The 141,594-nt window shown below is 37.5% G+C and overlaps 2 protein-coding genes across 2 annotated transcripts; one reads left to right on the plus strand and one right to left on the minus strand.

The window, feature by feature from the left end:
- The first annotated feature begins 57,646 nt into the window (after window positions 1-57,646).
- On the plus strand, window positions 57,647-119,067 carry LOC140141699 (uncharacterized). The gene is made up of 8 exons (XM_072163611.1): window positions 57,647-57,837; window positions 75,628-75,710; window positions 79,720-79,920; window positions 80,805-81,008; window positions 95,678-95,793; window positions 101,084-101,431; window positions 114,374-114,481; window positions 117,833-119,067. Exons 1-8 carry the CDS (start codon window positions 57,647-57,649, stop codon window positions 117,875-117,877), a joined length of 1,296 nt encoding a protein of 431 aa, XP_072019712.1. The 3' UTR covers window positions 117,878-119,067.
- Window positions 119,068-124,890: 5,823 nt separating this feature from the next.
- Window positions 124,891-125,322, minus strand: LOC140141700 (uncharacterized). The gene has a single exon (XM_072163612.1). The coding sequence runs from the start codon at window positions 125,320-125,322 to the stop codon at window positions 124,891-124,893; it is 432 nt and encodes a 143-aa protein (XP_072019713.1).
- Between the last annotated feature and the right edge of the window lie 16,272 nt (window positions 125,323-141,594).

Genomic DNA, 141,594 nt, shown 5'->3' on the forward strand with positions numbered 1-141,594 from the left:
GCAAGACATGGAAATCTGTGATGGAATTTTAAAGAGTTGTAAATTGATTGCCAGCTGAAAGAATTCACCACATAATTTGAATTGCCTACTTCACACTTGTTGCATGATATAGGAGCACCATGCTCAGCTGCAAAGTGGTTGGATGGATTTGAAAGTGAGTGCCTGGATGATGTGATACATGCGATTGCTGATGTTGAGAAAGATTATGGACAGGCCCGTACACAGAGGGGTTGTGGCAGCACCCCCCTCCCTCTACAAAGGTCAACTTTTTGCTATTTTTCCAATAGAAAGGTTCAAAAGTGGGAGGAAAATGGACAAAAGATCCACTTTTTCGTGGTAAGGTGTTCATTACTCAAAAGGGCAGTCTTTTTTTTTTTTTTTTTGGGGGGGTAGACTCACTTTTTACAAAAAATCTGCACAAGTTTTTCAGGCAAAAAGGAATATTCATTTTAAGCAGAATGTCATTGAAAGTAGACCAAATAGTGTGTTCAGAATTTACTTTGCAAGTATTTAAATGGTAGCTATAAATGGAATATCTATTAAAATAGTCAGCATAACATCTAAATGTTTCCAAATGAGTCATTATTCAATTGAAAAGTTTAATTTACAATGACCTGATATGAACTTTGTATTTGTGTGCTCAGATGCACAGGCCTATTGTGTAATAATCATATTTTTTAAGAAAAGTGCATAAAAATGTTCCAATTTCTTATCCTTTCTCTTTCTCCAAAGAGTTTACTGCGGGTCATTTTGGGGTGAAACAGGAAGTCGAAGTGTATAGTTGATAAAAGGGTTAATTATTTACAGCAAGCTGGATTTGTATTTAATATGGAACTGGAAGAAAATATTTATTCAATTTTTTTGGTGGTTTGGACCAGATCCAGGCTCTCCCTCTTGGAGCCACCTGATAATAACTTGATCAAAGTGTAAAATATTGGTGATTTTTTGAATGACTTTTGTGAAGGACCATGCTGTTCTATTCCTTTGTATTTAAGTGTTAGTTATAGGCATGAGTGTTTTGTGTTGACAATGAAAATATTGTAAAGACAAGAAGGTGAGAAAAAATTACAGATTTGTGGATCCTGAGGGGGAAAGGTGAAATTAGATGGTTTGAACTGAAAAAGTGCAATATTTGCAGAGTTTGTGTGGATTTGTAGAATTTTGGAAAACTGTAGAATCTGTGGAAAGTAAAAATGAAGAATATTAAGTTTCTTTGATTTTGAGTTTGCACGATTTTGTTCAGATTACTTTATTCATCCCTCCCCCCCAATTAACATTTGGTAATATTTTGGTTATCACATTGAAGGTAAATTTGATTTATACTTTGTGAAATATAAAACTTTAAATTAAACAAGGTTCCAAATAGGGAGGTAGGGGGGGGGGTCTTTCATACAAAGTCTCTGTGCCTCATGGAACAAAAGATTAATTGTGTTTTCAACTGATTGAGTGTCCCAGGTTAAAGAAGAAATAAAACAAAACAAACAAACAAAATCTAGGAGGGCACTCAACCTTGTTTTGTAATATTTTATTAATATTTGCATGTAGTTTATTAAATTGAATGCTCAGTTTATTTACACTACCAGTCTTACATTTACATTACACAAGTACTAACTGCGAAGCATGAAATATTTGTGTGCATAAAAATTTAGGAATTGCATTTAGCTAATTCTTGAAATTTCATGCAAACAAATATTATTTCTTCCTGCAGGCATTTACTTAGTTATGAACAAATTTGCAAAAATTTTATGACACATAAACATGGATTCCCTCCAAAATGCGAAATTCTAATATTGCAAAAAGATCATGTGTATGATGTGTTATGGTACAGTTTTCAATGTTGCTTCTTGTTTTGTGTATACTGTTTATCATCAAGAGGTTATGGTTTATTTATTGAGCAATTTCTGCTTTGGAAACTGCATTTCATAAGCACTTGTCTGAATGTCAATATTTGTAACATTATTAAATACTTTTGAACTTCCCTATGTCATAAACATTTGTATGTTTCCCTTACATTTCATTAAATTAACTTCACTGATACTTATTTAGCACTTTTCTTTTTGTGCCAAGTTTCAAAGTTGTTCCAACATGGATTTTAGTGCACAGATGTATACCATTTTCAATGTGTTGAGGCAGGTGTTTCGCATGCGAATCTATGCGCTGCCTTTAACGCTTTCAGGGAATGCAAGCAATTTAAAGCTGTTCCCAATGTAATGCGTACTGACTTCACTGCCACATCATGGTGAAAAATGGTATAATAAATCTGTATTTGGTCTTTTCTGTAACTTGTTGAAGATGTAAAGCCATGATCACCATCTAGGGAGAGCAAGTTGGCACAGAGGTTGTTCCCTCGTCTTGCACCACTGAGGTCCCGGGTTCAAGCCCTGGCGCGGCCCAAGGATTCACATGCACTTGGTTTATCCTGATTCCATACTCGCTCTAGCAGGTTTTCTCCGGGATCTCCGGTTTCCTCCTGCTTTCAAAAATCAGTGATTAGTTGTTTGGTTATCAAAAACTTCCTTCACCCAATGGAATTTGGGGAGCTGGTAATTGGTTGATAATACAATGCAAGTGCGGATGGGTTTGCGCCAGGTTCGGCTACACAATGCCTAGTTGATGCAATCTGATTGTGATGATTCACCATGGCAGCGAAATTACAGCGCTTAGAGTCCTCCAAGATGACAGATCTGTGAAAAGGCGCTATTTAAAACACAGACATTTATTTTATCTACTATAATTCCAATTGACTGCCAATCCAAGACATTCTCCATATTGTAACACTTCTTTGTAGGGTCTGTGCCATGTGTCTGAAGCAGGACATACATCACCTCGTTTTATTTAGAAGGCACTTGTTTGTTTGTTTTAAATTGTGGTGTTCTCCAGATGGATCACTGAATGGGCTTTTTAAGTAATTTTGATTTTCACTTACAAAAATCATAATAGAAGCATCAGTCCATAAATATTGTAATTAAAATCATAATATTAGTTAGAAACATCATAAATATTGTAATTTGCTCTTCAAGTCATTAAGTGTCCACATGCCCCTCCAATTATCATTGAAATAATTTGCATGAGTGATTTAAGTGTCATCTGTTGTGGACATTATGTGGTATCGCATACTAATGAGGGATTATCATTAATATCGGAATAATTAGAAATGAGATGAACTTGAGCTGAACTTGTCAAATTAAATTTCTACTGGAAACATCAGCAAGATGCTAAATGGAGTATGCAGGTTTTGAGGGGGTGCCACCTTAGATTTTGGCCCCACACAGCAATGTGTTGCAGTATGTAAAATTCAGCACTGACGCAACTACAAGTAGTCCACAGGACAGGCTGCTCCTAAAAGTAAACTGTCCTGCCTGGAAGTAACCTACCTACCTACCTACCTATTCTCTTTGGGTCCTGTGGCCCATAAAGCTGAATTTATACTCGATCGCTGAGCGATTGCGATTAAACGCTTATGAAAAGCGATGGGCAATCGCCGAATGTTGCGATGCATCGCCCGTCGCTTTTGCGTTTATGCTTATCACGGCGATAGCGATTGCAGATGACAATTGAAATATTCTAAATGTCACAAAATACATTTTTAAAACATCAGTTGCTGTCAATAATTATTGCTATGAATTAATTCATCACCAAAAGTTAATAATCGAGAAAGATAAATTAATTAGCAAAATAATAGATCCAGTTGGTTGCATATGATTGGTTGATGCATTCACGTGTCAAGCGATATCGCTTGACGCTCTGGAAATGTAAGTAAATACTGAGCATGAGTGAGAATCGCTTTTCTGCAAAAGCGATCGAGTATAAATTCAGCTTTAGGCTGCAAGTCTCTTCCTCCAGCTGTCCCTGTCTTTAGCTATTGGCTTGGCTTCGTTCCATGACCTACACCCTAATTTCTTCTTTTTCCACTGTCCTCCTCCATGTAACTTGTCCATATACCATAAAAATTTGATAATAAGCATATTGCATAAACTGTGTTTAGAATGTGAAGGCAGAATGTGCTTAGAAACATTATGTTTTGAATATGGATATCAGATGTTTAGAAATTGAATACCACCACTGACCAGTGTTCAGAAATTTGACACATATGTTTAGCTTCTAAACATATTTACAAAGTGAAGGCAAAATTGTGTTTAGAAAAGTGTTTAATTTCTAAACACTGTTATATATGCCTATTAACGAGTTGCTCGTAAAAACACATTTTTATGGTAGTTTGTTCAAAGTTTTTCATTTTAGTAACAAGCACTTCTTGTATCGAAGAATTGACGTCAAATAAGAAGTATGAACTGGGCCTAATACACAAATCAAAACCAATTGACTCTTTGATAAAAGAATAATCCCAATCCAGTCCAGCGGCAGTAATTTATTCCTTCATGATACATCCTGTAAATTTGCCAAACAATACAATACAATAGACAGCTGAAATGTAATGTTCTACAATTATTGTTATTTTAATTATTACAACATTTGTTACATAGAGACCCCTTTGATATTAGTCATTATTAATCAACATTGGGTGTTTGCATGACTTAATTGTGCACATGCTTCTCAATAGTGAACCATGTTGTCATCAGTGTCTATTTTCCACCATCTTTTTAAGGAACTTCCTGTTTTTTATAATAAAGTTATTTCTGAAGTCTTTAGAGCACTCTACAGAATATGATACCAAAGTGAAAAGTCGTTTTAATTCCTCTTTATAATATTAACCCTAACCGAACCAAACAGTTTTATCTTGTTTCTTACTCCCTTCTTTCCTTCCCCCTCGCCAAAAGCTCTGCGTGTGTCTGGCAACCGAGGGGTCCCTGGTTCAAAACTGCACCTCTGAGATTGTTCTTTTTTGTTTCTTCTACCCTTCTTTCCCCCTTGCCAAAATAGGCTTGGGGTGTTAGGGTTAATTATTTACTAGTGTTCACAAAGGCCAAAGCGCCGCAAATATAAATTTAATGTGGTCCAGTATAATTCGGAAAAAAGCTACTGAGCAGGGATTTTTTGTCAGATGGGGGACTAGTTTACCCAGGGGGGGTATCCATGGTTTGTGTGGGGATGTGTGGCTGACACTCTGAAAAACTACCTTATACCACAACTTTATACCAAATTTGACAAAAACAGACTGAAATTACACCAAAAATTGGCACTTTTTTCGAGAAAAGTTTGGAAAAAAACCACCCTTTCCTGAACCAAATTTTCATGAAATAAAAGACCATCAATAAACCAAAATCAAATGGATGGAAATGCACCCTGAATCTGCCCCACATCCCCATCATTTCCACTAAGAACTGCCCCTGCGGATTACCATAAATAATAACTTTTTGAGCACAAGTCTAGAGTAATGGTAAGATCTCATATATTAATAATAATATGAGATGAAGAAAGCATAAATAAAGTAAAGTTTACTGTAAAAAGGTGTCAAATAGTGCAAGATAATTGGAAAATAAAGAGGATGCAGAATAAACTGAATAAAGAGAGCTTGCATGTAAATAAGTGATTAAGCGTGCTTCACAAAGATGAGTCTTTTAAGCGTTAAATCTCCCACACAGATACTCCAGCAGAAAGATTTCAACTTCTCAAAAAATCTCTCCACACACGCAATGCAACCAAGAAATGATCAATTATCAATGTTGAATTGTTTATTGAAGATGGAGGAGTTATTCCTAATGTCATATTTATTCACAGCAATGTTTAATATGCACTTAAATGAAGTGTAGGTGTAACGACTCGTAGCAAAAGGAAAACCCAACTTGGCGACTCGACAATGTGTAAGTCCCATAGGGTATCCTCCACTTCATAGTATCACATATACGAGGGGGTATCCAAAAGTTTTTGACATCACCCAGAAGCGAAGGAGCTATATCGATGAAATTTTGTCAGTGTAATTACTGGTCCTTATGTACAATATGGTCCAAAAATGGTCTCCTAAGTATGTTTACTTTCTTTACAGCTGGCGCTAGATGGGCAGTAGGCGCATAACCTTTAAAATGGTGAAAATTGAGGCATGCAGTGTGATTAAGTTCCTGCATTTGAAGGGTTAGGCCTACAATGCTCAGAAAATCTATGATGAAATGAAAGCTATCTATGGTGATGATTGCCCATCATATGGTACTGTTGCTTTTTGAAAAAGGAATTTCCAAACTGGTCACATGTCCCTCACAGATGAGCCAAGAAGTGGACGTCCATCACTTTCGGATGATGCGGCCACAGTGAAGAAATTCAAGAAAGTGGAGGATCTTATCATGAAAAGGTTTATGCGCCTACTGGCCATCTAGCGCCACCTGTAAAAAAAGTAAACATACTTAGGAGACCATTTTTGGACCATAATGTACATAAGGACCAGTAATTACACTGACAAAATTTCATTGATACAGCTCCTTCACTTCTTGGTGATGTCAAAAACTTTTGGATACCCCTCGTATTTGTGTGTTCGACCCGTAGGCATGAATCTTTTTGAACGGTACTCTTATGAAGTACAAAGTAAACCTATAGCAAGACAGACCTAGTTTTCTAGGGGTACTATTTGCTAAGAAGTTTCATAAAACTAATAATATTCATAGAAAATGGATTGTATAAAAATTGGTACATTCATCTTCTAGGGAGTGCTTACAAACCCCCTCTTTTCAGGAACTTATTCCCAGGAGTCCTTGGTGAAGCTTCTGTAAGTATAGGACAAGGAATGTGGAGGCTTAATCGACTGAAATCCAACTTATGCAAGCTATAGGACACTCCAACAACCCACACATAACCTTGTTAGCTTCATTTTACTTTTTTCTCCATTTGTACGAGTTTGTCTAATAAATTTGTATGTCTTTCTTTTTCTTTTGCATGTTATCATGAATGGACTTTCTTGTATAAACAACTTTGAAATATTATTCAGGTATGTATTACTAGTTTGTTGATAAAATTACAAGACCCATCAAACAAATGTGGATGTGTACTCTGACAAACAGTGGACCCATTCAAAGTGCTTTAGTTAACCCTGCATACATTACAGTGATTCAGTGGTTGACTGAATGCAAATCGATTTTGTCCACAGTTTGATGAAAAATTACTGTCCATGTTTACTGGTTTTGGCATGTCTATCCACTTTGATGGGTCTTACTCTTACCAATATATGTGTACAAATGCTTGTGTCTGTATCCACATTCAAACTGGAGTTTTGCATTTTATACACAATTGTCGAACCTGATCCAACTGTGGAGCTGTTAAACCTCCACAGTAATGTTTGTGCAAACTCCACGGTTAGAATGTGGAGTGCATGCAACAAGAGGGGCCTTTGTGCCTGTGATTACAGGGGCCATGTATTGGACTGGTTGTTTTCTTGTGGTAATGGTGATCATTGTAGCTTAACCCTAACCAGCGAGGGGCTTTTTGAAAGAAGGAAGGAATAAAGAGAGAAAAGAAAGAAAGAAGTTGTTTGCTCTGGGTGGGATTCGAACCCGAGACCCTCGTATACCAAGAACTGGGTCGGCGACACTTTGCCTTGGGTCTTGGGCTTCGCTGGCCAGCGAAACCATGCCAATATAAACGGTGATTGCATCATCACACCACATGGGATGCATGCATGAACAGCGCATATATCAAGTAGTATTTTGTAGTACTCAGAGGGGTTAAGTGTCATCTGTCATATTCACCTTAACCTCCCATTGCACCTCCCATCACACTTTACTGGACAAAATGAAAGTCCCCTTCACTTTGGTTCTGCTTTATAAAAGCATCTCAGAAGGCCTAAGATCAACCCTGACAACCTTTTCTGTGGGAGCATGAAAGTATGTCAATCTTACAACCTTTGTTGACCTTACTTCACCTTTAGTATCACCTTTTTCTCAAACCCTGTGTCTTTTAAGAAAATCACTTGCATTAATAGCAGTTTCATTTTTGAGCACCTATTTTCCAAGCACTTATGACAAGTGATATATCATTTTAATGCTTATTTTATATTTCAACTGAATTTTTAATGATCTAAGATATTCAAAATTACGATTTTACACTGGGTTCGTCGTGGGTGAGCCCATCTTGCAATTAGTTCAGTATCCACACTCTCTACTAGCTCCTTGGTCATTGTTTTAAAAATTGTTTATTTTGCTGAAAAACTGCGGGGAAATGTTGTGAAAAGTAAAGTGGTAGCATATTACGCAAAATGGTCAGCTAAAATTATGACAATATTTCACTTTTAGGTATTGCAGTTCAAGAGGTGATTCAAAATATAAAAAAAACATTTTGTTGTTTAATGTGGAATTTGAAATAGAGAAGATAACTTATTTACAAAGACTTTAATGTATAGTTGATTCGTTAGCAACCAATAGCGCACTGGCAATATCTTGTCACTATTAGCTGCACTTGACTCCTCCGCAATACTGTAAAGCAGCATATTTTTGCTACATTAAAATTTCACATTTTTGACGGAAACCATTTTATAGCGACAAGAAATTTTCACGAATTTGTACATTTTTTTAAAGACCTATAGGAAGAAAAAATATTTGCGTGGGTGAAAATTGTGCGAATCGAGTGCACTCGCGAAATTACACGAATATTTCATGCACGTGAAATTTCACGTTCATCTATTACACTTCTGCTTCTTGTTTCAAACAGACATAAACCACTTGTATCAGAATACTTGTGAAGAGTTTTAATTGATGACAATAATGTCAATTGTATTGTTTATTTTGATTTCTCTGTCAATAGCGAAAGTTGTTATATAGCAGTAAGCTTACTTGGCCTTGATATACCCACGCCTTTGTCAAGTAGGGGTTTTCCCCGCTTCGGGATTTACATAGACAATCCCAATGATCCCCCGCTTTTATTTTTTGTGTGCTTATAAGGCTACAAAGTGTTAATCTGTATCGATAAGAGTAGATTTTTCCGTAATTGGACCAAGAGCGATCTGAAGAACCTTTGAAGCTATACTACTGAGTTGTATGCATTATGTATTGTGATTAATCAATCAACTTAACATAAATATTTGATACATTTTTGAATAATTTTGGTATAGATTCAAGGATTTGATGACTGAACTTTACATTTTGACAAGTAAAATTCTAAAGATGATAATGAAATACAGTCTGAAGTGTTTGTTACATACTCAAAAGTGTCTTTTCAAAACACATCAGTCAACTTCAAAAATGCAAATAATGGATTTCTTAAACCAGAACTGTTTTTTTGTTGTTGTTATTTTTGCTTTAAAAATGATATCTCGGACATTGATGTAGACTGTGTTATATTACTTCATAAGTGCAAACGCCTTGTTATATTCTCTCTTTTCTATGCAATATTTTAATAACTTTAAATGGGAACTCCTATATGGCCAAAAAAAATTGTTGTGTTGCCCTCAACCGCCCGACCCCAAATCCTGAAAAATCAGGGTCGGCATTGTTTGTTTTTTTTGAATGATGATTTTTACAGATTTGTTCAAAAAATCAAGGTTTTCACTTAAAATTAATATTTTATTGAAAGACTAGTCTTTAATTGATATCTAACAGGTATCCAGAAGTCAAAATTGAAAACTTTTTCCCTAATTGAAGAAGCATTATTTAATATTTGAGGGGATTTTTAAAAACTGAAGGTTTGGGAAAAAAAGAAAAGAAATCCGACCGTCCGACCCAATTTTCCCATTTTCCCACTTGAGGGCAACACAACAATATTTTTTTATATTTTTATAACTAGTGTTAAGCTCTGCATGCTAGCATTTTTCAAGGTGATTCCAAAAATTGTCATGCCAATTTACAATGCTGAAATTTTTGATTTTAAACAAAAAATTGAAACTGGTCGTCTCCCACGTGGAGAGAGTTAAGATGTGATTTGTCAGTGCTATGTATACAGTTTGCTCCTTGTATTTAATGGTGTGCTTGAAGAGTGCCCTCTAGAGGTAAATATAGTGAAATGACATTTTATTCCAAAACAAGATATTTTTACACAATGGGTTATTCCCTGAGGCCTGAACACAGGATTTTTTTTTTGGGGGGGCCTGCTGATTTTGACTTTTTTCCGGGGGCAATTTTGTGAAAAGTGGACTTTCTTTCCAAAATTTGCTCGAAAATTCAGAACTTTGGAGAGTTTTTGTATACTTTTGCAAATTTTGGGGTGCGGTCACACCTCCCCGTGCGTATGGGCCTGGCTATTCCAGTTGAAATTCATACACCCCTAGATGGAAGACATCCATGACCTTAATCTTTCACATAAGGAGTGTGAATTTCAAATGGGGTTACCTGAATGGGCGACTCCATTTGAAATCTGTACCCCCTGTACAGAACATTCAATTCATATCTTCCATGTATGGATTTCCACTGCAACAGCCAAATATTGTTCAGCTTGGGCAGACATCTTGCAAATTTTAGAAAATACTAGGCCTAATGTTAAATTCAGTCAACTATCCATGATGTCATGCCCAGGTGAAGATAGATAAACATTGAACAATTGTCTCTGTTGCAACATGCAACATTTTGTCTCGAAACAGTAGAACAAACAACTATTTCGATTTGTATGAATCACTATATCTTTTTGTATTCGCCACCTGACTTAGTGTATAAACTTGAACAAACAGAGGAGATGTTTTTGTTGCTATTCATTGAATGATAGTATTGTTGCAATTTTACAATTAAACATTGCACAATCATAATATTACAGAATCTAATTTGCATATAATGTAGTGAGGTTTTTGTCATTCCACTTTCCCCACAATCACTGTTAATTTCAAGTTTGATTGTGCTACTCCAAAAAAGAAATGCACATAGGCCTACCTTATAGAGCTTAGATTTCAGGACTTTTTGACCCAGTTATATGATTACTGAAAATCCAGATTTTCAAAGAGCTTCAAAGGGTCTGAACACGAAAACACACAGCAAAAACTTAGTTCACAATATTATTGGCAATCCTTAATTTTTGAGGGCTAATTTGGGACAATTCTGTGCTTTTTATTTGTACTTCAGTTGTGTAAATCAACCACAATTTCATTCTGTGTACTTTTGAACACTCGAAAATGACATCTTAACTCAAAATTTAGTTTTAAAAAATCTTAAAAAATATCTTTAAAAAAAACCTCATTCCACATTCTTTTTGAAACTGCCATTTGCTTTTCTTTTAGCCTTATAAAGATCTGATTCTCTTGAGCTCTATTATATAATCCACAGTCAAAAAGGGAGATACACTGATTTTTTGAATTTGATCAAGTTGTGGAATAATTGCCATGTTGAGATTGTGAGCATGCAACTGGAATAACACCATTGTAACAAGGAGCCAATTTGTGTCGGTATAACAGAAACACGCACAAAGTGTTTGTTGATTGTGTTTGATTAGTGTTGCAGCAATTCTACAAGCCATCTGTTTAATTGATTTATGTTGATTCATGTGCATATTGTAAAGTTGACAAATGTTGCAAAATTGTTCTCGCCTGATTGCAAATATCTAAATAACGACTTTTACAATTTTACATAAGCCATTTTGTGAACAGTCAACACTTTGCTGCAGAACAATGTTGATTTTAATTCTTTTGATGCTGATAACAAGTAAGACTACTTTGTGGTCTCTTTTTGATCAACGAATCTCCCCATCAGCTATGATTTTCCACATATGTGACGTGTCATGTCACAAAGCAGACACTTTTGGGCAGGATCGTAAATGGAGAAATAGCCAAAAATCTGCCCAGGTTGATTTTTTCCCAATTTGAGTTTGTTAGAAATTTGTGGTGTTATTAATGTTAAAAATATTGTCTTATAGTTTCAGACTGGAATATAACTGGTATCTTGTATTTTATGAGACATTTTTCAAGGTAATTCCTACCCTGAACATTGTCAATAATATTTTTAAAGGCCGATATCTCAATTTCCAATTTTATAATACCATAACTTACGAACTCAATATCTTTGCTTAGGAATGTCCGATTTCTTTGGGGAAAATGGCCTTGTGGAGCAAAATATCTCTTTATTTGAGATATGTAAAAACCTCAAAATTGATAACCTGCCCAAAAGTGTCTGCTTTTGACATGACACGTCACATATATCACTACATCCACAGTAACCACTCTGCCCCAACAAAACCAGTGAATTGCTCTGCCCTTCTGTTCCTGTTTTAGCCCTACTATAGGGCCTTAAACCGTGGCAATCAAAAGCTGAGCTATATCATAGACCCTGGCTATATGCAGAGAGAGTACTGCTAAACCCAGTGACCGCTCCCCCATTTTTTTTAGGTGGAGCGGCAACTGGGTTAGGGTTAATGTTTGTGTGGTCAATGTGCAACAGTGTTTACCTGCAAGTGTGGACACATACAAGATTTAAACAGCGGACCTGCAAATGAGCATCGTCCTCGGTTTGTGGAGGTCTACAGTGTATTTTAGACAAAATGTCTGCTATTGTGCATTAAAAATACCGACCACGGTTGGTAGGCGTATTTGGTACCTTGTATCACACACACACAATCTGCCATTTGGTTCTCGTTATGTCAATTCAACATTGTTTTAGACACCCTTGTTTCAATAGCAATATGCAGGATGGTAGGGGGTATGTTTGTGATCTTCAGTAGATAGCAGTCTCTTGAAGTAACCGCTTTATAACAGATTTTGATGTTGCATGTTAGGTATGTAGAGGTCATGGATAATATTAAGCTAATTGTGCTAACTAATAACAAGTTTATAATTTGTCTGTTTTCAATAATTGATGTTATGATGGGTTTTTTTGTACATATTGTATACATATATATTTATGGATTGAATTATTCCGCACCTGTTGTGCTATTGTCCATTAGATCCACCCCAGTAGTTAGGAATCAACTTATCCAAGTTGCTGATTTACGTATTCCTGACAGTTTGTATGAACGTTAATGGAATTTAAAAAAATAATTATTGATTTTTCTTATAAAAAAAAACTGAAAAAATAACTCACTATAATTATGAACTATATGTACATAAAAAATAGCCATCTGCAAAATGAAGTTTTAATTGTTGAGCTCATAGTAGTAGTATATGGTTTTGTGGTTGTTTATTTTGCAATTTTCCAATTATTTCAGACTCAGAGAAACATTTTAAACTCTAAAAATAAAAATATTTTAACTCTGCAATTAATAAAAATGTAGTAGGAGCAGGTGGATTATTGTCAACCAATAGGGCATTAAATTGGTACAGATTTTAGTTAGATAGTGATATTGTTATCTTTACAGTATAAAGCAACAATTATTAACCACTAAATATTTATACTTTTGGATGAGATATTTCAGTTGAAATCCATACACATTACAGAAGACGTGATCTTTTTATTCATTATGTTTCTTTTTATGAAGGGATATACAGTGTATCTTGTCACAATGAGATAACAATAATAAACAAATCACACAAGGCAGCCTTTTGAAATACGACATTATGTGATGTTTGGCAACCCTGGATATCTTCAGTAGATAGCAATCTTCAAGTGATTCTCAGTCAGTTCCTGTGCTATTTATACATATTTGAAATAGTTGAAAATAAATATTAGTTTTGCTTTGATGTTTGTGCACAATTGTATCTATGGATTGGGGTGCATGTTTGTATGTGTGTGATACAGACCGCAAAACAATTTAGGTTACTTTTAATCCCTGTATATCCTAAAGAAAGACAGATATGTCATGATTAGAACCATCCGCTCATAGCTGCATCTTTTAGCTCAGATTTAAGACCTCATTTGTTGAAATCGTTCAAGAAATAAAGACACAATGATCCAAAACATAAGGAAAATTCGAAAGTTTCAGTTTGCTCCATAGTATGCCCTATTGATTTGTACACAAAGCATTCTCAAACAAGAGAACTAGCGTTCTCGAACGAGAACTAGCTTTCTTGACAAGAGAACTAGCACAGTGCTTTCCATTGATTAGCACATTAAAAATAGCACCATGCTTTCCATTGATTAGAAGATAAACTTTTTATTTGGTTTTTAGATCACCATTTCTTTAATTCTCAGCCAATTTTCAACAAATGAGATAAAGGGTATAGGTAATGGCTGCTTGTTTTAATTTTGACATAGTGGTCTTTGTTTATGATATACAGGAGTGAACATCACCGTTATCTTCAGTAGATAGCAGTCTTGAAGTAAATGCAAGATCAGATTTTGATGTTGCATGGTTAGGCAGAGATCATTGATAACATTCAGCATTTTGTATTAACTAATGATACAACATCAGCATCAACTTGAGAAAGAAAAACAAAAATAAAAGAGAAATACTTATGGGACTTATAAGTTCCCATCTACTTCTGGTGGGAACGAAATGCAAAGATTACAACTTTTATATGACTTCTATGTTTTATAGATTGCCCAATGCTAAATGCAACACTCAACTGTGACAGCATCATTTCATGCAATTAAGGTGGAATCCCCCCGGTTTGGGTGATCTGGAATCAAAAGCTTGTATAGGTAAACTTAGTGAATGAAACTTCCCATAACTAGGTGGCATGTATACCTTGAATGTATACCTTCAAATCCAATACTCAGATTGTTGGTCATATCACCCGTTGCCATGGTAACGGCCGCCATATTGGATTTCGTGAATTTCAAAGGTAGAGGCCTTTGGTACATGATATCTCAAAAAGTATTTTTGCAATAGAAATGAAATTTTGGGAATGTGTTCTTCATAGGCAGGACTCGAATCTGAACTAGAATTATGATAATCATGTGATGTCTTGGGGGTCTACTGGGAGGTCAAAGGTCAAATTCAAAATTTAATAATTATTGTTGTATGCTATTTTGATGTTGCCATAGCAACAACATAGTTCCCAAGCTTGGAATTAAAAACTTTTAGTCTAATTTATAGCACTGCATATCAGCAACACTCAGTTCAAATTTGAAGTCCATACCTCAAATACTTTTTGAGATATTGTGTTCCGTGTGGACATGCGTTTGCGAAAAAAAGTTTTTGAGATATCAGCAATTTAATGAATTTTAGTCTAGAAACACTGTTTTTAGGATTTTTTATATTTTAGAAACACTGTTTTACTTTAATTTTGATTTGGAAAAGACACACTTGAATTATCACAAATAATAATGAAGATTTGAGGTCAAAATCTTGATTATTTTTTGAGATATTTTTTTTAAATGGAAAAACGTTAAATATCGCAGCTTGAGAAAACAATAAAATACATAAGAATTAATTTAAAAGAAATTGCCTCACGAAGTTACATTTTTGAATATAACTTTTGAATGGAAGCTCCGATTGTTGCCAAACAAAAAGCAAAAAGAAAGGTATTTCTTTCCTTAATTCCAATTTGCAAAGTTTTTTTTTTTTTACCACAACCGGGGGGATTCCACCTTAATTATGTTTGAATTGATATATGTAGATCAAAAATAGCTTTTATTTGCATGCAGTCAAGCTGTCTTTAACTGAATATACTGGTTGAGACACTAAACATTATTAAGGGACTGCATTTTTGAAAGGAGTGAGAGCAATCACTCCTGTACAGCTCTTCTTAAGTTGCATTTGCAAGAGCAATTTATAGCTCCTCTATATGACTCATTAAATTCTTTATGTTTTAATGACCACGGTTGCAAACAGCTCTTCTAAAGCTCTTCTTAAAGAGACCAGAACAGCATTCTACAGCTCTTTTCTAATTTTTAAAAGGTAGTCCCTGATTTGTGTTACGTTACTGAATCACAAATCGGAAAAACATATTCAAACTTTCCCTGTATTGCATATTTCATATTGAATAAATATGTTGATATATATACATAGATTATCAAAAAAGACGAAGCAGATGTTGCCCATATGTAAACCACATCGATCCATACCAATAAGCTATGTATGGAACAGGTGAAGCAGATATAATGACAAATTGCTGATGTAAAATTGTGCAATTTTAATATTAATGGATTGAATGACACATATGAGAAGCAAAGTTCATCAAAATAAATTGTAATATTGCACTTGAAATATATAATATAAAGCAATGAGATGCATGTAAGAATTTGTTTGTCAGATTGAGGCATAAATCACTGTCTTTGCTAAATTGTATTGGTCCTTCTGCTTGATTTGGTCGCATAGTAATATCACAGTTTGTATCAGTTGTGGTTGACCATCATCATGATCATAGAAGATATCTTACCCTTCCCAGAATCCTTTGCAACATGATACATCACTTCCATTTCATCAAATGCCACTCCCATTACTGGTTAACTTTGATTTTATTTTGAGAACAGACTATCTAAACATGGGTTGATAGTCAAGAAATAAATAAAATAAATAAATAAATAAAACATATTTTGCAAGATCTGGATGTGCTCTGTTCATTGAGGTACTTTTTTCACTATCGACCCATATTACATAAAATTGAGATGGAAGAAATGCATTGTGGGAAGTGTAAGTTATCATCTCTGGTGGTTGGCCATCCTCATGATTATATCAAAACTAACCACCAATTTCACATCTCCCAAAATAGTGTATCTTTTCATTGACCTCAAAAGCCCATGTTTAATTTACAGTGCGGTTTTGTACAACCATAACAAATGCACGTGTACAGTACATTATCATTGATACATGAATTACTAATGGTGTGAACATGGATTTTGTTCGTCTAAAAATCGTATTATTGAAGCATGATCTTAACAAAAATATTCCCACCAATGATGGTTTTCTGACTTGGAACTTTGAACTGACAAGCCTGTTTAAGTTATATCTCGCTGGGTGTTTGAGCAAGACTTTTGTGGTTTGACTTTTGCGCTTGTAACAGCACGAAACCTGCCCGCTTTTCCCAGGTACCGAGCTGTCAAACTTGCGTCAGTTCAAAAGTTTGAACACATTGGGTAATAGATATAAAAGATTAACCCATATAGATAAATAAACAACACCAAATATTCCCAGGGACGGATTTGACGAGTTAGCGTGGGTTCAACAGTTTAAGCGTGTTGATACGTTCAAGCGATTGTAACGTGAGTGTACATCTTTCGTAACTCCCAGGAAGAAGGTCAGCCCACAAAAATGTGATGATCCCAGGGACGGTCTCTTGAAGTTTGCGTGGGTAAAAATGACATATTAGGGTGATAGTTATGAAAATCAAGGAAGAGAGTAGCCACAAAAATGTAATGTCTTGAAACCGGGTTTTTCCCAAATTTACACAAGGTTTATCCGTGACCCATTTATCTTCCCTTTAAGTTGACACTCAGCTTTAGTGCTTTATTTACAATTGTTTATTGACATTGATTTGAAATTGGAATTGGTATTATGATAGAAATCTCTATGTGCAATGTATCCTAGATCTAAAGTTGCATTGTTTTCACATCTCAGGTCTAGTGGTTCTCGAGTATTAAGTACAAAGGGTTGCCAAAATAAATGTATGTTTTTAATATTTATAGTCCTTTTTGGCAATGGGCTATTCCACTAATAATCAATAAACCCCCTCTTGAAGACATGACCCTAATCTTTCACACGGAGTATGAATATCATAAATGGGTGACCTAAATGGGTGACTTCATTTGAAATGTCTTCAAGAGGGGGTGTATGGATTTTCAACTGGAATAGCCCAATATGTGGATTCCTGCAAACCTCTGCATTAAGATTCCATGCATTTACTTTTCACCATAATACTGTGAATTTCTTGTAGAAATTTGAAGAAAAAAGTGAATGACTGACCAACCTGTTAGCGTGACCTTAATCTTAACGGTGATGGCAAGGAAGAAAATGCTCCACAAGAATGTGTGGTTGTGAGAGATAGGACACAGTGACATCATGTATATGGATCTGTGTGTGCTACTTGTTGTGCACCCATCATTTCTAGGAACCCAGCCTGGATGAAACCACAGGATTTCTTTGCCAACAATACAGGTGGTATCAGAGAGGGATCCCAAGTTCTCATGTTGGAGAATATTATTGATATCAATATGACACTTTATGAAATGATGAAAGTATCATTAGCATTGACTGGAGCCATGACTTCATTAGTGGCATAGCCAAGGGGGGGGGGCAAAGGGGGCACCCCCCTGTGAAAAGTCTTGCCCCCATGGGATGGTGGTCACCCGGATATTTAAGATGTTTAGGCCTTTTTTGTACTCCCCCCCCCCTTAAAATTTGTCTTTCCCCAACTTTGCCCACCCTTTAATATGCCAAAATTGGTTGTGTTAACTCAAAAATAGTCAAATGTTTGGTAAACATTTTAAGTCCATACTGTTACTGTATAGTATATTGTGAGTAAATTGCTAGTAAATAGTCAGGGTTAAGTGGGTTGTAAACCACCCCGATGGGGTCACTCAACTTGCAATACAGACCGCACGATCGTTACCAAAATCGCGAAAAAAGGGGTCATTTTTAGGGCTTGTCCGTGGACAAAATTGTCCATGAAATTGGAAAAATAGGGGTGTTTTTTCACACGAATTAATGTCTGCAAAATTGAAAAAAGGGGTTCTTATCATTTTCTCCCAATTCCGTGGATAGCTGGTCTCGTCCTTGAAATGTTGAAATAGGGTCAAAATTGAAAATGTGTCCTCAGAATCTAAAAAATAGTTTCAGAGTACCATTTTGTCCTTGTTTCGGAGTAAAAAAGGGGGTAAAATTTCATGAGTTGTCCTTGAAATCGACTGCAAAAGGGGGTCATTTGTACTTGTGGTAACGGTCCTACGCGTTCCCCCTATCAGGGAGTGACCCCACCAGGGAAACCACCATCCTTTTGGACTAAACCTCAACATTAATATTCATGTACTATGTGTAAGGACTGCTATAATTTATTAAGCAAAAAAATAGCCACTGCTCTTCCATCTGGATGTGGTATTGGTGGTTTCCTTCAGGGGTAAATATAGATTTGGCATAGGGAATACCCCCTTTTGGTGTGATTAGCGTAATTAGTGGCTGTCAAATCGCACCTCATATTGTTTCTACTAGGTGTACCTCGCCCCGTATCACACACAATTAACCACCTCAAAAGATGGTTGACACTCAGTTGCTGGTGAGTACACCCTGCATCTGCCGGCATAGCCGTCAACCTGATATGTTTCTACTGGAACTGTTAGCGTATAACCAGTTGGTTGATAGAAACATGTCGTTAGAGCAGCAGGTGTAGCAGCTAAATGATTGTGGGAGAAGCAAATGTTAATGAATGCACAGGTTTACTGCTGATGTGTCAAGGGTAGGTGAGGGGGAATCATACCACATCTTGTGCTGGGGGAACCGCACCACATCTTACAAAAGCTCCCGTAAGTGAACAAATTGGATAGATAAGATTTATTTGGCAATTCAACATAAATACAATACACCAGAACAGAATATATATACAAAATTTCAGTAAAATACACTTCACATCATATTTATAACAGAACATATGATGCCAAGGATAGCCCAAGAAAGCCTAAAAAGGGCTTATTTCCATTGGGGTCATCTAAAGAATAAAATATTATAGCTGTGTGTATCGGTTTAAATTCTACAAATACGCTTCATCTTAATACTTGAAATAAAATGGCAAAAGTCGACTTTTGCGTATTCTTGAAAACATCCCTGAAGGTATGACTTTTAGTCTTATTTGTTATGTAGCTTAAACACAATACATTAAAACAAAAGATGTTGGTCAGGGATAGGTGGGGTGGGTAACCACCATACTTTGGACTAAACCTCAACATTAATATTCATGTTCTATGCCTAAGGACATCTATTAGTTTATGGAGCAGAAAAATGAGCCACTCCTCTTCCTTCTGGATGTGGTATTGGGGGTTTCCTTCTGGGGTAAATATAGTAGGGAATACCCATATTAGCATGATTAGCGTAATTAGTGGCTGTTGTGGGTAACATTATTGGAAAATTACTGGTTAACAAGAAGGAACCCAAACCCAAACATGAGACCTTAGAGCTTCAAACTGGTGCTTAGCACTGCGGAGCAAACTTAGCTTCTTGTATGTATTTGTTTGAGGTCTTCCTTTCCTGATAAATGTACTTTGCCCCATGAGCACTACTGCATTTCATAAATTGCTCCTGATTGGTTATACTGACTACCTTAATTACACGATATACTAACTGTTCTTACCACATCTCTGATTGGCTCTCTACATGATATAGCCCTCTTTGTAACCAATCAAATTAGTGTGTAGAGCTTATAAATTTGGCAAATTATCTTATTAATTATGCAGATATGCAAATTAGTATAATACATAGAGTAATGGTCAATAAGCCCAATCGGCATTAGAAGTTTGCAATGCATTGTGGGACAGTTTTTGCAGTTTTAGGACACTTTGTCCTTTGACCTATCGGGAAAATTGCTGTAATTATTAATAATTTATTTATTATTGTCATAATGTTATCATTAAAAATATTTAAATAATTAATTCATTTAATAATAATGTTTTTTAAGTTTGTTTTTATTCTAGTAACACATTTTAAATTATATTTTGTACGCACAAAACCCGAATTTTTCTGAATTTTCCAGATAGGTCAAAGGGCAAAGTGTCCTAAAAAAACCGGAAGTTACAATAGCGATTTGGCTTATTCCAGTCAAAGCGGGACAAAATTCTCTCTGGGGCCATTTTGAAAATGTTTTCCTTTTCAACATTAGACTTATCAAATGGGAAGATCATATCTAGTGAATCATCAGGTGAAATTGCCATCAGATTGAAAAATTACTTTTTTTGCTAGACCAAATGAAGTGTTAAATGTGCACATGCATGTTACCCACAAATTTAAGCCTTTTTCACACTATGCCATAAAGTTTCACTTTCTTTAATATCTTTTAATATTTAACATGTGACCCATATAGACTAGAAATGGGTGAAGACTTTGAACACAAAATATTGTATGGTAATTATATGAAAACTGAATGATACGGAATTATATTATCTGGCTGTTAACCAATGAAATTTTGTTATCCATGTTTACTGAATGATAAATTTTTCATATCAGTTCAAATCAAATGGCTATTTGACAAAATATAGTTCAAAAGCCAAAAACTCTTCCCTGTAGTAATTCAATGGGATTTTGGGATCTATCACATTAGATAGATCATGAGAGTCAAAAATGCTTTTTTGGTTAAACTTGGTAGGTAAGATTTCCTCATCAAGACAAACATCCTATATAATTTTCAAGCAATTCTGTGCATGACACTGTAACCGATAAAGCCACCTTAAGACCAAACGGTTAGTAAGTAAGATCCACTTCTATAGGCTGCACTCCATAGTGTAACAAAAATACCACCCCCTCCCCCCTCCCCACACATACAGGGTTTTTCTATTGGAGTATAAAAACAGAACATTCAGGTTCAGGTTTACGTATTAAAATTTATAATTTCGGAAAGTTTTATAGTTAGTAGAAACTGGCCAGTAGTAATTTAAGAAGTGCTTGCATACCATATAAGCATTTCAACTGCCTGATATACTTGGACCTCAAAAATCAAAACCCTACCTCGCCCTTGATGGACTTTTCTCACCTAAAATTTGTACTTTCCCTTACCATAAATGTTCAAAGGCCTTCAATTAGCTGCTTGAAAGCTTTCACTGAACAGGTAATTTAGCCTTCAGATAGTAGCTGTTATTTAGCATGTACTAAGCATTCAAAATGATGAATTATGTAAATTAGGTACAGCTAGTGACAGCCTTCACTAGCTGTTCAATAATAGCCTTCACTAGCTGTTCGATGATTATAGCCTTCACTTAGCATGTACAAAGCTTGCAAAATTTAAGCTTAACTATACTTACATTATCCATGATGTGGCATATATTATTGCACACAAAGATAACTACATGCATTACATATGATATTGTCCACATAACATGCATCCCAAATGTAAAAGATGAAAAACAAGGCCTATAAATAAAGCTGGAAACATATCCAAAGGATTAAGATTCCATCTGCATTCATCCACACCAGCTCAAAATGGCAGTTAGAAATATATTCCCATCATGCACCTATTTGACCCTTGGGTCAACCACTGAGGAAGTGAAGGCTATAACTGGCTAACAAACAGCTATAAGCCAAGTTCAAAAATCGAACAGCTATAGCTAAACTAGCTGTTCAAAAATGTGAAGGCTAAATTATAACTGTTCAAAAATATGAAGGCTATAATTGTAGCTGTTCAAAAATGTGAAGGCTAAATTATAGCTGTTCCAAGCATGTAGCAGCTAAGCTACTGGCTGTTCAAACTTATAACTGCTGAGTAACAGCCTAGTGAAGGCTTAATTAGCTGTTCACTTTGGTAATGGTTCTGGAATGGGCTGCTAGTGAGGGCCAGTAGGCTTAGTATCTGGGATGACTTCCTCAATTTTTGTCAGGGAATTTGTTAGTTTCAAACGATGAGCTACATCAGGTTTAAAAGCAATCTGATTGCCTCCGAAATGTTCTGTCTTAACTATGTCATATTTATAAAGATTAGATTTGTTTTGTTTTATGATCTGGCCAGACTTGCTTGTCCAATACTTTTTGTCTTGCACAAAATCGGATCCCTCAAAGTCCAATTTATATATTTCTCCTGGTCTAGATTTACCGCATGAAGGATCAAATGTTGAGTATTCCCGAGCACGTTCTATATCATCTGTGAAATACAATCGATCACCAAGTTCAGCGCCATGACCTTGAGGCCTGACCTTGTAATATGGATCGGAACCTTGACGAACGCCACGATAGAGAGGTCCTTTCTCCGCAGCTGCTTGAGAAATTTGACTACCCTCACTTAATGATCCGGATGATGCACGACCTCTGGTTGGAATTTGACTGCCCTCGCTTAATGATCCTGATGCTGCACGGCCTCTGGCTGGAATTGGGGTATCCTCGATTATTGGTACTGACGGCTCCGACACAGGTTTAGTGACTCTGGGCCCGACAGGTCCATTCTCCGTAGCTGCTCGAGAAATTTGACTACCCTCGCTTAATGATCCGGATGATGCACGACTTCTGGTTGGAATTTGGCTGCCCTCGCTTAATGATCCGGATGCTGCACGGCCTCTGGCTGGAATTGGGGTATCCTCGATTATTGGTACTGATGGCTCCGGCACAGTTTCAGTGATTTTTGCTTGGGCTGCCCGGGCAGCTTTTATCTCCATGACTGCTTTACCTGCTGCGTACCCACCTAACCCATCCATAACGGGTGTCATAAGACCGCCTACAACACCTCCGACAACAGTTTGGGCATCCTTGCCCTCTGCAACATCAGTCCAAGCTTTTATTGACCCAGACGGAGTGTATTTACCTTCTACAGCTGATTCTACTCCGGTTGTTATCCCATCAACTGCTGCTCCCCCGGCAATACCTCCTGCAACCATGCCAGCTGGTCCACCAGCAATTCCAGCGACACCGCCGATGATGACACCTGTTGTGTGGGATGCTGATTTCATGGCTGCATCGCCACCCTTTTTATCTCCTGACAGGTAGTGTATTCCCCCTTTAACATGACCTACAACTGGAAGACCATTAGCAAGGTCATTGGTTGTTTCCACAATAGCAATTCCAGATTTGACCCCCGAATCAGCCGTGTGCTCTGCTAAGTTAACAACGGTATCATTTAAAGCATCAATTTGTCCAAAAGTTACTCCAGAAGCAACTGCTACCGCACCAGTTGCAACAGCTACCCCAACTGTTTCTCCAACATGTCGAACAATAGTTTCAGCAGCATGATTTGCGGTAAATTCTGCACAATTTTCAACCGCATTGTTCACTGCATCTACCTGTCCAAAAGTAACAGCAGCCGCAATTCCAGTCCCAGTTGTAGCAAGTGCGCCACCAACAGTGGCCAGTTCATTTCCCATATTGTATCAGTTTTCTGAAAAGAGACAATAGATTGAAGCAGCTAGGGTTTACTAAGACTATAGTAGTGTGTAATATTTATGTTCCCTACAGCAGCACTTTGACTCATCTGAAAAAAAACCCTGCTAAATATCATATTAAGTAAACTCGTTCACCCGTAGCTGTGAGAGCAACTGATAGTGATGCTGTTTCACCCCTGATGACCCTTTTGACTTTTTGACATGTTCACGTTTTTACCACTTTTAAGCCCGATTGGGCATACTCTAAAACATTTGATCCCATGTGACTTTTAACCTCAAGTGACCTCAGTTTGATTTCGTTCATGCTCCCGTAATATGGAGAATTACTTTTACTAAGTTGAAGTCAATCGGACAAAGTTTAAAATTTAGCCCCTGGATGACCTTTGACCTCGGATGACCTTGTTTATATTTTTACATGTTCCCCTCATATGCAGGTTTTCACCCACCAAGTTTAAGCCGGATCAGACAAAGTTTGAAATTTGAACCTTCCGTGATGACCTTTGACCTCGATTGATCTTCATTTTATTTCGCACATATATTTCCCTTGTATCAAGGATTCCACCCACCAAGTTTGAGCCCAATCGGGCAAAGTTAGCAATTTGAAATCTCTGTGATGACCTCTGACCTTGGTTGACCTCAATTTCATTTCGCACATATATTTCCCTGGTATCAAGTATTCTGCCAACCAAGTTTGAGCCTGATCGGACAAAGTTTGAAATCCATGACCTTTGACGTTGACCTCCAATGACCTTAAATACCACCCGAAGAACATGCTCTTCCCGTTACCTATCTATATCCGAAATATCGCATCAATGCGTCGTAGTATAAATAAAACTAGAGGCAAATGGTGGTCATAGACCACAAACCTAGCTGGGGCATGTTGGTGTTGTGGAGGTATCTGACCCCTGCAAAATGTTCCAAAAATGTTCCCCTGTCATGAGGTTTGTTGTCACCGAGTTTTGAGTCCTGTACTCCTCACAGATGTCCAGAAAATGCAATTCTAAGATTTGACCCAGATGACCTTTGACCAGACCCCTGCAAGATGTTCCATAATTCACCCCTGGTCATGAGTTGTCACCGAAGTTTGAGCCCTGTACCTCTTACAGATGTCCAGATAACGCAATTCTAAGATTTGGCCCCAGAACTTAGTGATGTCTTTTGAGCTGACCCGTGCAAAATGTTCCAATATGTTCCCCAGGTCAATTGCAAATCCACAGTAGGGTTGCAAATATACCATATGTCACTCGAAAAGTGCGACAATTTGTACAGATAAATTTATCACAGGTATTTTTCTATTAATTTGGCCATTCGTCTGCATATTACCAAAAATAATGCATTTTGGGCCACCGTTTCTCCGCGAACATCATTATGTCGACAAATTGTTCGCAAATCCACCACAGGGTTGCAAATATACCATACGTCACTCAGAGTGCGACAATGTGTACAGATAAATTTATCACAGGTATTTTTCTATTAATTTGACCATTCGTCTGCATATTACCAAATATAACCCATTTTGGGCTACCGTTTTGCCGCGAAGGTCATTTATGTCGACAAATTGTTTGCCAATCCACAGTAGGGTTGCAAATATACCATATGTCACTCGTAGTGTGACAATTTGTACAGATAAATTTATCACAGCTATTTTTCTATTAATTTGGCCATTCGTCTGCATATTACCAAAAATAACGCATTTTGGGCCACCTTTTCTCCATGAACATCATTATGTCGACAAATTGTTCGCAAATCCACCACAGGGTTGCAAATATACTATACGTCACTCGGAGTGCGACAATGTGTACAGATAAATTTATCACAGGTATTTTTCTATTAATTTGACCATTCGTCTGCATATTATGAAATATAACCCATTTTGGGCTACCGTTTCTCCGGGAAGGTCATTTATGTCGACAAATTGTTCGCAAATCCACCGGTTACTTTTAAGGATATTAATACATGGCATAAAATGTGACAATTTATCAAAATAATTTTATAATGAACGCTTTTATGGATATTTGTCAATACAATATACCGTACATCTGACATGTACATGGTATATTAGGTATGCTAGGTGAATTCAAATTTGCCATCAAACTGCATCATTTTATATATCAAATTAAAGCTCTTGAGCAGGGGTAGCGTTTAAGGGGTCTTGGGGTCCAGGACTCCTTGATTTGGCAGGTCCCCGTGATTTGGACCCCTTAATTTTGTACGTCTGTGTAGAATTAGATGCCTGGACCCCTTTATTTGCCAATTTGGACCCCTGGACTCAGCAGGTCACCGCTAACCCTGCTCTTGAGTAAACAAAGCCAAAACTGAAAACCTTTTTTTTCATAGCACTTTCCGTAGCAAAGTTACATCTTGTCAAAGATTGACTTTCATCAAAAAGATTCAGCTAGCAAAATTCCCCAAAACGGCATTTCGGGGTGTTTCTAGATCTTAGTCTCATTATGATAGCAGCTTTTTTTAATGGAACTGCTATCAAAATCCCTCTAAAATTCCATGTGCGATTGTCTTATCACCAAAAAAATCATATATTTGGGTCAAGTGAAGTATAGAAAACATATTTATGTAGGTTTCCTTCTTTGGCCAGTTGTTTTAAATTTCTATGTAAATATGCACATAGATGAACTCCTGGATGGGGCAGCTTTAATTAGCATGAGGCCACATTGATATGTAAATAGCGTATTGTTATTTAAATTTGTGCCCAGACGCCGGCGACAGTCATGTTACCCAGACGGAGAATGGCTGCATATGCCAGGCATGTCATAGGTAATAAGCTAGTATATTTCGTGTACCAGTTGGTTATAACAAAAAATTAGTATCATATTAAATATATTAAATGTATAAACTTTGAAATTTACATGAATTTGAAAAGCAGAGCTTCAAATCTAGCTAAGTCAGGTGATGTGAAATTCTGCTGCGTGACCCCCTCTGCGTGGTAGAATTATATTCATAAAACATTGAATTTAACAGATATCATGGGCAGCCAACCACGATTTATCAGCATTTAAAATATATGTTAATTAACAAAGATAAATAATAAAGAGTACAAATGGCAATTAACTAGTAAACAAGCCTGAAATCTTAAAATGTTGCCACGTGATTTCCCGAACACATGATATTTCAACATGTGACCACTATTCAGATTTACCGTAAATATTTGGAGTATGCTTGCACATCATGCACATACACTGTGCATTTCTTTACCTCCGTATAAAATCAATAATTCATGCTGGGAGCCAAGTAACATTGTCTACTAAGTGCAGATTGGTATTTTATTTTACTTGAGAGCATAATAGAAATACATAAGACTTAATAAGGCGCCATGATGGAAGGTCAGGTCGGGTATCAAAGGTTATTATAACTTAAATACTACTTGTATTTCCCACATTGCCTCTGTCACATATTTCCTTCATATTATTGCCAGCAAGTCCTAATTTTGACTTTGCAAATTGCAAAATGTCATTTCATATCAAATTAGTAGACTTTCTTTGAAAAAAACATATCACTGGTGCCTGATGGGAATATTTTATTTTATTTTATTTATTCGTTATTTATTCAGGAAATTCCATCAATACAAATGTACTGGTCTCCCTGGAAGACCTGATTAAAATTATATATATACATAATACATGAATATGATAATAACAAAAAAAGAAATATATATATTATACAAAATGAAAGAACCAAACATGCATGATACAAAACAAAATGCAGCAATGTTGAGCTCAAAATATAAATACAAAACTTACAGCAGACCAATTGCATTTTTGAATCCACCCAAACTCATTGAATTAAAATTGGTACGAAGATTTGGAGGAAGATTGTTCCAAGCAACTGAAGATCTGTAAAGGAAAGTTTTCTTTCCAGAAGAGGTTTTCCATATTGGAACAACCAAACTGTTTTGAGACTGACCCCTTGTACATTTGGAATGTGTAGAATGAGTGAAAGTAAAATGAGATGAAAGATAATTAGGAGCAATTTGTGTGAGACATTTAAAAGTTAAAATAAGTAATTGATGCTCCCATCTACAGCCAAGTTTAACCCAGTCTAGGTCCCTCATCATATTGTCTACTGAAGTTCTAATGTCTGCAGAGAGCAAAACTCGGGCTAGCCTATTATGCAAAATTTGGAGCTCATTTTTGTGACAGGCACTGAAATTGGACCAAACAGAACTGCAGTAGTCAAAATGAGGAAAGACAAGGGCTTGCGAAAGCATTTTGACAGTTTTCATCCATGGTAGGTTGCTTTACTCTACTGAATAACTCCTATACGCTTGGATATGTTAGAAGATAAATAATTTACATGTTCATTCCATGATAGATGTGAATCAAAGGTAACTCCTAAATATTTAAACTTTTCCACTCTTTCAATTTGTTCATTTCCATAGACAAGAGAAACATTGTTAAACTTATGAAGAGCTTGTCTTGTTCCAAATAACATCAGTTTAGTTTTCTTTATGTTAAGAGTTAAATTGTTGGCCTGGAACCAATCAGCAATGTTATTCAGGTTAGCATTAAGATCATTTTGCAGAATATTGGGATCAGATGAACTAAGTAAAAGAGTTGTATCATCAGCATACATTACACACTTACAGTTAGAATTTACAGACTCAGGCAGAGAGTTAACAAATACAATGAATAATAACGGTCCCAAGATTGAACCTTGAGGAACACCGATACCAATTTCCTTAAAATCTGAAAGGGTAGAGTTTATATTTACTGCCTGAGATCTACCACTAAGATACTGAGTGAAACCAATTAATTGCATTTCCTTTAATACCATATGATTTAAGTTTAGAAATAAGAAGGTCATGGTTCACCGTGTCAAATGCCTTCTTTAAATCTAAGAAAATTGAACCTGTAACTTTACCATTGTTTATATTATTGAGAATATGATCTGTTACATCTAAAAGAGCAGTATTAGTACTGTGATTCTTCCTAAAACCTGATTGACATGGATTCAAAATATTATTACATGTGAGATAATTATACAATTGATCATGTACAGCACGCTCCAAAATCTTTGAAATACAGGGAAGAACTGAAATGGGCCTAAAGTTGCTGACATCATTTTTATCACCACTCTTGAATATAGGAGTAACCTTTGCTTTCTTCCATTCACTTGGGAAGGTAGATGTGAACATCGAAAGGTTACAAATATATGCAAGGGGTGACAAATTACTGGTGCAGCTATCTTCAAGAGTTTAATACTGAAGTTATCAATACCTGAGAGACTTATTGTTTGCAAAGTTACAAATTTGATCAAAGATGAAATCTGGAGTTATGATATCAAATTGAAAATCTTCATACATGTAATCCCCAGTATTAGACAAAACATTATTACAATCATCATTATTAAACTTATCAGCCAACGTATTACCAATAGAAGTAAAATAACTATTAAACTGATTGGCTGTTTCAGCATCATTACAAGTAAAACCATCCTTAGTCTGAACATTAGTAGCAGAAGACTTATTTTTAGGAATCAATTTCCTTATAGTACCCCATAATTTCTTTGAATCATTAATATTATTATTGATAGCATCATTGCAATAGTTCTTCTTTAATGTTTTATTAAGTTTATTTACATCATTTCTTAATTTTCTAGCCATTGCCCAATCATGAGGATTATTGGATTTATGTGCTTTTGAATAGTAATGATCCCTATCTTTAGAAAGCTTTATATATTCACTTGTAATCCACTCAGGAAGTGATCCCTTTATCCTTTTTTCTTTCACAGGACAATGCAAATTGCAAATTTGGTCAAACATGTCTTGAAAACTTTTATAGGCATTGTCCACATCATTACACATAAGTATCTTATCCCAATTAGTTTTCTTAACTGTGTCAATAAATTTGTGCTCATTGAAGTTTTTAAAACATCTAGATTTTATGATCTTAGGAGGTACCTTTACTTTTTTATTTTTACGAATTAAGTATGTAAGAGAGTGATCAGAAAGTCCTAGGCTGTGAACACCAGATGAATATACCTTATCAGGTTTTGATACAAAAATTAAGTCTAGTTTAGATTTAGTTGTCTCAGTTATTCTAGTATAATCATTGATAAGCTGAAGCATATTACAATGTGAAGAAAGATTATTAATTTTACGTGAGTTTATTTTTTTACTTATGTCTAAATTAAAATCTCCTACTACAACAACATCATCATAAAGGGAGGTATTATTTTGAAAGATTGAATCCAACTTGTCCAAGTATTCAGCTTTAGAATCAGGTGGCCTATAAACAGTACCCAGAAGGATAGGCTTGGTATGAGGCAAATTTAGCTCTATCCATAAAGCTTCAACATCATATGAACAATTATGCAAATTGGAATTTTCTTTAAAAATAATACCATCTTTAACATAACATAACATACCACCATGTTGCATATGGGTTCTATCAAGCCTACTTATGTTATAACCATCAATTTGAATCTCATTATCACTAATATTTTTATCCAACCAAGTTTCAGTGAGACATAACACATCAAAATTGTTGTCATTAAGTAAAATTCTTATATGATCTACTTTGTAGCGAAGACTTTGAATATTAACATGTCCTATTTTAAAACCTTTTGATAAAGAACAATTAAAATCAATAAATCTATCCTTGAAGGAAGTTCATCATTGGCTATTCTGAAAAAACAATTGTCACAAAACCAGTTACATGTGTAATCAGAATTGTTTTCAATACATTTCACATGAAAGTGAAGATCACAGTTTTTACATACTTTATAATCACAGGTCTTAATTTTACAAACACATTTACCACACACATTCAAATTCCGTGAATTCCTCATAAAATATTCACCAAAAGGAATTTGATTATTGCAATTTTTAAAGAAGCAGCAAGCACAGACCCAGTTATTACACGAATCTACCTGGGAACTATCAATACAATGAATGTGAAAGTCAAGTGTGCAATTACTACATGTTACAAAATTAATCTTCTTTTTCTTAACAATTTTACTATGACATGTACCACAAGATGACTTATTACCTGTACATGCAGACCCATACATGTATTGATTGGGTTTAATTTTTCCAAACCCACTTGAGTTCAAGTCTCTATTATTATCATCAAAACTTGTTGAAACATTATCAATATTACATTCACTTTGCATATATATTATACAATCAGGATTCAATGTATGCTCAACATTGAATATATTATCAGAAACTTTACCTTTTGCAGTATCCTTTGTTTTGTACATGGAATTAATATTATTTACTTCACAGTCTGATTTCTGTTGACATGAAAATCCCTAATAAACTGTATATAGTTCTGTGCAAGAATAGTCAATCCTTGTTTCCTAAGATGGAGCTTGTCATCGGCTAAGTCTTTGAGTGAAATGTTATTATTATCAATATATGTCCATCCATTGCTATGGCATAGAATTGCCAGTCTCTTGTTGAAGTCGGTAATCCATACATTTCGAGAGCGAAGTTCTTGACGAGTAAGAGATGAGATTGCAACATGAATTCCCACAGGAATATTGCACACAATGTCACACAGTAGATGTATACACTCAGAAGGTGTACGAGAGTTTACATTATTAGTCCCACAGTGAATAATGATAGAAGAAGGCTTGTATTCCTCGATGAATGTTGGAAGTAATTTAGACCAGATAGTGAGGGTAGTCCCTGGAATGCACCTGTTGATGACTTTGAATCTTCGAGACATCCTGCGACCAGAAAGATCCTTGGGAATCGAATCCCCAACAATCAGAATTGTTCTCTTCTGGGGTGACTGAGGGGGAGCCGAGGCTGTCAGAGGGGGTGCAGGTGTTGCAGATGATGGAGGTGGTGATGATAGTGGTTTAGCTTTCACTGTTTTGGTCGCTGTAGGTTTCTTGGGTTTCTTCTGATCTTTTCTAATCCATGGAAGGGGCAGAGGGGGAAGATCAGATTCAACACAATCTGCTAAGGACACATCTTCAACTTCAAGAACACTAAATGGGTTGCTGGTAGGTATGGTTGGAATAGCAAAAGTTGTCACATTAAGTTGTACATGAGTTGGTTCAGGAATATCTATCATAATATGTTGAGTGGTAGGGGTTGATGTTACAGGAGTTGAAATGGTTTCACAAATTGGAGATGAGGCATGACTAGTCTGAGTTCCTGTTGTATTGAGTTCACGCTGATGAGTAGTCTGAGTTGATGTTGTCATGGTAACAAGCTGCTGTTGATCAGTTTGGGTGCCAACTGACTTACATATCTGCTGATATCTAACAGGTGTGGAAGTAACAGGTACACCTGCTGCGAATGAAATTTCATCATCAGAGTCACAAGTTGCAGAGACATTTGATACATTGCTGGTGTGAGTGTCCAGTAAGTTACTAATGTGGCTTTGAAGAACAGAGGATACCCATGTAGAATGCTGGATTCCTTGCACAGACATAGTGTTCCTTGTAGGATAGCAAGTGATGGTGACAGCAAGTTCACAGCATCTAAAGATGAGACCATGTTGCTTGCCCTTGTCTTCTGGTGATGGATAGAGTGATGTCAGTTCTCTTATAACAGAGTCAAAATATTCTGGGTTAATTGATACAGTGGTTGAAATAGACTTGGGTTCAATAATCCATTTTGAATCTCCAAAAATGTCATTTTGAGAAAAACCAGCAAAAGATAGGTTAAAGTTTGCCAGGGTTCTATGCATAATACTCCATGCTGAGTGCATTGTCTGATGAAAGGAAGATGCCATTGTCAATCAATAACCAATTGTTACTCCTTGTAAATTTGGATCAATACAGGATGTAGCTGGTAGACATGAAGACAACTTAATATGTAGAATATATATGAAGACAGCACAGAATTTCAAACTAAATTCATTAAAATCTCCACAAATATATCAAAATCAGCAATAAAAATTATATGTAGAGATTCCTGGTGATAAGTCCAAGATGATGATATAAAATTTAACAGCAACACAATAGATTTTCAGCAACAACAAGTCAATCAAATGAGAGCTCAGGATATGTGTGTGTACACCTCTTGAGCACTTACAAAGACTTACAAATACCCGTCCGCCATTTCATTAAACTGGATCGTTTTAGCCTGGTTTGTGCCCAGATGTATTGGGCGCGCTATACTCTCATTGAACAGGCAAAGTTCGCAAAACTAACAACGTTGTTATTTGCGAAACTCAATTAACATGATCCAAGGGGTCGAACATGAATTATTCATAACGAGCTATAACGGATCGATAACTGGCCTCACTTGCTAGCTAGTAAACCAGCTGAATTTTTCATAGATTTTTGCGTTGCTAATAGAACAACCGTGAATTTAGTGTCACCCCTTGATTTGCATTTTGTCGGCGAATTTGGCTGACTAGCAAATGTGTTAACTAAGGTTTGCATGGTTCCCCATCAAAGACTCTTGTCAAAGTTAGAACATCTTGGAATCAAAGGGCCGATACATAGTTGGATCAAGACCTTCCTTACTTGCCGGAAGCAGAAAGTGGTGGTCGATGGAGCGGAATCCGTAGCAGAAGACGTGATATCAGGTGTCCCGCAAGGTACGGTCATGGGACCGCTTCTTTTTCTACTATTTATTAATGACCTGCCTCAATCCATCAAGTCGCAAATTAGGCTATTCGCCGATGATTGTTTGCTCTATCATACCATACGGTCGCAAGCTGACCATAAGATCCTCCAGGAAGACTTACACCATCTTGAACTCTGGCAACAGAAATGGCTCATGCAATTCAACCCCAGCAAATGCACCGTCATCAGAATGACTAGCACCAGACGTACACCAAAAGTGTTTGATTACTCCTTATGTGGACAGACACTGACTCCGGTTGATTCCAACCCGTACCTTGGCATCGAAGTCTCCCGCACCCTGTCATGGAATACACATATTGACAAAACAGTGAAAAAAGCAAATTCCGTCATGGGTTTAGTCAAAAGGAACCTTTATGCAGCACCCAAAGACACAAAGATTCTCGCCTACCAATCAATTGTGCGGCCAACTTTGGAGTACGCCGGCGCCATATGGGATCCTTATACAGCTAAAACATCTCCAAAATCGAGAAAGTGCAACGTTCCATGCCAGATTTGTATGTGGTGATTACAGTCGTCATAGCAGCGCCACATCAATGCTTAGCGACCTTGAATGGCCAACTCTTCAAGAAAGAAGGAAAGCCTCAAGATTAACAAACCTATACAAAATCAGAAACCAGGAACTTTTTGTCAACGCAGCAAATAAAAGGCTGATACCATCAAGGAGCACCCGCATTCATCAGGCGTGTTACAAACATTTGGATGCCAGAACAGAAACATTCAAGAACTCATATTTCCCAAAAACTATAGTCGACTGGAACGCCCTGCCCCCAATGTCATCGGAGCTACTTCAACAACACAGTTCAAAGCAAGATTGAAAACACATCTGCAGCATAACTAACTGACCCTGACCCTCCATTGGCGTGATACTCTACGGAGGCGGTGCCAATTACGAAGCAGAAGCAGAAGCAGAAGCAGAAGCCTGGGATGAGTACATCATCAGGTTGTAGTAAGCTACAAATTTCAAATGTTTGAGGACTTGTTCTCATTGCTTACCTGTGTTTTCACATCATATTTTGTGGTCAAAATGATTACAAATGTGTAATTTGCAATCATTTCCGACGGCTAAGTAAGATGGCCTTGAACAGGGATCTCTGATTTGAATGCACACTAACCAGGGCCGTGACACTCGTATTCAATCCCTGTATATCAGTAAGCTTAAAGACTTAAATACCTAGGGGAAACTGGGGAAAAGTGGAAAAAAATTTTTGTCCAGCCCAAACAGGATTGAAGCAAGGCAAGGCAAAACTTATTAAGGTTTACAAGATACATATTTTGTGCATACGCACCGATATGAACCTCGCGCCAATCAGGCCGTCTTCACGTACTAGAGGTAAAGTTTGACATATCAGATATCGCACGACTCTGTGGTATATTTGGTTAACAAGATAGAGGGTTAAATGCACAAAGTGCTATATCTCATTAACCAATGATCCTACAGAGATGTGAGCACTGACTTTTTTGTTCTTTATGACCAGAGGAAAAGTTTGACATATCGCCCGACTCTGTGGGATATTTGGTTAAAAAGATAGATTGTTAAGTACACAAAGTACAAAAAAGTGACTATATCTCATTAACCAATGATCCTACAGAGATGTGACCACTGACTTTTTCGTTCTTTATGACCAGAGGAAAAGTTTGACATATCGCACGACTCTGTGGGATATTTGGATAAAGAGATAGAGGGTTTGGTGCATAAAGTACAAAAAAGTGACTATATCTCATTAACCAATGATCCTACAGAGATGTGACCACTGACTTTTTTGTTCCTTATGACCAGAGGAAAAGTTTGACATATCGCACAACTCTGTGGGATATTTGGTTAAAAAGATAGAGGTTTAAGTACACAAAGTACAAAAAGTCACTATATCTCATTAACCAATGATCCTACAGAGATGTGACCACTGACTTTTTCGTTCTTTATGACCAGAGGAAAAGTTTGACATATCGCACGACTCTGTGGGATATTTGGTTAAAAAGATAGAGGGGTAAGTACACAAAGTACAAAAAAGTGACTATATCTCATTAACCAATGATCCTACAGAGATGTGACCACTGACTTTTTCGTTTTTATGACCAGAGGAAAAGTTTGACATATCGCACGACTCTGTGGGATATTTGGTTAAAAAGATAGAGGGTTTGGTGCATAAAGTACAAAAAAGTGACTATATCTCATTAACCAATGATCCTACAGAGATGTGACCACTGACTTTTTTGTTCCTTATGACCAGAGGAAAAGTTTGACATATCGCACAACTCTGTGGGATATTTGGTTAAAAAGATAGAGGGTTAAGTACACAAAGTACAAAAAAGTGACTATATCTCATTAACCAATGATCCTACAGAGATGTGACCACTGACTTTTTCGTTCTTTATGACCAGAGGAAAAGTTTGACATATCGCACGACTCTGTGGGATATTTGGATAAAAAGATAGAGGGTTTGGTGCATAAAGTACAAATAAGTGACTATATCTCATTAACCAATGATCCTACAGAGATGTGACCACTGACTTTTTTGTTCCTTATGACCAGAGGAAAAGTTTGACATATCGCACAACTCTGTGGGATATTTGGTTAAAAAGATAGAGGGTTAAGTACACAAAGTACAAAAAGTCACTATATCTCATTAACCAATGATCCTACAGAGATGTGACCACTGACTTTTTCGTTCCTTATGACCAGAGGAAAAGTTTGACATATCGCACAACTCTGTGGGATATTTGGTTAAAAAGATAGAGGGTTAAGTACACAAAGTACAAAAAGTCATTATATCGCATTAACCAATGATCCTACAGAGATGTGACCACTGACTTTTTCGTTCTTTATGACCAGAGGAAAAGTTTGACATATCGCATCGACTCTGTGGGATATTTGGTTAAAAAGATAGAGGGTAAGTACACAAAGTACAAAAAGTGACTATATCTCATTAACCAATGATCCTACAGAGATGTGACCACTGACTTTTTTGTTCCTTATGACCAGAGGAAAAGTTTGACATATCACACAACTCTGTGGGATATTTGGTTAAAAAGATAGAGGGTTAAGTACACAAAGTACAAAAAAGTGACTATATCTCATTAACCAATGATCCTACAGCGATGTGACCACTGACTTTTTCGTTCTTTATGACCAGAGGAAAAGTTTGACATATCGCACGACTCTGTGGGATATTTGGTTAAAAAAGATAGAGGGTTTGGTGCATAAAGTACAAAAAGTGACTATATCTCATTAACCAATGATCCTACAGAGATGTGACCACTGACTTTTTGTTCCTTATGACCAGAGGAAAAGTTTGACATATCGCACAACTCTGTGGGATATTTGGTTAAAAAGATAGAGGGTTTGGTGCATAAAGTACAAAAACATGTGCAATTTCACTTTGTTGCCAGCGGAAGAAAACGGGAAGATTACAGTGGTTTGTTGCCAGCGGAAGAACCCGAACGATTACAATACCTAGCTGGGGGGTGTAAACCCCCCAGCTAGGTAATAAAATGCAATATGAATGTAGTACGGAAACAATAGTTTGATGGCGATTGAAATGATAAATGCCCATTAGTTTGTCTTTGAACATGTCTGTAGACTTACCTTGCTACATCAAAGTAAAACAGTCCTCTTTCTTTCCGTACTTGCAATATCGTGAACTGGTATTCTCAATATATCCGACTAGGTTGTAAAAGATAAACTTACACAAGAGTGTAATATGGCCACTCTCATGTTTGTATTCTCCAGCTTGCTACAGTATTTCACACAATAACTCAAGTCGTACCAGCCAGGCAAATTTATAACACACTGAAATTGGCCAAGAAAGGGGAATCCCCATTTCATGCAATCCAGCTTACGCAATTTCAGCTGAATGTGTGTCTTTATTTATGATCCTCTTTTGCATTGAGTGCAATCTATAAAACAGGGAAAGTATAAAATGATGCATGTATTAGCAAAGTAGGGGATTTTATGTTTTCATGCAATCCAACTTGTGCAATCCCAGCCTAAGTATTTGCTGCACTGTGGAGTTCAGCCTTTAGAAGTGTATCTTTCTTGTTTGCTTGCTTGCTTGCTTGATTGCTTGCTTGCTCACTCACTCACTCACTCACTCACAAAATCACCCTAAAACCCCAAAAAGAGGCCCTTGTGCATAGTTGTTGCCATTAACAAATAAAAGAAAAAATGTGACTACATGCAGTCCCAAGAAACAATCTCAAAAGCAACTATGCAAGAAATCAAACAAGTAAACAAACAACTATAAAAAGATGCATAAATATTAATAATGTAACATGGTTAAATCTTATCTTTCATTGTCATGACTAGTGTCCAAAAAGAGTAATATCCTTAGTTCATATTGACACAGTCTAAAATTTAAAAAAATTGAGATTAATCATGCCAGAACTACCCATTTTCATCACAAAGACCATTTTGCGATCAATATCATCTGCTCCGATGTCAAAAATCTTCCACTTGACTAGTGAATTGTTTTCACATTGTAAATTGGTTTGATGATGCTAACTGATGCGACAGAAACAGAAAAGTAAGCAACCACCGCAAAACATATATATACTGGAGAGGGGGTTCACACACATTCATCATGGTAGGATAGGATAGGATAGGATAGGAAGCTTTATTTCACCACGGAGGCCCAAATCAACAGAGTTGTTCTTCCTTGGGGCCGTGGACATAACACAACATACAAAATATATTAAACGAAGTACAAATAAATTATGATTAACATCATCATAAACTTGATAGATTTACACAAAAGTTTTAAAATATACACTTTTAGCATTATTTTTGAAAATATGCAAGGTGCTAGATTTTTGAATAGTTTCATCTAAATTGTTCCAGATGATTGCACCTCTATATGTTAAACCACGCTTCTTATAATCTGTCCTTGGTTGAGGGATCTTAACATTAAATTTACTCTGGCGAAAGTTGTAATGACTGTCTGGAATTGAAAATATATTAGTTAAATAAGCAGGTGACAAGTTATTCAAAATCTTATATATTAAAACAGAACAATTGTACTGCTGCCTATTAAAAACTGGTTTCCAACCAAGTTGATCAAGAACAATATTACTAGATGTGTCCCATTTAGCATTACAAATTATACGTGCAGCCCTGTTTTGGATAATTTGTAGACGTTTGTACCAGGTTGTAATAGATCAATATGGATCTGGTTTGTATCAGTGGTGTAGCGTGGGTCATCCGATTGGCGGGGGGTCACCGACCATGATTTGGGCCACCAGGTCTGATTGGGGGCACAAGCCATTTTTCGGCAGTTTTCCTATGGGATTTTCTAAATTTTCAGATCGATTGGGGGGGGGTCGTGCCCCTATGATGCTACGCCACTGGTTTTCATGGTGCCTGCATTTGGTGATGCCTAGTTTAGTCTTCAGGTATTGGGAGAAAGCTTCTGTCAGGCCCAGATTAGTCTTTAATAAAGTTGTATCTTAAAACCATAACCTATCCTAATGCTGGAGAAGCTAGTCTGCAGATCTTTCAGTTCACCTGGGGGAAACCCTCACAACCAAGATCAAGATCATGTTTAGGACAGGGTGGACAAAGTCCAGGGGTCCTGAGGTTTCAAAACTTTGGGGGCCCCAAGCAACAACAAAAATTAAATAAGGACTAATAAAGGAGATGTTAAAAGGGTTCGCACTGTTCCTTGTCCATGGCCCCTGATGGGAATTCATACGATCATATCCATTTATTGATAACATACCTTGTTACAGTTTCATGTTGCTTCGCAGCACTTCATCAGACTGGCAACCTTGCTTCCTGCTTTCCTGTTTGTGTGAATACCTCATGAAGCCATCCTTTTCTTTTACTACACTTGAATGACTTGATTTGTTAGAGTTTGTGTGGTTATGCTAACATAATACTGACTTGGAAAAAAACATAAATTAATATTCATAACATGTATTATTACACTTACAGTGACAACCAGGGCAGAAATTGTCTTTTGTATATTGATTTCCCCCCACTTTTTTGTTGTTTTTTGAGCTTTAACTTTTTTTTTGTCAATTTAGTTGATACATGTGCATGCTAATTCTGCTTTTGGTAACTCTATGCAAAATGTTACAATACCAGTTGGTAAAAATTACCTTCAACTAAGGGGCGCACCATTAGATTTCCAGGGGGGCATGGGAGTTTTTTGAAAAAAAAAAACTTTGCCCACTAGTGAGAAAAAAAAAAAAACTTTGCCCACTAGTGAGAAAAAAAACCAAAACTTTGCCTCACTGATGAGCAAAAAAAAAAATTTCACCCACCCAACTTTGCGTGTGAAAAAAAAAAATTTGGTGCTCTTGGAGGCAAAAAAAAAAAAATTCCGCCGCCTTCGGCGGCGAAAAAAACAAATTCTGCCTGACCCAAACTCCCATGCCCCCCCTGAGAATCTAATGGTGCGTCCCTAAGTGCATTATGGTCATAAAAGTTGTGGAGCATGAAGTTAGTTTTGAAGTTCTTGCAGACAGCTGATTTACCCAGTTTATGTGAATGAACAGATCTTTTATTCTGCCTTTGGTAACATTATGCAAAACATTACACTACCAGATTGGTTTTGCCTATATATATGTGCATGGATTCATAAAAGTTGTGGAGCACAAAATTGGTTTTGGTTGCAAAGATCTATTGAATGCATAGGATTTACAGCTTTCCTCTGTGATAACTCTTGCCCCCTCTTACTACCAGTCCTGCCCTGATATGTAAGATTAGGTTTTTTTGTGCTTTTAGCCTAATTTTGCCCATTTGAAAGTTTCTTTCCCCCACCTCCCTGCTCTGAAAATGACCCAGCTACTCTACTGCATCCCCCAATATCAATTGGAAATTTACACCACTGCTTTTCAGTTATGTGCCCTTACATTTGGGAAGATAGGAAGGTCATGGTAGTTGTTCTACGTAATTTATGAAATTTAAATTTAAATCAAGATATTTGGGTTATTTTAGCTATATTCATAGCTATTATCCAAAAGTTTCACTATGAACTTTCTTCAGCAATTAAGCAAAGGTGATTTTAGGTCAAATACTGTAATTTGTGTAACTCAACGAAGCATTGCCAACCATCATAGTGTTCTTTGTGATTCTGTATAGAGCAAATCAAATGCACCTTTATATGACTCTTGTCACCTATACCCCATCCACCTGCTACACAGCAAAGCCAATTAAACACCAAACACCGCGTGAAGAAAACCACACTTTCCCTCCAAAAAAATCAAAATCAACTTTCACTTTTTTTGAGACGCTACACCAGGCACGCTGCTGTCTTCAACTGATATCTTTTTGTAAGTTTAAGAAGCTTATACTGCAGAAAACCACATAAAGTTTATGCAAACATAACAACAACAATAAAGGAAAGACTGTTAGGAGCCGATGGTTTTTGACGCTTTGTGATGACGATTGAAATATGCGATATCTGAGGGTGTCAGAATTAAGGTGACGATTGAGATAATAGCTCCCCCGCCCACGCATTTCTTAACTTTTCGTACTTAGGTTTATCGAATAGTATAATATGATATGTATCGCTCAATTTGCCCAAATCACAGTTGGATAGAGTCACTGACCACATACCTATTCTTATTTGAAGCGTTACTAGATTACAACAAGGTGTTTTCTTTTTTATTAACCGGCCACAAAAGAGTAACCCCTCACTTTTACTATTTTCAAATTTCCATTGTAGATGCATCTTTTTTGGCTGTGAATTGGTGCGGTCATGCACGCGACTATTGTTAACGGCATGCGCTTAGCACGTGCGGGCATTATCTGATTGACGTTTGAATTTATGGACCACTATACACCTATTATTTACCTGTTAATGCTTGCTATTTTGCCGATAAATGCTTGAAAGATTACCTGCTGAAGCCCCCATGGGGATTTGAAGTATTAAATTATAATAGGCCTTTGTTTACCAGAAGAATTAAGAATGCAATTGCCATTTCGATTTAAGATTGAACTTTTTTTTATTTTGGTACTCAATTTCAAATTTACCTGTTTGATCACATTATTTATTGTAAAAAATGTATGTTTGATTTCGGTAACCAAGAAATAGAGAAAGGTGATACAGGGGGTAACATTACATCTTAAGCTTAATTTTAACATTGTAAAATGCAGGTTAAATAAACTCTGTGAAATCAAAAGATGTTGGTAATGGGATACCAAGTTTTACTTTCATATTATTGTAAAGAGAAGTAGAAAGGTAGAAATGAGTTTGAAAAGTATAATGGTGACTTTCAACAGGTGCCTATGAAGTGAATGTATAAAAACTTTCTGTTTTGTGTGTGCACTTTAACAGGGCTGTATTAAGGCTGTATCTAAATGATTGGTACCCACTTTCCAGTGATTATTGTAATGACTGCAATATCAAAATGCAACTAAAGATCCACCTAAAAGTCAAATACATAATAAGCTATAAATCCTGGTCAAGTCATTTCAAGAAGATCAAACTTCTAACCTGATGGATTGTATTTTAGCTTGCTAATGCTATGAATGCATCAGTGGTGTAGATTTCTTTTTGACATTGGGGGATGGGGTTGGAAAAAATTTCTTGAAGTATAGTCAATCAAGCACCTATTGGCGACAGAATAAGTTTATGGTACATGCGCGTGAAGCGCATGAAAAATATTGGCATATTGAAGCTAAATTGATGAAATATGGTACAAAACTGAATAAATTCACACTTTTGGGGCCAAAATGGCCAAATATGAAGTTAATTTGGACCAACATACAGGCGTCAACATGGGGGGGGGGGGTGATTATATGGGCCATCCCCATACGCTTATGGAATGCATCGCTTCATCACCTGTTACAAATACAGTTTTTACTTTGATTGTGTGATCACTTGCCCAGTGACCCAGATATTGCTTGGGCAAATAAAGTCCTTTCAAATAATTTGTCAAACTTTGTTGGCAATTCTCACTTTCCATAAATATGCAACTGCAATCTAGCCTTGGTAGATTGGGTAGATATGAAGTCAGTACACACAAGTACGTACAGAAGAATTAAATGGAATGATATAATTGCACCCTTTGCTCTAGCAATGAAGAAAATACTAGAGAACAGTAATTGAATTTAACATTTTACTGTGAGCTTTATAATTGACTTTGTTCCAGGTGTATAACCAGGCAAAATGCTTAGTAATTGAGAAATTTGTGCCGATTGGAGGGGAAAGGGTCTGTCATAAAATTTCATGTTTTCCATCCCGGTTTCACCTGCAGATATTATCCCGAGATCGCACTCACTCCCTCCCTGACCCCACCGCTAGTTACACCACTGCTTCATTCTCCCCTCTTTGCTCACCTCGAACAACCCAATCTAAACCATTAACAAGAGCAGCGATGTGGCACAAATTACAATCATTATGATATTTTTTTTAGAACTCAAACCCCAGTAATGCCATCAATTTATGCATTTTATAGGCACTAATGATCGTTCTACCACCCTCGCAAACCATGCAAACCACAAAATCAACATAATCATCAGTATCGCCTATTCAACATAATTCTTGCAGAAGACATACGCATACGCGAGAGATCTCAATTATAGACGTCCCAAATGAAATTTTAATTACTGTATAACATTTTTCAACTTCCGTCAAACAAAGTCCACTTTTCATGACCAGAAATGAACTTCTTAAGATGTTATTATTTATTGTTACTAGCCTGCGGGTGTATTTGTTAAGCTAGTTGCACTTTGTATTCTTTTCAGTATTTTCCTAGCCATGTTCAGATGGACAAAAAACTTTAAAGGTTTGAAACTTTAAGTTTAGAAATGAAATTCTAAGTCACTCTCAGTTGTGTTCACACAGCGGTTTTGCTAGCAGAAACCCCTAAAGCAGGAACTGTACATGCATGATCATATATGAACCCTTAAACTCTCTCCACGTGGGTGTCGACTGCAGACGACAAGTTTAAAAAAAAATTCAAATTAAATAATTTCAAAATTGTTAATTTTCATGACCATATTTGGAATCAGCATGAAAAATACATCAAAATTAGTACAAACAAGCCTAGTATTGGTTCAGTGTTTCTTGAGATAGTTCTTAATATTTTGAGAAAATATCTCGGAATTTGGACTTTTAGCAAGGTGACAAAAAGTGGGGCACCCAGAGTATCGCGAAGCTGCAAAAATAGCTGAGAAATAGTTCAAAACAATGCAAAATGGCGCAAAAGTTGCACAAAGTGCAAAAAAAGTGGGGTGCCCCGCTTGCAACGTGCCAGAGAGCATTAAACATGTTCACCCAGCACAAACCTCAAAGATTCCTTGGATGTTCAATGAAATCCCCTAAATATGGGGGTTTAATAGAGGTGGGTCAAACTATAAGTGTACCTATGTGTTAAACCTCTCTAAGTGCATCCACACAGGGAAAATCTAAAAGGGTTTTGATTTTCTTTCAGCATGTGAACATGGCATCTCTCTCTCTCTCGTAATTGAACTATTGATATGAAAGAAAAGCTTCCGGCATTACCAATCTGAGTTTAGATACGATTCAGTAGTCACCCTAAAAATTGACTATAATAATGCTGGACACAATGAATCATTTTTTCCCTTTCAAACGGATAATATTTACACCCATGATTGGTTTATCTGTTAACAAATTGCTTCTAAATGGTTGAGTCATCCGCCAACAAGTCTTTTTGGCGATTTTAGTGTATAGGGTAAACTTAAACTGGACTTCAACTTGACAAGTAGTTGTACTTTTTTCAGAGAAAGTTAAGCTTGAGTGGGCATTTGCATTGTGCGATTGTTTTCTTCAATCGTAAATATTATTTTGGAATTGTGAAATCTGGAGAACAATTGAAATGATTGGTGAAGTGTGAAATATTGCAACATAGGAGCCTTAAGAGTTCAAGAAACTTAGGAAATTGCCTAACTTTGTAAATTGCAGTAATGTCTTCAAGTTCAATATTTCTCTTGGCATATTGTCTTATCTTTCCATTGCAGTTTGAAACTTGCTTCATTTTCTAGGCCTTAATGGTTCACATTTAAGGCAGAAGGGAGCAGTTAGCAGCAGTGAGTTTGGTAGTAGCAAATAATGGAAGATAGGATCAAGGGTGAGATAAAACTGAGAAACACAGACAGTTCCAGGTGTCATGGTAAAATTCTGAACAACCAAAGTATCTAATGAATGCCCCAAAATAAGACTATAGCCAACAACTTTTTCTTAACGCAGCTGTGTACTCTAGCCATTGTTTCTTTCTCAAAATTGAGTTTTTATGATATGTTTGTACCTTGTTATGTTTTTTATAAATACAAGGAATGAAAATCCAGATTTGTAAACTCCAACTGCAATATTTTAAGGATTTTATTTCACTATTCCACTCGTGTTTGAAATTGAAAAGGAAAGAAAATCTTTGTTGTACCAGCAAGGTACACGCGCGCAACAACTCATCGCGTTGCGTATCGCGCAATTTGTTAACGCACAAATATGCGACGCTTATCTGCATGCGCATGGCGCATCTTATGGAAACACCACGGAAGCACTGATTTCACAAAAACCTAGTGGTCAAATGGCTCCGTTTTAGCTGATAAAATGTGGGTTTTTTCAAGTTCTTTCCCCGATTTAAATATCAAGTTATGAATGGATTTCGCTCAAACTTCTCACGGGGCTGTGGATTTACCCGATGTTCACGTAATATAAGTTACAAAAGCGAAAACTGTCGCATTCTCCTGTGAGATTAGATGAAAGTGCAAAATGTGACCACTTTAAACTTCAACGGCCATTATTTCAATGTTCATTTTCTCAGTAAAATGACGATTTAGGTACACGATAACTCAATAAATACAGCATCTATAGGTAAGCAAATATGATCATCGTAAAAAGCATGATCGACTCAAGAAACGGTTTCTCATTTTTTATATTTTGGTCTATTTCCGATTTTGGGCATCATTTTGCAAATAGGCGTTTTTGAATTTTAAAAGTTCATTTTGATGCCTTATATGGTCAATATCTCAAAAAATAAGGCCAATATCAAAAAATTAAAAAACAGTTTTGGAATGGAGCCTCAAGATTGAGCTAAATACAAAATAAAATATTTTGGAAAGAGTGGTTTTTGTTATGATGTACCTAACAAATATTGCCAAAAACTCACTTTTTTGTGATTTTCTTCAAAATTGTTGTTTTTAACCCAAATCTGTATTTATATTAAGATTTATTGATGTCTTGCCTTCATAAAATGTATACTTTTATATGTTTTTGCTTGAATAATTACAAAGTTATTGCACTTTTACTACATGCATGTCTGAGAGTACACAGCCACCTTAATTTGAATGCTAGCTAGGGAGTGTTACCTTAAAATATTTGAATACTTGAGTATTGCGCTAATCCAAGGGGGGGGGGGTCTTCAACAATATTTGTACAGAGATGTGCCATGCAGATTTTTGTTTTCTGTATACCTACCTTTTGCTGTTTTTGAAACCCATCAGTATATCAATTTTTCACAAATAGCACCCAAATTTGCACAAATTGGATGCTTTTAAGGACACTCACTGTTGCCCAAATGCATCCACATTGGCAGATTGGTCTTCACTGAATACCCACCTGTCGATATACCATAATCATTGAAAAAAACCATGGCAAATTCCTATACACCTTCAACAATTTTTAAATGTTGGTATTTTTTCTAAACTTACCAATTTCCGGGCCAATTTCTTGTCTTGCCTTTGTTAAAATCATCTGTTCATCCCCTCAACCTTTCAACAGAAGTATTGAGTTAAGATATCCATCTTCTAAATATGATTATGAGTAATTCTATAAAAATATTTATAACTCCTGATAAACTTTCCTCGAATGACCAAAACGATCATCATCTATGCACACAAATAGCCCTGGGCAGATCAACAACCTTAAACACACAGACAACATACAAATATAGAAACATGATCATGGCGCAAACAAGCAATAAAACAGGAAAAAGAACCGAAATAACGTTATTGCATCCCTTAAGGGAGTCTGATTTGTAATCGCACCTTAAGCCTCATGAGGAGCCACTTATCAGCTCCGATCCATTATTATAGCTACTTTGTCCTATTACAAGCGACACGTGTTGACAGGTCTTGATAACTATTACACGATTAATAGCAAAACTTCTTAGAGGAAATATAATTACTATCAACAGTTCAGGTTAATTAATGTCATTAAGGTCTCAATTACCACCTGCGATAGCAAGGTGGGTGAATTTTAAACGACAAGTCAGTGTCGATAATAGCTCGGGGAGTGATTGGGGAGGGACGGTCGTTGTTTGACGTCAGTTGGTGCGAGGAAGGTATGACAAGGCAGAACTGTTATCTGGGAGATTGGGTTGAAATAGATCATGAGTAAGGGTGCTTAGGAGGGAGACTGGGTTGTGTTGGGGATTGGAACCATGATGAATGGGGTCTTAGGTGAGTGGGAGAAAGGTACAGACGTAGGTTGTTAGGTTATCAAATATTTTTAGATGGAAATTGCACAATAATGGTCCTTTTGTTTCTAAAGCATGGGTGTGATGTCATTGGTTTTTCTGATTTCCAAATTTTTTGTTTTGCTTTCAGGAATTTTTGTCTAATTCTCTGTACAAATGTATGGGAAAGTGCCATTTTTAGGATTTTTTTTATCAGGATCTTTTAACAAGTGAATTTATGCCCATGCAAAATGCTGTCCATTCAATTGCTTCATTTCTACCCCTCCTCAAAGCTTTAAAGCCTCAAAATAAGCAGATCTGGACCAGAAGCCACATATTTGGAAAAAGCAGCTCCTAGTCCTGTGATTATCTAGTGAACCAGGGGCCATTTTTAAAGAACTAGGAGTCATTTGAATTTTAATTGTACAAATTTATTAGATACAAAAACTGATTCTGACCAGGCTCTATTGGGGAAAAAATGTAGAGCCTGGTTCACATGATTTTGGTGTGGACCAGGAGCCAAAATGTTATGACCATTGGGTAAATGGCTCCTGGGTGCCTGCTTATTTTGAGGCTTGAAATACATAATATCTAAGTCCTTTATCAATGTCAAGTTAAATTTCTTAATCTGAGGAAGAAAAATATCTATCTCTAAAATATTTATCTCCAAATATGAAACGCTTATGGGAAGAAGCTTCTGGATTTCCCAATTTTTGCCAATTTCAGGTCGGTAAATTGACAAAATCTACTAACAATACCAAAATCAATTCCGCCCGCCTAACACGTGGACACACACTTTTGAGCATTTGTCAAAATATAATAGAGTTAAATTTTTTATAATAAAAGTAAGCATTTTAAAGCATATTGCCGATCCAGGTGGTGTTGTCAGGTAAGACATCTGTATGACACTTATGACGTCTAGTAGTTATCATTATTGACCATCTCTAGCTCTATCCTGCCTTTAACTGGTAGTGCGGCAATATCAAGATACGATCTGCTTTCTCAAATTGAAGCCACATGAGGACGTCTGTGCATTGTTTCTTTGTTTTAAAGTAATCTCAATAATTATCTTTGACTTTGAACGTAAGCTGTAATAGACTGAGGGACAGCCCGTGGTATTACAGGGAGGGGGTAATGCCTCTGATGGTTATCTTCTGGGTATAGTGATACTAGGGGGAATAAAGTCCACAGTGTTAGGGGAGTGGTGAGGCATTTGTTACTGATAAGAATGCCATTATTAATCACAGGTTTTGTGCTGCTTTGGTTCTTCATCAGAAAACAAAAGACAGATCTAACACTAGTGGGTTGTGTAGTAACGGTCCTTCATTGGATGTAATTTTCAAAAGTTGATTCACTGATGGCAAAATGTGGAAGCTCGGCTCATCACTCACACTTTTCAATCACAGAAATGATGGCATTTGGAGAATAATAGTTTTCTTTCCTTTATTGGGAGAATAATTACTACATTTTTGGGACAGTCAGCTTATCTTCATGTATCAAAATATTTTTATCGTAGTGCACTACTCAAAATATTGGCCAGCCCATCCATTTATATAACACGATATTGGATAGGCAAAAGACAAAATCGTATCTTTTATGCTCTAAGTAACTGGTACAATCTGTGTGAATTTGATTGAGAACCACACTTGGCTAGTTCTTGAATGTGCTTGCAAACAGAGACTTTAATATAGAAAATTGTGGCAAATGTCCAGAGTCGGTTCAAAAGGTGCCAGGGAAGTGTCTGTTAATTTGCCGATTATTTCATTAGATTGCCATTCTACCAGCTAACGTCAGGGTAAGCAGAGATGGTCAACGGTGATAAGTATCGCACGTCATACAACTGTGAAAGGTGTCACCTAGACGTCAACTGTATTCTTACCTGACAATAACAGTCAGTTTTAAGACTGTAACAGTTTGTGTTGTCTGATTTGAATCAGTAAGACCTGCATTCATACAGCAGGTGCCTGGTTGTTGTTCCAAGGGACCAAAAGTTCAGGAGGGGGGATTGGTACTCAAATAATTATAGTAAGTAAGTGCCACCAAGATTTCAAAAATGTGGGCTTCGGTCTGGATTTTGAGGACATGGGGTTTCAGAAGTAAGTGTGAGGAGCTCAAAATTTAAAGGTAATTTTGAGGTATTATTAGACAGTCAAGAAGTATCTGGGCTTCAAATGGGGGTCTCCAGGATGCAAAAAGAGGGTCTTGAGGGTGGCAAAAGGTATATGCAGAGGCTGAAGCCTGGACATTGAGAAAATTGTCCCAGTTGCAGGAAAACTGTGATCCTGTTTTACCAGTCTTTTCTCAACATGACACAAAGGGAACCTGTACAAAAGTAATAGGAGTGTCATTTGATGTAATGAGGTGACGTGTCAAGTTGCAACGGTTTCTGGGCAGGGTTCGGATCTTCTCTGAGTGAGTACTAGTAATGGCAGGTGGCTAAAAATTCCCAAATCACAATGGCTCTCCATAGGTTTCTGTCCTGCATCACTGTTTTGAAATCTTCTACCTCCTGTGTCTTTCTTGAAGATGTCAATGTAGGTAAGAGCTGATCTCTCAGGCTTCTTTCTCTCATGCTTCGGTACCCAGCTGACTAGATTAGATGCTGGCTCCATTCATGAGTGAATACTGTATATGCTAATATAGCCTAACAATATTTTTGTGATTCAAAGCAAAAGAAACATTTAGCAATTTCAAAATTCACACTCAAAAATATTAATTATTAATAAAAAAATTGAGACCCTTGATGTGGTCAAAATTTTGCAAAGGAAATGTATACTAGTGTAATCATTGCGGTTTCGCATTGTATGAAGTACCATGGAAGTACGAGACTATAGAACACAGGAGTAAAATTTGGTGTTCTGCCAGTTAGTTGCCAAACCAAAATGCTGAGGTTTTGAGGGTTTGAAAGATGGGCACCTTTTCCTGTCTCAGAATATTATAAGGAAACCAAGGCAAATGGAGCAGCAAAGTCCTACATGTAGCTTGCATTTTAAAATACTATGAAGCCGTGGTATAGGATCTAGAACAGCTCAGAAATGATAGATCATGGTTTTCACATTTTGTTTTTAACATGACAACTTTATTGAGGACTAATATCAAGGCTCGTAGGTCTGGTGACTCTATGTTTGAAACCTAAAAGGATCTTTTGGTTACAGGTTGATTGGCCAAAGGGTCATGAGTCCAAAAACCAAATGAAATATTATAAACCCTAATCCTTACCCTAACTCCCTACCCCTAATCTTAACTTTGACCCTAACCCTAACACTAATCCTAAACTTAAACCCTAAATTTATCCATTTTGTAAATTTACTATTTCTAATCTTTTTACATCAGTTAATTTGTATGTTTTATTGTTTTGACAGTAATGTAATGCAGCCAGTTGAAATTATGTGTTTTGAGATTTGTTATAAAAAATGTGTTGTTCATCTCAAGGAATCTTTCAAGAAACTTATGTATTGCCAGCTTCTGTAGCCCTCGTGATATGACATAAGTCCAGTCTATTGACTAGGGTACAAATCACACACAAACCCTCTGATCACTACAGGTCCTGAGACTGCTCCTCTCCTTTGATCGCGAAATATTTAGTGACCCTTGCCAGCCGAGGCACATCTAGAACAGCTCAGAGAGGGTAGGTCATAGTTTTCACATTTTGTTTTTAACATGACAACTTTATTGAGTAATATATATCTGGTGACTCTCAAAAAATGTGGGGTTTGAGTTTATGCATCCAACACTCAACAGTCATTCTATGCATATACTAATGAATGAGATTTCAGATCCAGTGCTAGTAAATGCGCAAAATAAAATAAAAACCATATTTTTATCAATGAAACAAAAGTAGTGAATTGGGATACATCAGGGAGACAGAGAGGACGACAGCCCGACAGACTAGTCTGACTTGAATGCAAAAATACACAAACAAGTTTGAGAAATATTTTACTTAAAACATTTCAAAATAAGCCCTCCAGTCTCAAACGTCAATAACATCAGGAAAGAAGGAAAAAACAAATAAAAAATCTACTCCATAAATTGTGGTGTCATGATAACAAAAGCCAGTTAAGCTTAAAGCAATGTTACAGACCATGCCATAGATGTTTTGATGATTTCTATATCTCATCTTTTTATCAATCTTGCCACGGTTGCAAAACTTGCCATCAAAGAAGATATTTTACACTTCCCACAATGCATTTCTTCAATTTCAATTGTCTGTAATTGATTTGCTATCTGGTGCATGCATCATGGGTCAATAGTGACAAAAAATACCTCAATGAACAGATCTTGCAAACTTTGTTTATTTCTTGACTATCAACCCATGTTTAGCCAGACTATTTTGAACATGAAACAAAGGGAACCTGTACAAAATAATAGGAGTATTTATATGATGTATATGGTTATGTGTCATGTTGCAAAGAATTATGGGAAGTGTAAGGTATCTTCGCTGATTACGCACCATCAATAAAAATTGATGCCAAATAGACCCGGCTCAGTTAATTGGCCTATATTGAATGGTCTATTGCGTTTCACATCACACGTCAGGGAAGCATGCCATCTTTCATAGCACTGCTGCTGTTGTCCCCAGCACACTAGTAGTAATCCTTACGGATTAACTGCTTGTTAGAGCTTGCAACGTCAGTGCTACAGTCGGTGCGTGATTGCGGTCACAGTTAAAAACAAAACCACCGTTTCCTATCCCCAATCAAGGGCATCCTGTTTTAGGTAGCACCCATTTTTCTTGTAATTCTTGTTCACTGCGACTGTTAAATCGCCGGCAAACAAGAAATGTACCAGGGAGCCATGTTTCCTTTATCGTAAAACTTTTGAAGAAAATTGATGTGAATTTTAAGAGTTGATAATTGAGTGTGATAGTTGTCATGGCGATATATTGGTAGCACTTGTTGCATGACATCAAGAGTGATGTCATCATGCAAAGCTGTAGGGGAAATGTTTTGGGGAGTATCAGAGATTGTCCGAGATGATAGGCCTTGTTAGCTCTTCAAGTAGTCATCTTTTCATCAACTTTGTAATGCAGGAGATCATTTGATAAGATTTCCTCATGCATAAGGGATGGATTAAACCAAATTGATGGATGTTGCTTTCATGGGACAGATAATTTCACAAATCTGTGCTTCACTTGTTGTTCCCACCCTGGTTCCTGCTAAAGAAATTCAAAACAGGGACTCTGAAATGGGTCATGTTTGTATGGGAAGCAAACTTTAACCCTAATACACTGGACATCAGTGCTGGAACCCTTAGGTAGTCACAAGAACCTTTTGGTAGGGGTATGCCGCTGAGAATTTGAAAGTGGACCCATAAATATACCAAATTTTCAAGAAATTTGGACCTATCGATATTCCAAAAGACAAAATTTTTGGCCAAATTTAACCCAAATTGTCTTAGTTTTTACAAATTTTCCCAAACTTTTTTGGAAAATTTTGAAATTTTGGCTAGATTAAGGCAAAATTGGGCTATTTTTCGAAACAATTGAAGAAATTTTGAAAAAAGGACCCATTCATATACCAAAATTGGTTTAGAAAAAGTGGTCATTGATATTAGGCCCCTATATACCAAAAGGCTGAAAATGCTACCCATATTTGCAGCATGTCCCCGTATGGTCATTTGTACTAAGTACCCCCCGTGGGTGCCTTCATTGTAGAATGTATACAAAATGCCAACAACAAATAATGCCAGCCGAAAGTCATGGATAAAATACGATTGGGATAAGAAAAGGTGTGCTTTCTCTGAAAAAAAATAGCAGACACCCCCCCAAATGGAACAACAAAAATAAAGCACACAAGCAGAAGATTAGTGAGTTTTAAAGTAAGTGACGGTCTTATAGGTTGTACCCTCATGATCCAGCAAGGAAACAAGTGAACAAAATTTAACAAACATTACGGTAGCATACTTGGCGTATTGGTCAAAGGAATTTGGTATAAACTTACCTTTTTTTCTGCTGACACCAAATCGGTTTACTTGAAGGCATCACATATTTTGAAATGAGAAATGAGACAAAGAAAGCAGTAATGTTTGCAGAATCAGCAACCTTTAAGCCAGTTGTATACTCCATATCGCAGCATTGCTATTCATTTGCTATCGCTGCTTCGGGCATTTAAATTGAAATATGTTCCATGCGATATATCACTGTCGCTAGGAAGGTGTTCCTGTAGGCTGTAGGCCATACAGTACATGATAGCGTTTGCTTTTGGTGAGGTCACCGATAACCAGATCTTGATTTAACAACAGCCAATCAAAACCGGTAGCAAACATGATGAAGACGAATCCATCGCGCTTTAAGAATTTTAATCGCACAGATCATAAAATAAAAATTTGGCACAAATTCCATCACAACCCCGATATCGCGGCTGCGGTGTTGGGTATACGTTGGGCAATAAGCGACCACAATCTCCGGGAGGAAACCACTTGTTAAACTTCACATATAACTTGTTTATAATCAGGTGCATTCTGATTAAGTTTCAGAGAAGTCACAAGTACGGTTTGTAACAGTGGCTGTAAAATTACGAGAATGTACACGGAACACAAGTGTGTACATATCTGTAATCATGTGCAATGTGATGTGTGATAACTAATGTTTTGGTTTTCAGTTAATGTTTCTACAAATTCTTAGTAATACTTGCGTTTGCAGATTTGTAGGTCTTCCTGTTAATGAGCAGAGGTTAACCAAGAGAAATTATTGATTTTGGTATTTGAACTTAAAGGAGTATTTCGTGATCCTAGCATCCTCTATTTATGTCATTTTTCATTAGATATCCATGAAAAAAACCTATTCCCAAAATTTCAGTTGATTCCGATTTTGCGTTCGCGAGTTATGCATGATTATGTGTATTACCCTGCTCCATAGACAATGCGTTGTAATTTCGTTCTGGTGCACCAGAACGAAAATTTCACGATATCTTTGCTAAACGAATTAATCTGCAAGAAATATTTTGAACATAAACATTATGTAGCCAGAGGTTTCCAGTGATATAAAAATCTCAACTTTTTTTGAGAAAAGTGGGGGGATGAGGCTGTGGATCACGAAATGCCCTTTTAACGTAATTTCCATAGTGCCATAGGTTAATTTTCCTTAGTAGGAACAAGCTCTCTTCCACTGCAAAAAAACTGTTTGCTTTTGTGTGGACTAATTTGTTCCATAATTTTCAGGATTTTTGCCTCCTGGAAACACTTCGATCCTCTGTGCCCCCTACCAAGGTAGTTGTGAACTCTCAACTATTCAGAGCCTATTCCCCGGCCCCCTCCCAATAAAAAAATCTGGTACCACCATATTGCTTCAAAATGTCTAATAGTATGCACACACACCCTCACAATGTTTGTTTTATTTTAAAATAAGCCAAAATCAAGTTATTTAGCTGAAGGATCTAAAACAGGGGTCCTCAACTTTATTTGTTTGATGGCCACAGGGGGGCCAAATACATTTCAAGCATACATGCTTGAGAGCCAAATACACCCTAGTTTCTTATGTTTTCCTTAAATTTTATAGTTGGTCAAGGGCCAAATCAATGGTTGGCAGGCCGGATTTTACCCAGGCCGCCTCAGCCTCAGGAGATCTTTAATGTCCACAATATTATGGCCTTGTACCAAAAGGTCCACAGTTTTGATCGGATGAAAAATACATATTTGGATGATACTTTCTGCCGGATCTGAAAGTTGCCAGATAAGGATGATCTTGGTGTTGATTGCCACTCATTGTATCCAGGTAATAGTTTCCTCATCACCCTTTATAATGATCACTAATTGCTCATTGACAGTATTTGAAAGCAGAGAAGGCAGTGTTGCTAGTCTTCAGGAATTTTCCTGATTTCAGGAAATGTTACTTGGATTATCTTGTACAAATGTATAAAGGCAAAGTACATTTTTTCAGGAATTTTTTTGCTGTTTCAGGACTTTTTAACAACACTGATTGGCATCTCTGAGAAGGTATCTTACCCTTCCCAGAATCCTTTGCAACATGATACAGCACCTCATTTCATTAAATTACACTCCCATTTAATACTTTGTTTTTTACTCCTTTGTTTTTATGTTGAGAATAGACTGGCCAAACATGAGTCGATAGTCAAGAAATAAACACAATTTGCAAGATCGAGATATACTCTGTTCATTAAGGTACATTTCGTCACTATTGACCCATATTGCACATTTGCACTAGATATTAAACAACAGGGGCAGAGCAAGCAGGATGACAGGGTGCTCAAAGTCCAGGGGCCCCAAGGGTTCAGGGGCTCCTGCAAATTAATTGGATAGGGAGAGGGCTGATAAAGGACATGTTAAAAGGTCCCTGCACTGCTCCTTGTCCATGTGCCCCCTAGGCTTTACGCCATAGCAAATCAGTACAGCAAATTGCATTAAGAAATGCATTATGGGAAGTGTACGATTTCTTCTCTAATTTGAAAGTAACTCAAGTTGATACCTCAAAAGTGATATCATTAAGAATGATAACTAGTTGGTTACAGCCAGGTACTACATGAAGCTGCTGACAGGAAACCTCTGATAATCTTTAACTTCTGTTTGTTCTCATGAGAATTCAGTGGTTTGTAGCAGATTCACCATCAATTGGGATGATGGCCAACTAATATTGACAACTAGTTGTCAGTTTGAACTTGACTATATAGTGTAGGAAACACATTATAGCAAAGTGCACAGACACTTAGTTTAACAGTTAATTTGTTAGGTCTAGGCCCCTGTAGATTTGTGCTTTACAAATAAAGTTGCCGATTCCGGTTCATGTCTGCACCGATTCCAACTGAACACTAAACCAAAACAAGACTGGGGAAGGAGATGGGTGGAGGAGAACTTGATATTGATAGAAATCGATAAAAACATAGCGGTTAGTATGGCTAAACAAAATGGGCTCAACTAGTTCCTGAAGAGCTACAGGAACTCAAATCTGTCACTTGAGAAGAGGAAGAAGTAGATGGGTGGAGATACACCTGCTAGATGATGGAAATCTGTGCAAAACATTGTGGTAAGAAGTCGCCAAACAAAAACAAGACTCTAGGCCTAATCATGTGTTAAGTTGTGGCAGATTCCAAGGAATATTCCTGGAAACTTAATGTGCAACTGAGACGAGAAGTGGGGATGAATTGATAGATATCAGCAATGTAATACATTTCAGACTCAAGCATCAATTCTTAACAATCACATGAAAAGTTAATGCGAGAAGTCAACACTCAACAGAACATCATAGGATCGTGGAAACCGCAACCAGGAAGAGAGTGGAGATGTTGAGAATACCTCACAGATGATGGAATGAACTGATTTGAAAGAGATACAGGAGAAAGCATGACTGCCCATATTTTTACTGAAAAAATAACTGAAATTTTTTAACTTCTCTGAGTGGAGATTGAATTCATGGGTGTACAAGACCAAAGGGTGAAGGGGGAATGGAGTGCCTCTGTCTGAGGACAATATTTTGGGTGAAATTGTGACAGACAGATTGGCATTTATTTGTAATATCAGTTGTTTTTTGATCTTTTCCCCCTCCACAACTGGGAAATATTTTTAAACTTCAGGGCTTTTAAGGAAATGATTTGGATGTATCAGAGGCAGCAGAATACATTGTTGTAAATGTGTTGGTACCCCTTTTATTGTTGGAGTGTATGTTAAAGGAGTATTTCGTGATCCTAGCATCCTCTTTTTATGACATTTTTCAGTACATATCCACGAAAAAAGCTTATTCCCAAAATTTCAGTTGATTCCGATTTTGTGTTTGCGAGTTATGCATGATTATATGTGTATTACACTGCTCCATAGACAATGCGTTGTAATTTCGTTCTGGTGCACCAGAACGTAATTCAAATTCCACAATATCTTTGCTAAGCGAATTAATCTGCAAGAAATATTTTGTACATAAACATTATGTAGCCAGAGGTTTCCAGTGATATAAAAATCTCAACTTTTTTTTTGAGAAAAGTGGGGGGATGAGGCTGTGGATCATGAAATGCCCTTTTAAATCACAAACATGTATTGATTTATTGTAGGATATCTGAAAATTTGAGTGCTTACAGCAAATTGAAACAGGGATAGGGGCATATTAAGCTCAAATTGACAGAAATGAGATTCATATGATCATAAACATTGTGGTGAGATTGGCTAAACAAGAAAATTGGCTAGGTTCCTTTGCTGGGCTGGGAGAGATTTGACAGATCATGTTAATTGGCAATGGCATGAAACGTGGCGATTAACCTGGGATTTCAATAGTTGGACTTTTGTACCCCCTCCCCTAAGGAATGACCAGGGTGGTTAAGAACTGGACAGCATCAACAGAATGTTATTGCTGTGAAAGACTGCAAGATAGCAAAGTTAAAATTTCAATAAACGTGTTGCTTCTTAATCAGCATGTTTCTACTGAACAAACGGTTTACGAATATGCAGTAATGGCCCCAGTGGAAACAGACCACCATCAACCACCTTTTGAAGTGGTTTATAGTGGGTAATATGTGGTGACATTCCCAATAGAAAGGGTACCAATGACGATTTTGTGGATGACACCAGAAGTCACTGTAACTGTGACAAACTACAGTACAACTGCGAGCGCGAGCTATCAAAATCTGACCTTAAAGCGGCTTGAAGGTTCTAAATACATGGGTGGTGAATCGTTGCACTGCATTTGCAGATCAGCAGAAATTACCTTGTTTAAGGCATTACGATTTGCTCAGTATATATTATAAAAACATGCTTGTTCCTGATAGAAAGTTAGATATAGACTGATTAAAATTTTAGTGTTTGATAGCAAATGGAAATGAGGATGGCGGCATATCAACCTCAAATTGACAAGAAATGAGATTCATATGATCATAAACATTGTGGTGAGAGTGGCCAAACAAGAAAATTGGCTAGGTTTCTTTGCTGGACTGGATTTGACAGGCCATGTTAATTGGCAATGGCATGATACTATGTGGCTATTAACATGGGTTTCAATAGTTCGACTTTTGTACCCCCCCCTCCAGGAATGACCAGGGTGGTTAAGCACTGGACTTAATTTACAAAATATTATTGCTGTAAAAGACTGCAAGATAGCAAAGTTCAAAAATTCAATAAACATGTTGCTTCTAAATCAGCGTGTTTATACTGAGCAAACGGTTGACGAATATGCAGTAACAGCCCCAGTGGAAACAGGCCACCATCAACCACCTTTGAAGTGGGTAATATGTGGTGACATTCCCAGTAGAAACAGTACCAATGACGATTTTGTGGGTGACACCGGAAGTCACTGTACCTGTGACAAACTAGAGTACAATGCGAGCTATCAAAATCTGACCTTAAAGCAGCTTGAAGGTTACGAAAAAGTTTTCTGGACTTCCACCCTTCCCACTTATTCTTATACTTATGGGTAGTGAATTGTTACATTGCATTTGCAGAACTGCAGAAATTACTTGGTTTAAGGTAATGCAAGTTGCTCATTATAAACATGCTCATTTTCAATAGAAAGTAAGATATAGACAGATTAAAATTTTAGTGTTTGACAGCAAATGGAAATGAGGATGGAGGCATATCAACCTCAAATTGACAAGAAATGAGATTCATATGATCATAAACATTGTGGTGAGAGTGGCCAAACAAGAAAATTGGCTAGGTTCCTTTGCTGGGCTGGGAGAGATCTGACAGATCATGTTAATTGGCAATGACATGATACTATGTGGCTAAACATTAACCTGGGATTTCCTAGAAATGCAAGATGGCGAAGGGTGAAGTGCTGTCAATCAGGGAAACCCCAACAGCTATTGTTCCTTCTTATTCTTCTTCAAGTTCAAATTTATTTTACAATACAAAAGAACAATTACAGATCTTTACATAATGCAAAGTCTGTTTGTTCTCATGAAATAATTTAGCTATCTTGATATCTGTGGACAAGGACTGTGTATTGTCTTGGTGACCCATACAAGAACTCAAGAAACTGATCCTGGCTGTGACGGTTTATTTTAGGTGGGATATTAGGGTGTGGGCTTCTCAGCTGCAAGTCCCTGATTGTTGCAATATGGTTTATAATATATTGGGTACAGTGGTCAGTGAATTCCTGTCTAGTTTGCTGAAGTTAGATGTGACAAACCCAAATATTTCATACCCTTCACAGAATCCTATGCAACATGATGCATCCCCCTATTTCATCAAGTGACACTCCTATTACTTTGTACATGAGGTTCCCTTTTCATCTTGAAAATAGACTGGCTAAATATGGGCTGATAGTAAAAAAATCAACACATTTTGCAAGATCTGGATGTATCTTATTCACACCATCTATAACAGAACATGTAGGTTCTCAGGTATTAAATTTTACTGCGGTAATGATATTAACATGAGCTTTCTTCTGATACTGAAATCTTAGTTTTCATGAAGGTGAATGAAGTTTGACAAAGTCTACATATACCCTTTCAAAACAACACTCTTTAAGACTCTGTCAGATACTCTGATAAATGATCATCAGTTACTGTGATAGAGAATCTAGATAATAGCAACACATAATTGGCCTGGATTCAGCTTAATGGCAAAACAGTACCCCTAGATTTCCAGGGAAATAAAAGTAGAAATTGACAACATAGCTCATACATGTCAATCAATGATAAGTTATTTAGGCACAGGAAAACAAGTAGGCTATAATGGTCTACAATATATATTTTTTCAACAAATACACAAACAAATCAGATTAAGTTGTAGTTGTTGGGTTTTGAGTTATTTGTAAGCAAATATTCTATCCATGATGCTATTGTGGTTTAGAGGTGTAGGCCCTAAATCTATATTGGGTTAAATCTGCCATACCCCTGTGGAAGATCAAAAGGAAAGTCTTCCATAGAGGGAGTATGTTTTTCAAATGGAATTGGCTGGAGTTATTTTTTTAACCCATATTCCCCTGCCTGTATATGACTTTACCTATATCTTCCACAGCTGGAATGAGTATTTCAAATTGAAGCTACCCAATTGTCTATTCGAATTGAAACCCATACTCCCTAAAGGTTCGTTCATACTACCACCGCATTTGCGATGCGTTGCTTTGCGATGCGGTGCGTTGCCGCACTGCATCGTACTGCAAACTACTGCATTGCGATATCGCAATGATTGAAGTTAAATACATTTTAACTTGGAAATCGACGAGTTGCGTTGAGTTGCGGTAAAAAGTAATCGATATATCGGCATCGCAAAGCAACGCAGCGCAAATGCGGTGGTAGTATGAACGAACCTTTAGACTTCAGCTAAATCTACCACCAGAGCAGTGTGGATTTCAAATAGAATAGCCCGTTTCTTTGAAGTTGTAGCTTTTGCATTGTCAATCAGCGGTAAGTTCATTTGGCAGAGAATGGGTCGACTTGGGCTATTACTTTAAAGGAAGTTGTAGAAATTATTGAGGATTTATTTGAATTGGTATAAGAAAACAACATACAGAAGCACACATACATGCTATCCAATTCATTATTTAACTATACCTTGTTTCTGCCCGGTGGACTGTGCTTGGAAATAATAAAGATAATTTGTTTTATTTTTTATTATTATTATTATTTTTTTTTTTTTTAGTCACCTGTACTTGGGGCTGGTGGGGAGAGAACACCTAGTAAGACATTCAAGCAAAAATACAATCCAAACCAAAGATGAAGACTTCAAAATCTTAATCTAAAAAACAGACACAGAGCAGGTTCAAAGATGCAGAGGAGGAAGACAATAATACCTGATCCAAATCATATCTTGGCCTTTACATCTAGGCCTAGATTAACTACCAGCCCCCTTCTTCATCAGATACAATGTTTCATATAAAAATTCAAAGCGATGATGTTCTATAAAAGAACAAACCCACCCCCACACACCCCCACACCCAAAAGACACGCCCACAACAACAAAGCAAAACAAAGACAGGACAAGACAAAAGATAATTATTTTTTAACAGGTGTTTGCAGCTTTAAATGGTGTGATAAGAAAAAACAAAATACTATGAAAACGTCCTACAGTATGTTGTGCCAAGCTTGGAGTGCAGTATTTTCATTGCTACATAAGGTAACAAGTTCGCAAGCAAAAGGAAATGTTCTTGGATTAGATTGGCTCAATATCAAATTTAGCATGACATAGATAAAGTGATTTCTGAGGATTATTACAGAGCAGTATCACTATGGACCACAATAGCCTCATCCCAATGGCATAGTTCAATAACCTCAATTAAACAATCATAGTGCAAAATGTGACCTCAAGTTGCAGAGTATGAGTTTTTGTACCCATATTTTCTAAGGTCATTCAATGAATGTACAAATGTATTGGGGTTAAAGAACTGTGCCTGATAGATGAACATGTTGTGGATCCTAGTGATGACATAGATAAAGTGATTTCTGAGGATTATTACAGAGCACTATGTGTTCCAGGAAAATGAAGAGTTTTGTATTTTTATCAATGCTGTATATAATCTATGAATTGTCAGTGGTTTAATACAAGGACAGGTTAATGTTAACGAGTTAAAGATTAATTAATATGTATCATTAAGTAAGTGATTACTTGGAATCTTTGAGGTACTTGACTTTGAGGTATGGTTAGCTTGCTATTGTTTTTGGAGTTGTACACCCCTGGATGCTAACTTGAAGTACACAATGTAATTTCAAAGCCATTGATAATTAATTAATCCAGTGTTTAAAGGAGCAACTTGCTTAAGGATAGCTATAGCTTTATTCCTGTATGCCTATATAATTATGTGTGAATCAGGAGTTAGCAGGGACTGAGTGTTGGGAAAACACCTGGTGTGTTGCAAACAGTACACCTTAGATAAATGAGGAGTGCTCTGAGACGCGTGATTGCAGTATCATTGCACTTGCACACAACTCAGTTGGAGTCAGTCCCTGCCAGGTGTGCTGCAAACAGCACACCTGGATGAGCCAAGGTGTGCTCTGAGGTGTGCAATCGCACTTCTTAAAACTCGGTGCCTGAGTTAGGCCATTTCACTAAACTTTGCACAGCTTTGTGAGTTTCAAAATCAATCGTAACTTACAACACATTGTAAAATCCATTTCACTAAAATGACTTACGATTGGTACCCTTCATAAGTAATAGGGATTTACTACAGGGACCCTTCATTAAGTTACATCTAGTAAGTGCCGTGAGACATTACAGCCAGCGACATGCATAGAGGAAACACTTTTTTACGTGGATTTTCTCTACCCAGAATTCCTTCCCACAATACAATTTATGCATATCGCTAACAAATGAGATGGATTAACCTCCGCGTTGCAGCTATTGTTACGCAATGTACCTTATAATCCTATTGGAAAGGAATTTTGGTACAAAATGACTATCGGTAGAGTAACCCGGTTTCCATGTTCTACTTCAAAGACTGAACTTTTGAGAAGTTTTTACTAACTACTTGAACTTCTTCTGAAATTCACATGACAGAATTGGCATCAAGCCCTATTCACATAGACCTTGACTGAGAGATGACAGTTCATGCTCATTGAGGGGTCTTATTCATAAGAACTTCATATGCGACACGATCTGGTCCATGGGGGCCAAAGGCGGCAAATTTGAAACTGAGATAAAGGTAAAAATATGGAGTAAAAAACAATAAGATACATAAGAAAATAGACATCAAAAACCTTCATAACTTTAGAACCAAGTATGCTAGACCTTTGGTGTTTTCAGTATATGATAGTCTGTTGTATGTATATTGTAATAATCACAGTAACTCAATTGTCAAAAATGCCTCCTTTGGCCCCATTCGCTACTTGCACGGTTCCGCCATTATGCACTATGTGCGGGGAGAGCCTCGAACTGGCAGCATACATGAAAGGAAGAATTATGTAACCTTACACAGAACGTTATGTCTAGTTCAATTCCCATTCATGTATGCTGCCAGTTCGAGGCTCTCCCCACATAGTGCATAATGGCGGAACTGCAAGTAGCTTAATGGACCAGATCGTGTCACATATTACCTTCTCTCCCAAGAACATGTACTTTGTGTATTTTTTCTAACTGGAGATTGAAAATATTTTGTGTAAAATTGTGATAAAAAGATTTTTGATTGTAAAATTAGCTGTATTTAGACCCCTCTCCTTGCTAGCGGAGACACTGATGGAGATGCAATTTTGAGCAATCGAGCTTCCACCCTTAAAATGTTTAGACCGCTTCATCTCATAAAATGACAACTATCAGCCTTTTTTGGACCCCTATGTACTCCAATGAGGACAACATTTTCCTTGACCAAGCTTTGCCCCCTACAGAATCACCAGCCGGTCACTTGCCTGATTGAACTTACAAATTGGTATGTCATGAAGGGCTTCAATGAAACTTTGAATGTATGCCACAAAGAGAAGGGACAGGGCATCTATAATGTTTCACAAGATATTTGTGACGTTTAGAGACGAATCTCAATATACAAAGGCATTTGCTATCTACTTCCTCTGAAATCACATGACAGAAATCATTTGTTATTGTGACATATTCACATCACAATCACATGGCCCTTGACTGTCAGACAGGGTCTTAGCTAGAAATTGTAGGTTGCCCGTCATTTGAATAAAATTGCCTGTCCTAATTTGACCTTTAAAATATTTACCAGACATCTATAGCCCATTTGGGGTTCAAAGAGTTCAAATATGTGCTGATATGGCCTTGTTCTACAATTTGGGTCTACTAAAAAGGTCAATTAGCATCTCAAAACATACAATTTATAATATAGCATCTGTCAAAGGCATTAATTTTGCCTGTCCCAGGAGCAAACTGGCCGTCTAAAATGACGGCCAGACAGGTGGCTAGCTAAGACCCTGCTGTCAGATTGCAATTCATGCAATTTGCTGGAAACTGTTCACAAGACTCCCAGTTTTGAGAGAGAAATGTGGTGTAAAAAGGCCTTTTCGCCAGCCCATTCGGGGCTGGATCTGTTTCAGGTTTGGGGTCAGTTTACTCAAGAGATTATATTTTAGTGGTATTGGAATGATTTTTTTTTTTACTTTTTGTGGTTAAATTTTTTTAAATATTTTAATTCGATTTGTAAGGAAAAGTAAGTATGTTTTGCCGTTTCAACGAAAACGAGTGAGTATTACCAAAGTTATGTTTGAATTAATATGACTTTAAAAGTTTTAGGTATAGGCCTAAAATGTAACAATAATAGTTAATATACAGCATCATATGGTCAGCAGAAGAAAAGTATGTCATTTCAGTGTCTTTGACCGGGGTCCTTGACCACTGAACAGCGTGATATCACAGATGTGGTGATATCATGTTGATAACAGATCTAAGAATCAAAATCTTCATCATATGGACCATATTGATGTCAAAGTAATTATCTATCCTATCCTGTGTCGTTTTATGGATAAAAATGACTCAAAATGCTATTGATGAAATAGTTGCTATCATGAACATCAGTTTTGCCTTTTCAGCGGGAAAAATCCGATGCAAAATAAAGTTTTTAGGGCCTAGCTATAATATGGGCATAATTTATGCATGTAGGCCTATAGTATTGAACAATGTACCCATTTGACATGCACTTATAGATAAATAAATTGTCTTACTTTATTAATTTAATAACTTCTATGTTATAAATAAAATGACACATAACGTAAGTGAAGCTACTTTCTATCTTTTTTATTTGATTCATAAACTTACAGTCAAAACACACAAGAGTGAAGATTGCAGTGAGTAATCAGTCCTTTATAAATGTTCTTGCCACCATCTATCATATAGTAAACTATACATTGCTGAATTAATATCAAATTATTTTAAAATAAAAAATGTACATGTAAGGTGAGTTTATATTATGTTATATGGCGAATTTAAGGAGTATTTCGTGATCCTAGCATCCTCTTTTTATGACATTTTTCAGTAGATATCCACAAAAAAAGCTTATTCTAAAAATTTCAGTTGATTCCGATTTTGCCTTTACGAGTTATGCATGGTTATGTGTACACAATGTGTTGCAATTTTGTTCTGGTATACCAGAAGGAAATTCAAATTTCACGATTACTTTGCTAACTAATTAATCTGCAAGAAATATTTTGTACATAAACATTATGTAGCCAGAGGTTTCCAGTGATATAAAAATCTCAACTTTTTTGAGAAAAGTTAGGGGATGATGCTGTGGATCACGAAATGCCCTTTTAACTAAAACCTGCAGTCAGTGCAGTGTAGTATTTGTGACGTGGTATATCGAAAGCAGACACTTTTGGGCAGGATCGTAAATGGAGAAATAGCCAAAAATCTACCGGGGTGATTTTTTCACGATTTGGGTTTATGATGTTATTAATGTTTAAAATATTGTCTGATCGTTTCAGACCGGAATATAACTGGCATGTTGTATTTTTGAGACATTTTTCAAGGTAATTCCTATACTCTCAACATTGTCAATAATATTTTTAAAGGCAGCTTATCTATTATTAATATTAAAGGCCCATTCAGTGATTTGCTCATCCGGACGATCGTAAAAATCATCAAAATTTTGGTACCGTGCCTTTGTTATTACATAGATGTGCTAAGTCTGCGAATGGTTCAGCCAAAAGCCGTGTAGGCCTATTTAAGACAAAATAAGACATTTTACACGAATCTGTATTTTTAGATACTGACAGTATCTAAAATTAGCTACTAAGTATTTGAATGGCGAGGCTTGAACTTCGTCAGTACTGCTGTTTTCTTCATTTTTGCCAAATTTGGCATTTCAAAAATACCAAATGACAATTTGAATGACTTAGGCCTATCCTTCTCTTTTAAGCAATTTATATTTTTAAAGGCAGCTTATCTATTATTAATATTAAAGGCCCATTCAGTGATTTGCTCATCCGGACGATCGTAAAAATCATCAAAATTTTGGTACCGTACCTTTGTTATTACATAGATGTGCTAAGTCTGCGAATGGTTCAGCCAAAAGCCGTGTAGGCCTATTTAAGACAAAATAAGACATTTTACGAATCTGTATTTTTAGATACTGACAGTATCAAAAATACCAAATGACAATTTGAATGACTTAGGCCTATCCTTCTCTTTTAAGCAATTTATAAACAATTTTAATTTTTTACTCTTGCACTGGGATCACTGAATGGGTCTTTAAGAAATGTGGCGTATCATGTCAAAAACAGACATCTTTTGGACAGCTTATAAATTTGGAGGCTTTCACATAAAGAGCTATTTTGCTCCCCAACGCCGTTTTCCCCAATAAAATCGGACATTCCTAAGCGAAGAAATTGAGTTAAAGTAAGTTATGGTATTAAAAATTGAAAATTGAAATATCGTGGGTAAAAAGCTGAAAAGACAAATAAAACCAGAACAGAACAATTTAGAGAACAATAATGAATTAATAATAATGAACAATAATGAATTAAAGAGTTGACAGGAGATTAGGAGTTAATGTTTTCTGCAGTTTCAGTGTACATCTTCTCACCGTTGATGGTTTGGTGGACTGTCATGTAACATGGATGTAGTAAGCCGTGATCCTAAAAATGCCTTTCACATTGACCAAAACTAATTACAAGACCTCTTCTACATTGAGGCTGGCTTTCCCTTTTAAAGGGAATTTTTATTACTTCTCTGAAATTCATGTGGCAGAAATCATAGACTTGGCATTGAGCTGCAGAGCTCCACTGTCAGATAGCAGTTCATACATTTTGCTACAATTGTTTTTCAAAAAAAACAAAAGTTGTAAAACGGCATTTACTATCTACTTCCTCCAAAATTCACATGACAGAATTGACAGACTTGGCATTGAGCCCTATTCACGTAGACCTTGACTGGGAGATGACAGTTCATGCTCATTGAGGGGTCTTTAACAGGAACTTCATTTTTACCTTCTCCCAAGAACATCTATTTTGAGAAATATATGGTTTGCATGAATTGTGTACTTTATTTGGCCTTTGCTACTTTATTAATTATTTATTAGTCTCAACACAAGCCACACCAATAAACTTGGTACAATTTTACGTTTTAACTGATTTTGTAGGTTGAAATAGTAACTTGATTGACTTCGAAAATGAAGTTAAAAAAACATTCTTTCTGTCATAAGTGTACACTCAAGCAGAATTGTAATGTTTTGAAGAGCTTTGTTGCAAAACCCCGTACATCCACTTGCCTAATTTTGAGAACACATCAAAAAATCATCAACAAAATCAATGATATATGGGGGTTTTCAACAAAAGCAGTTTTTGGCAGGATACTCATCCTACCCAAGCATCACGCTAAAAACTCTTCATTATACAAACAATTAAGTCATTCAAAGTTACCAGATTTAAGAAGTTGACAAATACTGGTTTTGAAAGGAACAGGAACTATGCCGTCCTCTAGTCCTACCATGCACTTGGTTCCATCCCTATATAACAACAAACAGATATGGCAGTATAACTTCTATGTGCATTGCTGCCTGTTGTTAAATTTCGATAATACATAATTATCAAGCCAAATTCAGAGGAGAGATAAAGCTGACCAATTCTAACAGATACAGTGTGCCACTGTCATTATACCAGGGTGGGGGAGGGGGGCACTTAACACAAATGACCATAATGGGTATTCCCCTCCCCTCATCCGGCAAAGACCCCTGTTGTTGGACCTCGCAGCTCCGGAAGAGACCTTAATTTCAGAGACTCCTAAATTGTCCATGATTTTGACAGTACAGCTCAGAAAGGCCCCCTTTTATTGGTACGGCGTGAGCTCCCTCCTAATACCCATCATCTCCGAATTCTGGGGAACTTACCTACCAAAAAGAAAACCCAGAACTTGACATGTAACAACAAATTTAAAGACTGTTCACATCAGGCAGTAAATTATCTTCCTTCGGGAAATTTAGTAAATCTTGATTTGGCAACAAAAAAAGAAACCCTACAGGTGGGCAGGCCTTTCAAATAGGGTCGGACTCGGTTGGACATTTTGGGGGGGGATGATCTTGTAGCAAATGACTCTAAAATTCACCACTAATTTTTTCCCATGGTGCCTTAGTGTGCACTGCATGTCAGTGTCTAAGTATAATTGAAGACTGAATTAAAAAGACTAGTTTGCGTATGACGCCCTGTCAAACAGACTAAAACTGCTGTACTGCGCAGGTCAGCAACCAATCACGCCGTGCCTTTACCCTGACGTCAGAAGCAAACTAGGTTTCGGTCTTCAATTATAACAGCCGGCAGCTATCCAAGTACAACTTTGTAGGCCACTTAAGCGAATAAGATGGGTGGTGTTGACTAACAGGTAGTCGCTTCAACGCTAACTAATCACTACATTCCTGTGTAGCCTTGATTCCAAGAACCAGATCAACGCTTATTTTCCCTTAGTCCTAGTGAATAGTCACACCAGTAGGACACAGTTTACTTGCCTCAGCCTTAGGGCAAATTATGTATCTTTCAGGGGTGGCTCTGCCTGCCCAGTTGTTTAATTTGTTATGGTTTTCTTTGAAAATGGTAGTGATGTCTGTCCCACATAATTATTTGGACCTTAAATCCCTTCATCATGAGCATTTTCCTGTAGCAACTATCACTGCTTTTTAATGCTCAAATGAAGCTTAGCACAGGCTCTGTGCTGAGGTTCTGATACCTCTATCTGAGATATTCCAACAAGCCCGCTTCACTCGCTATTTGAGAGGTGTCACGGTTTGCAAACAGGGCTAGTTCTATCTAAGCTTTGTTTGGGGCTGTATTTATATCTTCTCAATGTTGTGTCAAAAATGTGCCAGAGCAGAAAAGCAGTACATCAAACTTGCCGCTGTATTTGGGGCAATGCAACTATATTTTGGCCTTTCTCACTCTTGCATGTTCTCTTCTAACCCCATGGGCACTACCGCTTTTCTTACAGTGATCCTGAGTGGTCAATTACATGATATAATCATCTGAGTAACCAATCAAAATAAAGCTTTTAGATCTCTTCAGCCCTACTGACTATTCTTACAATATCATTGATTGGCCCAATACATTATTGTAACCAATCAAATATGGCTGTCTGCCAATCGGTAGTGCCCATGGTTATGGGGTATCCCTCTTCTATAGTAATTGTCAGAATTGTAGGGACCAAGAAAGCGAAAATCAGGTCTTGTTTATGGGACTACCCGTTGTGGAAGGAGGAAATTTGTTGCTAATAGCAGGAGTATTTGTAGAGCTTTCCTGCTGATTTAGGTTAGGAAATAGGCTAGATTATGGCAGGGGAAACTTATTTGATATTACAGAGAGTATTGACAATGTACGATTAGGATAATAATGCAGTGATTGAGTTAAATTGACAGAGGTGATGGACTGGTATTTTTTTCTTGGTGCAGTTACTGGGGTGCAGTTATTTGTTGATGACTTGAACTGCTGTGTAATGGTACTATTGCACTCTTTTAATACTGGTTGGAGGAACATATTTTGGGCTTTTTGGCAACTGGAAGGGAAAGAAGGAAGTGAATAAAGAGAGAAAACAAACAAAGAAGTTGTTTGCACTGGGTGGGATTCGAAGCAGAGACCCTTCCCATGCCAAGCACTAGGTCAGCAATACTTATTTTAGCCAACACTTACCGTAACCACTCGGGTATAAGCCCACCCCCTAGATAGCAGATTTCACTTCAAAAATGGGGGGTGAGCTTATAACCGGGGAGGGGCTAGTACTTGAATTTAAAAATAATAACAATCATCCCCATTTGTATATGCCTGATGTATCCATATTTTATATCATCTACGTTAATATATTTTAAATCATAAGTATGGAATGTTAATTATCAGCTATTATTAACTGATATTTGTTTATACTTGCTCTTAAAAGTGAGAGAAAAGCATTGATTTGATTTAAGAACTCAGCCAAAATTACAACTGGGCTTATACCCAAGTGCACCCTTGTTCCCAGAATGTTTTGAAAAATATGGGGTGGGCATATAGTCAAAGGTGGGCTTATACCTGAGTGGTGGTAACAATTACGGTGATTGCATCATTACATCATCAAGTAGTATTTTGTAGTACTTACTCGGGCACGTTTGGTATATGGGTATGAGAACATATTTTGATGCTTGTATTTTGGGACCCCACACCTGTTGTGATAAAGTACACATTTAAATTCTTTAAAAACTGTGCCATATATTTATGTGTTACCTTTCACACTCCGACTGTGAACAATGAAGAAGATCCCAATATAATCTAAAAAGTTGATATACGCCATAGCGTCAAGTCCTGTTAACTTATGCTAGGGTGAAGGTTAAAAAACATCACAACTACCCATGCATGCAATATGTGCAAAAATCATTTCATGGTATTATGCTCATAGAAAATTGTTGCAAAGAAGAAAAAAAAACTGTTAATAGCATGTAGCGTTATTATGGCTTATCAAAACTTACAAAACTGTTGATAATGGGCGACAAATTATTCCAGCAGTGCACACGTGCAGCTGTTTTGCACTTAACACTTTATTCTGTTGGCCATGGTTGATTTTAGTACAAAGCCTGTCATATTGGGTTTTTTTAAGATAATTTTTACGAAAATTTAAATTATAAGCTCAAGTTTGAAACCACTTAGATGCTAGGCATGTTTATATTTGTGTAAATTGAATTTCATATAATGCTACTTTTCGAATTTTTGACTTTTATTGATATTCGCACATCTATAGCATAAGGATCACTAGGCACATAAAGTTAAGCACAAATTTGAGTGTATTTGTATCAAAGTAAACACTGGGGTGTTTTCGTCCAAATGACTTCACAAGTACTAAAATCAAAGACCACAACAAAAAAAGCAGTATTATTAGCCTGGTTTACCACCGTTGTAAGTTTACAGAATGATGCGTTTGTTAGGCACAGTAGGGGGTGTGTTACACTGGAGCCATGTGTTTAACTAAAGGGGGCGCCATGACAGGAAAACAAAACAATGTTACTTCTGGAGGCTTGTTTTGGAATTAGTTATGGGGGTGTGAGTTTTACAGCTACAAGTTTACAAGTAGAATGCATAAAATTATATAAGTTAGTTGAATAGCGGCAGTTGGGTGTTGGTAATATGCTATGGAAGTTTGTAATACTTGATGTTTCTTGAATGGGTGAATGTACAATTAAACTGGCAAGCATAGATTTTCTGTATGAAATAGAGTGCCTTACAAGTAAACAGAATTGGCTGACCCTTTTATGTGGACTTGTCAAAGACGTAGCCATGGGATGCATGCATCCCCCACCAAAAATGCCAATATGAAAGAAAAAGTTCCATTTTTTTTTCGGTAAAAAACATTGAAAATCAGCCCTTTTTTGAAGGACAAATTCACAAAAGTTCCACATTTTTTTGTAAAAAAAAAATCTTGAAATCAGCCCTTTTTTGAAGTGAAAATTCACAAAAGGTCCACTTTTTTGGTAAAAAAAATCTTGAAATCAGCCCTCTTTTGAAGGAAAAATTCACAACTACAACTACAAGGGCTGCAACTAAAAGAAAAAACAAAGATGGCCAATTGAGTTCAAAAAGCCAGGTTGTCATTGCCCACAATGTGTTACTATTTCAAGCCATATATTATGTATTTCCATATTTGTTAACTTACGGAAGTCAATCATGTATTTGGGATGTTATTCATTGTATCTTGTCATTGCTTCACCTGTTGTCTCAATATTGCTGTACTTATGTAATCTCCATCATAACCATAATCTTAATTATGCTGAACTTATCCACCTGCTACTCTAGTTATGGATGTATGGATCAAGTTCAAAGTGATTTCTGTTAACGTCCCATTCAGTGATCCCAGCGCAAGTGTAAAAAAATATAAATTTTAAATTTTGGTCAAATTTGGGCGACTCTGCACACAAAATGGGCTACCAGATCACCTGCTGTTGATTGTATCAAAAGTACTTGAACTTGGCCGGAGATGTGGCCAACATCTTGTCCAAGTTGGAGGAATGAACCAGGTGAATCATCTTTATCTATTTCTATATAGAGTCTGTGCTACATCATGACCCAGACACCCATATGTTGGTGGTCCATTCATGTCTGTTGTTTTCTACCCATCTTGTTTGTTAAGGAAGTTATTCATTGGGATGTTATTCATTTATCTTGTCCTACCATCACCTGTTGTCTCATATTACTTAATAATTGAATCAATTTAATGGATTAATCATGCTAATTATAATGCCTCAATTCATCCGTCTGTTTCTTGTCTATATACGGCCTACTATATGTAAGTGCACAGATCATTAATACAATGTTACTGGTAACTTTGCTGATTGATTAGCTCTTCAGCATCCCTGTCACTTTTGTGGAACTGACGAATGAATGAATCAATTTATTGGCTAGATTCTAGGATAAATTGGGTGAAATTTTGAATTTTGGGTGATATTGGGCCAATTTTGATGATTTGGGTGGAATTTTAGGGATTTTGGAGTATTTGGGGTGGAACTGATGAATGAATCAATTAATTTATTATGGGTTAGATTCTGGGATGAATCGGGTGAAATTTTGGGTGATATTGGGCCAATTTTTGTGATTTCATTTGGGTGGAATTTTAGGGATTTGGGAGTATTTGGGGAGGATTTAAGGTGATTTTTTGGACCTTGGGGTGGGGATGGCTGTCCCCAAACCCCTGTCCTAGCTACGGGTCTAACTTAAAAGGGCACTTCGTGATCCATAACCTCATCCCCCCACTTTGCTCAAAAAAAGTTGAGATTTTTATACCACTGGAAACCTCGGGCTGCATAATGTTTATGTAAAAAAATTTCTTGCAGATTAATTTGTATAGCATAAATTATTGTCAAATTTGAATTTCGATTATAAATGTTAAATATTACTGTAAATAAAGCACATTCAGGCTTTGTCTTTCACATGGCATTTACCAATGACCATTTTATACAATGGTGCAAAGTAGAAATTGGAAAAATATGGGAGGGCGTTGCTGTGGAGCAAATAGCACATTATGGCTTTACCTTGGTGTGTTTTTGTGTGCATTTTTTCTTGTTTTTTGTTTTTTTTTGCATATTTTTGATTACTGACATTAATATAACATGTAACGGTAACTGACCAGACACACAGGTACATTTGACATTTTCTTGCTGAAAAAATGTTACTTGCTGAAATCAAAACAAAAGTGCAATATTCCCATTGGCTTACTATAGAGGCAGGACTGGTGTTCAGGTACATGTACTACATATAGTCGTACTATACATGAACCATTATTTGAAACTGGATTTAACAGTTGTCAGTACAGTGGAAGCTGCTAATAGGCTATTGAATGTAAGATTATGATTTCTGAGAAGACGGCAAGCAGCTAGTAAAGGAAGGAAGGAAAGCATATAGTCCTACAAATATCCTGAAATATTAGCTGTGTATATCCTGTGACAGAACATACACTCTTTCTTACTCAATTGTAGCTATCAATCATATAGCAGTGTTTGTTTTTTATGTATTGAATGTTGCAAAAACATGACAGGCAGTGCCCAGCGGTGATATTTAGAAAAGTCATAACTTTTTACCTAATTATGGCAAAATACTTCTTTCTCCTAGGTTGAAATAAGTATTTTTTTCTACTTCTATTGATAAATTTAGAAGACCTCAATCTTATTCTTACCTTAGATTCAGCACTAAAACAACTTACTTATAGCTGCCATTTTCTATGTTTCCTTCTCTCAAGAGAAAACCCCTTAAAATTGTATGAAAATGGACTACAATCTGACATGAGAGTCATTATTAGCCCAAAAAGTTCGTTTTAATGACAGTAGAGTAAACAAATAGTTAATTTATGAGCAACAGTGAGATTTTGCCAAATCATTATACCTTATATTGAACCGAAATCTTTAATTTGAGGGAAATTTATGCACTTTTGGGGATTTAATAATCTCATAATCATCACTTCAGTTGTCACCCTTACTTCTAGTACCACAGATCCTGATTACCCTCTCTTTATTTTGCCACCAAGCTGTGGTACCGCTTTAATGCTTTTGTAGAAGAAAGCCAGAAGGTTTCTGTTGAAACTGCAGGCTGCAGTCACACGTAAGTTTTTCATTTGGTGTTGGTAAATGAACGCTAGTCTAATTAGCTGATTAATTAGCAGACCTGATGAACATCTTCAATGTTGCCACCAACGTCTTATGTCCATGATTGGATCCTTTGTAACTTGTCCTCATCCTTTGTATTTCTTTGGTTGTGATTATCATGGCTCTATGTATTTGATTCTGAGAGCTAACTAGAGATTTCAGTGGGGTTGATGGGAGAGTATAATGCTTTTCTCGTAGCTTTGTTTGTGGGTCAATCATGTGGGTGTGTGTGTGTTGTAGGGTGGTGTTTGTAAAACCATAGGGCTTCATACATGTTTTTGAAGGCCTATGGTCTGTTCATTGCTGAGTAAGTGGGTATACACCTGCAATCAGGAACATTTTGGTTTACAACAGGGATTTTTACTAGGATAGATTGGATCTAAAACCTCAATAGAGGGCACTAAACACATTATTAGACAGGGGTATACTATGGCTTAATGGTATTAAAAAGAATCAATTATGTTGCGTTGATTCTCTGCTATTTCACTGGGATAGCACTACTTTCAGGCTCTGTTGCTAGTATTAGTATACTATATTCGCGCTGACGCGCTCATTGAACACCTCGCGCTACGCGCTCGCAAGGTCTGTGAGGGCTACAGACTGCAGCTATCACTGGGAAAGAGCTGAAATAGGGGAATAGATATAGATGTTTAGCATAGTTTGACACTTTTGCACACATGGCTGGGGATGTGTGTCTTTGGGGGAACTGTCAGTGTGCATTTGTAAACACCTTCAAACAAGAACCTACCCCTGAAGTGGCTTGAAATCAAGGATACTCTGCAACTGAGGACATCCATGCTTCCCTCTACCTACCAGTTTATTGCAAACAACGTAAAAATACATATAAGACCAATGTCTCATTTGCCAAGCCTAATAGTTGGACAGTTAAATGTCAAGTGGGGACATAGCTTTTGGATGGAGCTTAGCTTTGGGTGTGCAAGGTCCTCAGTTATAGAAAAATGTTGTAGGTCCTTAGTCAAGGATTTTACGAGTAGCGGTGTGTGTGCTCACATACATAGATAGTCTTGCAAACAGGCTCGTACGCAGGATTTTTTTTGGGGTGCTGATTTTGGAAAAGTGAACTTTTTTCCCAAGGAGGGGGGGATTTTGTGAAAAGTGGGCTTTCTTTCCAAAATTTTGACCTTTGTTGGCGAAAAACCTGTAAAAAACTGATTTTTTGGCTCGCTACGCTTGCAAATTCTGACATTTTGGGACTTTTTGTACACTTTGGCAAGTTTGGGGACTGCGGCTGCACCCCCCTGCATACGGGCCTGCTTGAAAATGTTCATTGACAAGGGAAAAAATGGGTACTATCATACTTGTATTTTTGTCCCTGGTGTTTTTATATTCCTAAATCATCGCAGACACTTCCATCCCATCTGTCAGCATCATCCTACACAAATGTAATAATAAGTTGCCTTGTTTATCCCAATTATTAATCATATTTTATTTATAAGATACTACCCATATGATGATGTTAGTTTTTCCACAAGACTTAACCCACCCCCTTAAGGCATTGATTAGTTTGCCTTAAATCTGTTGCACAAGACACGTCATCATACACACTAATATATACTATCAGATCATTTATTTTTGATGGAAGATATTTTCACATACCCATATTTTTCATGATCTCTTCACAAAAGAAACTTCATTATTTAACCCAGTGGAGTAGCATGGGTCATCATATTGGGGGGGCACGGGTCTGATTGGGGGGCACAAGCCGTTTTTCTCAAATTTTCCTATGGGATTTTCTAAATTTTGAGATAGAATGGAGGGCACGTGCCCCCTGTGCCCCTATGACGCTACGCCACTGATTTAACCAATAGTAAAAAGAAATTATATGGATGATATTATTAGTGTGCAAAATGATTTAAAAAAAGGTGAAAAATTTATGCCGAGTATTAAAAATAGTCACAATAGCAGACAGGCAAATTTAGGTTGATTTCACATAGACGATACCTAGTGACATCACACACCAATCTGTTTGCATTTAACTGTGACTTAAACTGCGTCTAAGCAACATATGGACACTTGTTTTGCTGTTTGTGTTGCCGTCATTGGGGGCAGTGACAAGGAAACTATTAATTAGTCCGTCGTGTTCTTTATTGACACTTTTTCCTGTTCATTTTGCCGTTACAGGTATGCTTTGGGGATTGTCGCGCCCACTTCACGAGTCTGCCGTTTTGGTGGAGGAAATTGCACACCAACAGGTTACGATGCTGGTAAGCTTAACGATTAATGAGTGTGATGACGTAGATACTGTCAAATCCTGGCCAGTGATTTAGTATGCTGTCAGTGGGATTCAATTAATATGCTGTCAATGGCTGTAAAGTATTATCAGTTAAAGTGATAATATACTATTTCAGACAAATGTTAATTCTGTTATTCTTTGCCAAAAATGAGAAATAATAGCAGTATAGTCAGGAAGGTTTTCTGGTCATTTTAGGCCAAAATAATGAGATCAAATGAAAGAAACCTACCTATCTTGACCGCTTTTAAAGCCGTAATGTATGCTATTTTTTAATGGATTTTGTTCATTTTAAGGTGTGACAGATCTGTGTTGGGATCAAGCAAAGAGAGGATTTGTTGATCAAAATCGATTCATATCTAGGCCTAAAATTTTCTTGGCCAATAACCCCACAGGCACTAAGGCTGAATTATTGGCTTCAAGAACTGTTTTGATTGGCTACAAAGAAGGCTATATTATGAATTGAGCGAATCAGAGACGTGGTAAGAACAGTCAGTATGGGTTTCGTGAGATTAAGCTTAAAATTCCTGAGAGATCTAAAAACTGTATTTTGATTGGTTACTTAGATTACAATATTGGCCTAATTACCAAATCAGGGGCATTGTAAGAAAGGCAGTAGTATCCATGGGTTTAAAAGGCTCCAACATAAACAGGCTGCCAACTCTCAAGGTCCGTTCATACTACCACCGCATTTGCGATGTGTTGCTTTGCGATGCCGATATATTGATTACCTTTGCCGCAACTCAACACAACTCGTGGCATTTCTAAGTTGAAATGTATTTAACTTTATTGCGATATTGCAATGCAGTACTTGCAGTACGATGCAGTGCGACAATGCACCGCATCGCAAAGTAACGCATCGCAAATGCGGTGGAGTATGAACGGACCTTCACACCACAGATTATGCTCACACATTCAGCATGAGATCACAGATTATAGAAGATAATCTGTGATGAGATGCACACATTTGGGTACTTTTTCACACCAAGGTAGTAAATCTCACTCCAAGATAGTAAAATCTTGCTCATCGTCAAAATAAATTATTGTCCCTACTCCCACCCACACACCTTTTGGATTCTCGAGTATCATGGGTTAAAAATGAAAAAATTGTAGTTGGCAAACGAGAACTTCATCCTGGTAGGCCCTGTTCTACAGCAATGCCAAGCAATTCCAAAAAGTTACAGCCCTTGTAAATTGGACCTGAAACAAGAATGAGAATTGATTTTTTGTATGTATCACAGAATTTTACTGACAAACTACAAATTTCTTTTGATCTTGTCACTTAATGTGTGAAATGCCCCCCCCCCCCAGATCTACCAAAAGGTCTGTATATTTTGTGAACATTGGTTAATATAGGCCTATCAAAAAGGGTCAACATTTTGAGTATATAATCATAGAGTATTAATACTAGATCACTTTCTTATATAAAAATAGTTTAAAATGAGCATGAAGATTTTATATCATTCCTGTAAAACTGCATGGAATTAGCCTAGCACAGATATCTTATTGAAGGATGATACAGCTTTATTCTGTAAGCTGCTTAATTCCTTAATTGAGTCTACACTAGTCTAACTCATGAATATCTTACACCAAAATCCATTTTTGTTTTTTCGACCTCCTCAAAATAAATCATGGCTGAGGGCCTGGTCGCAACTATTTAGCCATTTTCTCAAGCTTCTGATATTTCCTTTAATTTTCACTTGCATTGTCTTATTCATTGATATTGGGATTACTGTTTGGGAACAGCCAAAAAAATAATTAATGAGGGCACTCTACCATATTCTGTGTCAGTCCCACAACTACAACAACATATATGATGGCTCTTGATAGTAGAGGGCAGCAGATAGAGCCAAACTTTCGTGATGAATAAAGGTTGGGAGTTGAAAGAAAGAAATTGGAAAGAAATAGCGTTGAAGCTGTCTAAAAAATGCATAAAATGCATGAGAAAAAAGACATCACAAAACTTCATAACATTAGAACCAAGTATGCTAGACAGAACTTTGATGTTAGCCTAATATTTGTATAAGGTAATAATATTGTAGTAACTCAATTTTCAAAAATGCCTCCATGGCTCAGATCGTGTCACATATTTGAACACAAGGTATTAAAATTCTGTCATGCCTCAAGATCCCTGTATTAAGGCTTTTGCTCAAAATATACATGATTAGGGACGCACCATTAGACTTCAATTTTCACTTGCATTGTCTTATTCATTGATATTGGGATTACTGTTTGGGAACAGCCAAAAAAAAAAAATGAATGAGGGCACTCTACCATATTCTGTGTCAGTCCCACAACTACAACAACAGATATGATGGCTCTTGATAGTAGAGGGCAGCAGATAGAGCCAAACTTTTGTGATGAATAAAGATTGGGAGTTGAAAGAGAGAAATTGGAAAGAAATAGCGTTGAAGCCGTCTAAAAAACCCAATAAAATGCATGAGAAAAAAGACATCACAAAACTTCATAACGTTAGAACCAAGTATGCTAGACAGAACTTTGATGTTAGCCTAATATTTGTATAAGGTAATAATATTGTAGTAACTCAATTTTCAAAAATGCCTCCATGGCTCAGATCGTGTCACATATTTGAACACAAGGTATTAAAATTCTGTCATGCCTCAAGATCCCTGTATTAAGGCTTTTGCTCAAAATATACATGATTAGGGACGCACCATTAGACTTCAAGGGGGCGGGGAGGAAGAATTTAAAAAAAAAACTTCCCCCACTACATGAGCAAAAAAAAAAAACTTTCCCCACCAACACTAAAAAAAAAAAACCTTTCCCCACCTAACTGTATAATGCATGAAAATAAAAAAATAAAAACTTACCGCCTTTGGCAGCGAAAAAAAAGTTACCCCGACCCCAACTTCCTCCACCCCCCTTGAAGTCTAATGGTGCGTCAATAGGTCTACTAAGTACTATTGCAGTTAGGGCCTTCTTGCACACACTTCTTGGTCCGTTTGTCAGGAATGAGACCATCATACTGCAATATCCATTACCATGTTTCATTTCACACCTGTACACACCTGATGCAATCAACCAAATGGAATCACCTGTCAAGCAACACCAATTTTCATCCTTTCAATCAAAACCAATTTTTTTAATGGATAATTTTGTCCACTCAATTACAAACCATGCTGAAAATTCTTATTGAAAACTGACTTACAGTTGAGAGATGATTATTTCATATTGAGGACGTGCCATACAAAATTATTTACTTCTTCAGCCTGAAGCTCAAAAGGTTTTAAGGACAAAAAGTCTTTTTGCTTGACCACATCACATATGTATTTAGATTTAATTTTTATATTGTAAAATAAATCTATATGGATGAGACAGGAAAGAAAAAAGCAAGGTACACCAACTTGATGTGGGGAAACAAGTAAAATGCAGACTAGACAGTATGCAGGGGGACAAAAACAGCAAATGTACATGTAGGTAGAAGAAGTAGGCAAAGTTCGATAGCCAAAATTTACCAGTTCCAAGGCCCACGGAAGTAAGTGCTGAACCTGCAAAAACAACAAGGATCAATGGTAATACAAAACTGCACTAGAACAAGTGATGAAAATCACTGTGCATATAAACAGACACGCTAAACCAAACATCCAGAGTAGGCACAAAACAGGCAAAGTTCGATGGCCAAAAATTGCCAATTCCAGAGTCCACAAAAGTGTCAGGAAAACAGTACACTGGTAAATTTTGGCTATCGAACTTTGCCTACTTCTTCTACCTACATGTACATTTGCTGTTTTTGTCCCCCTGCATACTGTCTAGTCTGCATTTTACTTGTTTCCCCACATCAAGTTGGTGTACCTTGCTTTTTTCTTTCCTGTTGTTCTTATTCAAGGTATCCTCTTGTATCATTTATTGATCCTTGATGTGTTTTGTGTCCTCGTCCGTTGGATTCACCATTACCTACTTTTTATGGATGAGACACTTAATTTGTATAAGCATTGGTACTTAATTCTATGTCATTTTGTTATTTTCCCAGCTCCAGAAAGCATCAGAAGTGTGTGTACAGAGGAGTGCCCGTTTCATCAGCATAGAAGATTTCATATTCCTTGCGAGAAAAGATAGGGACAAACTGAGAAGACTCGTCAAATTCCTGAATTTCAAGGACCAAAAGCAGAAATTTGCTAAAATGCTGGGCACAATGGAGGAAGAAGAGGCTTACAGTGAAACAGGTGAGACAAATGGGCGATTCCAGTTGAAATCCATACACCCCCTATGGAAGACATGAGCTTAATCACCCATAGAGGGAGTTTAGATTTCAAATGGAGCTACCCATTTGTGAAAACTCATTTGAAATTCACACTCCCTGTATGGAAGTTTAAGGTCATGTCCTAGTTGAATTTCAACTAGAATAGGCCATTGTATGTTGTGTATTTGCTTTTAGCTTATTGCTGCCAGTGACATCAATGCACCATGACAACTCACTCACACATCTCTATGCAGCCTCTTTCAACATTTAGACTACACCAGCACTTGAGAGAATGCTCGCAGTGTGAAGCTGCACCTTATGAAATTAACTCAGATGTCACAGACTGCACTTTGCCAATATAAAGTACTGTAGTAGTCAGGGTTCAAAATGACAAGGAGCCAATGCAACTTCCCTGTCAAACCGGTCGAGGACTATCACAAACAGATTGGGCTTTTTATATGGGATTCCTCAAGGTGAGTGGGATGGCAGAAGTCACATTTCTCTAGGTTTAGCTATTTAAGTAATACATTGCATTTACATGAAATGAGTCAGGAAGTACAAAAACCGCATTTATATTTCCATAGGTCTTGTAGTTCTTGAGTTATGGCCAATAACATATCAAAACAAAAGTTTTTTGGCGTTTCCACTTCTGGAAATATCATGCACATGGGGCAGAATATCAAGCCTTTGAAACTCCTTTATAGAACCTATTCCTTATATGTGTCAGCTTTATTTGTCTGAATATTTAAGTGCAAGCACCGATAGATCATGCTCCCCTCTGACCTGCCTTAATCCTTCAATAATTGGTGCTCATGCATTGTCAAAACATTATAATCTGGATCTTTCTTTCAATTGTTTCATCCACAGACCAAAAAGCACATTGCAGAAGGAGAAAAATCTGTGCAGATATGCTGACAACCATTGACCAAACAGGAGAGCTCATTGGCCTCATGGATGCTGAAGAAATGGACCCACTTAAACAGGAAAGGCTTGAAAGAGCAGATAAGCACACTAGCGGTATGGATGCAATCACCTACCAAGAGTACACAGAGGCTAGACAAGTTAACTTTGGTAAGTTGAAAGAGCATCCCTGGGAATTGTGGGTAGCTCCAGTAATTTCACTTTGATGAAATCTGGACATGTTCAAACATTCTGTAAGCTTCTAGTTCAACAGCTTACAATGATACTGGGACTGATACTCCTTTATGCTCATACCAGGTAGTGCTCCTCCTCAATGAAGATGTGTCAGAAAAATTGGTGGTTTTCCTCGGTGAGGATATGTCAGAGCAGGTGGCGTTTCTGTTCAGTGATGATATGTCGGAGCTGGTGGTGCTCCTCCTCAATGAAGATGTGTCAGAAATATTGGTGGTTTTCCTCTGTGAGGATGTGTCAGACCAGGTGGCGTTCCTGCTCAGTGATGTGTCAGACAAGTTGGTGGTTCTCCTCAGTGAGGGCATATCAGACCAGGCAGCATTCCTGCTGGGTGAGGACGTGTCTGACCAGGTGCTACTCCTCCTCAGTGAGGACGTGTCTGACAAATTGGTGGTTCTCCTTGGTGAGGACGCATCAGACAAGGCTGTGTTCCTGCTCAGTGAGGACATGTCTGACCAGGTGGCACTCCTCCTTGGTGAGGATGTGTCACAGCAGGTGGTGCTCCTCCTCAATGAGGATGTGTCAGACAAATTGGTGGTTCTCCTCGGTGAGGATGTATCGGACCAGGTGGCACTCCTCCATGGTGAGGATGTGTCAGAAAAATTGGTGCTCCTCGATGTGGATGTGTCAGACCAAATGTTGCTCCTCCTCAATGAGGATTTGTCAGACAAATTGGTGCTCCTAGATGAGGATGTGTCAGACCAGGTGGTGCTCCTCCATGGTGAGGACGTGTCAGAGTAGGTTGTGCTCCTCCTCAATGAAGATGTGTCAGAAAAATTGGTGCTCCTCGATGAGGATGTGTCAGACCAGGTGGTGCTCCTTCTCGATGAGGATGTGTCAGAAATATTGGTGGTTCTCCTCGGTGAGAATATGTCAGACCAGGTGGCGTTCCTGGTCAGTGGGGACGTGTCAGAGCTGGTGGTGCTCCTCCTCATTGAGGAAGTGTCAGAAAAATTGGTGCTCCTCGATGAGGATGTGTCAGACCAGGTGGTGCTCCTTCTCGATGAGGATGTGTCGGAGCTGGTGGTGCTCCTCCTCATTGAGGAAGTGTCAGAAATATTGGTTCTCCTCTGTGAGGATGTGTCAGACCAGGTGGCGTTCCTGCTCAGCGAGGACATGTCAGACAAGTTGGTGGTTCTCCTCGGTGAGGACATATCAGACCAAGTAGCATTCCTGCTGGGTGAGGAACTGTCAGACCAGGTGGGGCTTTTCCATGGTGAGGACGTGTCAGACCAGGTGGTGCTCCTCCTCAATGAGGATGCATCAGACAAATTAGTGGCTCTCCTCGGTGAGGAAGTATCAGCTTCGTTCCTGCTGGGTGAGGATGTGTCAGACCAGGTGGCGCTCCTCCATAATGAGGATGTGTCAGAGTAGGTTGTGCTCTTCCTCAATGAGGATGTGTCAGAAAAGTTGGTGCTCCTCGATGAGGATGTGTCTGACCAGGTGGTGCTCCTTCTTGATGAGGATGTGTCAGAAATATTGGTTCTTCTCCTCAGTAATGACATGTCAGAGCAGGTGGTGTTCCTGCTAAGTGAGGATGTGTCAGACCAATTGATGCTCCTCCTCATTGAGGAGGTGTCAGACAAATTGGTGGATCTCCTGGGTGTTGATGTGTCAGGTAACCAGGGGCCGTTCCTGCTCAGTGAGGATATGTTGGACCAGATAGCACTCCTCCATGGTAAGGATGTGTCGGACCAATTGGTGGTTCTCCTGGGTGAGAACGTGTCAGACCAGGTGTCGCTCTTCCTCGGTGAGGACGTGTAAGACCAGGTAGCGTTCCTCCTTGTTGATAACAAGTCAGACCCGGTGGTGCTTCTGTTCTGTGTCATACCAGGTAAAGGTATGCTTTGGTTAGGGCGTGTCAGACCAAATGAACGTATGCCTCGGTTAGGCCATGTTACACCTTCTTCTCCTTCTGTAATGAAAGCATAAAAATGGGGCAAAATTTAGTATGACAAAAGGGCAATAGAAATTTTAACTCCCTATCAAAACATGTCTTCATCATATTTCATTGATGTTTAGGTAGGTACCACCTTCTTATATGCCAGAAGGTGATAACCTTTAGGATAAAAATGATATGTGGGTTCCTAACAGAGGATGTTTAAAGGCATTCCTATAACCCAATGGGGTTTCTGACCTTGGTATGTCTGGCTTTTGTACACATGTGGCATAGTTGACTATACCTTGCATTGGGATTGTGTGCAAATATCTGGTGTTTTCATCCTTTTATTTAACATTCAAAACATTGAGACTTATGAATAAAATTAATGCAGTGGCACAATATGACTGTTTCCTGTAAGAAATTCAAATATGAGTTATAAGTCTCAACTATTAGCTCGTTGGCTGCAGTTTTAAAATGACCATTTTGTGTGTGTGGCAATGGGGACTTTGCCTTTAAAATTAGGTTAAATTGATCAAATTTCCCAATCATAGTGCATTGTAGGAATGCCTTTAAGCCTCCTCTGGGTTCCTAAATAATTTGAAACTTTGAAATGGAATTTTTGCTTAAACGCAATCACCGATCCACTTCAAACTTGGTCTGGTGATAGTATTCTTTATATTTACCAACCTTTGTTGTGGGGGCCACCTTAATTACAAACCACGTAATTCTAGTTTCAACAACTCTTCCTATACCTTTGTACAGGAGCCAACTGTTGTTAAACCGTGATGAACCCACACTTTTACTGAAGCGTATCTGTGAACGCGAAGCGAGACTACAGCGTTACGCGAGAGCAGCGTAAAATTCGTCATGCCTGGAACCTTTGTGCGTATGCCAGCTTACAAGTTGAATTCAGTATTTTTCAGGTAGCGGCTAAACATTGCCGTTTTATTCTGTAGTTTTATTGCTGATATCAAAAGAGAAATCATCGAAGTTTTTGTAAGGCTGAGTGGCAATGATTAAGTGACATTCCTCGTAAAATAATCGTGAATTATACGATATTTAGCTTCTTTTCGTTGTTGAAAGGATTCAATCATGTTTCACGTTGTTCATCACCGTTTAACAACTCGCGTCGGCAGCGTCTGCGTGGTTTACTTAGCTCGGGCAGCTAAAGCTGCCCTCGCGAAGTAAACCACTCAGACGACGCGGCCGCATCGTGGTTAAACGGTGCTGAACAACGGTGAAGCATGATTGAATCCCTAATTGACACCTGTATAACTCAAAGGGTGTCACAGTGGCATCACACAGATTCTGAACTGCCAAAAAAATATTATGTGGACTTTATTTTTTGGTTAAGACAAAATATGGGGTTTTAGAACCAGATTGGCTTTTATTAGGAGGCAAGAAATAATTTGTTGCGTATAGAACTAAATGCCTAGATCAAATCTTTTTTCGGTAAAGTATGTAACATATCCCTTTGAAAAGACCACAGTGATCATCTGAGATCCACTGTTAGTGCTATATAAATAGCCAAACAATCTTGTATATGCATTCCATAGTGTTTTTTGGCAATGCGTGATTTTTGGCCATATTTCAGGTGCTAATTTTTTGATCATGTGACACAATCTAGTCCTTGGAGGCCAAATGCGGCAAATTTTGAAATTAAAATAAAGGCAAGAATATGGAGTAAAAAAATAAGAAAATACATAAGAAAATAGACATCACAAAACTTTAGAACCAAGTATGCTACACCTTAGTTGATTTCAGTTTAAAATAGTCTAATGTTTGTATAAGGTAATAATCATTGTAACCCGATTTTCAGAAATGCTTCTTTTGGCCTTCATGGACCAGATCGTGTCACATAGGCCTGTTAACCCTGAAAGCCTGAGGACGGTTTGGTCGGAGGTGCCACTACATGAGTTGCTCTCCCTCCGCCAACTGAACGGGAGGCACCAAGGGAGTAGCATTTTGTAGTACAGTACCCAGTGACATTAGCAAGAGAGAGGGGGGTCTGGTTTTTACCTTGGTGCATGTGGTTGGTCATCTGCTGCTTATCTGATGCTGACAAATTGAAGTCATCACGATACTCTTTCAACTTCTCTACCATCAAACTATTAGGCAGGCTGTCCACATTACCATCAGGTAAAATGACCAAACCACGACAGTTTGGACAGTTGAAATTTGTGTGTGCACCAGTGTGATTTTGCAGACATGATTTACAGTAGATGTGCTGGCAAGGCAGACATTTAGCTTGATGGTCCCCTTTGTCGTAGGCCTCGCAACAAATAAAGCAAGTCAAGAACTCTTCATCAAATTCCTGTCTTCGAGCCAGCATCCTGGAAGCAGCCATTTTGTTTTGCTGCTTGTAATTTTGTGATGAGAAGACTTGCAACAGTAGTCAGGTAGATTTGGGTGTCATATAGCCTATTCATTATCAATGATCATATGAAATATTGAACTTCGTACCTGCATCTATGTTTATCATAAATATTGTGTGTACTTCAAGATAATCATGTTGGTATTATATATTTTTTTGGAAATGATATTTAATTGACCTTGTTAGGGGTCAATGTATAGTGAATCACCAAATCAGAGTACACATACAATCAAAAGTGGTTATAAGTTGTGATCAAAGAACACATATGATAAATTTTATTTTGATACTCATTACACAGCTAGCTCACCCCTATCTGAATCTAAATTAAAGCCTTATTAATATAAAATTTCAGTCACATTTTAATTTGGTAATTCTTTGGCCAATGTTTTAAATTAAGTTTAGTAACAACAGTAAAGAAAGTTTCCTTTTTTTAAAGCTAAATGAATGAGGTAAAATAAAAGAAAACTCTATTTTAGCTGCTTACTGTAAAAATGGACAATTACGCATGATTAATTTTTATTATTATTTTTCTTTAAAAATTTATTTCGCACTTTGCCAATTTTGAACTATTGTTTTTAAGTGTCCTTGCATTGACCTATACACAAAAGTGATTTGTTAATGTTATATGTGATGCGATCAAGAAAAATGAGTTGGAACTCGGAAATATTAAAATTTCACTTTCTTATAGGAAAGTAAAAAGCATTTACAAATCTGGATTTTGCAGAAAACCCCATTGAAATTGAACAACCAGTTCCAAAGATATGAGCAATTAAAGAGTTTCCAAAACAACAGGAAACAAAAGGAAATATTTTCTATGTATGGCTATATCTCAAAATCAATATTTCCGAGTTCTGACTGAATTTGCTTGATCGCATCACATATGTTATTTTTGCGATCGCAGCTTGAAACGTGAAAGGCACGAAAATAAATGTATTGCTAAAATTTCCCCTTTTACAGTATCTGTGGCATTCTATGGGGGATTTAAAGTCATAATTACAACTTATAACAAAATTTTAATGTTAAAAAGGTTATAAAACTAGAAACTCAAGAGGATCCTACGTACCATTTCAATGAAGCAGGCTCTTCAATAAACATAAAAATGGTGGGTACCAATCATTATGGGTACAATCTGCTACCCCTTTTCAATCATTATGATATGCAGTTTGTACTTAACAATTTATACTGAAATAGTTTGTGTACCACTTTATCAAATTCTGCCGCAGTTGCATGATTTTATCATCATTTGAGGTGGGGATTTTCCCTGGGGGATTTTACTATTAGTTTCCTGCTTTTCTGCAAATGTGGCTTCTTCCTATGCATGAAATCTTCCTTTCAGGGCTATTTTAATTATGAGATTTTGACATCATGGTTTGCCAGTGAAAAAGCCCATTATTTCTGAAATATTCCTTACATGGGGAAGTAAAAAGTAAAAATTCCCTCCAAATCCCAAACTGTCCCTCCAAGTCCCAAAATTTCCCTTCATGCTGTAGCATGGTTTTGAGATTATCAAGTGTCTAATAATTTAATTGTGCTCTGAATGTAAGCAGTCAATATTTGTTTTATATATCGTACCAGTTGTATATACTTTTAGACAAAAAAATCTGATAGCAGTGGATGCGGCAGTGTTTGAATGGATGTAATCAACTGTCTGTTATGCCCATCGCCCATGCAACAAGCATAGTCACTTTTAGCCAATCAGATAAAAAATCTCTCTATAAGGGGTTGTGCAATAATTATGAACCCTGGTGGGAGGGTAAAATATTTTGAGGGGGGAGAATTTTTTTGGCCAGCCGAAAGGGGGAGTGGGCAAGCAATTTTTGGCAAGCCGAGAGTGGGGGCAAGCCTTTTTTTTGTAGTACTGAACAATTTTGCTCTTGTTGTTTTATTATTTTAGTTTTTTCAGAGTTTATCTTAAACATTATTTTTTCCCCATAAGTATTATTCCCTGCAAGCAATTTTTGGCACATATTCATGGGGCACCTTTTAATAAAAGGCTTGGATAACAGTACATAAACGCTTAAATTTGCAAATTTTCCTGCTCGCTGCGCTAGCAATATATATCTAGACCATATAAAGTTTGCAAATTGGGATCCCAAAAATTTGGCGTGTGCAAAGAGGGGGAGCAAAAATGTTTTGGCAGGCCGGGGGCGGCAAGCAAATATTGGCTGGCCGAGAGTTGGTGAGGCAAACATTTGTTGGCATGCCATTTGGAAATTCATAATTATTGCACAGCCCCTAATAGGTATATAAAGTAAAATATCTTCAACCAGAGGAAAACTTAGATTATGAGTTTGACTGCATATTCCAGGGCCATTTCCAACCTCAGCCACATCATTTGCCCATCAGTGATTAGGCAAAAAAAAAAGTTTGTCTCATGTCCCCTGCACGCATTGGATTTCTGATGGTTAAAATGTTCAAAAATAAAAATTTTATTTCACAATTTTTATTTTTTTCCATAAAATGAAAACAAATTGCCATTGGCAAAACATAATGGGCCAAAAGCAAAACTGATGGGTTTTCAAGGGAGTAACCCCCCTGAACACCTGATTTATTGATAAAATAAAAAATAAAAAACTGCATACCACATTGGATTTGTAATCGCTCGGGGGACATGAGACAAGTCTATTTTTTTATTTGGCCTTAACAGATAATTTTTTATTCTGTGTAGATAAACTGTTGTTTGTTTACTATTTTCATTATATATCCTTTGGACTATATCAGATTGCTTTAGACTGTTCCATTTAAAAAGTAAGCTTTTGGAATTCCAACCAAATTCAACGTACAGGTGTAGCCGTGCCAGATCCAACACTTCATCCAAAAACAGTGGAAGATTTTTGGAATTCCAAGCAAAATTTCCGAAAGAGCAACTTATAGCCCACTTGCCCTTTCAAAAGGTGCCACTTCTATTTCCAGTTGAATTACGTTGCAAAGTTACAGTCATTTTTTATGCTGAATTAATCCTTGAGCCAATATGTTGACCATTTTGGAGAAAGAAACGATGCTGGTCTGCATGGTGTCTAAAGAAACGAAAGTAACAGACAAATTATTTTACATAGTCGAATGTAAGTTCATACGTGCTGGTAATAAACAATTTCCAAAAGTTTAAACTGACTTTCAGCACAAAAATTCACTAACCTTGAATTTTCGATGTGTGACACACATCTTCATCAGAAGAAGTCCTAAGATGTTGTGATGGACTTGCCCTTTTATTGATCATTGGCAACTTTTGGTCGAATGAGGGTGTTGTATAACTGAGAAAAAATTAGGTGTGGTTTACGAGATACCCTGCGGCGAATGTACAAGTTCATACATCGGCCAGACAGGTAGACAGCTCGGAGATAGACTGAAGGAGCACAAGTCAACTGCCCCCAGCCACAAACCCTCTGCTGTTGCAGAGCACAAAACAGAGTCTCACCACAACATTGAAATGGGAATCCACAAAGGTGTTAGCCAAGGATGATAGAGAGTACCCCCGTTTAGTGCGGGAGGCCCTCCAGATCAAGAAGAAATCACCAGAACTAAATCGTGATCAAGGACTGGAATTGCCAACCTTATACAACGCCCTCATTTGACCAAAAGTTGCCAATGATCAACAAAAGGGCAAGTCCATCACAACATCTTAGGACTTCTTCTGATGAAGATGTGTGTCACACATCGAAAATGCAAGGTTAGTGAATTTTTGTGCTGAAAGTCAGTTTAAACTTTTGGAAATTATTTTACATAGGTTTTGTAACTTACTTTTGTGCATGATGTTACTGTGACATTTAATCTACAATAAAGTGCAAAAGACCTATATATCAATTTTTAATAATTTGCAATAAAATTTGTATTATATCGCAAATTGGTGTGTCTGATGTGCTCTCAGGTTCCACAAAAAATGCTGTGCAAACATCGCTATCCGATCCCTTAATGGATGAAAATATTATTTTAAAAAAATGACCTCAAACAAATTATTCAGTTGTAACAAGATATAGTCACAACAAATACAGTTTGGAATAGGTGATTAGAAAATTCTATGTGTTTTTGTCCAATAGCATGTTGTGAAAAATGTGCACTTCAACTTAAAGAGGAGGATGCTCTCAATATTTTTCAAAATTCTGTTTTTCTGTTCTAACATACCATGCAAAAATGAAGGGTTTGAGTGCTGTAGTTTTGTCAAAGTTTTGAATAAAGCGCAGGAACTGTCATTTAATTATTACAATGGAAATATTAGTAGGCATGTCCACTAAAAATTGAAGTACTTTTAAATTGATTCAGACCTAACTTATTGGCTGGGAATTGATGAAAGAAACATTTTGGCGTTTAAATAATCTTAATCGGACGTTTCATTCCAGAGATATGGCCTTTTGAGTGTTACGGTTTTATATAGGGCTGCTAGAACATGTTAAAAAGTTAAAGTCCAAAAGGATTACTAACAGAAATTGCAATTTTAAGGTACTTTTTCTTAATGTATTTATTAACTAGCGTTATCTGGAACATTATATTTGCTTATAACAACATGAAAATAAGATCATCCTGAAAATTTAATCGATTTTGTTGACATACAACAAAAAATATAAGACCTCAAAACCCATGGTTTGTTTGGTGAAACCATAAGCATGATCATAGATGGCCATATGGAAAATATCTCCATAGAGGAGATGAACAATAAGTGCATTATTTCAAATGAATGGCGGTAGTCTTAAACATTGTTCAATCTTTTACGGTCAGCACATTTTATCTTCAAAAATTATGATCTTTCATCATGGCATAAGTTTGGTAATATTAATCACTACCAATTTTGAGAAATTTGCTCCAACTCAAAGGTTATCTTTAATACATTGAGCAATACACTGTGTGTGCATGGAAGCCATGATCCCGGGGCCATGATGGATAGCATATGAAATGGACATGGTAGTGAGAAGTGCATGATTTGAGATGGGCGCATGTAGGCTTAAACATTCTTAAATTTCTTAACATCCTGTACATTTTGTCTTCAAAAATAGTTACATTTTATAACTATGTAAGTTTGCTTGTCTGATTCACTCCAAATTCGGAAATAATTGCGTTTGAACATGTGATGCACGGAATGGTGTCACTTCAACCTGTTGTAGTTCTCATCTCATTAAATTTTTCATTAAAAAAAGTTGATCTCTGCATAGAGGAAGGTCCTCTCTATTTACTGACCAATCAGGAAAAAGGTTGGTTAATGTTTTCCGGTGGAATCAGGAATTTCTTGAAACACCCTGATATAGGCCTACATTTGGATCAAAAACAAGTATGTACGCCATTTAACAGGCCTGGGATTTCTTGTATCGATCAGTTTCTCCATAGACAATGCGTGTGTGAGTGCACGCACACAGTAAATGAAAAATCGTTCTAGTGGAAACTGTATGGACAGTGGGCATCCCTAATATTAGTCAAAGGCGTACACAATGTCCATAACACAGTACGTACAATGTACATGGCGTGCAGGACATTTTAATGGGAAAAAAATTGTACTGATCTATTTTTCGGGGAACTGTTACAACATGGCTTTAATTTGTACCTCATTGCATCTAATAGTCCATCAGATATCTTTGTTGGTTAGAGTGCGTCAGACCAGGCAAAGGTACTCCATAGTTAGGGCTAGTCATACCGGGGTATCTCAGACCAGGTGAACATACTCCATAGTTAGGGCGTGTCAGACCAGTTATTTCTTGGTAAGAACTAGTCGGACCAGGTAATGGTACTCCTTGGTTAGGGTGTGTCAGACCAGGCAAAGGTACTCCTTGGTTAGGGCGTGTCAGACCAGGCAAAGGTACTCCTTGGTTAGGGCGTGCCAGACCAGGCAAAGGTACTCCTTGCTTAGGGCGTGTCAGACCAGGCAAAGGTACTCCTTGGTTAGGGCGTGCAAGACCAGGCAAAGGTACTCCTTGGTTAGGGCGTGTCAGCCCAGGCAAAGGTACTCCTTGGTTAGGGCGTGTCAGACCAGGCATAGGTACTCCATATTTAGGGGGTGTCGGACCAGGCAGAGGTACTCCGTAGTCACAGGGTGTCGGACCAGATGAAGGTATTTCTTGGTAAGAACTAGTCGGACCAGGTACTGGTACTCCTCGGATAGAATGTGTCACACCAGATGAAGCTGCATTGTAAGAAAAGGAAAAAAATGGTCAGAAAAAAGTATCTTAATACTAATTACGGCGTGTCCGTCCGTCCCTCTGTCCGCGCGCTATCGCGTTTGCGTCCGCGCGGTTTGCGTTCACGCGGTGCACTATCGCATGCTCGCGGTGCGCTATCGCGGAGTATCAACGGGAGTGTGCGCGGAGTACAGTGCGTGCATCGGAAAAGCATTACATTGTGACTAACAGGTGCATCTCATCGGACCAATAATTATAGGCCTTATTTTCAACACATATTTCGATCACGTGCACACACCAAACACATGCATATAGGCCTATTTCAGCAGAACATGATTATTTCCGGAATCCTCCAGAATGGTTAACATAAAAATTATCCGTTGTGGTAAGGCCTATAACCGTTTTTGCGTTCACGTTTCTCGCGATTGATTTCATTACTTTAGTAACGGCCTATATCCACGTCCAGATACTGATTTCGGTTTCTCTAAATGTGGTAACAGGGCAGGGCTTGGAAGAGGCGAGATGATGGGTTTCCAGATTATGGGTAGGCCTACCGAACTACCGAAGCAAGAATCACACCCCGGGCATCACACAAACAGAGTTGATTAAGTTGTGTCAAGATCATTGAGAGACGCATTTCATAGTAGTTTAAAAAGTCAGGGCAGGTAAATGGGTAACAGGTTTGGGGTAATTAGAAATAGGCCTATCACGAGAAGCGCCCGACCCGAGAACCGCAAAATCTAGTACAATATACTTTCAAAGAAACTTTTTAACCCCTCCCTTCATTCATAGAGTTTCATCAATCTTTTGGTTTTTCCTCTAAAGTTAAAGGTCAGGATTTTGTAACTGCTGTTTTCCTTGTCTCGCCTGATAAGGCAGGAGACTATATAATCACTTTTCCGTGTGTGTGTATTCAGGGGGGTCACTCACTACTTGACTTGCTACGCACCCGCGTCCAAGAAAAACGTCTAAAAGGGTATATTTTTCATCACACAGCATCGTCGACGTCTTTTTAAAAAAGGGGTACTTTTTCAGAAGGCATCGCCATTTAGGGGTCGATAGATGTATCGAGCTGCAATTTTGAACAGTGATAGGGGCAAGTGTGTTGAGCTGCTCAGTGATGGGGGAAAGTGTGGGAGGGCAGGATGGGCAGTACGGGGAGGGGGAGGAAGGGGTAAGGCAGAAGAAAACAAGCAAAATACAGTGTGAACCAATTATCTGGAGATCCGTATGGGATACAGTGATGTAACTTGGTGGGGAGTAGCACGACCAAAGGTTCTCGACCTAATTAGATTTTCAGGTCATTTTGGGGTCATCTGGGGTCACCCAGGGTCATCTGAGGTCAAATTACTAAAACTGTCGTATGGGCATGAAACTTGGTGGGTACAGTCAACATTTAGAGCCAAATTTTGGAAGGTCATCTGGGGTCATCTGAGGTCAAATTACTAAAACTTGGTGGGTACAGACAACATTTAGAGTCAAATTTTGGAAGGTCATTTTGGGGTCATCCAAGGTCACCCATGGGTCATCTGAGGTCAAATTACTAAAAACTGTCATAGGGGCATGAAACTTGGTGGGTACAATCAACATTTTTAGCCAAATTTTTTGAAGGTCATTTCGGGGTCATCCAAGGTCATCTGAGGTCAAATTACTAAAAACTATCGTATGGGCATGAAACTTTGTGGGTACAGTCAACATTTAGAGCCAAATTTTGTGAAGGTCATTTTAAGGTCATCCAAGGTCATCCAGGGGTCATCTGAGGTCAAATTACTAAAAACTATCGTATGGGCATGAAACTTAGTGGGTACAGTCAACATTTAGAGCCAAATTTTGTGAAGGTCATCCAGGGGTCATCTGAGGTCAAATTACTAAAACTATCGTATGGGCATGAAACTTAGTGGGTACAGTCAACATTTAGAGCCAAATTTTGTGAAGGTCATCCAGGGGTCATCTGAGGTCAAATTACTTAAAACTATCGTATGGGCATGAAACTTAGTGGGTACAGTCAACATTTAGAGCCAAATGTTTGGAAGGTCATTTCAGGGTCATCCAAGGTCATCCAGGGGTGATCTGAGGTCAAATTGCTAAAAACTATCATATGGGCATGAAACTTTGTGGGTACAGTCAACATTTAGAGCCAAAGTTTTGGAAGGTCATTTCAGAGTCACCATGGGTTGTTGCAGGTTCATTTACTTCTACCAAAAGTAATCGCTAAAGCAGGGGGTTGCAAAAGCAGGCAAGACTCGTGGTTCGAGAACCGCCTTGTTACAGTATTTTGATCCATGTTACCATACACAAGGTAGTGGTTTTGCATGAAACAACATGATGATCCGAGTAATGTAGAAGATCAACTTTAACCCTAACACCCAAAGGGCTTTTTGGTGACAGGAAGGGAATCCAAGAGAATAAGGAAAGGAATAAGAGAGAAAACAAAGAAAGAAGTTGTTTGCTCTAGGGTTGATTCGAACCTGAGACCCCTCGCATACCAAGCACTAAGCCACCGTCATTTAACCACTGGTCTTACGCTGGCTGGGCCAGCGAATTCGTGCCTATATATCACTTAGGGTGATTGCGTCATCACATCCCGTGGGATGCACACGTGCAGTGAAGTTGTGTGTAGTATTTTGTAGTACTCGGGCCGGTTAGGGTTGATTAAGCCTATATGGAGTTTCGATAGTGATTACTTAACCCTAACGCCCGAAGGGCTTTTTCGCAACTGGAAGGGAATGAAGGAAGAAATAAAGAGAGAAAACAAAGAAGTTGTTTGCTCTGGGTGGGATTTGAACACAAGATCCCTGGCAGTATCTTTTTGGGGTGTAGACACAAATTTCTTCCAGTCTTAATTGATATTGTAACTTTTTTACCTTGGTGCATCTGGTGGTCAATCTCCATATCTGTTGCTGCCAAATTGAAGTCATCTCTATAATCTTTCAAATTCTCCACCATCAAGCTGTTAGGCAGGCTGTCCACATTACTGTCTTGTAAAATGACCAAATAGCGACATTTTGGACAGTTGAAATTAGTCTGCACACCAGTGTGACATTGCACTGATTGCAGACATGATTTACAATAGATGTGCTGGCAAGGGAGACATTTAGCTCGATGGTCGTCATTGTCATATGCCTCACAACAAATAGTGCAAGTCAAAAACTCCTGATCAAACTCTTGTCTCCGAGCCAGTGCCCTGGAAGCAGCCATTTTGTTTGCTTGTTGTAATTTTGTTGCATCATTTAACTTGTATGATTTAGGTAGTTCCGTGTGTAATAATATTGTTTACAGAGCATTATTTGTTAATAATCATATGAAATATTGAACTTCGTACCGCATCTACAATGTGTCAGTTTATGTTTATCATGAATGCTAGTATTGTGTGTACCTCCAGATAATCATATTGGTATTATATTTTTTGTTGAAATGATTACCAATTGATCAACAACATCTGTGATAAATTTTGCTGTGATGCTCAGCAAGCTCACTCCTATTTGAATATAAATTAAAGCCCTAACCCTAACGGCCTACGGGCTTTTTGGCAACGGGAAGGAAAGAAGGAAGGAATAAAGAGAGAAAAGAAAGAAAGAAGTTGTTTGCTCTGGGTGGGATTCGAACCCGAGACCCCTCGCATGCCAAGCACACGGTCGGCAACACCTTGCCACGGGTCTTGGGCTTCGCTGGTCAGCGAAACCGTGCCTATATATCACTTAGGGCGACTGCGTCATCACACCACGTGGGATGCATGCACGAACAGCGCATATATGAAGTAGTATTTTGTAGTACACGGTACGGTTAGGGTTAATATATGATTTTGGTCAATTTGAATTTGGTAATTCTTTGCCAAATATTATAAAATAATATTAGTACCTGTCAGGAAAGTTTTCTGGTCCTTTTGACTGAATCCAATAAGGTGGGACATGTGTTAAAAATATGCCAAAAGTCATGTTTAGAAAAAAACGACTAAACTAATTTTAATAGATCGTATATTTTGGCTTAAATACACAATTAAATCACTACCACTAGTAATATAATGGCAATTTTGAAGAAAATATTTTCGGAAATAAATGTGATGTGTATTGTTCCATAAATAGAATATGTTTGTGACGACTTTTATATGAAATTTGAACCTCTCCTAACCTAATGTACCACAAAACCTCCCCTGATACTACACAATAGAACAATACATATATAGGCCTAAACATTAAATTATTTTTAATGGTAATCATTATATTGTTATTTTCAGCCAAGAAAGCCAGCAAATTCAAAGAGTGGTTAGACTATTCAAGTTTGCAGGAGCCTAAACCCAACCAATTTGCTCTGGAGATCCTGGCCTATGTGGCATATGAAACAGTAGCTCAGGTAAGAAAGTGGTCTGTTTGTTTTAGGGCCGGCGTCGGCACCGTTTTTTGATGTCAACATATTTTGTATCTTGACGTCGACATACATTTGGGTTCCGAAAAAATACCAGGACTTTTTTTTCATGATTTTAGGAATATTTTAAAAATTTTAACCAAAAAATAGCTAGAAACACCGTCGGCAATTTTAGCAATATCCAAGATCGCTGTTTTCATAGCGAGCCGGTAGCCATAAAGTGTACAATATACACCGGAAAACAAGGCAAAATACTGCCAAAAGTATGACCCCTGAAGACAAATAACATGAAAAGTTGGCGAAATGATAGGTAAAAGATAAGATTTGGCATTGCATTTTGTTGAAAATGCATTGGAAATGGCCAATATTTTGAGTGAAAATGAGCCTGCCTGACGAAGTTTTACTAGGCCATTGCCTGAACACTATGTCGCCATGGACGAAGTTCTGTCGATATGTTGACATAATTCACTTTGTCGACAGGATTCCGACAGAGGACCTGTCGACGCCGGCCTTAGTTTGTTTGTTTGTGTGTTTGTTTGTTTAAACTGTCACTCTGTGTGGAGATACACTTGGGTCCTGATAGGACCAGGCTCAAAGAAAATGCTCAAGCCAGAATCAATAACTACTTGCTTTGAGTTGCTGAATTTTCAGCACAGTAGTTATAGTCCTTGCCCCTATAATATGCATATCTTACTTGTCACCAATGTGCTATAATTTTTTGAGAAAAATGCAAAAATAGGCAAAAAAATTGGGCAGGGGTGTAGTACCCTCTTAAAAAATTCAGGATGTCAACAATTTTGAAAGGAAGAAAAACCTTTTTCTGGAATTTCCAAAATTAGGGTTGGTATTCTCTTGTACAGTTAAATGAAATTAGGTTTGGTTGGTTGGTTGGATAAAATTAGGGTTGGTTGGATGATGACAATCAAACAATTTGTTTTTGCCTTATGGTAATTAAGGAAAGTGAAGATATTTAGGTACTGGTAAGTTTTATGATGGTCTAGAAACACAATTGAGTATGAAGAAGACAAAGAAACCAGTTTGAATTAAAACCATCCACCTTATCTCAGGAAATGTGTTGATGTGAAATATAAACAAATTATGGCTACCATGGAGTTGTTACGTCATGCATGGCGAAATGAGATGTTCACACCAGTAGGCCTATATGGTGTTACAACTTGGCGGCAGTTGAGTCAACATGAAAGATAACACTAAGTTTATACCAACTTGCTCGCTTGATTTCTGTCATTTTGAGGACTTGGCGCTATGGTTGCTCACCATCAACAGGGGTGTGCAGCAGGGAGGGGAGAGGGGCTGAATGGCTTAAATGTGCTAGCCTAATAATTGGCAGATTCTTCATATCTATGGTGCAACCCTCTGTAGTGACCGCATCAAGTGCCTTTTTAAGTTGTAATGTTTGTATCAACCAAATCCTAAATTATGATTTCGATCCAAAGGGCACTTTCAAGGTTTTCAGACTCTTAAGATTAAATACACCATATGGATATCGCTCTTATCATTTTGACCATATGAGCAAGTGGTAGCTGGTATCATATATCCCAATGGTTACCAAACAGTGTCTTTTCCACCCAATTGGGCTTTTTTTCATGCAGCCTTCTACATGCATGTCTGAAGAAGTTGGCTTCCTAAAAATAGAACTGCTTTTAAGCTACCAGACCATCTAGGGATTTGGATAGTAATAATATTTCCTCCATGATTATTTATCACTTTCAATATGACATGGTGATATTCTGCACAAATTGCTTTTCACAAAGATAGCTATATAAATAATTTGTAAGACTAAGAGCATCTAAAATTAATGATTTGGGTGCTTTTTGCTGCAGCTTTGATGTGTCTGCTGCACTTGTGCTCAAAACAGGTGGCAATACTGTTGGTTCACCATCTGTCTCAGGATATTGGTCAATTAAGCAGATTGTAGGTGTTTACTGCTTGATTCTTCCTCATTTAATATGTAAGAACACAGCATTGATGACCACAGTTACTTATGGCTGGCTGTAGACGTGGGTGGAATCATTCATTGGCTTTTCGTCAGGGAATTCATCTCTTTTCTTGGATTAATCACTGCATGCTGCCAGACGACATCATCAACATCGCGCTCAACCGCTTAAAAACCAAAGTCATCACATCGTGTCAAAGAGCCAAACCAGTCTGGCTATGTCTATCATGATCACATAATGAAGAAGGCGGCTCAACACTATTATCACTAAAAAATGTAGCAGTATATGAGACTACTATGGTTCGTCATATCACATAGGAAATGTGAAGAACACCGAAACACCATTAGGCACTGTTCATGGATGAGCTTGGCTAATGATGCAGAGCAATGTATTGCACTGAGTATATTGTACTATCATCGCTCTTTTGGTTGACGTTGGATGTAATCAGATGAGATGTACCAACTCCTGGTGACCAAGATGGTGAGAATTTGATCCTCTCTTGTCATGCCCTGATTCAGGCAGTCCCCAGGCACTACTGCAATTAAAAGGGTTCAATTTCGTCACAGTTTGCGTGAATCAAAATTGATTCTCACAAGCTCATATGTATACAGAGTATCAATTGAGAATCGATTGGTCATTGTAACTTGCCAATTGTAACTGGGCATGATGTATGGGCTTTCTGTGCTTCTTTTTAATATGGACTGACTGAACAGTTCTAGTTTTTGCCAGTGTTTGCTTGTTTAAAAGTGGTAAAAATAGAGCCTGGAAAATCTTGCCTTTATGATTTAGTTGCATTTGGGTACTGGTATGATGATAATCAAGCAAAGATATGGTATCTGATCATGAACTACCTTCATGCTCTGATAAACCTTCCATTTAAATACATATTTTTACCTTTATCTCAGTTTCAAATTTGCCGCCTTTGGCCCCCATGGACCAGATTGTGTCACATAGGCCTATATGATTTAGTTGCATTTGGGTACTGGTATGATGATAATCAAGCAAAAATATGGTCTCTGATCATGAATGAACTACCTTCATGCTCTGATAAACCTTCCATTTAAATACATATTTTTACCTTTATCTCAGTTTCAAATTTGCCGCCTTTGCCCCCCATGGACCAGATCGTGTCACATGGGCCTATATTTAGTTGCATTTGGGTACTGGTATGATGATAATCAAGCAAAGATTATGGTCTCTGATCATGAACTAATAGTACCTTCATGCTCTGATAAACCAGGGAAGTTAATACCAAACAGGTGTTGCTTGTGATTTATGACTGGAAATAATGCACCAGGGTTTTCTAACAAATGCAACAAAAAAAAGCAGGGAAAATGGTAAAAAATGTGATATGCATCTGATCTTACTTAGATTTATCTGCGCTTCGGTTATTTGGAGGGCATTGTGAAAAATCTAAACATTTTTGTCTTTGGAGCCGAGGAATATTCCGAGGTCCAAAGCAAAATGTTTAGAGGTTCAAAATGCCCGACATATTACCGATGCAAAGTTATTAACCTTATTCATAACCGTCACTTTAATCTCTTCACCTTACAAAATAACACAAAAGTTTGCTCAAAAGTTTATAAAAATCGATGATTTTCACATCTTCCCTTTCCAAAAATCGATTAGGCTAACATGACGACCAATAACAAAGGTGCGTATCACAATCTGTGCAAATATAGTAGCATGCAACCTAAATACGCTGAGGTTACTAATATTTACTTTCCGAACAATTACCCTTTTTTCGGTCAATTGTGAGATATTGATGACCTCGATTTGCGTTCATGTTTTCACATATAACTAAATGTAATTGGATCGCACACATCGCGTTTATTAATGAGGTTATGAATTGCAATTAATCATTTACAAAGTTTGACTACTAGCTCAATTTCTGGGGTGAAATTCAAAATTGCCCTGCCCATTTATACGCTCTGTGTTGGTATGATTTAGCAGTAAATATGGGGATTTGCATAGATCTGTAAGTACATTTTGGTGCAAAAATATGATTTAGTTAGTTTTTCAAGTAACAATTGACAAGTTCAGATGCAAAAACTGATTTATCCATTTTTTCTCAATTTCAGATACATAGGCAAATATAACTTGTGAAATATCAAGAAAATAATATTACTTTTCATCATACATGTACTTTCATAGTTTCATAAATCTACCTTGAAAATGTTGATGGCCTTTAACCTCAAAAAGTTTTAAAATGATGTTAATTGGCTTTTTCATCTGAACTAAACTTGATAGTGAGACATTTTGCAAAATATTCTGTCAATTTGAAGCTCAGAATTTTTTGAAAAATTCAATTTAGACATCAAAAAATGCAATTTTGGGTGCAAATAACGCAATCGTGCAAAGGTCTGGCCCTTATAATTTATTGCGTAAAAAAGCTGGATTAATGATCATAGTCCATGCCAGTGATATATTAAATTTCTCCTAATGTGAATGAACTTGGCATGCATGAATTGACACCAAATTGTGCCTTATGGAGGCACATCTGGCTACTGGTATGATAAGGGATTTTCACCTATTATGGCAATTTTCACTTCAGCGATTAATAGAAAATCCAAAAATTACTAGTTTGGTGGAAATTGCAGCCATAGGCTTCAGCATAAAAAGTTCCAAGTTTTGAGATATTCTTTCAAAATATCAGAGCAATAGCAAAAACCACTGAACCAATACCGTGCTTGTTTGTACTAATTTTTAGCATTTTCCATGATGATTCCAAATATGGTCATGAAAATGTACAATTCTGACATTTTAAAATAAAATTAGAAACTTTTCATCTGCAGACTGCAATCAGAGCCGTCAACACTTGCGTGGAGAGGCTTAATAAATTTGCTAATTGTGTTCCACTGTTAAGAAGAAATTGACTGATCATCACAAGAGGACATTCCACATGGCAAGCAACTTTAGAACCATGAATGTTATATGCAAAATGTATGTTTTAAGGAAATGTGACATTGTTGCCAGGTCTTCACCTGTGGTTTTGAAACCATATTTTGGGCTGTTTAATTCCATTTAAAACCCACACTATCCCTGTGAAAGATTGTGGAAAAAGCTTCCACAAGAAAGTATTAATATGTAATGAAACTCTCCGTCACTTTGTGGATGATTCAGGTTCCATCTTTTTAGAGGGTTTATGAAATGCAAATAGAGCTAAAATTATTTGTTCATTCCATTTAAAAAGTTCATACTCCCATTGTGGGAGATTATTTTCGAAATTTTCAACAGGGGTAGTGTGGAATTTAAGTGGAATAGCCCATTACTGTAATGAGATGGAAACAGTTGACTAACACATATTACCTTTTGTGTTTCAGATGGTAGACCTATCCTTAGTAGTCCAAAAAGATTCTTTATCAAATCCAATTGATCCAGTCAGCAAAGCTGTTGCTCCAAAATGCTACAATGACATTCCATCCCTCATACCTCAGCCTCCGCTACAAATCATCAACTCTCCCGCTGCAACTCCAATCCAATCACCTACCTCATCTCCAACGTCACCGACGAGTGGGATGGCATCACCATTTCTGTCGTCATCGCAGACCAGCAACGGGTTAGGGGCTTCAGGAAATAGTAACTCATCTGACGGGTCTCAGGCAACGAGTCAAGGAGGAGATTCAAAGCCTAACACAACAGGGAAGTCAAAGTCTAAGAAAAAGAAAAAGGTATGTGAAAGTTGTACTCCGGATTACATTCCATTTACAGAAATATAGCATTATTTTTGGGGTTAAAAAAATACCACCCTCCCTTTTTGCCAAATAAACATCCTTATCCTTTTAAGTCCTTGTTCAATGAAATTTTGAAGGTTGAATGTTAAGCTAGTGAAGAAAAAAGGCCAAAAACATTCATATCTATACTTTGATTAGCTTGTAAATAATTGGCGGGCCTTATAACTTCGTGGATTAATATCAGAATATTTTATTTTGAGAATTGTTGTGACATCTCGCCAGAAGCATCACAAATTATTAATTGAAGTCCTGTACTTTCTACTTTCTTTAACACACAAAATATAGGCCAGACAGGTCAACTAATAGCACTCTTAATGTGAGTCTACCTAGTAGTGGTAAAAGTATAACATTTCCGGCCTTTTAAGAGCTGATCAAGCTATAGGGAGTTCTTATGTTGTCTTCCTTTATTTCAGTATTTCTTTCGATATATAAGCTCAAAGATTTTGAATGCTTTTAACCCAGTTTGTGATTTTCATTGTATTTCAAATTGTGTCACAGGCTTGGCTCTAGCACTCTAAAATTATAGTAGGAACATAAATATTTCCATTTGGCTTGACAAAACCAAGTGAAATTTTTACTCACTACAATATTTTATCCTTCACATCGTAGGACTTGTAGTGAGTAAAAATTTTGGGAGAAAATTTAACAGTAGTTCTATTGTTGTGACTGTGTAGTTGTACGAGGGACTTTTATTCTTTATCATGTTTAACGCCTTCAGAAACTTAATCCTCCAATGGTCATAACATTTCATGTAAAACTTGCCAAATATCAAATCCAAACTCTATGAATTTACGAACCGCTAAAGATGGGTGATCTCCTAGTCTTATAAGTTATCAATAAAAGAAAATAATTTGTTTGCTATGATTGGCATCCAGTAATCTAGAGAGTGAGAAGCTAAACCACTACACCATATTTCACTGGATGTGGCAATGGCATCTGTGCGTTGAGGCAGCTTTGCGCGCACATCTATGTAGCATTTTTAAACTTGTGTGTGTGTATGCCAGCTCGCGCACAATAGCAATTTGAACCTGAAATATGCCCAATGAAGTATGCATTAACGTCACTGCCACATCAGGGTGAGTCGAGTTCAAGTCGAGTTGCCAGAATGTCACATTTTTGAAATACTTTTTATTCAATTAAAATAGACACAGTAAACAGACTAGAGGTCATTCATAATTAAATGGATATAGTAAATGAAATGAATAGTTGCATTCTTGTACCACAAGTTGCAAACTGAATCTGCAATGCGCAAATGCTGTATTATGGTCGGGCTGCGCATGCAGTTTGTAACTCTGCAGATAGATTGATCCTGTTTTCAACAACTCTTCCTATACCTTTGTACAGGAGCCAACTGTTGTTAAACCGTTATGAACCCACACTTTTACTGTAGCGTATACGCGAACGCGAGCGAGACTACGCGTTACGCGAGAGCGCGTAAAATTAGTCATGCCTGGAACCTTTGTGCGTATGCCCGCTTACAAGTTGAATTCAGTATTTTTCAGGTAGAGGCTAGACATTGCCGTTTTATTCTGTAGTTTTATTGCTGATATCAAAAGAGAAATCATCGAAGTTTTTGTAAGGCTGAGTGGCAATGATTAACTGACATTCCTCGTAAAATAATCGTGAATTATACGATATTTAGCTTCTTTTCGTTGTTGAAAGAGATTCAATCATGTTTCACCGTTGTTCATCACCGTTTAACAACTCGCGGCCGCATCGTTGTTAAACGGTGATGAACAACGGTGAAACATGATTGAATCCCCAATTCATTCTATTGGTTTTTAAATTTTAACATAAAGAATCATTTGGTTACATATGTGTACTTCCATATCAAAACGATGCACTTGTCGGCTGCTACATGTGCTTCATTTCACATAATAGCTAGGAATAAATACCAGACTCATCTCAAGTGGAGGTTACTTCAAATCATCCCCAAGTGGCATGGTTATGGAATGTTCTCTGTATCAATAAGCCATGTGACTTGTGGATGATTTGAAGTGACCTCCACTTGAAATGAGTCTGGTATTTATTCCCAGTTATTGGCTCCAGCGAAGCTAAGGAGTCATCGTCATCAGAACCGTAGGGTTACACAATACAGTGTTGGTTTTTATGCTAAGGAATTTTTTGTGCTTGGCTTTAGGTTTTCAAATTGGTTTCAAGTTTTGCTAAATTATTTTTTCATCGATTGCACTCCCGATAGAGTTGAAATTCAGTTGAGAAAATGTGATTTTTTGGTTTAAAAAGCCACCATAACGAGTTATTACTTGGTTCCCCAGTGTGCTAGAGATTATTTTGGTCTGTATAATTTAACCTTGCGTGACAATGGCGCAAACCAACGGAAGTTTAACATTAAAATGTCTTAAAGATTTTAGTACTCTCAGGTTCAGATTCAAAAGTTATTTTGACTTTCTTAACTTTTCTTAACTATTTCTTTACAATTTAAATAAAGAAATAGTTAAGGGATCTAGAATAAAGCGTTTATGGCGTTTTCGACAGTATTTTTTGTGGGACATGAGAGCACCTCAGGCGTGTCGAATTGCATTCTGAATCTGAAGCATGTCTTTCTGATATCAAATAATTTTCATTTTTGAAATTCACGATATAATACAAATTTTATGACAAATTATTAAAATTTGATATTTTTCAAATTTTTGATATATAACAGTCCTCGAAATAAATTTTTATAAATCTAATGATATATTCTTAAGTGTATGTAGCTGGGAGGAAAAGCCGACGATCAATTGAAAATTTTGACCTTTTATATTGAAGATATGGATTTTTTTCCCAAAAAGACCTATTTTTTTTGTGGTGTTTTGGGAAAAAAAATCCATATCTTCAATCTGAAAAGGTCAAAATTTTCAATTGATCGTCGGCTTTTCATCCCACCTACATACACTTTAAGTATAAATCATCAGATTTATAAAGTTTACTTCAAGTACTGTTAAATATCAAAAATATCAATTTTAATGATTTGCCATAAAATGTGTAATACATTGCTAATTTCAAAAATCAAAATTATTTGATATCAGAAGGATATTCTTCGTATTCAGAATGCAATTCGATATGTCTGATGTGCTCTAATGTCCCACAATAAATACTGTCCAAACGTTCATACCCCTTCCCTTAAGGAATATCAAAAAAATAGTCATGAAAAATGTCGAATCTTGAATAAATCGGAACAAAATGAATTTCCAAGTGGACTATTTTCCTTGCGCAAGTGCAAATTTTTGCTTTTTCGTAACGCGGTTATCTCCCAATGATGTAATGCGTAATTATCCAATCAGTGCTGTCCTTAGAAATTAGCCCCAAAATGAACCAATCACAGACATCGTAATGAACAGTCTTTGGCAGTGGAACAAGTCAACAAACAACAAAGATGTCTGCCCCCACATGAATACACATGACAGATGTCGCCGGCGAAATTGCACTACGATAAGTCGTAAACATGGTTAAAACAAATGAAATTAAATATGTCAAAGGACAGATTGTTACTCTATTTGGTAAAAATATCCCAAAGAGAGATCGCAAGGTGTCTGGGAGACTAGGAGTAGGAGCAGTACTACCTCTACGATGGATGCAACTTTCAAAGTCGGAAACCACTCAGTCATCAGCCATCATCATGGCATATGCTCATGCACATGATGCTTCTGCTTCTGCTTCTGCTTAATTACTCCCCAACGCTACAATCGTAACCAGGCGAGGAGGGATTAGTGCGCGATGCGATGCGTAGATGTTTAACTTTGCTGTTGATAGTGTTTCAGGATCTCTTGTTTGAATTGCTTATTTTCTTCAATGTTGACAATGTTCTGTGGTATTAAATTCCAGTCTCTTATTGTGTTTGGGAAGAAAGAATAGACCCAGCAATCCTTCCTCCCTGACGGTCTTTGGTATGCTTTGTTGTTTGTTTATTTTTATTTTATTTATTCGTTATTTATTCAGGAAAATTCCATCAATACAAAAGTACTGGTCTCCCTGGAAGCCCTGATAACATACATAACATTCATATACAAATAACAATATATAAGAATATGAATAATTAATACACAAACATAGAAATAAAGAACAGGTTCAAATTAACAAATTAATGAGGAAGGCTATAATAAGTTACTTGATGTCTTAAACACAAACAAAATTATAAGACATTCTTGAACTCATTCAAGCTTAGTGAATCCAAATTGGCACAGAGATTAAAAGGAAGTCTATTCCATGAAGTGGCAGCTCTATAATGAAATGTTCTCTGCCCAGAAGATAATTTCCACCTTGGAACAACCAATTTGTTATGTGATTGACTTGAGTGTTCTTAGAATGAGTAGAGGAGGTGAAAGTGAATTGAGATGACAAATAATGTGGAGCAATGTTCTTTAGACATTTAAAAACTAAAATAAGTAACTGATTCTCCCACCTACTATCAAGTTTAACCCATTCCAGGTCTTTCATCATTTTGTCCACTGGTGTTCTTATGTCTGCAGAAAGTAAAATACGGGCAAGTCGATTCTGTAGAATCTGAAACTCATTTTTGTGACAAGCACTAAAATTTGACCAAACAGAGCTGCAGTAGTCAAAGTGAGGAAAGACAAGGGCTTGGGCAAGTGTTTTAACTGATCTAAAAGGAAGATACTTTTTACTCTACAAATAACACCAATACGTTTTGATACATTTGAAGAAAGATAACTAACATGCTCATCCCAAGTAAGATGTGGATCAAATGTGACTCCTAAATACTTATACTTATCAACTCTTTCAATGCTCACACTTTCATAAATGAGGGATATGTTTTTATAATTAATTAAAGCTTGCCTTGTTCCAAACAACATCAACTTAGTTTTCTTAGTATTTAGAGTTAAATGATTAGACTGAAACCAGTCAGCAATTTTCTTTAAATTTGCATTAAGATTATTTTCCAGAACAGTGGGGTCAGATGAGCTTACTAAAATAGTAGTATCATCTGCATACATCACACACTTACAACTACTACTTACGGCCTCTGGTAATGAATTCACAAATATTATAAATAATAAGGGTCCCAATATTGAGCCCTGCGGAACACCAATATCAATATTTTTAAAGTTTGATAGAGAAGAATTTATATTTACAGCTTGAGATCTACCATTAAGATAAGATCGAAACCAAATAAGAGCTTTACCTTTGATACCATATGAGTTAAGTTTTTGAATAAGAAGGTCATGGTTAACAGTATCAAAGGCCTTCTTTAAATCTAAAAAGATTGAACCTGTAACTTTGCCATTATTCATGTTAATTAATATATGATCTGTCACATCTGATAGAGTTGTATTAGTACTATGATTACGTCTAAAGCCTGATTGACATGAATTTAAAATATTGTTACATGTGAGATAATTATACAGTTGATCATGTACAGCACGTTCTAAGATCTTAGAAATAATAGGTAAAACTGAGATAGGTCTATAGTTGCTGACATCGCTTTTGTCACCCGCCTTGTATATAGGTGTAACCTTTGCCTTTTTCCATTCATTAGGAAAAGTGGATGTGAACATAGAAAGATTACAAATATATGCAAGGGGATGACAAATAATCGGTGCAGCATGTTTCAAAAGTTTAGTACTAACATTACAAATACCTGCAGACTTATTATTAGAGAAATTACAAATCTGTTTAAAAACAAATTCAGGTTCTACAAAATCAAATTCGAAATCATCATGCTCATAATTCACAGAATTATTGTTTCTATAATTACTACACTTAAATTTATCAGCCAAGGTATTTCCAATAGACGTAAAATAATCATTAAACTGATTAGCAGTTTCTTTATCATTACACGTAATGCCATCATTAGTTTGAACATTAGTAACATTGGAAACATTTTTTGGAATTTTTTTTCTTATAGTACCCCAAAGCTTCTTTGAATCATTTACATTACTATTAATTGCATCTGTACAGTAGGTTTTTTCAAAGTCTTATTTAGTTTATTTACTTGATTGCGAAGTTGTCTTGCCATTTTCCAATCCTGAGAGTCATTAGTTTTGTGAGCTTTTCTGAAAAAATGGTCCCGATCTTTAGAAAGTTTAATATACTCACTTGTAATCCAATCAGGATACAAGCCTTTGACCCTCTTTTCTTTCACTGGACAATGTAAATTGCACGCTTGATCAAACATATCTTGGAAATTATTTGTGTTGCGGGTAAGGCGTTTAACCGGCTGCAGGTACGGTTGCTCTGGAATGGCTGCCTGACGATATGCGATCTTGTGCAATAGTGAAACTCTGTTAACTATCCTTCTGAGTTGCAGCTTATCCCATCCAAGGGATGTCAACATGTCGGTGGGACTACTGTATCGGCTATAATCACGTTTCACAAATCTTGCCGCTCTTCTTTGGGTTGATTCAACTTTTTGATAAGTTCCCCATTGTTTGTGTCCCAAACTGAGGAGGAGTACTCCAAAAGTGGTCTGACTAACGTTGTGTAAGCAAGGGCTTTAAGCTCTTGCGGACATGATAGTAAATTTCTTTTTATGAAGCCAAGCTGCCTGTTGGCTTTGGCGGTTATGTTATTTATGTGTGTGTTCCATTTTAAATCATGCGTTAATTCTACACCCAGATAGTTGTGACTCTGAGCTTGTTGTAATTTGCTGTTACCAATTGTGTAATCAGTAAGTATTGGGTTACGAGAATGTGTAATGCGTAGCAAGAAACACTTGTCGGCATTGAATGCCATCTGCCAGGTATGTTGCCACCTGTCCAGCATTAGCATATCATTTTGCAGCTTTTGAGCATCAGCCTTACAAGTAATGTTTCTGTATACAACACAGTCGTCCGCAAAGAGACGGATAGAGGACGTTAGATTATTTGGCAGATCGTTCAAATAAATCAGAAATAAAAGCGGTCCTAAAACCGTCCCTTGCGGAACTCCAGAGAGCACATTCACCCAGTTTGAGTTCTCACCTTTCACTACTACTCTTTGCTTTCTTTGGGTTAGAAATTTATCGAGCCATGCGTGTATGTTTCCTGTGATACCACATTGTGATAGTTTTCTCAAAAGTCTTTGATGCGGAACCGTGTCAAAGGCTTTTGAGAAATCCATCAATGAGGTCAGTTTGTTGTTTATTTTCCAACGAATGTGCAAGGTCATGGACCGTTTGTACCAACTGGGTTTCGCTTACAGTGGCGTGCTCTGAACCCGTGTTGTTTATCAGTTAATACATTAAAGTTGTCAAGATGAGACATGATATGAGTGTGCAGTATATGTTCAAACATTTTGCACACTATGCAAGATAAGGACACGGACGGTAATTCGCCGGACAAGTTTTGTCCCCTTTTTTATATATTGGAGACACATTGGCTAACAGCCAGTCATCTGGTGGTGTACCTTGATCTAGGGAGGATTGGAATATGGTGACAAGCGCCGGAGTAATCTCGACGGCCGCTAACTTAAGAACTTTGCCTGTGATCTCGTCAGGACCTGGAGCTTTGTTTTCCTTAAGCTCCTGAAGGAGTTTTAGAACACCAGGTGCGGTGACAGTAATGTCGGAGATGCTGGGATACTGCATTTGGAGCGAGTGAGTAGCATCTAAGGGTTGCTCGTGAGTAAAAACGGACTGTAATTGGTTATTTAAAATTTCCGCTTTCATTTTGTTTTCTGAGTCCAACTTCCCTCACTCCTCAATGCTGCAATACCAACATCCTCCTTTTTCATTCTGTTAATGAAACACCAAAACTGTTTGGAGGAATCCAAGCATGTTAATTTGACATAATTCCAATAGGCCTTCTTGGTTTCCTTTTGGACAAATTTCCGCTGCTGCTTAAAGTTATTCCAATCCTCGGGGAGGTTTGACTTACGAGCTTTGTTATAGGCTCTCTGTTTTCTTCTTAAAAGTCTTTTGATTCTTTGATTGATCCAAGGGGTTTGGTGTTTTTTGGATGACATTTTGCTTGGTATATTAGTGGTCATAGCCTGGTTAATTCCATGTTTAAAGGAATCCCATAGCTCATTTGTAGTTGAGGACTGCTCATTGGCTTGAGCTATTATTTTGTCACTAAGTGTTTTTAACTCCTGTTTGAGTCCTGAGATGTTTGCTTTTTGTAAAGGTATATTTTTCTTTTCTCTTTCTCTGTGGCTGGTTTGGTTTTCATATCAATAATGGGAATCCCATCATGGTCACTGATACCTGGGGCACGAAACTCTGTGTGACCAAGGATGGTTGTGTGGTCATGAAAAGCTCAAGAATGTTCCCCTGCCTGGTTGGTTCAGTGACCATTTGCTCAAGGGAATAATCATTGACTATCTCCAGAAGCTGGCGGGAAATGGTTGGCTTTTTGCAACCGGGTTGTAAGGAGAGGGAGGGCCAATCAATCTCTGAAAGATTGAAGTCCCCGGCAAGACAGACGATGGTGCCACTGTCATGCTTGATTTTACCAAGTGATTGATTCAATTGTTCAAGATAATTTATATCGTTCGTGTCAGGCGCATGCGATAAAAGCACCAAATAAAATTGACTTACTGCCAACAATTTGGACTCGAGCCCAGATGATTTCACAGTCACAGTCTAACTCAGTTACCTGGGTACTTATCATGTCATTTCGGATGGCAATAAAGACACCCCCACCTTTCTGGGTTTCCCTATCTTTCCGAAAACCGTGAAATTCTGTGGGAAGACTTCAGTGCTGAGGACTGAATTTTCCAGCCAGCTTTCACAGCCAAGAACAACATCGGGGCAGTGATTTTCCAAACAAGCTGCAAAAGCAGCTTTTTTCCCTCTTAAACCTTGACAATTAACAACCAGAATGCGTAACCAGGATGCACTCATGGACTACATAGCACTGGTACATCATGGGTACATGTACGTAAACCCGGGACGTAAACATGGTAAAGTCATAGTATTACTACTAGCCACTGAGTGAATTCAATCACCAAACCAAACATCCTTTTTCAACTGGCTTTTCAACAACAAAAAATAGATAATTACGATGGCCCAAATATTTTCTCAAACATAAAAATAATGCCCAAAATAATAATAATATAATATTGAATAAATTATGCCCACATAATACGCAACGTCTATCTGTCTGTCAGTTTACTCCAGAACTCTAGTTTCGAATCAGCCTCAAACATCATGGCCCTGTTCCTTCCTCACTAGGGCCCTGAATGCCATACGTCACGTAAAAACGGGCACCGTGAAGTCACGCGTCGCGGTGATGACGTCAGTGTGAGTACCTCGGGCTAGTTTCGAATTTGTACACGTTCTTACGCATTCCATGCTAGAGTGCTTTGCTATCGTTTTTCAGGCAGACAGCAGTGCAATTTTTTGCAGTTTGCACTGGAGGTTCATTCTGTTAATGTTGAAATTTGGATGAAAGTTATTTCGATGAGTCAACTGCATCTTTTGAGCAAGATTTGCCTTATTTTGCCGAAGAGTGAAATGTAATTTTAGCAACATTTTTGATGCAATCGCTGTTATGATCGGCTGTGTTTACTTCTGAACTTCCATTATTACACGGTGTCATTCTTCAGCAAATCCGACTAGATTTTGAATGCAATGTAGAATGTGAAGCTATCGGTGAGCAAATTCTTATTTTTTCGGAGACTAGGGGTCGCATGTTCCTCAAACTTGGTGGGTGGGTGCATCTTGACCCGAGACAGAACAAGTTTGTTTTGGCAAGTGGGTCAAGGTCACCCGAGGTCATTTGAGGTCAAATTAGTAAAATTGTCATGGCAAGCATTAGAAACTTGGTGGGTACAGTCAACATTTAGAGCCAAATTTTGGAAGGTCATTTGGTCACCAGAGGTCATCTGAGGTCAAATTAGAAAAAACTGTCCTATGGGCATGAAACTTGGTAGGTACAGTCAACATTTAGAGCCAAATTTTTAGAAGGTCATTTTAGGGTCACCAGAGGTCACACGAGGTCAAATTAGTAAAACTTTTGGGCGGGCATGAAATTTGGTGGGTACAGTCAATATATAGAGCCAAATTTTTGGAAGGTCATTTCGGGGTCATCTGAGGTCAAATTAATCAAAAGTGTTGGACGGGGATGGCAGGTACAGTCAATATTTGAGTCATATTTTTGGAAGGTCATTTTGGGGTCACCAGGGGTCATCTGAGGTCAAATGAGTAAAAAGTGTTGGATGGGCATGAAACTTGGTGGGTATAGTCAACATTTAAAGGCAAATTTTTGGAAAGTCATTTCAGGGTCACCAGGGGTCATCTTGAGGTCAAATAAGTAAAAACTGTCAATGGGTGTGAAGCTAGGTGGGTATCGTCAACATTTGTGAGTCAAATTTTTGGAAAGACATTGGGGGGGGGCCAACAGGGGTCATCTGAGGTCAATGTAGTAAAAACTCTTGGACAGGCATGAAACTTGGTGGGTAAGTCAACATTTAGAGCCAACTTTAGGGTCACCTGTGGTCATCCAGTGTCTGAGGTCAAATTAGTAAAAACTGTCATATGGCCATGAAACTTGGTGGGTACAGTCAACATTTTAGAGCCAATTTTGAAAGGTCATTTTGGGGTCAACAAGGGTCATCTAAAGTCAAATGAGTAAAAACGGTCGGACAGGCATGAAACTTGGTGGGTACAATCAACATTTAGAGCCAACTTTTTGGAAGGTCATTTTGAGGTCACCAGAGGTCATCTGAGGTCAAATTAGTAAACATTGTCATATGGGCTTATAAATAGGTGGATACAGCCAACATTTATAGCCAAAATTTTGGGAAGGTCATATCTGGGTCACCAGGGGTCATCTGAGGTCAAATTAGTCAGAACTGTCTTATGGGCTTTAAACTTGGTGGGTACAGTCAACATTTGGAGTCAAATTTTTGGAAAGTCATTTTGGGGTCACCAGGGGTCATCTGAGGTCAAATTAGTAAAAACTGTCGGATGGGCATGAAACTTGTTAGGTATAGTCACTTTTTAGAGTCAAATTTTGGGAATGTCATTTCAGAGTCACCAGGGTCATCTGAGGTCAAATTAGTATTAACTGTCATGAAACTTGGTGGTACAGTCACCATTTCCACCCGTTTCGATCCATGTCGCTAATTCCCTAAATTGATTGATGTATCATTGTATGCTCTGCAAATGAGATAGCTACCAACCTACCAGATGTACCTGTTGGGGAATGTGATCTGTCACATACTCAAATGATTTCACTTGTTGCCCATGCGACTCCAAGAACAATTACTTTCACTGTCACCAAAAAGCGCAGAGCCACAGCGCCATTGGTGCTCTTGTTATATGTAGCAGCCGACAAGTGCATCCTTTTGATATGGATGTACACATATGAGGTATCAAATTACAGCTAGCAAAAACATCAAGAGATCACACTTATTAATAAAAAATGCATCTTTTTCACAAAAAAAGTTCATTTGAAAAGTCATTTTTTCCTCACTGAAGCCAAAAATGTTGTTTTAATTAAGCCAAAAAATGTGAACTTTTGGTATGGCGAGGGATCCAAATCTCTTGTAAAATCGGTATATGGACAGATCCACTTTCAAATTATCAGTGATCCTCCCTACCCAAAACAAAGCTTGAGTACCCCTAGGCGTATCTACCGGGTGTCCAAAAAAAGGTTACATGTAGATTTTTGAAAATAACCTCAGTTAATGTTAGCAAATATAAATATCCTTTTCATGGCATAATCTATGCACTCTCTACTAGTACCCCTGTGAATGTCAAGTTCACAACATACGTACTTAGTCCGCATTCCTGGCATTCCTGACCAAGCTCTTTACGTGACATAATGCAACACGAGGTTCAGTATACCACCGTCACAGCCACCGTGCATTTGGCGGGGTACTTGAATAGGCCCAGCCATAGCATGGCAGATGCAGTATTTTATTCTGATAAACAAAGAATAAAACTTGTTCAGTTTTATTTCAAGAGTTCAGGCAGAAATGGAAAAACAAACAGCGGCGATTTTAAGTCAACAAAATCCAAGCAAGGCCTAAATGCACAAGATTGTTATTCAGTTCACTTTATGTTGATGTAGAGGATGATTTAAGGAAGCCCCATCATGCACTGCAAACGTGTTATCACTAGAGTTTCAACTGCCACTTTACTTTTCAAATCCCATTGAATTCTGTGCAAAAGATGTTGTTTAAGAATTGTGCGTGTGTCATTATTACTTGGTCGATTTCAGAACAAAAGTGATGTATGCATAAAGGATAATTCACACCTTCTGTAGGTAACATAAAATGTGAAATCGACTAGCATTTTGAATGCGTTTTTATTGTAAATATATCAGTCCAAATTCAAATTTAACCATGCCCGTCAATGCAATGTGCGAGCAGTGGTGTCATGTTCACTCACCCGTCACTCACACAGCTGTGCTAACCGCAAGTCAACACAGTGGCGTGGTGGGAAGTGCTTAAAACATCCTCTGATGTTGATGACAGGAGATACAGCGTGCAGAACTGCTTTCACCAAAAACATGTTCTTCTCTAATCTTCCTTTATTTGTTACAACCAATAGTCAAGAAGCTCTAAAACTGATTTATTTTCAGTGTACAATATTTAATTTTTCAATATATTTCTTTTGTGCAATAAGTTCAACAATGAAAAATAAGAGAAACATAAAAGTAATAAAGAAAAAATCTCAAAACAAAAGTGTGCTTGTGTTCAACTTAAGTTGTGTGATATTTTGATGGTTGGACACTCTTGACACCCCTGTCATCTTGCGCTCATAAGTTAAGTTGCTTTTAATTGAAACTTAGCAAACAGTTACATGAAGGATGAATGAATAATATTTTTTAAAAATGATATTGTTTTGTTATACCATCACAAAATGCAGTTAATTTTCTACATGTAACCTTTTTATGGGACACCTTGTACCTGACATTCTCATGGGGCACTAGCTTCCTTAATAGGAATACAATAAATTGTAATCAACATCTTTCTCTGTTCTTTCAATAGCCAAGCCCTGTCCATGTGCTGTCACAGTATAGAGCCATCCAGCCATATCATGTGAGAGAGGCGTGGAGGAGACATCAGGAGAGATATACACCAATGGCTGCATTCTCTGTAAGTAGCAACGGGCAATGGGTTATTCCAGTTGAAATCCATACACCCTCTTTGCAAGATATCTTAATCTTAGGAATTTTCAATAGGGGTTACCTGGGAGCGATTGCCGAATAGGGTGCAACTCTACTAGTCTTATTACAAGGCTGCTCTACACCCTAACCCTAAACTCCATAAACGAAGACTGGACTCAAGTCTAGCAAGTTGCACCCTCTTTGGTAATTGTACCGTTACCTGAATATGTGACTTGGTTTAGACACCCTGTGTAAGGCCTTCCATTTGTGGTGTATGGATTTCAACTGGAATCGCCCAATGTCTTATCACTGTTAAAAAATCTTGAGTGAATGATAACTGTTATAATATATAGAATTATAATAAAAGTTTAATATATAGACCACTCAGGGCATGTGCATTTTAAGTCGCCAACCACAATTCATATCGGAAATGAAAGCCATTGAACAGTGTAGCGGTTTCTTCAAGCATATCGATAGACCAGTCCCTCCTACTTGCTGATAAACAGTGATGTCAAGTGGTCTGTAGAAAGGAGTTAAATATGAAAAAAAATCCCTTAAAAAGGGATGAGCAGCGACAAAGTTCATCATTTGGCTATATCAAATTAAATCTTTGTTGCACGAAACCACAGATGTGTGAAGTTTTGTGTGATATCATCATTTTAGTAATACCAAGCAGCTCGCACCACCTCCCACACCCCACTCATCCCGCACATCCACACACATCCCACCAACAAAGGCGTGGACCGTTGACACATCCCGACAAACATTGACTTCACGTACTAATAGGCCTATTCTTTTCACAACATCAGTAAGAAAAATAAGGGTTATAGGTTAACATATTTAGAATTCTGTTCAGATCCACAACATCAGTAAGAAAATAAGGGTTATAGGTTAACATATTTAGAATTCTGTTCAGATGCAAAATGTATTTATGTGTGATCATGTTGTAGAAAAATTCCAACTTGAAGTATATTAATGAGGACTATATAAATGTCCAATCCAATTTTATTGGGCCCCATGAGTCAAGGTTGCCTATGTTTTATTTGTCTTGAAAATGACTATGTTTGTGCTACACTTAAGTTTATCACGGCAAATGTCATGTTTAAATGACCAGTGCATGTGAACTGCATTTATATGTGTTTAAACAATCTTTGCTATTTTTGTCACAAATGTCAATATTTCGAACGACAGTACAAACTAACTATATATTGGATAAAGGATTTCATGATTTTTTCTGGTAGTCAAGCTGTATATAGTAGTCATATCATGGATCCTTGAAACCATTCAAAAAGACGCATAATTTTCACAAAGACTTTCTTGCCATGTTTAATAGACAAAAACACACTTAGTGTTCCCTTTTAGCAATATGGCTATAGGAATAGTAGGCTAATATATAGCAATCATGCATCAGTACCCTTAGTTGTGGTGCAACCTACATTAAATCATGTGAAAGACTAGTCCGACGTGTAGGACCTTTTTTTTCTTATTTACCAGACAATGTTCAGCTCGATCAGAGCCGGAGCAGTGATAGTTGGTAACTGAGAAAAAACAGGTCCTAGGGGCGGTTAGTGGTTAGTGGACTTTCGCAGTCAATCTTTCTTGAGCAATCAGAGCCTGAGCAGTGATAGTTGGTAACTGCATGAAAAACATCTTATCTTCTCTGTAACAAATTTTCTCTTTTTTGGCACCTTATCTTATTTGACCCAATTATGCTATACACAGCATGACTCGTATCACACAGACTCGTATTAACAGTATTTTCACATAATGATACAGACCACTCAATGCACCCTTAAGTTATTAATAACATTCACTAAAGGGTGTCGCAACAATGTTGTCACAGAGATATACAGTCTCCTTATCAGTCAGTTTATGTTGTGCTGTTTCTGATAGTGGCAAATACAGAGCGGGGATGAGACTAACCTGTATTTTTTAGTTCATTTATCGCTCATTTATCGCGTGCTTGTTCAATGGTGTATCAACAAAAGTCACGGAAAACCACCATTCGTCTGTAGGTTGTTTTGGTGAAATTAAATAGGGAGTGCGCCTGGGGGCGCTGCTCCGAAAAGACTGAAGTTACAAATGTGATAGTCTTCACATACCATAAAACCTCGTTACAAAATATATAGTGCTTTTGATGAAAGCAGAATTAATCCAGGCACCATCTATCTACAAAATTATAACATTATAGAGTTTGAGAAAATAAATTAACTGATACAAGCATACAAACAAGTACTATTGTAAGACCAATCTATTGTAATGGCATATTTACAGCTGTTTCTTATTAATTTAGCTTTCATCATAAACACTCTATATGCTTCTAGACAAGGGTTTATGGCATTTGTAAACAGTAGTATAATGTTATAAATATATTTCTGCATGATTTGTTAAGATCTTCCAGGATTAGATCTGAGTAATTGCATAATTTGAAATACCCATGACACACTAGCTACAGAATGCCAAATAAACAGTGTGATTAAGGGATGGGGTATGAACGTTTGGACAGTATTTATTGTGGGACATGAGAGCACATCAGACATATCGAATTGCATTCTGAATCTGAAGAATGTCCTTCTGATATCAAATAATTTTGATTTTTTGAAATTCGCAATGTAATACACATTTTATGGCAAATGATTAAAATTGATATTTTTGACATTTAACAGTACTCAAAGTAAACTTTATAAATCTGATGATTTCTACCTAAAGTGTATGTAGGTGGGATGAAAAGCCGACGATCAATTGAAAATTTTGACCTTTTGTATTGAAGATATGGATTTTTTCCCAAAAACACCCAAAAAAATTAGGTCTTTTGGGGAAAAAAATTCATATCTTCAATATGAAAGGTCAAAATTTTCAATTGATCGTCAGCTTTTCCTCCCAGCTACATACACTTTAAGAATATGTCATTAGATTTATAAAATTTACTTCGAGGACTGTTATATATCAAAAATGTGAAAAATATCAAATTTTAATAATCTGTCATAAAATTTGTATTATATCGTGTATTTCAAAAAATGAAAATTATTTGATATCAGAAAGACATCCTTTGTATTCAGAATGCAATTCGATATGTCTGATGTGCTCTCATGTCCCACAAAAAATACTGTCGAAACGCTCAAAATGCTCATTCCCGATCCCTTAAAGTGTCTTGCTGTCTGTTTGACAGTTAGATCAATTTCCCAAGTCAGTTGCAATTTATTTCTTAATTTAAAATTTTTAAACGAGAATTGGAAAAAAATATGTATAATCAAATTATTTAATAGAACTATAATTAAAAAACTACATGACAATTAGATTTTAAATGTGTTGTATGTTTCACATTCCCCTCTATTTCCAGAAATACTTAAGTGAATACGAAAGAATCCAATTCTTAGCCAGCTGACATGTGTACGCACAAGGAACCAAGAAGAAACAGAAGAGCGAGGACAGGGTTTGTGTAAAATTATGCCCAGTTGGCTGTTAACGTATTCAACCAAATACTAACAAAATCTGTTGGTACTTGGGTGATATGTTAATGTCCAATCTTGCCAGCCATTAAGAGTGACACACTCATATAGTTTGTCTGGCTTATAATTGGCATTAATTATTTAATTATTGTTACTGCATGCATCAATAACCTCAATTTAAGCTCAAAAGCTCTAATTGACAAAAGCACATACCAGATACGCATAATGCTACATGTAGCTACCATAAGTGCTGCACCCAACTGTGTGCATGGCATTCTATATCAATACACAATTTTGTTGCCAATTATAAGCTGAACAAATTTTAGAAGTGACACCCTTACTCTTTCATTCCTGATTCATGAAACGGACCAAATCACTTTGTCGGTACTAAGTTTTGGTTCACAATGGCCATTGTTCTTTTGATAAACACATATTCCTTTTACACTTCGCAATGATTAAAAGGTCTCATTGAGCAAGTTGTGTACCAAGAGTCAATGATGACTATAAAGGACTTTATTTTAGCTCATGTTAAGCAAGTGGTCTTTTCTCATTCTGCCAGTATTAAAATGATCAACTTAGCTTTGAAAATGGTGACCAGAGGTCATCAACGCCTCCAGAATTTTGGTGGCTGTGGACCTCTCATAGCCCCACCCCACCCCACGACATGAGCCAAGTGCCATTGCCCCCCCCATTCAAATTCTTCCAGAGCATATGATGGTCTTCAATTATGCTAATCAAATTCACTTTGAATTTGACATATTTGTTAACATTGTGGGGTGTAAACATTATAAAATGATTATTACACAAAATGGAAGTCCCACTCAAGTATTAACTTACTGTATTAACTTTGTTTTCAAATCATGACCTACTACAAAAAGTGTGTTGTTTCATATTTTGTAAATAGAACAGAAGTCTATTCTGTATAGGCCTAAGTGAAAATGTGCAATATTGAAGGGAAGAATCTCTTTGTATGTAAAACATAGTGACCATTTGTTTCTGTGTGTGAGATGCAAGCCTTTAACAATTAAAGACAGAGGCACACAATTTTGGTTCCCAAACATGACAATCCAGTATGGCAGTCTGCCTTAGCATTACAAATGTGGCTACCATATTTATTCAATTATAATCGGAGACTGAGTTGAAAATACTAGTTTGCGTCCGACATCGCCTGTCAATCAAAATAGGAAATAATTTTTTGCTATGATGAAATTTCTGCACGCAGCTGTAAAACACCATGCCCTATAATGTTTGCACCTTCAAACATATACAAAAGTTAATCTTACAAATAGGAAACTTTCTTTCCTGAAAGCAGCATGTTAAAAATGCCTAGAAAAGTTGCATTGTAAAAGTACCATCATTTTCACCATTTTCTGTGATTCCGGTTTTCCGAAGACGGCACCAGATGAATCAACCTCCCTTTTACACACTACTAACCAATCACAGACTATTGGGAGTTGATCGTCAGAGGCAAACTAGTCTTTTATCTCTGGCTCTGATTATTAATGTACCCAGACAGTATTACTTTGATATATTAATTGTGGATTTAAATTTTGTACTTGACATGTATACTCAATTTTACTCAAAAACATAAGTAAACTGTCTGAGAAAAATCTTGCCCTACATGTTTGAATCAAAAGGCTAGCTGCAAATTTACTTCCATTTTATTTAAACTTGATCAATTTGACTTAGACTAAATCAATTTGAATGAAATGGCTGCCATAGAAAGTCTCAAATGGCGATATTATTGATATTTATATCAGATTTATTTAAAAATGTATGAATTATGCACACTTGATTTGCCAATATTTAATGTTTGCTCAGTGATGGGATATATTGGGCTATTCCAGTTGAAATCCATACACCCCTATGGAAGACATGATCTTAATATCTCACACAGGGAGGGTGATTTTCAAATGGAGTTATCTGAATGTGTGACAGCATTTGAAATCTACACCTGTGTGGGAGATTAAAGTCATGTCTACAATAGGGGGTGTACGGATTTCAACTGAACAGCCCATTTTGTAAAATGTCATAAGATTATTCAATTGTCGCAAGATGTCATCAGATTATGCAATTAATGCTGCTTAAAATGTGTTTTTATAATGTTGATGAAATATCAGTAATGGAATCATGTAAGACAATCATTTTGTGCAAATAAATATTCCCAGGGTCTTCAGGTCATATGTGATTCAATTTAGTCCACTCAGGCTAATGTCGGCAAATATGAAAACTAAGATATAACCAGAAATAGGTCACAGTTACAGTCACAGTTAGATGATGAACTTGTAAAAATGTTGTAACTTAGCAACCAAATTAGTTATAAGCATGGGGTTTGAACTCATAGAAAGGAAATTTTTACTTTATATAAACCTAACAATAATGCAATTTTGAAAAGTATGACTTAAAATAGCCTGAGTGGGCTGGATTGGGCCACATTTTGAGTATGTGTATCATGATCGATTATTCTCAAATCCACTGAAAAGGTATAGCTTTTCAGACCATCCAGCGCTAGAGCGCAACGCTCCTGAAACCTCTTGGAGCGCAAAACTGTTGAATAGGTCTACTAAGGCTGCCTATAGAGCAAAAAGGTTAACTCAATCAATCTTTATTTCATTCAAAATACAACAACAGCAAAACAAAAAACAACACATTTGAATGAGGAGATGCTCAGAAGGCCAAAAAGGCCTGAACAAGCACCCCCTTTACCTTAGCCTAAGTTTCTTAAGACATTACAATGTAACTACTAAGGTTAAACAAAGGGGTTTAACTAACCTTTTTTTACTTCAAGCAGCCTTCGCTGACATAAACAGTTTTGTGTTCCAAACCGTTGCTGTTCCAAACAGTTACTGATTTGGGAAATCTTCAGCTACACTGACTAAAAAGTTCAGCTATACTGACTAACCATGGGCAATTTTGCAGCATGTGGTCGATCATGAAATCGCCTACAATGTATTATGTATCCTACCTATACAGGGTAAGTAATGATATTCAACAAAGGATGAGGTAGATGTCATGTGTATTATGTTACAATGTGATTATACCTCTGAATATTATTCCTCTTTGAATATTTTGACTCATTATACCAACAAATTACTGAAGAAGATAATTTTGCGTATAGTTACAATTGAAGATGATAATGATAAGTTGTTCAGTTGTTAACTAGTTTTCTCCAGTACCTACATGTATTGTAATTTTGTTTAATATTTCTTATCCCCAGGTTTGAAACTTCACAATGTGGATTATATTATTGTGTACATGAGAATGTATGGCTTCACGGCCCAGCACAGTTTTTAGGGCAAAAAGACATTATGGTTTGAATGCATTAATAAAATAGAAAATTCTGAGAAAAATGTTAAATTTTTGAAAGAATTACGAAAAAAAACATGATTTTTACCCAAACTTTTTCTTCCTTGCAAAAGAATATGCATGGTCCTCGCTAGTTTTCACAAATACAACATGCCCTCTTGCTTTAAGATCAAGAGCCGAAAATAATCCTAGGATTGACAGGGACAGCTTTCCTTGCATCCATATGGCTACTAATTTGTAGGCTTCACGTCACAGCAGCAGATAGGTGTATCCCATCATGCTCTGCAGTACCACAGTAGAACTGCACATGCCACACACGGTCGACGTCCTATACGATAAATCTAAAGTTGATACATCGTTAGAGAAAGAAAAGATAGTGGTAGTGAGCGACAGGCTAGTGGTATTTCACTGAACGCAAGAAAAGGAGTTCTATCTGATTGGCTAGCAATCGATCGCTTAGGTCGCTCAGTAGTCAACTACAAACTCATGCATTCAATTCGATTGAAATCGATTATTCTATTATTGACGAAGATAAAGAGCGTGATAGTGTGTCAATAATGTACATTGTATTGCACCTGGTTTTACCAGCATTCCTTTATAAAATAATTTTCTCAAAGAGTTGAATATTATCAAAATTTTTACAGCGGATTTCAAATGTTTTACATCAAAATTGCAGTTAAACATATCCACAGCAAAATACCGGTCCTCACCAATTAGTACATTTAATATCCAGTTAGTACATTTAAACGAAACCTGTGATTTACGTGACAACAAATAAAATTTTCTTACAATAGAAATATCATATGGGATACTGATATGGTAGGCCGCAACCGCCACAACGTGGAGCTGCTACGCGTAGCTGACTTTTTGTTCCGTGGAGCCAAATTGACCAATCATGTTAGAGTTTTTCATTACTCGGAGGTAAAACTGACCAATCAAGTACGACTTACTCATTACGTGAAGCGAATTTAGTCATTAAGAATTTGCCAGACGAGCTTCACGAAGTTGCAAGATATCCTCGGTCACGATAGTTATGATTCAAAAAGTAATTTATGAAAAGTACGAACCGACTTATTATTAAGATGGACATGCACTCACAAGAAACTCATACAATATTGTACACAACTATATAGCTAGGCAGAGTGGTGGTAAACCATGCACACAATTCTGCGATCTGCAGTGTATCGCCGGGAGCTGATTTGTACATCTTATGTGGCGTGGCCTCATGGAATTCGACCTTCAGCAAACCAGTTCGGATTTACTTTATATACTAGTAGTAGGCCATACATACTGTAGTTACGGTACTGCCCGTTTTCCTATACACAATACTCAGTGCGCTCACCATTGACGCGTGACCTAGTGTATGTTAGAAGGTTTTATGCCATTGCCTATATGACGTCACTGTGTAAAAAATAACCAGTCAATATTTAAAGTATTCTCTGAAATTCTAGAAAATATAGTTTTGTAACATTTCCTAAATTTTTAGCTAATTTAGGTGTTTGGAAATATTGGTACTTTTGTGTTTTAGGAAGGATATGTAAACGACAGATAACACCAAAAAATATGAACAAATTATTTCTAAACTGTGTTAAGTCTGCAAACCATTATGCTTCTCATTTTCAAGAACGCTGGTTAACAATAAGCAGACTATTGTCTCATTTCGTAAACAAAAGCCCAGACAGTATTGTTACCCTGCGTTCGCTTTATAATCATTCACCCAACTGAAACTATAATACCAGCTCATTGTTCATTGCACAGGTAAAACAGACACAAGTGCAGTGTGTATTTAACCAGAGAAGATCTGATGTAACATAGTTGAGCTGTTTTCATTGAGTGTTATCTTGGTTTAATAGCTTTTAATGTGGTTTAAGTCCTTCAAATGTCGTGGTGAATTCTACTGTAGACATGACTGCATCATGATTATTTTAAAGTCAACAACATTCAACAATATGATCACCGTGATAGTATGACAGTATCAGTACCGTGGGTGTCAGTGATCCTGGCCTGACACAGTAGACAAACAAACAAACACGCCACACACATGGCACATGCATGCAAGATAACATTGACTATACACTAATCAAACAATGGTATTGATCCTGTACAACTGTTTGTGGTTTATTTACATTCGATTCATTTAAAATCCACATAGTAAACATTAATTTTGGCAAGAGTTTTTTCTCTCTGGAACGATGATGCATCAACTGGCTCAGCGTAATGAAAAGATCTAACATGATTGGTCAATTTAGCTCATGAAGCGAAAAAGTAAGCTACGCGTAGCAGCTCCACGTTGTGGCGTTACGGCCAGCCATATACTGATCATGCGAAAATCGTAAAACATAGAATAGAAACAGTGTGGCCGGCTCTCAAAATCTCAAATTGTATGCATAGCCTGAGTCGCACGGCCTATCTCGAACAAAATAGCTCAAAATCACCATGCGTAGTTGTTGAAAAACGTGAGGATTTATCGTACTACCACGGCAATTTTTAAGACGAAGATATAGGGATGATGATGGTGTGTGCCATAGAAAGTGTACACAAAATCCCTCACTTCAACTTTCAATTACTCACTTATATCAGGGGAGAAAGACTTTTGTTTGAAAAAATATGATCTCCAAAGTGTTGTGAAACTATCCATATAGCTCTCAATATCTAAGCAACTCTTACTTATGTTTTGTATATATTTGCTATGGAGCAAGCAGATGATTATGCAAGAAAGGCTTTACAGCGTTACTTTCGAGTTGAAGCAGCAGTGTTCTGTGACATCTCCGATAATTTGCAGAGTTGCTCTTCACTTATGTCCATATTTGCTGGCTGCAAAACATGGGCGATCTCATGAAGTTTGTTGGTTCATTTGATTTGCTCAAATATTGAACACAAATTACTTTTTATATAGTTCTCTTCTTTCTTTGCTTCCCCTTCTCAATAAGATTTGTCTTCTTGAGAAAGTTAATCTTTTCTTTAAGTTCATCTTTTGCTTTTTGGTTAACATTGTTCTTCTTCAGGATGTCTTGAAATTCAGATAGATAAAGGGTGGGTTAATTATGATTACCATTTGTGATAGAAGTGATATTTGCACTGCGAATAATGATGGTAATAAGTGGATATGATTTGGGACCTCGTTCACACACACAGAGGATGAGAAATCTAGTATGAATGGCAGTTGAAATACGACAGTAATTTGTACGAGATTGTCTAAACATAATATATCCTTTGGGTGTGAAATGACCGCAATCAATGGGTCCATCCACATTTCTATAAGCAGGGTTTATCACCTGTGAATGCGGGATGACCTTTGTGTCACCCTCCAATAATTTCACTCTACAAATTTTGTTGGCATATAACGTGGGTGTGCATTTATTCAGAGATGGCACTTTTATGTTTTGCTGCATAGGGCGACAATCCCCAATAATCAAAAGATCTTCTATTATCTTCCGTTTGGGATAGAAATAGCTGAAGGTATTCCACACCTGTTCGTAGGTCTGTACGCAATTATCCTTGACGCAAAAACCGTGATTGGTAGCCGATTCTGGCTATCTTTCCTTCAACACGCGCATGTATTTTTCTTTGTCGATCTTGTTATTTCTCTTGTTAGCGCCTCCCCTTCCCATTCGAGTTTGAACAGACCAGGAATGCGTTTGTCTTATTGACAGTGTTCCTCCATATTGGTACTCGGGAACCATTTTTCTCCTTCAAACACATCTCTAAGCTCGGGTTTAACCAAACTCTCAAAACTATCACCCGCGATGGCGAGGTAAGCCAAATCCGTATCCATCTGAACGAGTTCAAAATCCGACCTGTCTATGTACACGTCGAGACAGTCGTAATAAAACTGCAATACTCGCACTTTGGCGTATTGGTAGACGAAGAAACCGATCTGGATGGGTAGATCGTGTCTGATTTTGGTTTTCGCTAACACCACCTCATAGCAATCATCCGTAATTTGGGTAAGGTCGCGGAAAAGAATTTCATTGACCAGTTTGCTCACTTTGCCGCGATTGGCGATCTTTACGTTGCGATGTTTGTACTTGTTGGTAATGGGTTTATCGTATGAGCAATTTCCCATTAGTTTCATCGTGTCCGTGATGATGAATTTGGAAGGATCGCTATCTCCAGCTCTTCTGGCGTCGGATATACATTGTTGTCAAATTGGGAGAAACACGATGACGGGGTGCATTAGGCTATTTTGTACACACAGGTAATTTCCAAACCGTGTTCTATGTACCATATAGCGAGAGGTGCGGTCAGTAGGATCTTACTACTGAACATGCTCCCGATCAAACTCCTTCTAGGCGTCTAAGTGACGGGATACACTTCTGGGACGTACAAATGCTGCAGGAAATCCACACCTTCCTCTTTGTAATCTTGCAGCTGGCTCGAAATCCTGGGACAAAGGGCTGAAAAATCATGCACTTGTTGACTTTTTACGTGAACCAACAAGTGCTGCATGTGTTAGATCTGTTGTTTCAGAAAGCAACGCCTGGTCAAATTTTGCCACACATATCTTCCCGAACTTCCCGTCCCTGGTGTGCCGTCCAATACGATTCTCTAGGTGGTTGTGATCCTCATGCTGATGAACACAGGTGGGATCCACTTCTGGGATGTACAAATGTTGCAGGAAATCCACACCTTCCTCTTTGTAATCTTGCAGCTGGCCCGGGACAAAGGGCTGTAAAATCATGCACTTGTTGACTGTTTACATGAACCAACAAGTGCTGCATGTGAGCTCTGTTGTTTCAGAAAGCATCGCCTTGTCAAATTTTGCCACACATATCTTCCCGAACTTCCCGTCCCTGGTGTGGTGTGCTGTCCAATACGCTTCTCTAGGTGGTTGTCCTGACGCTGCTGAACAACACTACCAGTGGCGGGATCTATTTCTGGGACATACAAATGCTGGAGGAAGTCAACACCTTCCTCCTTGTAGTCCTGCAGTTGTTGCCTGTAGCTGTAAACGCCTACAATTGTTTTTAATGTTTCAGTGGATGTTTCTGGGCAATGGCGTCTCCAGGTAGACATCTCATACCCCTCTGGAGCAAGGCGACTTCTTTCACGTTGGACTGCATCAGGAAAGGTTGACCCTTCCAAAACCATGGAAGAGATCCTGTTGATCACATCAGGCGGGACACTACTCGATCTCTTCACCTTGGGTGATCCATCTGAATTTTCTGGAAAGATAAAATGAAAAAACCCTTTGATGGATGAATATCAACTTAACCTTCTTTCCGAGTGCACAAACCCCAGCGAGTAACTGATCACACTGCAGATCAGCAAGTACAGCTTGCAGAAGTTTGTTTTCAGCCCTAATCCAGCCATCCAGAAACATAGAATTTAGGTGATTGCGATGCAGGTATATACCAGCAGCATTGCTGAATAGCACGTTGAATCTATTTGCACGAAACGGCTGACGACTGTGCAGCGTACAGAAGGACCTCAAACCAGAGATGCATCCTGATTTCTGGTCCCTGCCAGGGGCTATGGCATCAGATGCAGTTCTCAGCAGTCGTTGAATTGCGGAATCGGAATGCTTCCAGTTGTATTTACCATGTTTACAAAAGAAGTGATTCATGTGCCCTAGTTGATCTTGTGTTGCATCATCCAAATGATTCCACTGTCCCAGAACATCCAGAAGAATAGTGCGATGATATGCCTCTAATTTATCGTTAAAACTTTTCTGCGTTGCAGCTTGATCACCCATAGTGTTCTTGATGTTGCTCAGTGGCTCCTTTGAAGTATCAGAGGTGTTTCCATCAGACAAAAAGCATATAGTTTTGATAATTTCTAGTTCTTTGTGGATTGCCTCACTGTGGCAATGTTAGATGTTGGAAGAAAGAGGTTTAATAGCCCCATAATATGGTAATGTCATATGTTGAACCTCTAGAGCTGCAGGCGAGGATGGAGGAATGATATCCTCATAGAACAGGGCTTGAGGTAGATCCAGCAGTGAGGCTGCTGCCTCTTCAATCAGGTGACGGATTTGGACATCCTCTGGCTCATCCAAAGTGGGTGTGGCCGGATCAGAGCAATCTAGAATGTCCATACATGAAGAATCCATGTCCATCTAATTATGTGATGTGAAAAGAAAATTGGGAGAAAGTTGTCAGTCTGATGTTTACTGCTGCAATGTTCTGGATGGAATGAATAATTGGGGGGAAGGCCACACATGGCCAAGAATGTAACTACTGATGGGGTGTAGGTGACCACCAGCATGATTATAAGAATCACATAAATTTATCAGTTCAGGTGGCCAACACTGGATTGTTTAGAATTGCATGAGGCTTCCTACAAGTGCTAATGAGCTGGCATTGTGTTTCAAGTCGGTAACATATTGGTCTATGGACTCTTGTATGTAGTCCTTGACTTCTTGTATTGAAAACCTGTCACTCATGTCACATTAAAAACATTTTAAATGGTGACATCCATTTTATCCTCCTTCATGTCCACTGTCCTTATGTGAATGTGGGTGTGATGATTCTCGCATCTTCCTCCAATTTCTCTCTGTGGCAAGTTATTTCACTCTTTTGGGACTTAATAGTTTTGTAAGAAGAAAATTAACTCATTGTGCCGGTGACTGTTAAACACTTGCTTGACAACATTAAACCATTTGGTGAAGCAAAACCGAATAAAGACAGTTGAGGAGGAAAGAAAAAAACACCATTTACATGTACAGGTATAATTGTGTATGTAGCATACAAGCTGAAGGATAAAAGTGAACACATTTAAAACTTGCCGAACTCTATTCAGATCAACAATCTATTCTTGCTACAAAGTTTAGATTGCGTGATACATGGATCTTCATTTCCAAGTATGAATCCATCTCGAACCACTTCTAATTCAAGAAAGATTACATATTACAATTATGCAAAATGTAAAACATACAAAACAATAAAAATGGTACCAAAAATCCCAACTCTTATAATCAAGTAATGTAAACCCTCAAACTGGCCCAAAAAAGGCTCAACCTGCTGTATGCGACGCAAAAAAAACCTGTCACCACCTAATTTCACATCCATAAAGAAAGCAATGGAAGAAATCGACCCCTCCTCAAAAATAAAAAAAACTCAGACTCGACTCAGGCTTGATATTATATAGTTTGTAGTCTCCCACTTTTTAATAGGGAGACAAAACAGCTGTATACAACATATTTTTTATGGCTATTAATTTTGTCAGGTAGCCATTCAGAAATACAACCAGGCACAGTCAGATACTCAACGGATTGAACAGCCTGAATCAGTCCCAGACCAAAATTAATTTCTTTGAAGGTTCTGTATGAGATTAGATTACTTCCTATTCCAAACACTCAAGATGGCTGGTTGTAGGTAAATTCTCTGATGTTCTGTATATGACATCAATACCTTTTAGTACCCTTGTTGGTGATGCACCTGCATTGAGCAGGATAGTGACAGATCGAGAGCAGTATGTTCTCAGCAGGTGTTTTCCCAATGAACGGTTGACTATATGCCAATTACGAATGAAACTACATGCTCTTGATATCTTTTCAATATTTTTTACGGCAATTATTTTCTTCAGGTAGCCATTCAGAAATACAGACAGGCACACTTAGATACTCAACAGACTAAACAGCCCAAATCAGGCTGAAAAATTTTGTAGGATAATTGTTTAACTTCAAAAGCATGGAATGAGAATTTTCTTTGTCCATATCTTGACAAAGTACTTAGTACTTGGTGAGTTCTATGTGGCAGCCATCGCAGAGCTAGTGAACGTTCATGAGCATATCGTGTGTCCAAAAAATTAATTTCTTGAAGGTTCTGTATTAGATTAGATTACTTCCTATTCCAAACACTCAAGATGGCTGGTTGTAGGTAAATTCTTTGATGTTCTGTATATGTTGAGTATGCTATGGAGGCCATGTTTATTGACTTCAATACCTTTAGTACCTTTGTTGGTGATGCACCATTGAGCAGGATAGTGACAGAGAGCAGTATGTTCCCAGCAGGTGTTTTCCCAATGAACAGTTCACAATGCCAATTACGATTGAAACCACATGCTCTACTCTGGTACTTCTGGTGAGAACAATCAACTTACTTGACCTATTTGCACGTCCATTTGCATGTCGCATGTCCATTCTCTTCAGATGGCTTTTGCTCTGGACGCCATGGGTAACTTGCTTCCCGCAATAAGAACAAGCCTTGGAGCTATGTTGATACGTATCACCATCACGTTGGTCTCTCCTGGTCCGGCGGACAGGCTGTTCACTACGCTCACAGCTCTCAGCATACAGCCAGTCCAACCGGACAGAATCGTCCATGAAGTGCACTCGGGCAAAGTGGTGCTTTGGCTTTGCCACAGCTGGCTTCATCACTCAGGTTGACCTGAACCCCATTCGTTGTAATCGTAGGGACTTCAATCAGTCCAGTGATGTATATTCAGGATAATATTGATCACTCCTGGTCCATTGGACAGGGCTGCCCCCATTTTGTATAATACAATTGTAAGCTAACTGGTTCACAGTCAATTTCATCTGATCTTATTAGGTATGGCGCTGCAACCCTCTCGTTCAAGGATCTCCAGAAAAATGTCATTATCCTCATCTGTCAGTTTTGTGCCATCAAGTACTGATGCTCACTGAGGGTAAGACAGTGTATTACCAAATTATTTCAACATACAAGCCCAGTTGTCTTTAAGGCATGTGCTTGTTTGCATTCTGCATGTAATACGTTGTGTTGATGATATGCCCTACATGAGCAAACCTTTATAACACTTGAGCCCGCAAAACTTTATAACACTGATCAGTTGTTAGCTAATTGTATACAAATGTCAATTCCAATAATGGTTGCTTTACAAGACTAGTAGCATTATGCATTGGGCTACTACTCAGAGTTGGGACTCTTTAGTCTACCGTCATTTGATTGGATTGTAAACAAAATTTATAAAAAGAAAAAGAAAATAAATACAAAATGATTATAACAAATAGTTTACTTCCAGCATCTCCACTAATTCTTCGTCGGTGTACGGGTTCAAGCGAATCGTCTTGACACGTCGACCGCATCCTCTATTCTCCCGAATCAAGGCTTCCATTTCCTTGTTGTAGCCAGCAAGGATCATGATAAGGTTGCTTGGGTTGTTCATTTGCAAAATGAGCTCATCCAAAGCTTCTCTACCATACCCCTGACTGCCTCATGTGCACAATGAGTATGCCTCATCTACAAAAAGCTCCCCTCCTAAAGCAGCTGCGGCAGCATCTTCTGTCTGCTTCTTTGTTGATCCCTCTTAGGCACCTATCAGATCGGTTGGCCCTGCGTCTTTAATAAAATCTCATACAATTAGACCCAACTGGAATAAAACATCAGCATGTGAGGGAGAACCCTCAGATTTCCTCTTTCTTACCCCTGCAAATTATTCATATAACATGATAAAAAATAATGAAAAACAATTACTATGTTAGCAATGTCTCTGGAAAGTGTTCTTGTTGGCAATTCATATTCAGTAGCTGATGCCACAGGCGATGTTGTTGGCAATGGAGATGATTGAGTTGTGGATGTGCTTGCACTAGGAGACTCAGGAGTACATGTAGCTGCTATTAGTGATGTCCCGAGTTGTGGATGTTGGAGTTGTTGTCCTTGATGATGGGTGCTAGACTTTCATCTGTAAAGATAAAATGTGAAATCACTAAATGAATAAGTCAATCAAAACAATATTTCACAGAAGCTGTAGGTACTTTCATTTTTATTTGAATGACAAACAAAATTTGTTTTACTGGCGGAGACACTTTTTGAGCAGAGTTGGTTGGTCAGGAGTTTTGTGATGGAAGAGCTAAAATTACACTTCTTTTACTTACTTCTTACACTTCTTATACTTCTTTTGAATGTCCAGAATTATTTTTCCAAAAATGTTAAACACTTTGATGGAGTAAGTAACATGAAATTCTGGGTAAAGATTAAAATTGGTTCAACATGAAATTCTGAAGGAATGGGTCACAAACCAATGCAACATTTTCGGGATAATAGTGTTTTTATTTTGGCCAGGGTATCCATCACAGTTGATATCTACAACCCCTTGCTGGACCTTGGCAGTGAGGTAGGTTGGCACTTTCTCTAATTGTATTTCCACCCAAGTCTATCTTGAAAGTGAATAGAGACAATGATACACAATGATGCAGACAATGTTTTTTTGACTCCAGCTAGCCGAATGGCCTCGGGCGTAGTTACTGTTTTGTATAATACATTTGTAAGCTAACTGGTTCACAGTCAATTTCATCTGATCTTATTAGGTATGGAGCTGCAACCCTCTCGTTCAAGGATCTCCAGAAAAATGTCATTATCCTCATCTGTCAGTTCTGTGCCATCAAGTACTGATCTCACCACTATCACATGGACTTAGGAATTTTAAGAAAGCATCCACTAGGTCATGTGGATTTACTGACTCCTCTCCAAACATGGTCTAAAGAATGGCTGTGCTAATGTTAGATATTGCTCACCGAGGGTAACACAGTGTATTACCAAATTCTTTCAACATACAAGCCCAGTTGTCTTTGATTTAAGGCATGTGCTTATTTGCATTATGCATGTAATACGTTGTGTTGATGATATGTCCTACATGAACAAACCTTTATAACACTGGAGCCTGCAAAACTGATAACTGAAACACTGATCAGTTGTTAGCTAATTAATTTAATCAGGTATTCTTATTTTGTATGCATATGTCAATTCAATTAATGGTTGCTTTACAAATAGCATTATGCATTGGGCTACTCAGAAATAGGACTCTGAAAGTCATTTTGATTGGATTGTAAACAAAATTTCTATAAAAAAAAAAAAAAGAAAATAAATACAAAATGATTATAACAAATAGTTTACCCCAGCATCCCCACTAATTCTTCGTCGTTGTACGGGTTTAGGCGAATAGTCGACCGCATCCTCTGTTCTCCCGAATCAAGGCTTTCATTTCCTTGTTGTAGCCAGCAAGGATCATGATAGGGTTTCTTGGGTTGTTCATTTGCAAAATGAGCTCATCCAAAGGTTCCCTACCATACCCCTGACTGCCTCGGGTGCACAGTGAGTATGCCTCATCAACAAAAAGTACCCCTCCCAAAGCAGCTGCGACAGCATCTTCTGTCTGCGTCTTTGTTGATCCCTCATAGACACCCATCAGATGTTGCTTGGGTTGCTCATTTACAAAATGAGCTCATCCAAAGCTTCCCTACCATACCCCTGACTGCCTCAGGTACACAAGGAGTAGGCTTCATCAACAAAGAGTACTCCTCCCAAAGCAAATGCGACAACATCTTCTGTCTGCGTCTTTGTTGATCCCTCATAGACACCCATCAGATGTTGCTTGGGTTGTTCATTTACAAAATGAGCTCATCCAAAGCTTCCTACCATACCCCTGACTGCCTCAGGTACACAAGGAGTAGGCTTCATCAACAAAGAGTACTCCTCCCAAAGCAAATGCGACAACATCTTCTGTCTGCGTCTTTGTTGATCCCTCATAGACACCCATCAGATGTTGCTTGGGTTGTTCATTTACAAAATGAGCTCATCCAAAGCTTCCCTACCATACCCCTGACTGCCTCAGGTACACAAGGAGTAGGCTTCATCAACAAAGAGTACTCCTCCCAAAGCAAATGCGACAACATCTTCTGTCTGCGTCTTTGTTGATCCCTCATAGACACCCATCAGATGTTGCTTGGGTTGTTCATTTGCAAGATAACAAGACATCATCAAGAGATTTAAACACTCTTGGTTTCATGACAAGCCAATAGCAGATGCTGCACAAACTTGACGTAGATGATGAGTAACTTTGGTAACATCAGCTCTTACTGTGTGACAACTTGTCTTTTTTACAATGGCATGAATTACAAATGGAATCATTTTGATAGCTATAATGTACCATGAAATGATGTTTACAGACAGCAACAACATCTACATGTAAAACTACCTTAAAACTGTTTGGTCCACTGTTTTCTGTCTTCATACTCAAATGACCGTGCTAACTTCATCCTGGTTCTCTGATCTTTCACTTCTCCCTGTTTGCTTCTCTCCGATGCTTTGAGGTGCTGTTGGTTTACCTTTACACACACATCTCTTATGCTGTCTGGGATTGGCAAGCCAAGATCACTGTAAAGCTCCAGAATCCAATGGTAACTGGCATCCTGGTGGCACAGCCATCCCTGGTTACTATGGAACAACCCCTAGTTAGTACTAGTCATGTAATGCAACCTGTGAAAGTTCATGTTCTTATTCCTGTAAATCAGATACTGGTTATGGCCAGCCTCTGGCCAGTCTGAGTGTCCACGGCTCAAGTCAGTGTGAATGATGTCTTTCGTAGCTTTGGCATGCATGCTGCATTCTATTTTGTACGATAAGAAGTGTAGTGGGCATGTTAGGATGTATTTAAATGAGTATGGCTTCCCTTCGCATTTGGGCTCCCCACCTTCGTCACATTTGCTACATGTACAACTTCTTTGAGGATGGAAATCACATTGTTCATGATTGTCCTGTGCATGTTCCCCCAGAATATGCATTGTTGCTGCATACTTTGCTGGGCTCTTCTCCTCTGATGCCGCCAGAATAGCGCAGTAGTGGTTGATGCCTGCCTGTCTGCCTGCCTGCTTAAGGAAAACGGAAAGAGGAAAGACAAGTTTCAAATCATCCATATTCGAAACAGTTAATGTGTTTGTGCCTTCATGTGGACAACCAGGTAAAAAACATTAACCTAAAGTTAATTTTGCTGACACCCTTCATGAGCTCCAATTTGACCCCAACAGCCAAACCACCAAAAGCATGTGGAGAATTTACAGACCGAGGTCGGTTGTTTTGCACTATATCTGATGTACCACAATGAGTTTCTGTTAGACAAAATATATATAAATTTTGTAATGAATCAATAACTCGATCAAAATCCAATTTGGATGTGCGAATATTTGAGATTCTGGTGAACAAACCATCAATGTTCCATGCCCCCAATTTGAGAGCAGAAGTAGAATAAGAAGCCATTTAAATAAGATGAGATGATTGAGAACATTATCGGATGACGGACGAAAATTTGAGTAAGTCAAATTTTTTCTTAAGTTGTGTGACCAGTTTAAACTTACCTCAACATTATCTACTGAAGTTACCCTTTTGATATCGGAGATTTAACACTAACTCAATTTTACATCTAAGATTGCTTGAGAAAACTTCGGTGCCCCGTCAGATAATGATAACCATCAACTCGATCAAGAAGGTGACGTTGGGTTATACCATTTCTGGTAAAGTTGCTATGGTCACAAAAAGTAACATTGTTAGACTTGTAAGCATTGTTCTTGACACCACTCTTCATGAAAACATTAACCATCTCGATTCAGATATAATTCAGATGTGAACTATGAGATGTAAACTACCAAATTGCAATGAAAATGATGAGAAAATGCCAACTGATTGATGCCTCTTACCTTCCATGTCTTTCATGAAGATTTTAAAATGCTCCAAGACCTTTTCTTGATTTTCTTTTTCATGGTGTCTGGAGAATATCTAATCTGGAATCAATCTTCCAAGACTGCCCTGTCTAATGTCCTGTGGGTGAAAACGAACACGTCTTCCATTCTTGATGGGTTCTTTTTTATCGTTTCACCCACACCACACCACTGCAATCCTTCAGCAAACCTGAGTAGCAAATAGGAAGGAAAGAATCAGCAACATGTCACAATAGCTAAAAATGAAGATGGACTTAGTGTTACATTGTGAATAAACATCTACATTTATCTACATGGCTAGACGTCTATATTGGAATTTAGCCCACAAAGCAATAGCATTTGAGTTGGTTTGGGTTTTCTGACAACCTGGTTAACTCAAGAAAGCCAATTAATTTCAGTTCTTGTTTATCTTGTCTGTTGAGTAGGATACTTGGAATAGGTCTTCCAACACTGCCCTATTCACTGTCCTGTTGGTGTATACAAACACCTCATCCATTCTTGACTGATTTGGTGTGGTGCCTGTCATTCCGGGTTCCAATACCTTTCTTGGGCTAGATGGTGGTGACTTAGGTCCTGGGTTCAGTTCCACTGTCATTGATGTTACAAGTAGGATGAGTAGGCAGCATCTTATTGACAATGATATAAATGTACCAGTACTGTTAGGTTCATTGCATCTTGCATCGGTATATGGAGATTCAGAGTAACATTGATCTTGTTGGTTTATCCATATCACAGTACATATGTGTAGGCTTACTCCTTTGGTGCTGGTATGCAGTAGTGCCAGTTGAATGAGTCCTGTTCTTGGTTCCAATCCTGGATCTCCATAGTTGGATGTCAACACCCATTTTACATATACATGAATAATTCTGAATTGATTGAATTGATTCGACCTTCAGCACTTATATCCCTGACATCCTGGTACCCTTTTGTAGATTTTCTGTTGCCAGGTAGTTTATTGATGGTATCCATCTCTTCTTGACCCTTTGCTAGGAATTATCCCCAGACACTGAAATGAGGAAACAAGCCCACACCAAAATTTTTGGATCTCTTTGTCAGGCATTCAGAAAGAACACATAATATATTTAAGCAATGCTTTGAGAAAATTCAACAGAGTCGGCCAAATAAGCAGGATCTATGGACAACTTACAGTACTTAGCTGATGGAGCTTCCAACACAAGTGCTTGGGAAGCTTCATATAGCCATTTTTAGATTTGAGATGAATATTCCATTCGGCAATGTAGTCAGTTTACTATGACACAGGACAGTGGTTAGGTATTTTTTGTTGCAGTGATATAAATATTCCACCGGTAATATGATCATGTCACTATGACCGATATCAAAATTGAATGTTCCTAGAATTGAGATGAATATTCAATCTGGTAGAGTAGTTAAGTTATTATGACAGGATAAGTATTCCTGAGATGGAATGATGGTGGTGGTGTTAGGTTGAAGAAAGTTTCTTTGCAACACCAAGTTGCAAGCAGCGGCGATGCTGATGAGATCTTTGAAAGGATCTACTCCGAATCATCTTCCCCCTTCTTGGTCATGTGATCAAGTCTCTATGACCCATATTTAAAGTGGATGTTCCTACAATTGAGATGGATATTCTGTCTGGCAGAATGGTTAAGTTATTATGTCTTTTTATGACGGTCAAGTATTCCTGAAGTGGAATGATAATGGTGGTGTTAGGTTGAAGAAAGTTTCTTTGCAACACCAAGTTGCAAGCAGCGGCGATGCTGATGAGATCTTTGAAAGGATCTACTCCGAATCATCTTCCCCCTTCTTGGTCATGTGATCAAGTCTCTATGACCCATATTTAAAGTGGATGTTCCTACAATTGAGATGGATATTCTGTCTGGCAGAATGGTTAAGTTATTATGTCTTTTTATGACTGTCAAGTATTCCTGAAGTGGAATGATAATGGTGGTGTTAGGTTGTAGAAAGTTTCTTTGCAACACCAAGTTGCAAGCAGCGGCGATGCTGATGAGATCTTTGAAAGGATCTACTCCGAATCATCTTCCCCCTTCTTGGTCATGTGATCAAGTCTCTATGACCCATATTAAAAGTGGATGTTCCTACAATTGAGATGGATATTCTGTCTGGCAGAATGGTTAAGTTATTATGTCTTTTTATGACTGTCAAGTATTCCTGAAGTGGAATGATAATGGTGTTGTTAAGTTGTAGAAAGTTTCTTTGCAACACCAAGTTGCAAGCAATGGCGATGCTGATGAGATCTTTGAAAGGATCTACTCCGAATCATCTTCCCCCTTCTTGGTCATGTGATCAAGTCTCTATGACCCATATTAAAAGTGAATGTTCCTACAATTGAGATGGATATTCTGTCTGGTAGAATGGTTAAGTTATTATGACGGGTCAAGTATTCCTGAGGTGGAATGATAGTGGTTGTATTAGATTGCAGCAGCGGCAATGGTGATGGGATCGTTCAAAGGATCTACTCCGAATCATCTTTCCCCTTCTTGGTCATGTGATCAAGTCTCTATGACCCATGGAGATGGATATTGCGTCTGGTAGAATGGTTAAGTTATTATGACGGGTCAAGTATTCCTGAGGTGGAATGATAGTGGTTGTATTAGATTGCAGCAGCGGCAATGGTGATGGGATCGTTCAAAGGATCTACTCCGAATCATATCTTTCCCCTTCTTGGTCACATTCATGAGCATGTCCCTAAACTGCATGCAACACTGACAAAGGATGTGTGTATCATTTTAGGCAGTATTGCAAGGACGCCTCTTGTAGATCCCACACTTTTCTTATCTACCCCTTCGCTACTTTACTCTATTATGCAGGTATAATTAATACAAAAATAACTTTACAACGAATCCTGTTCTTGCGTATCTGGTTGAAAAGATTCGATGTCGTCCCACAAAACACACCCTTGTATGTAGCGACGACAATTTTTGTCCAAGTTCTCTAGATTAACAAGCTGTTCAGCCATCTTCCAACATGTACGTCTTGTAAGTAGTCAGCAAGGCTGGTTGACATTACGCATATTAATAAATCTGCTATGCCACATAGTCGATGTAAAAAGGAGAGTTTCAATAGAAACGAATACTTTACAAAAAGGAAGACCAAAATGCCATCTTCAAACATGTACGTCTTGTAAGTAGTCACCAAGGCTGGTTGACATAATTATTACTCATATTAATAAATCTGCTATGCCACATAGTCGATGTAAAAAAGGAGAGTTTCAATACAAAAGAATACTTTACAAAAAGGAAGGCCAAAATGCCATCTTCCAACATGTACGTCTTGTAAGTAGTCAGCAAGGCTGGTTGACATAATTCTTACACATATTAGTAAATCTCCTTTTGCAAGAGAGGCAAACAAGTAGTTACTTGGTGTACGTAAATGTCGTATATACAAAACTGCCACTATTACGAGCGAGTTACCCACTGTTCTGAATAGTAGAACAAGGATCAATAAAGGATCATTATATTGCGCAAATATTTCTTCGTGATTTCTTGTCCTGGTTTCTTGGCGGATATCCTGAACATGTATGTCTTGTAAGTAGTCAGCAAGGCTGGTTGACATAATTCTTACGCATATTAGTAAATCTGCTATGTCACATCGTCGATGTAAAAAGGAGAGTTTCAATAGAAAAGAATACTTTACAAAAAGGAAGACCAAAATGCCATCTTCCAACACGTGCGTCTTGTAAGTAGTCAGCAAAGCTGGTTGACATAATTATTACTCATATTAGTAAATCTGCCATGCCATACATCGTCGATGTAAAAGGAGAGTTTCAATAGAAAAGAATACTTTACAAAAAGGAATACCAAAATGCCATCTTCCAACACGTGCGTCTTGTAAGTAGTCAGCAAGGCTGGTTGACATAATTATTACTCATATTAGCAAATCTGCTATGCCACAACGTCGATGTAAAAAGGAGAGTTTCAATAGAAAAGAATACTTTACAAAAGGAAGACCAAAATGCCATCTTCCAACATGTACGTCTTGTAAGTAGTCAGCAAGGCTAGTTGACATAATTATTACTCATATTAGTAAATCTGCTATGCCACATCGTCAATGTAAAAAGGAGAGTTTCAATACAAAAGAATACTTTACAAAAAGGAAGACCAAAATGCCATCTTCCAACATGTACATCTTGTAAGTAGTCAGCAAGGCTAGTTGACATAATTATTACGCATATTAGTAAATCTGCTATGCCACAACGTCGATGTAAAAAGGAGAGTTTCAATAGAAAAGAATACTTTACAAAAAGGAAGACCAAAATGCCATCTTCCAACATGTACGTCTTGTAAGTAGTCAGCAAGGCTAGTTGACATAATTATTACTCATATTAGTAAATCTGCTATGCCACATCGTCAATGTAAAAAGGAGAGTTTCAATAGAAAAGAATACTTTACAAAAAGGAAGACCAAAATGCCATCTTCCAACACGTGCGTCTTGTAAGTAGTCAGCAAGGCTGGTTGACATAATTATTACTCATATTAGCAAATCTGCTATGCCACAACGTCGATGTAAAAAGGAGAGTTTCAATAGAAAAGAATACTTTACAAAAAGGAAGACCAAAATGCCATCTTCCAACATGTATGTCTTGTAAGTAGTCAGCAAGGCTGGTTGACATAATTATTACTCATATTAGTAAATCTGCTATGCCACATAGTCGATGTAAAAAGGAGAGTTTCAATACAAAAGAATACTTTACAAAAAGGAAGACCAAAATGCCATCTTCCAACATGTACGTCTTGTAAGTAGTCAGCAAGGCTGGTTGACATAATTATTACTCATATTAATAAATCTGCTATGCCACATAGTCGATGTAAAAAAGGAGAGTTTCAATAGAAAAGAATACTTTACAAAAAGGAAGACCAAAATGCCATCTTCCAACATGTATGTCTTGTAAGTAGTCAGCAAGGCTGGTTGACATAATTATTACTCGTATTAGTAAATCTGCTATGCCACATCATCGATGTAAAAAGGAGTTTCAATAGAAAAGAATACTTTACAAAAAGGAAGACCAAAATGCCATCTTCCAACATGTACGTCTTGTTAGTTGTCAGCAAGGCTGGTTGACATAATTATTACGCATATTAGTAAATCTGCTATGCCACATCGTCGATGTAAAAAGGACTTTCAATAGAAAAGAATACTTTACAAAAAGGAAGACCAAAATGCCATCTTCAAACATGTGCGTCTTGTAAGTAGTCAGCAAGTCTGGTTGACATAATTATTACGCATATTAATAAATCTGCTATGCCACATAGTCGATGTAAAAAGGAGAGTTTCAATAGAAACAAATACTTTACAAAAGGAAGACCAAAATGCCATCTTCCAACATGTGCGTCTTGTAAGTAGTCAGCAAGGCTGGTTGACATAATTATTACGCATATTAGCAAATCTGCTATGCCACATCATCGATGTAAAAAGGAGTTTCAATAGAAAAGAATACTTTACAAAAAGGAAGACCAAAATGCCATCTTCCTATAGTCAGCAATGCTGGTTGGCATAATTATTACGCATATTAATAAATCTGCTATGCCACATAGTCGATATAAAAGGAGAGTTTCAATAGAAACGAATACTTTACAAAAAGGAAGACCAAAATGCCATCTTCCAACATGTACGTCTTGTAAGTAGTCAGCAAGGCTGGTTGACAAAATTATTACTCATATTAGTAAATCTGCTATGCCACATCGTCGATGTAAAAAGGAGAGTTTCAATAGAAACGAATACTTTACAAAAAGGAAGACCAAAATGCCATCTTCCAACATGTACATCTTGTAAGTAGTCAGCAAGGCTGGTTGACATAATTCTTACACATATTAGTAAATCTTCTTTTGCAAGAGAGGCAAACAAGTAGTTACTTGGTAATACGTAAATGTCGCATGATATACAAAACTGCCACTATTACGAGCGAGTTACCCACTGTTCTGAATAGTATAACAAGGATCAATAAAGGATCATTATATTGCGGAGAGTTTTAATAGAAACGAATACTTTACAAAAAGGAAGACCAAAATGCCATCTTCCAACATGTACATCTTGTAAGTAGTCAGCAAAGCTGGTTGACATAATTATTACTCATATTAGTAAATCTTCTTTTGCAAGAGAGGCAAACAAGTAGTTACTTGGTGTACGTAAATGTCGCATATACAAAACTGCCACTATTACGAGCGAGTTACCCACTGTTCTGAATAGTATAACAAGGATCAATAAAGGATCATTATATTGCGGAGAGTTTCAATAGAAACAAATACTTTACAAAAGGAAGACCAAAATGCCATCTTCCAACATGTACATCTTGTAAGTAGTCAGCAAAGCTGGTTGACATAATTATTACTCATATTAGTAAATCTGCTATGCCACATCGTCGATGTAAAAAGGAGAGTTTCAATAGAAAAGAATACTTTACAAAAGGAAGACCAAAATGCCATCTTCCAACATGTACGTCTTGTAAGTAGTCAGCAAGGCTAGTTGACATAATTATTACTCATATTAGTAAATCTGCTATGCCACATAGTCGATGTAAAAAGGAGAGTTTCAATACAAAAGAATACTTTACAAAAGGAAGACCAAAATGCCATCTTCCAACATGTACGTCTTGTAAGTAGTCAGCAAGGCTGGTTGACATAATTATTATTCATATTAGTAAATCTGCTATGTCACATCGTCGATGTAAAAAGGAGAGTTTCAATAGAAAAGAATACTTTACAAAAAGGAAGACCAAAATGCCATCTTCCAACATGTACATCTTGTAAGTAGTCAGCAAGGCTAGTTGACATAATTATTACGCATATTAGTAAATCTGCTATGCCACATCGTCGATGTAAAAAGGAGAGTTTCAATAGAAAAGAATACTTTACAAAAAGGAAGACCAAAATGCCATCTTCCAACACGTGCGTCTTGTTAGTTGTCAGCAAGGCTGGTTGACATAATTCTTACGCATATTAG

The sequence above is a fragment of the Amphiura filiformis genome, chromosome 19 (assembly GCF_039555335.1).
Source record: "Amphiura filiformis chromosome 19, Afil_fr2py, whole genome shotgun sequence".
Lineage (NCBI taxonomy): Eukaryota > Metazoa > Echinodermata > Ophiuroidea > Amphilepidida > Amphiuridae > Amphiura > Amphiura filiformis.

What these genes read in the sequence shown, in the direction of transcription:
- LOC140141699 (XM_072163611.1), top strand. Translation starts at nt 57,647, where the DNA reads ATGTTGCTTCTAAATCAGCGTGTTTATACTGAGCAAACGGTTGACGAA. An exon ending in CATATGAAACAGTAGCTCAG is followed by an intron (nt 95,794 to 101,083) that starts GTAAGAAAGTGG and finishes TTTGTGTTTCAG; the next exon opens with ATGGTAGACCTATCCTTAGT. An exon ending in AGTCTAAGAAAAAGAAAAAG is followed by an intron (nt 101,432 to 114,373) that starts GTATGTGAAAGT and finishes TTCTTTCAATAG; the next exon opens with CCAAGCCCTGTCCATGTGCT.
- LOC140141700 (XM_072163612.1), bottom strand. Translation starts at nt 125,322, where the DNA reads ATGAAACTAATGGGAAATTGCTCATACGATAAACCCATTACCAACAAG.